General features: G+C 35.8%; 12 protein-coding genes and 2 pseudogenes across 19 annotated transcripts; 3 read left to right on the top strand and 11 right to left on the bottom strand.

Annotated features, from left to right (window-relative positions):
• Positions 1–12,143: 12,143 nt before the first annotated feature.
• LOC132172773 (monothiol glutaredoxin-S6 pseudogene) lies at positions 12,144–12,520 on the bottom strand (annotated as a pseudogene).
• Positions 12,521–36,856: 24,336 nt separating this feature from the next.
• On the bottom strand, positions 36,857–37,451 carry LOC132169104 (monothiol glutaredoxin-S6 pseudogene; annotated as a pseudogene).
• An 11,116-nt stretch (positions 37,452–48,567) lies between these two features.
• LOC132169103 (uncharacterized) lies at positions 48,568–50,389 on the bottom strand. Its single transcript, XM_059580188.2, has one exon. The coding sequence runs from the start codon at positions 49,969–49,971 to the stop codon at positions 48,793–48,795; it is 1,179 nt and encodes a 392-aa protein (XP_059436171.2). The 5' UTR covers positions 49,972–50,389; the 3' UTR covers positions 48,568–48,792.
• A 197-nt stretch (positions 50,390–50,586) lies between these two features.
• On the bottom strand, positions 50,587–56,026 carry LOC132171571 (uncharacterized). Of its 4 annotated transcripts, none has more exons than XR_009439047.2 (4): positions 54,701–56,026; positions 52,011–52,332; positions 51,717–51,770; positions 50,587–51,082 (listed from the first exon to the last, which is right to left on the bottom strand). XR_009439047.2 is itself a non-coding variant. In XM_059582931.2 (2 exons), the coding sequence occupies exons 1-2, from the start codon at positions 55,886–55,888 to the stop codon at positions 52,312–52,314; spliced, it is 1,209 nt and encodes a 402-aa protein (XP_059438914.2). In that variant the 5' UTR covers positions 55,889–56,026; the 3' UTR covers positions 51,477–52,311. The 4 variants fall into 4 exon arrangements, 1 of the variants encoding a protein (XP_059438914.2); XR_009439049.2 differs by having other exon boundaries at positions 50,587–51,023; XR_009439048.2 differs by having other exon boundaries at positions 51,717–52,332.
• Positions 56,027–60,346: 4,320 nt separating this feature from the next.
• LOC132169102 (uncharacterized) lies at positions 60,347–62,961 on the bottom strand. The gene has a single exon (XM_059580187.2). The coding sequence runs from the start codon at positions 62,941–62,943 to the stop codon at positions 61,732–61,734; it is 1,212 nt and encodes a 403-aa protein (XP_059436170.2). The 5' UTR covers positions 62,944–62,961; the 3' UTR covers positions 60,347–61,731.
• A 2,893-nt stretch (positions 62,962–65,854) lies between these two features.
• LOC132169101 (monothiol glutaredoxin-S6) lies at positions 65,855–66,301 on the bottom strand. Its single transcript, XM_059580186.2, has one exon. The coding sequence runs from the start codon at positions 66,298–66,300 to the stop codon at positions 65,980–65,982; it is 321 nt and encodes a 106-aa protein (XP_059436169.1). The 5' UTR covers position 66,301; the 3' UTR covers positions 65,855–65,979.
• Positions 66,302–69,130: 2,829 nt separating this feature from the next.
• LOC132171725 (uncharacterized) lies at positions 69,131–83,550 on the bottom strand. Of its 4 annotated transcripts, none has more exons than XM_088512088.1 (2): positions 82,164–83,550; positions 69,131–69,438 (listed from the first exon to the last, which is right to left on the bottom strand). In XM_088512088.1, exon 1 carries the CDS (start codon positions 83,394–83,396, stop codon positions 82,185–82,187), a length of 1,212 nt encoding a protein of 403 aa, XP_088368214.1. In that variant the 5' UTR covers positions 83,397–83,550; the 3' UTR covers positions 69,131–69,438; positions 82,164–82,184. The 4 variants fall into 4 exon arrangements, with proteins under 4 accessions (XP_088368214.1, XP_059439093.2, XP_059439092.2 ...); XM_059583110.2 differs by lacking the exon at positions 69,131–69,438 and adding an exon at positions 75,186–76,348; XM_059583109.2 differs by lacking the exon at positions 69,131–69,438 and adding an exon at positions 75,186–75,726.
• LOC132171727 (uncharacterized) lies at positions 69,350–74,051 on the bottom strand. 2 transcript variants are annotated; one of them, XM_059583113.2, is made up of 2 exons: positions 72,662–74,051; positions 69,350–69,438 (listed from the first exon to the last, which is right to left on the bottom strand). In XM_059583113.2, exon 1 carries the CDS (start codon positions 73,892–73,894, stop codon positions 72,686–72,688), a length of 1,209 nt encoding a protein of 402 aa, XP_059439096.2. In that variant the 5' UTR covers positions 73,895–74,051; the 3' UTR covers positions 69,350–69,438; positions 72,662–72,685. The 2 variants fall into 2 exon arrangements, with proteins under 2 accessions (XP_059439096.2, XP_059439097.2); XM_059583114.2 differs by having other exon boundaries at positions 69,355–69,438; positions 72,748–74,051.
• Positions 83,551–88,956: 5,406 nt separating the features above from the next.
• On the bottom strand, positions 88,957–90,729 carry LOC132171724 (transcription termination factor MTERF15, mitochondrial). The gene is made up of 2 exons (XM_059583108.2): positions 89,258–90,729; positions 88,957–89,097 (listed from the first exon to the last, which is right to left on the bottom strand). The coding sequence occupies exon 1, from the start codon at positions 90,488–90,490 to the stop codon at positions 89,279–89,281; it is 1,212 nt and encodes a 403-aa protein (XP_059439091.2). The 5' UTR covers positions 90,491–90,729; the 3' UTR covers positions 88,957–89,097; positions 89,258–89,278.
• A 465-nt stretch (positions 90,730–91,194) lies between these two features.
• Positions 91,195–91,602, bottom strand: LOC132169100 (uncharacterized). Its single transcript, XM_059580185.2, has one exon. The coding sequence runs from the start codon at positions 91,600–91,602 to the stop codon at positions 91,195–91,197; it is 408 nt and encodes a 135-aa protein (XP_059436168.2).
• Positions 91,603–94,121: 2,519 nt separating this feature from the next.
• LOC132173094 (uncharacterized) lies at positions 94,122–102,942 on the top strand. The gene is made up of 8 exons (XM_059584670.2): positions 94,122–94,482; positions 96,218–96,326; positions 97,167–97,282; positions 99,570–99,689; positions 99,896–99,985; positions 100,990–101,138; positions 101,466–101,733; positions 102,416–102,942. Exons 1-8 carry the CDS (start codon positions 94,249–94,251, stop codon positions 102,566–102,568), a joined length of 1,239 nt encoding a protein of 412 aa, XP_059440653.1. The 5' UTR covers positions 94,122–94,248; the 3' UTR covers positions 102,569–102,942.
• Positions 102,943–104,538: 1,596 nt separating this feature from the next.
• LOC132170789 (Cysteine proteinases superfamily protein) lies at positions 104,539–107,492 on the bottom strand. Its single transcript, XM_059581892.2, has 3 exons — positions 107,418–107,492; positions 106,139–106,255; positions 104,539–105,594 (listed from the first exon to the last, which is right to left on the bottom strand). The coding sequence occupies exons 2-3, from the start codon at positions 106,243–106,245 to the stop codon at positions 104,727–104,729; spliced, it is 975 nt and encodes a 324-aa protein (XP_059437875.2). The 5' UTR covers positions 106,246–106,255; positions 107,418–107,492; the 3' UTR covers positions 104,539–104,726.
• A 14,014-nt stretch (positions 107,493–121,506) lies between these two features.
• Positions 121,507–121,969, top strand: LOC132172563 (glutaredoxin-C11-like). The gene has a single exon (XM_059584084.2). The coding sequence runs from the start codon at positions 121,570–121,572 to the stop codon at positions 121,879–121,881; it is 312 nt and encodes a 103-aa protein (XP_059440067.1). The 5' UTR covers positions 121,507–121,569; the 3' UTR covers positions 121,882–121,969.
• A 16,161-nt stretch (positions 121,970–138,130) lies between these two features.
• Positions 138,131–138,597, top strand: LOC132169095 (monothiol glutaredoxin-S9). Its single transcript, XM_088511188.1, has one exon. The coding sequence runs from the start codon at positions 138,237–138,239 to the stop codon at positions 138,528–138,530; it is 294 nt and encodes a 97-aa protein (XP_088367314.1). The 5' UTR covers positions 138,131–138,236; the 3' UTR covers positions 138,531–138,597.
• Positions 138,598–144,179: the final 5,582 nt, after the last annotated feature.

The following is a 144,179-nucleotide window of genomic DNA, read 5'->3' as shown; positions in this document are numbered from 1 at the left end:
CCTTATTCAAGAATTAAAGTGAATTTGTTTTAGAATTAAACATTATTATCTCTAATTATTAGAATCTTTTTAATTAATCCTCATGGGTCACATTCGTCTTTGGACATATCGTCACTTACTCACACCACGGAAATTAAAGGTATGCCCTCTTCTTTTTATTCTGTTTGCGTATCATGTCCAAGTTATGCGTATATATATAAAAAGATATTTCACGTAATTTTCAAGCACCATATGTTAGTGCCACGTACTGCAGCCAAGAAAAAGTTCATAATCTAAATGCATGTGTTGGATCAATTCCCATAACTTGCTCAAGATGAAGCAAAGGGCCAGGGCCACCTGCCTAGGGTCACTTTGATTGCAATTTATATTTCAGTGACGGATTTGAGTTGTTTCGAAGTGTCATTTAATCAAACAGTCTAAACTCCTCAATTTTAATTAGTTAATTTCATGTTTAGTTCGTGTCGAATTCATGAGTCGTGTCAAGAATTGCCAACCCTACTTTGAGCATGACATTCATTTTCAAAGGATGAACACACACACACACACACACACACATATATATATATATATATATATATATATATATATATATAAGTGTCTCTGTGTTGGGTTTAAACCGTGTCGATGTATAGGTATAAGGTTATATAGGTCAATCTTAATTCAACCCATTTAATTAAACATTCAAGACTCCTCAATTCTAATATGTTAGTTTTGTATTAAATTTGTATCAAGTTTACAAGTCGTGTTACGAATTGCCAACCCAAATTTGAGCTTGATATTAGTTTTCAAAGGATGAATACACTTGTGTATATATATATATATTCATGATCATACTTCCAAGATAGATTTTAAACCAAAAATTAAGTCAATTAAATTTGGGGAGAGGAGGAGAGGAGGAGAGGATTAGAAAGTATAGATGACAAATTGGTTGCATGGGAATGTCAATGACTTGTTTAATTGTTTAACTGTTGCTTTGGCAAAACCATGTGCAGCAGAATATGCTTTTCTTCTAGTGTGGCAAATCTGCCAACTTTACATCATATTCAACACCCCACGCGTATCCTCCACTAACTGTTCATATCTACTCCAATTCCGTTTCTTAGCTTTCATGGCATTCATTACTTGGACCACATCATCCTCCATAATGATACTTCGTACCCCTAAATCTTGACTAAACTCCGCTACATACAACGCAACCAATGTCTTCGCCGCTACTGATTCTAGAATTGCCAATTTGGTCATGGTTTTGGCTGCAAGTGTACATCCCTCCCTCATGGTCCCGCACAATGATTCCTACATCAATCTGTATTTGAAAATTTGAACAAAATATGTTTCTTATTTACTTAAAACTATCCTTCTCAAAATCTAAGTATCATAGGTGCGGTTAAAACCTTTGAGTACAATATCGATACATACTTTAAATCTCCTCTTATTCTAGTGTTTGTAATATGTGGGGGATTATTGTAATATTTGTTACAAAGATTAATTTTTCAGCCATTAATTTACTATTACTAATTATATTTTTACCTTCGTGTCTTAAAACCCGATTTATGATGAAATGATATTAACTTTTAATTGTTTTTTTTGGTATATATATATATATATATATATATATATATATATTATTAGAGAAAAATAATATATATATATATATTATTTTTCTCTAATAATATATATATATATATTATTTTTCTCTTATTTTTCCTTTGTTTCCAATCTAGAAAGCTATATATTATATTGTTAGCTTTTCTACAAAAATAATATTTTGAAGTCTCTCATTCACTTTGATAATTGGGTTGTTCTATTACTTTTCGTTATTTGGAAGTGCGTCCTTAACGAAGGTAGACGCTATAGTCTAATTCTGGGAAGTTGCGTGTCAAAGGATCCGATCGCACCGAGTTATATACTCCGGGAGACACGAATCTACCTTTAAGGACAACGCTCTTGCGTGATTCTATAGCATTGTGAGATTTTTCCATATTTTACTTTTCATCTCTTGTAATGTATTTATTTTAGGGTAATTGTACAATAAGTTCTTGAGTCAACCCTCTAAAATTTAAAAATTCTTAAGTTTTTTTTTTTTTTTTTTTTTTTTAGAAAATTTACTCCCTGGTTCAATTGAAATGACAATAAAATCTCTACCGTCAAAATTTTTTAACAGTCGTTAGTCCCAACCAAAACGCATCATTTCACCTCTTTAAAATATTAATTTTTTATTAATTTAATTTTAAAATTTAAATCTAATTTTTTTTTTAAAAAAAATGGAGGGGTGGCCAGGGGTGGCGACCTCTATAGAGTGGCCACAAGCCACCCTAGGGGTGGTTTGCCCACCCTTGGGGTGGCTTGCGGCCACCCCCAAGGGATTTGGGGTGGCCTGCGAGCCACCCTAAACCACCCATGGGGTGGCTTGGCCCGCAGGCCACCCCTCCACCCTAGGGATGGCTTGCGCCCACAAGCCACCCTAGGGGTGGTTTGCCCACCCTTGGGATGGCTTGCGGCCACCCTCAAGGGGTTTGGGGTGGCCTGCGAGCCACCCCAAACCACCCATGGGGTGGCTCGCGGCCACCCCAAGGGTGGAGTCGTAGGGCTGTTAAGAGAGCAAAAACTTGTTCAAAAACTTGTTGTGCCAAATGCTACCTAAATTAATAGATAATATTTAGTACGTTTTAACTCGCAAGTGTACAAGATCAAAACAATAGTATAGTGCAGCAAGTACGAGGTCGAACTCACGGAGATTGTGATTTTGTTTAGAATTAATTAAAAATATCAATTTGTCACTCAATTGATATTGTGAAAAAGAAATAAAATATATAAAGATAAAATAAAGGTAAAGGCAGCGCTTTGATATCCATCACTAATTATGCTCAATTAATATAACAATATGCTAATGATCCAATCATATTATGAATACCTAATGTTTGCCAACCTATGGGTATATACTCCTTAAGCTATTGATTTCCCTAAGCAACGAGTTAGGCATAGGTGTATACTCTAACTCTTTTATTTTCTAAAGGATTTAGCATGGTATATACTAAGTTGTTCTTTAGAAAAGCATATGTTCTATGAAAATTGACAAACACATGAGGCCTAGGGCATGGGTGTATACTCCTGGTTCCCCATGTTGATTAACCCAAGAATCGCAGTGTGGATATCTTTTGTTACTTATACTAAACTCAGGACTCGGTCATCCAAATTGATTTAACTAACTAGTCCATACCACATGTATATAATGGCCAGTCACATACATATGAGGAATTCATGAAAATATGAATTAATCAAGTTAAGCGACACAATAAGATTATCACAAAGGTGCCAATATTGAAATATTAAATAAACATAATTAGGGCTTCAATTTAGCCCCCCTTAAGAGTTAGTTACACATAATTAAAATAAAAAGAAAAAGAAAAGGGAAAGAAAGAACCAAAAACCGCTCCTAGAAGTAGCCTCCAATCCTCTCCCCAAAGTTGTCTCCTTCAAATTGTCTATTCAATTGTGAGGCTTAGAGGTCTATTTATAGGGCTTAGGAGAGTCCTAGAAGCCCTAGTAATCCAAGTCCAAATTGGAGTAGGATTTGCTTAGAATTGCGGTCTTAACTTGCAGCGTGATTTTGGCCTTGCGGCGCTCCGAATTGGGAAAATTTTATTTCACAATGATTTGTATCATTTTGAGTTAGCGTTTCAATGCCACTTGAATCACCTCAATCGGATATTTGACTTGAAAGTTATGGTCAAAATACCGAGAGGTATGTAAACTTAACCATGATTAGCTAAGCTTAACCATATCTTCTAGGTCTTCCCAATTTGCCCTTTAAGCTTGGAATTTTTCCAGAAACACTTTCTTTTCTTCCAAACGCCTATAAAACAAAGAAAATACAAAAATGAAGTAAAATGGCCTAATTAACCAAAACCAAAAGATTAAAACATGCAAGTTAAGGGTTAAAAATATGAATATTTTAGCACTTATCATAGCTTGCGGCCACCCCTAGGGGGTTTGGGGTGGCCTGCAAGCCACCCCGGACCACCCAAGGGGTGGCCGCGAGCCACCCCAAGGGTGGAGCCGTAGGGCTGTTATGAGAGTAAGCCGCTTGCAAGCGAGCTCGAATATTAAATGAAGCGTTTTGTGAATATGAATCATGGCTCAAATATGAAATGAAGCTAGCTCGGCTAAGCTCGTGAGCAGCTCGTATAATGCTCGAATTGGTAGTTATTCACATAATTCCTCATATTAATATTAAAAATTGATGATTTTTTTTTTTCTTTTTAATAGCATCATTTTATTATAAAATGATGTGTATCCTCTCTTTTAGAAACCAAGTGCCTTGTTGTATTGACTCGGGCTTCATACTATGCTATCCAGACTAAGCAAATGCTTATATGCAAGCTGGCTTCTTGAACCGTTTAAGAGTACTTGAAGTATAAATTTATAATAAAAAATAAATTAAATTAAATATAAGAGCCAGCTCGTGAACTAGCTCGGCTCGGCTTGACTTATTATGAGCTCGAGCTCAATTTTTTGGTTCATCCTTAAGCTCGAGCTCAAGTAAAATTTAAACAAGCCGAGCCCAAACAAGAAAAGCTCGTTCAAGCTCGGCTTGTTTACACCCCTAGGTGGAGGCGTGGCCTGCGGGCCACCCCAAACCCCCCAAACCACCCCTGGGGTGGCATACGGTAACCCCATAGGGGTTGAGGGGTGGCCAGGGGTGGCAGCGCGCCACCCTTGGCCACCCTCCATTTTTTTTTTTTTTAAAAAATTTTTAGATTTAAATTTTAAAATTAAATTCATAAAAGATTAATATTTTAATGAGGTGAAATAGTGCGTTTTGGTTGGGGCTAACGGCTGCTAAAAAATTTTAATGATAGGAATTTTATTGACATTTCGATTGATTCTGAGAGTAAATTGTCGAAAAAAAAAAAAAAAAAAAAGCTTAAGGATTTTTAAATTTTTGAAGGTTGACACAGGGACTTATAATATAATTACCCTTTATTTTATTATTAATTTTCATATTAGTATTATTTTATTTCAATAAAAATTTTGTGCACTATTCAAAATTATTTCCAACAGATCTCAAGTTCTGAACCCATCCCTAGCATTCGAAGTGAGCAGCGCACGCAAAAGAAGCAACATAGTTATCGTATAATAGGAGAGGTACCGGTCTGTAGGGGGTGATCGCAATTTGCAGGTCCAAGTGACGTCCAGCCGTGCACCGTCTAAGGGATAGGGCAAAGCAGGGGAGTCGGCAAACCAGTCTCTCTTTGTAAAGTTTTAACTCTCGTAATTGGTCTAATGAAGGTTGACTAGAAGGTAAATTTGTCACATGCATAGGGCCTTCAGCCCAGTGTCTTGAGCATATAGCATCAATCACATTAGGTGCCTTAAGCTAAAGATATTCTTATCATATAAAATCACATTGTAGTTAAGCTAAGACATCCTATAATACTAGAAAGATTGTAAGCAAGAACCAAAACCATAAAAAATTAAATACATAAATAAATTACTCATGTCCATTATAACAAGGAGACCCCTATTTTACTTCTTTATTTATGTTCTAAAAGATATATATATTTTATTTGGCACCGGGTATCCGGAGCTTCGGCAAAGAGTTTGCCACAAGTGTACCTCGATTAATTCAAGGGGTGAACCCCTAGTCCGATGACCCCAAAAATCAGTTTGCACTAAGTGGGTTTCAAACTTAAGACCTTGAGAAACATACTCAAAGTCTCAGGTTGTCCAACCACTGACCACCGAGCATACTCAAAGTCCCAAAATATGACTACGTGAGGAGGGCTGGGCACAGGTCGGTTCGAGCGTGTAATGGGTGGTTTGTAAAGGAAATGAAATTGAATAAGTAGACCACTTCGAGGGGGTCTTGTCCTCCGCACTTTGCTTTTGGTTTCAAATTAAATGCTCTTCTAATTCACCAAGGCAATTAAATAAGAGTTACAATAACTGACCTATTACACCACTGTAGTAATTGACCCAATAGTAACAGACCCATTACAATACTGAATTATTACAATTAAAACAGAAACATAACTGGCAGTAGCCCAAAGGGCACATTTATTTGATAAGCACCTTAACAGTCATAACATAACCAAGTAACTGATGAAGGACACATGGATCTCTTGAAAGACACATAACAATACCCCCTTCTCAGAAGACCTTGCCCACAAGGTCTGGGTATCTCGAAGGCAGTTGCTCCAGCTCCTCCCACATTGCATCTTCCTCCACTATTCCTTCCCAGTGCAGCAAAATTTTCATTGTAGCTTTATTCCCCCTTTTCTTGAGCCTTCTTGCGAGAACCTTCATAGGTATTGGTTGTAGAGTTCCGTCGGGCTAAGTGGGTGGTAAGAGGGGATTTGGGTTTACTTTGGAACCCACTTTTTTCTTTAATATGGAGATATGAAACACAAGATGAAGATGAGTGCCCTCCGGTAAATTGAGCTTATACGCGACAACACCAATGCGTTGAGCTATTTGAAAGGGCCCAAAGTACCGAGGTGAGAGTTTAAGGTTTTGCCAAGTTGCTACTGAAATTTGACGGTAAGGTTTGAGCCATAGATAAACGCAATCTCCTACCGCAAATTCTCTGTCTCTGCGTTTTCTATCAACGAATTTCTTCATCCTCTCTTGGGCTTCCATTAAATTATCCTTCAACATCTGCAAGATTTGGTCTTGTTCCTTGAGTGTTTCTTCCACAACACCCACCTTAGTCGTTCCTTCACAAATGGGAGAAGCTTTGGGGGAGGGTATCCATAGAGAGCTTCAAAAGGGGATAGCTTGGTAGATGAGTGGACAGAAGTATTGTAAGACCATTTTGCAAGTGGAAGCCATTGTGACCAATCTTTGGGTTTTTCTCCTGTGAAGCTGCGTAGGTAATTCTCAATTCCCTTATTCATTATTTTGGTCTGACCATCAGTTTGGAGATGGTATGCTGAGCTCATAGCCAATTTGATACCCTGCAACTTGAACAATTCTCTCTAGAATTGGCTTGTAAATACCGGGTCCCTGTCACTAATGATTGTCTCTGGCATTCCATGCAGCTTAAAGACCTGATTGAGAAATTGAGTAGCCACTAAACTTGCAGTGTAAGGGTGGCTTAGAGGAATAAGATGGATATATTTGGAAAGTCTATCCACTACAAACATAATCACACTGAACCCATACGAGATTGGAAGTCCCTCAACAAAATCCATATGTTGTGCCAAATATCCATCTAAATTAATAGGCAAATACTTAGTACGTTTTACTCGCAAGTGCAGAAGATCAAACGATAGTATAGTGCAGCAAGTACGAGATCGATCCCACGGAGATTGTTGATTTTGTTTTAGAATTGATAAAAATATCAAATTGTCACTAAATTGATATTATGAAAAAAGAAATAAAAATATATAAAGATAAATGAAAAGCTAAAGGTAGGGCTTTGATATCCACCACTAATCATACTTAGATAATATAATAATATGCCAATAATCCAATCATATTATGAATTCTTAATGTTTGTTAAGCTAAAGGTATGGATGTTTACTTCTTAAGCTATTGATTTCCCTAAGCAACGAATTAGGTATGGGTGTCTACTTTAATTCTTTTCTTTCTTAAAGGATTTAGCATGGGCGTCTACTAAGTTGTTCTTTAAGAAAGCATAAATCTGTGGAAATCGACAAACACATGACGCCTAGGGCATGGGTGTCTACTCCCGGTTCCCTATGTTGATTAACTCAAGAACCTGATGTAAATTTCTTTTGTTACTCTTATTAAACCCAGGACTCGATCATCCAAATTGATTTAATTATCTAGTCCATACCACATGCATATGTTGATCAGACAAACACATATGAGGAATTCAAGAAAATAGGAATTAATCAGGTTAAGCAACACAATATGATTATCACAAAAGTGCCAATATTGAAATATTAAATAAACATAATTATGACTTAAATCTATCACTCCTAAAGAGTTAGTTACACATAATGAAAATAAAACTAAAAAGAAAAAGGAAAGAAAGAACGGAAAATTGCTTCTAGATGTAGCCTCCAAATTCCTCCCCCAAGGTTGTGTCTATTTCAGGATAATTATTCTCAAGGTTTAGAGGTCTATTTATAGGGCTTTAGAAGTCCTTGTTACACTAGTAAACCTAGAAAAATTCATAGGGTTTTAGTCATATTACAAGAAGGAATTGGAAAATCCTAATATGGAAGGAAGGTGAGTCTGGCTGCCTCTGATGTGTCTCCAGTGCACGGGTGCGCTCGATCGCAACCCGTGTGCGCTCGATCGCACGTCTACGATCGAGACTCTTTTATTGTGCGCACAATCACACATGGCTGCACTCACTACTTGTCTTCTCTGGTAGTGCGCCTGATCGTAGGTTCCCTGTGCTCGATCGCACTACCAGGAACTTAAACTTTTCCCAAATTCTCTCTTTTAGTCCAAATCTTTCAGATTTATTTCTTCTCTCCCAAAAGCCTACAAAAGCATGGAAAACACATAAAAGAACTAAAATAGCACAAATTAACCATACTTAACGAATTAACACATATAAGTTTAATGGCTAAAATATGAATATTTTGGCACTTAACACACCCCTAAACTTACATATTGCAAGTCCCTTAGCAATGCAAAACTAAAAACAAAAAAAAAAGATAAATCCATCTTTCGTGGATGTACGATTGCATTTATTATATACAACAAGCCTTTTAAATCCCTAGGAATTTCCTAGAGGACGAGTGAAGTCTCGTGAGGGTTTTCCAGGAATGTTACCCACAAACATCATGCAAGAGTTCATGTTATCCAAAAATCAGGTATCACTCAAAACCATGATTTTTCACTCATTAGCAAGCTTAAAAAGATAAACTCCATCTTTACAATGAATTGGAGTTTTAAAATTTAATCACTTACAAAAAACATGTTAAGGCATCGCAAGTTCGAAAACAGTGTAAAGTGAACTAGCACATAAATATGAAGTTCGAAAACAGGCATCACAAGTTGCGATCAATCAGTTGGTCTGGGGTGGCCGAAGCCACCTCATAGCCCAACGGGGTGGTCCGGCCACCCCCTAGGGCCAAACGATTTTTTTGTTTTTTTTTTTAGTTTGGCCGTTGGGGTGGCTTCGGCCACCCCAGGCCAACAGGGGTGGTGGGGCCACCCCCTATGGGCTGGCTGGCCACCCTTAGTTTTTTTTTTTAAATTTTTAAAATTTTTTTTTTAAAATTTTTTTTTAAATCTAAAATAATATTTTATTATTATTTTTGGTTAGTGAACATGTGTCCTATTTATTGCTTTAGGATTTTTAAGAAGAAATCATAGCCATGAACTGAATATTCTCCAGTCCAAAATGGATTGGAGAGGATCCTATTTTGAAGGGGAGAGAGGATGGATTTGAAGAGAGGTGGTAATTATTTGAAATTTTTTTTTCTTTAAACTAGATTGGAGGAAATTCCTTTATCCTAGTTTATTAAGTTGATATGAGTTTATTATCATCAATGGATCCATTGCCTACTATTTATTACTTTTTAGGTATTGCTTTATTCATTTGGGTTTTGTTGTTGGGTTCTCACCCTGTTATGGTTGTATGATCCATTGTAACCCCTTTTCTCCGTTAATGAATAGAAAAAAAAAAAGAAAAAAAAAAAGAAGAAGTTGTTGATGTGTCCAATAATGCATCTGATTCTCTCAAGTATTTTTCAAAATGCATCTAAAACTAAATGTATTTTAGACATATGTCAACAATTAATAGGCATGTCAACTCGGTCCGGTTTCCCGGTTTTTGGACAAAACCAGGGACTGGAATCGGGGTACCCCGGTTCTTGGTTTTAGGCAACTGGAACAGGAAATCGGGTCCCGGTTAACTGGGGTCCAAGTAACCGGCCGGTTCCGGTTTTACCTGTTCCGATAACCAATTTTTGAAGAACAATGTTTGTCATGACCCACAGTCACCTTCTTTGGCAACTTTCTCGTCGGACCCAGCCACAAAAACCTTACATCTCAATCCAAGAACATCCTCTTCTCCAAACAAGAGCAATCTTGTTTTTCCATTGTTACAAACACTCAAGAAAACATCCAAACTAAAACTCAAACTCCTCTATGAAATCAAATTAGAAAATTAACAACCTAAACTCCACCATTCGGCCATGGCAGAGAACACCCTAGCAAAACCCAGAAAATTAACAACCCAAAACTCATCTCCCTCAGCAAAACCCAGAAAACCCACAACCCAAAACTCCTCTCCGTTGGCAAAACCTAGCAAAACTCCTCTCCCTCAGCAAAATCAATGCCAATACATATATGTATTATGTATGGACAAAAAGACAGAGAGAGAGAGATAGAGAGACAAAAAGAGAAAGAGACAGAGTGTGTGTGTGTGTGTGTGTGTGTGTTAGAGAGCGGCGGATGGGTAAGAAAGAAGAGAGGCGTGAACTGTGAAGTGAACCCTAAGGGGCTAAATGGCTAAAAACAAAATATATATATATATATATATATATATATATATTGAAATATATTATTTTATATATATAATTATATATGCACCCGGTTCCGGTTTTTACCGGGTGCCAAAAATCGGGACCGGAACCGGGGTCCTGGTTTTTTGTAAATATTTGAAGCCTTTAAACCATTTTACAAAAAAGATGGGGTGCTTTACATTGACCAAAAACGTTTTCCAGTTGACCAAGTTTAATTTTCCAAACACTAGAATATACTGAAAACGTTTTACGAAAAATATATGATGATGAAAGACAATTTGTACCCCTAAACATTAGAGTATTACATCTCCCTTGGACAAGTAAAACTGTAAAACAAAAAGACACTAAATGAATACAATTCTCAAAGGTTTATGAACATTAAAAACTGCTGAATACTAAAAAAAACACAATCAAGTACGAGGAGTACTGTAGATGAGGCTCCCAATAGATATCAACAACATTTTATTTCAAAGTTTTTTCTCCATCACTTTTTTGGAAGTATTGTCTCCATCTACGTACCAAAATTATTCTGCAAATTAATATAAGGCACACATGGGATAAAGTATATATGGTACTTCATAAAGTGGATAAGGGGGGCAATGTCAATATTTTTGGTGGACGCATGCTAAGGCTAGAATATTGTAAAAGCGAGGTCGGTTCTTGGCATCACATATTTGAGTTCTTGGTTTGTTTGTTTCTCCTTTCTCTATATCTCTCTCTCTCTCTCTCTCTCTCTCTCTGTGTGTGTATATATATAAATAATTTGCCTATATTTTTCTCAAATCAACTATTTGATTTGTGGGGTTTTACTATTGGTTTATATGGGGTCCACATAAGTTTCCAAATCTAATGATTAATTTGTAAGATGATATGAGAAAAATATAAACAAAATATTAACACCAATAATTTTTCTTATATATGCCAGAAGACTGCTTTTTTGTAACTTTTCTCCTTGAATGCTTTTCACATAATTATACCCTGGTGGATGAAGGCATCTTTGTGCTTGAGCTGTTGTTTTCTTCTTTACTCCTCACTGGTTCACTGTTCCGTACGTTTATTCTTGTCTTTGGGGATGATGCGATGAGTCAATGCAATATATGATTTAATAGAGGCTTTTGATGATCTGTGGATTTGCATTAATAGTGTACGACTAAGTTACTGATATATCAGAGCAGTTGATGAAAGTTTTTATAATGTTTTCTTCTGCAAATCATCAAGAGTCAATGCAGTGTATGATTGAACAGATGGTTTTGATGATCTGTGGATTTGCATTAACAGTGTACGACTAAGTTACGGATATCAGAGCATTTGATGAAAGTTTTTATAATGTTTTCTTCTGCAAATCATCAAGAGGGTGAACATTGCTTGGGTATATCATATATATCATCAAGGAAATCCATATTTCTACGGATAGGAATCTCAAAAGCAAGAAGCTAATAGATAGGCATTAGTATATATATTGTAATACATGAGGGTAAGAGTACTTATAGTTCCTCTTGAACGTAGTTCTACTCATACAAAATATATAGAAAATTAATGCTATTTAGTAGATGACTATCAGTTGTATGGTAATCGTATAGTAGTCTACTAAATAGTGTTTCTTTAGATAAAAAGTTAAGAGGCTCTATAGACTACCATTTATCAAAAACTTTATGATTTCAAAAACACCACTTATTGTAGCTGCTTAATTAGCATTAGCACGATGCATGCAGAAATCAGTTCCGGCCACCATTCTAAATCCATATGGCTCTGGCACTTATGAGTAATGGGACAAGCTCATTCCTCAGGTGGAGGCTGTTGACCTCTTTGTTTCCACCAATGAACTGCTGCCCTATGAACACAGCTGGCGTGCTTTGTTGACATCCTGGCAACTGCAACAGCGCCCGTTCGATTTGCCGTCCATTTGAAACCTGATCGAGCTTGTAAACAATAGGGTTTGCCCCGAAGTTACGAATGAGTGACTCGACAGTGTGGCTCATGCAGCAAGAGCTCTTGCTGAAGATCACCACTGGCTTGCCAGCCACCAAATCCATGATCCCAGCACCAGCCATTGTATGTTATGAAGGTTTTAAAATTGAAAGGTTTTTTTTGAAATGTGAGCTAGTGTGTTGTTAAGAAGCAATATCTGTGAAGTGAGTTGAAGGCTTTGCTGTGAGGAGCTTCTACTGCAATGAATGTCTATTTATAGAACCTGGTCTAGTGTGGTTAGGATTGGAATGTGTTAAAGATAGAATAAAATGTACAAAAAGATATGGGATTCCCAAATGACCTGCCCTTTATGATTACTTGATGATGACAGAAGTTGGCTTTTCGCACATTGTATTATATAACAAGTTGCATATATAGTAGCATGTAAATGTATCCAACCATCATATTGGTTACGTCAAGGTTAATTTGTCATGGAATGACAAGTTGTATATCAGAATATTAACATGAATTAGAAAAAAAAAAAAAAAAAAAAAAAAGAAGAATATTAACATGCAAAATGTGGCCAACTGTGGGGAATTGTTGTACATTCCTGATCAATGCCAAACTTCTCCTTTAAACTAATTAATATATATAAAATACTTTTAATATCTAAAAAGTTGTTCAAACAAAAACCTAACATGTTTAGTAAAAAAATTTAAAAGCACTTTTTTGACTTTTTCACTCTAAAATTTTTTTTTAAAAAAAAAAGCACTTAAAATGAAGCTTTTTTCTAGAACTATCCTTTTGACTTTAAATTCTCTATTTCACAACACAATTCTAAACATGCTCTTAGCCAACGATTAATGTTACTTGTTGTGCATACACTTGTGAGGTTTCTGTGCCACATTGGGAAAATATAAAGAATAAGAGTGGTTAATAAAGTGGACCCAAGCCCATTAGCCTAGGCTTTTGGGCAAGAAGTGGTGTCCTAATGTGTATATTAATTTACTTTTGTTTGACTCCCATGGTGTTTATCTCCTTAACACTACTCTTTATACTTATTTCACATTGGCTGAACTAACACGTTTTAAGAGGTTCTTTTTTTTTTTTTTAAGTGACTAACATGAAAAATCGCTTAAAACACATCAAGTTAGCTAGTGTGATAAATGAATATAATTAACTATATATGTTAGGGCCCTTAATTAGCTAGTTCATTTTAGTAAGTTGAACTTTTTTCTTTGTTGTTTTCTTTTCTAATTTTTCTTATAAAAAAATAAAAATAAAAACATCATAGAACCTCTCTCTCTCTCTCTCTCTTCATCCACTTTGGAGCATCTGGTCAGATGGAGAAAGGAAGTTGCTTGGTAGGATTGTAGGCCTAGGGTTTATCCAATTCGGTGGAATTAACTTTTCTCCCACGGAAAGATTCGCATCCGGCCAGATCACCAATTCAACAGAACCGAAAGCCAAATGGAAAGACAAGAAAAAAAAAAAGGACAAGTTTTGAAAAGAAAAAGAGAAGGTAAGATCTGCTCTGATAGCATGAAAATCCATGGAATAGCCGTACAAACAAGAAATCATGCTCCTAATTGCATCACCAAAATGATGTCAGCTTACATATATCATAAAAAAAATTCTGCATAATTTGCTCGTGCAAGAAATAGTTAGTAACCGAAATATATTCTATATTCAATAATTAAACATTATCTCTAATAATTAGAATCTTTTTAATTAATCCTCATGGGGTCACTTTCGTCAATGGACATATATATAGTCACTTACTCACATCATGGAAATGAAAGATATGCCCTCTTCTTTTTATTCTGTTTGCTTATCATGTCCAAGTTATGCGTATATATATATATATATAAAGCTATTTCACGTAATTTTCAAGCACCATATACTGCCACGTAGTGCAGCCAAGAAAAAGTTCATTATCTAATTAATGCATGTGTTGGCTCAATTCGCATAACTGGCTCAAGATGAAGCAAATGGCCAGGGCCACCTGCCTAGGGTCACTTTAATAGCATGCAATTTATGTTTGAGTTGTATGAGACATGGATGGATGTTATTTAATTAAACAGTCTAAATTTCTCAATTTTAATCTATAGATTTTGTGTTTAGTTTATGTCAGATTCATGAATCGTGTCTAGAATTGTCAACTCTACTTTGAGCATGTCATTCATTTTAAAATGATGAATATATATATATATATATATATATAAGGTTATATACGTCAATCTCAATTCAATTCATTTAATTAAACGGTTCAAACTCTTCAATTTTAATCTATTAATTTCATGTCAGGTTTATGAGTCGTGTCACGAATTGCCAACCATACTTTGAGCTTGATATTCATTTTCAAAGGATGAATACACTTAAATATATGTTCACTTATTGATCTACTTCTAAGATAGATTTTAAACCAAAACCTGAGTCAATTAAATTTAGGGAGAGGAGGAGAGGATTAAAAAGTATAGATGACAAATTGGTTGCATGGGAATGTCAACTATGGTGGATCGATGTCTAGAACTAGAATACGGCGACAGTTCCTGGCATCACACATATATGCTTGGTTAAATTAAGGTTCTCAGCCGCAGTTTGCACAATTTCCTCTCACTTTTTTTCCTTTTTTTTTTCTTCAAAAAAATACGGCGACAGTTCCTGGCATGACACATATATGCTTGGTTAGATTAAGGTTCTCAGCCGCAGTTTTCACAATTTCCCCTCTTTTTTTTTTTTTAAAAAAAAAAAAAAAAAATTATCCTTCATTCATAATCATCATGGAATTAAAGCTTTTTCCCTAAGAAAACAATGTCTCAAATATAATTGGTAATCTCTTCTATCCAAACTTTATCCATAACTTGTTTAATTGTTTAGCTGTTGCTTTGGCAAAACCATGTGCCGCAGAATTTGCTTTTCTTCTAGTGTGGCAAATTTGCCAACTTTGCATCATATTCAACACCTCACGCGTATCCTCCACTAACTATTCATATGTACTCCAATTCCGTTCCCTAGCTTTCACAGCATTCACTACTTGGACCACATCATCCTCCATAATGATACTTTGTAGCCCCAAATATTGACTAAACTCCACTACATACAACTCAACCAACGTCTTTAAGTGTACATCCCTCCCTCGTGGTCCCGTACAATGATTCCTACATCAATCTGTATTTGAAAACTTGAACAAAATATGTTTATTATCTGCTTAAAACTATTCTTCTCAAAATCTAAGCATCCCCCATATTTCCATCTAGAAGCCATCAATACATCTGCAAGACAAGAAGAATTTCAATGTCAGAGGATTCCACAGGTTCATGCAGGCATCTATCTATACGAGCTGTTGTTTTCTTCTTTACACTACAACAAAATTCTCTTTTCCATTATTTTCTTGTGCATTTGTATGAACTGAACATCCTTGGGTACCCAGTGCAAAACGTGCTTCCATAGTTTGTGCCAATTCTGTGGCTGTGCTGTAAGAAATTTCATTTAAAGTATGTCCTTTTATGTCACATATATTATTGTAATTATAAAATTACTGTGTTCAATAATTTATTCCAATTAAAGCTTATCGTGTAAATCAAATATTCTGAATTAAATTACTGATTTAATTCTTGTGGAACAAGTATTTGATTCCAATCAAATATTCTGAATTAAATTACTGATTTAATTCTTGTCGAACAAGTATTTGATTTCAATCAAATATTCTGAATTAAAGCACTGATTTAATTCTTGTGGAACAAGTATTTGATTTCATTAAAGATTTTATTTTTGTGGAATCAATTAGCTCTATTGATTTGATTTTTATTCATTGATGGGAGGAATAATTAAGGTAACAGCTCTAATTGAGGGTCCCCTGACCTACCTATAAATAAGGCTTGTGTATTCCATCAATTGGCACTCACTGGTAGGCATAGGTCAGAAGAACCTCTCAATATTTTGTTTTCCAGATTTGTTGCTGTGAAACTGTTCTTCAATTGGCTTGAGCAAAAGCATGGCTAGAGGTATTTATATAATTATTCATTCCGCTGCTAATTTTACTATCAATTAGCATTTAATTATATATTGAATTCTTACATGTGGTATCAGAGCCTTCTTTAGGCTATATTTGCTCAGCATATAGTTGTGTTTGCATTCGGTGAATATTGTGATTCTATAAATGCTATATGGTTTGAAAATATTCACGGAATCACTGTTTGGTTAATTGGATGTTTGAATCATTGATTCTTTTGTATTTATATTAACATTGATGTGCCATAAACTCGCCACTGTATAGACTGCACCGTAAACCAACTTTGAAGTCGTGGTTGGGTAGATGGAACAGTGGTGGCCGAATCTCAGGCCAGCGGCGAGCTCCGGTGACTGGGCACTCTGGCTGGAACGCCTATTTCCTCTGCCATCAGCGGCGTTTTGCCACGTTCAGTGACGAGCAGACCATCGTTGGGTCGCCCATAAAGAACAGCAGGGGCAGCCCGTATGGGCTGCCTATGAGCTGGTTGGGCGGCGGCCCCTTGCCGTTGACAGTGGTCGTTTGGCCGTTTGAGCGTCGGCTCTTGGTGGCCGGCGCATGAGGAAGGCGGCGACGGTGAGGCATGAGGAAGAAGAAGAAAGGGGCGGCGGCTAGTTTTTGGGGTAATTCCGGGTTGGGAGTTAAGGATTCGGGTAGGGTTTCTAACCTATAAAGAACCGGGTCAAGTGCTCTTGGGCCACTGGGTATGGGTTCATTTTAACCCAAGCCCAATTCAGTTAAAAAAAAAAAAAAAAAAAAAAAAACTGAATGGGCTATCAGGTTGGGCTTCCTTATTGGGTCAGCCTTTGGTTTCTATATTGGGTTGGCCCAATTGTCAATTAGCATTTAATTATATATTGAATTCTTACATGTGGTATCAGAGCCTTCTCTAGGCTATATTTGCTCAGCATATAGTTGTGTTTGCATTCGGTGAATATTGTGATTCTATAAATGCTATATGGTTTGAAAATATTCACGGAATCACTGTTTGGTTAATTGGATGTTTGAATCATTGATTCTTTTGTATTTATATTAACATTGCTGTGCCATAAACTCGCCACTGTATGGACTGCACCGTAAACCAACTTTGAAGCCGTGGTTGGGTAGATGGAACGGTGGTGGCCGAATCTCAGGCCAGCGGCGAGCTCCGGTGACTGGGCACTCTGGCTGGAACGCCTATTTCCTCTGCCATCAGCGGCGTTTTGCCGCGTTCAGTGACGAGCAGACCATCGTTGGGTCGCCCATAAAGAACAGCAGGGGCAGCCCGTATGGGCTGCCTATGAGCTGGTTGGGCGGCGGCCCCTTGTCGTTGACAGTGGTCGTTTGGCCGTTTGAGCGTCGGCTCTTGGTGGCTGGCGCATGAGGAAGGCGGCGGCGGTGAGGCATGAGGAAGAAGAAGAAAGGGGCGGCGGCTAGTTTTTGGGGTAATTCCGGGTTGGGAGTTAAGGATTCGGGTAGGGTTTCTAACCCATAAAGAACCGGGTCAAGTGCTCTTGGGCCACTAGGTATGGGTTCATTTTAACCCAAGCCCAATTCAGTTAAAAAAAAAAAAAAACTTGGTTTATTAAGTGGGCTAACCCGATTGGGCCAACCTAATACAGAAACCAAAGGCTGACCCAATAAGGAAGCCCAACCCGATAGCCCATTCAGTTTTTTTTTTTTTTTTTTTTTTTTTTTTTAAATAAAAGGGCTCATTGGGTTTAGAACTTGGGCTCTTGAGGGATAAAGGCCTAAGGTCACTTCAAGACCATTAGGCTATTCAGTTTATGATGCTTTAATATTACATTTTTATTCATCTTATGATTTAAATTGTTCAGTATTAAATTATTGTTTCTTTAATGCATGAACTTAAGGATATATTTATTCTTTTAATTGTTTAAATATAAATTATTTGATGTCTGGACCTGAGAATAATTAACTAAGCCTCATGTGTTGGTGAATGTTTATGGTACTATCCAAAATTGCAATCGGAAAGCTCTGGCAAGGTAAGTCTTGGGACTTAAGTGTGCCGTTGTGCACCCCCTCACTTATCTGGGACACTATCCGGTTGTACTTTGGAAAAATACTGTTTATCCACTAACATGATGGTTTTGTCTTTTATTCTTGGGAACTTTATTTGTGGCATCTATACAGTTATTTGATGTTAATAAAGTAGTGATTATCATAATAATTTTGGGAGAGCCACAGCATCCCGATTTTATAATGATAATTGCATCAAGATCATATATGTGAACTTCATAAGGGAAATTAACATCCTGTTGTAATTAATTCATAAATTTAATTACTAATCCCCACAGGAACATTATTCTTTTTATGATTTAATTAGAATAAGATAATAAATTTAACTTTAAAAATAAAATTTCTCATAGGCCCACAAGTACGGAGAATTTTATTTATTAATGTTAAATTTATTAGTCCTATTAAAGAGTAAATTTCATGCGTGATGCAACCTTTGCCCACAGGTAGGTTGAAATTTACTATTAAATTAGCATTGGTTAATTTAAATAAATTCGATGTTAATGAAGTCGTAATTATCATAATAATTTTTGGGAGAGCCACAGCATCTCGATTTTATAATGATAATTGCATCAAGATTATATATATGAACTTCATAAAGAAAATTAATATCGTGTTGTAATTAATTCATAAATTTAATTTGCCAATCCCCACAAGGACGTTTTTATTTTTATGAGTAAATTAGAATAAGATAGTAAATTTAACATTGAAAATAAAATTTCTCTTAGGCCCACAGGTACGGAAAATTTTATTTATTAATGCTAAATTTATTAGTCTTATTAATAAAGAGTAAATTTCATGCGTGATGCACCTTTGCCCACAGGTAGGTTGAAATTTACTATTAAATTAACATTGGTTAATTTAAATAAAGTTATTTCATAGCATTAAAGTATATAATTTTTCTTGGTTACTGGATGTATTCCTACTGCTTTAATTATTAGTATTTTATGTTCCAATAATTCCTAGTGGTAATTTTTCCTGACTGAAAAGAAAAATGTGTTTTTCACTTTGGGGTGTTTGGAGACTGAATTGGCGTTTCGTGTGGACGAATCACCTTCTCCCACGGAATCAAGTACGCCACATGAGATTATTAAACATGAACGATTGTAGTGATTTAAATCGCTTAAGTTTCAACGTTCATGAAATCTCATATCAAGGAAAGCATTAGGGTTTTATTCCTTAGTGTTTTAGGGCCAAAGAAAGGTCATTGAGGAACATTTAGTGAGTTCCAATAAGGCTTTGGCCTACACCCTAATAGAAAAGCTTTAAAGTAAAACCTTTTACAGTTTCAAAATGTGCTTGAGCACATTATGGAAATGAAGGACATAACAGCTCATTATAAAGTCCCTAAAGGTTGAGTTTTTGAGTCATTATGGTCAATTTTATTCTCTCATCTAAATATGATATTTTTTCAAATATCTTGTGGCACACATAAAGATAACTGATCAATTAAGGAACTTCTGATCATGTGTGTTCAAGAAGAAGAGAGATTAAGACATGAGAATCCAGAAAGTTATTCATGTTAAGGGAAAGACCTTTATAGGCAATCATGTCCAATAGTTGATGAATGAAAACAAGGTGCCAACAAAGTGTTATGGCAATTAAGATACTTGTTTCTCTCACACTAAGGAAAATTATGGGCATATAAAGAATGATTGCATAAAGTATCATAAATGACTTGAAATAAAGGTAATTTCATATACCTAGTGTGTCATGAATCTCTTTTATTGACTCTCCTAAGGACTATGTGGATTGAATTTGGTTTAGCGGTCCACGTTGTCAACATAATGCAGGGTTTTCTAAATAATACTTGTTTACAATTGGAGGTTGTTGGGATCTATAGATTAATTTTAAAAAATTCAGTTATGTCATTTTGACCTTAATAATGTTTTTATATATTCCACAATTCTTTTAGAAATTTAATTTCTATTTTAGTTTGTTAAAATCAAGTTTGAATATTGTTAAAATTTTTGGGTGGAATATTAAATTAATGGTCTATTTAAAATTGATCTAGATCCCAATTTTTGGGAAAATTAATCCCTGCATATAAATGTCGACATAAAGCAGAGTCTTATGAATGAGAAAATCCTTTATGTTATGGCATTGGAGATTGGAATATATCTCTATAAATAATAAAAAGGTCGATAAATGATAGAGTTTTTACGACTCTTGAAATTTACTACATTTAGTATTTATGTGGACTGCATTAAGGAAAAGCAGACCAACTATACCACTAAAGGTGCCAACAAAAGGATTTTTGAAATTTTTGAGATCATGTACAAGTGTAACTTTTTCCATACTTCTTGCCTAAATGGTTATAGATATCCTATCTCTTTCGGTAATAACCATATAAGGTTTATGTATCTCTATCTTCTAAATCATAAGGTTTAAGCATTAATGCTTCCAGTACCTATGATTTAGAAGATAGAGAAACAAAACAAAAGAAAATCAAGATCGTAAAATCTGATAGAGGCAGATAGTATTATGGTAGGTACACGAAAAGGGGATATGAAAGGTAATGTTCTATTCTCCTAATGGAGTGAAGCCTTGAAAACTGCTGTGTATACATTTAACTCGATTCCATTCAGAGTTGTCCATAAGACACCTAAATTAAGGAATGAATGGAACCAAGTTCAAATTGTTTACACATATGGGGTTGTCTTGCTATAGTGAGGATTTATAATCCACACCTAAGGTAATTAGCTTTAAGGACAACTAGCGGAATTTTATAGGTTATACAGTAAACTCCAAGGGGTTTAGGCTTTACTGTTCTTCATTTAGTCCTAGAATTGTTGAGTCTAATATTCAAAATTTATAGAGAACGCTGAACTTAGTAGGAGTGCTTATTCTCAAGGGATTGAATTTGAGGAAGCACAAGAGTTGACTAAAGCCCCTTCACATGAAGGGTGTTTGATTGTGCTTAAGAAAATTTAAATTGATTATCTTTAAGCACAATCGGTTTCAGAACAGTCAACTCATAAGGAGCAAGTTCAGAATGAACCTACTCAGACTTTGTCAAAAGTAAATGAAGTAGGATTAAGAAGATTCTCTAGAATAAGGCGACCAACAATCTCTAGTGATTATGTTGTATACTTCCAGGAGTCTGATTTTTATGTCGGACCTAAAGACGATCCAAAATTTGTTTTCACATCTTTTTGGGTGGAGATAACTTCACATTGTGTTTCAAAGCCATGAAGGAGGAGATGAAATCTTTGGCTAAAATTCAAGTCTGCAATTTTGTTGACTTACCAAAGAGAGTTGTAGCCATAGGCTGCAAATGGGTTTATAAAACCTAAAAAGATGCTTCCGGGTAATGTTGAACGATATAAAGTTAGACTTGTAGCCACTGATCTTACTCAAAAGAAAGGTATTGATTATCATGGTATGAGTAGCTCATTTTGGTTTAGAGCTATATCAAAAGGATGTGAAAAACAATTTTCCTGAATAAGGATCTTAAGGAAGGAGTGTACATAAGACAACTTAAGGGGTTTTATTAATAACAGTCAGAAAGCTTGCAAATTAAGGATATTTATTAATGGACTAAGATAGGCCTCTCACTAGTGGTATATAACACAAGGTTGTTACCTCATATAGGTTTATTGAGAACCTTGTTAATCATTGAATATACCTTAAGGTCAGTGGGAGTAAAGTTACATTTCTTTTAGTCCTGTATATAGATAATATTTTGCTTGCAAGCATTAATTTAGGTTTGCTACATAAAGTTCCTCTCACTAAAGTTTTGGGAGAGATTCAGAATGAAGAACTATGAATCTTCAGTAGCACCTATTATTAAAGGGGATAATGTCCCAAAATGTATTGGAACAAAGGCAAATGAAAAATATTCCATATGTATGCATAGGTCTATATTAGACCTGACATTGAAATAGCAGTTGGACTATTGGGTCAATATAGTATTATGGAATATGCAATGAACCAAGAACTACAGTTTAACCTAAAAATACACTTACCATTTGGTGGTGTTTATTCAAGTTTGATTTTTGCTAAATGTGTAGATAGTAGAGAATCAACTTCAGTATATATGTACTGAAGATGCAGTAAGCAGACTATAGTTGCTACATCTACCATGAAAGCAAAGGTCATTACATGCTGTGAATTAATTACACAGGCATTATGGTTGAGACATTTTTGTTAAGGTCTCAAAATTGTCGATTTTATAGTTAGACCCATAAAGATCTTCTGAGTTAATTCTACTACAGTTATTTTTCTAAGAATAAACTGAGTAGAAGCAGAAGTATGTAAATCGACATAAAGTATTACTATGAAAGAGAACATTAAGTGACAATAAGTGTCTATTAAGCATATAAGTGTTGAATTAATGATTGCGGATCCCATGACTAAAGGTTTACCGGTAAAATAAAGTATAAAGTCATGTGGAATATATGAGATTCATTAATTCATTTGTGCTTAGTTTCTCTTTAATTGGTCTATAGACATAAAAGTTATGTTATAAAGATTTTTGTGCGCATATATATATTATTCTTATCCGTAGAGATAAAATTAAAGTTGGACCCGAATGACTTATAGGAAGTTCATTCATAAAGTACATTATCCATAAAGTACTCATTTAGGGAGATATTGCACATTGTGATACATGGAAGGGATGGCTTATCATATAAAAGCTTTACCGCCATGATTCGTGTGTAGTATTCCTTGAATGAGTGGGAGGATTCCATGAATGGTTGGAATAAATAAAGTATTGGCCATATCATAGAATTGAACACCATAAAGAATTTATGTGTCATAAGGGCCACGTGGGAGAATGTAAGAAATTCTATTTAAAGTATGTCCCTTTATGTCACATATATTATTGTAATTATAAAATTACGGTGTTCAATAATTTATTCCAATTAAAGCTTATCGTGTAAATCAAATATTCTGAATTAAATTACTGATTTAATTCTTGTGGAACAAGTATTTGATTCCAATCAAATATTCTGAATTAAATTACTGATTTAATTCTTGTCGAACAAGTATTTGATTTCAATCAAATATTCTGAATTAAAGCACTGATTTAATTCTTGTGGAACAAGTATTTGATTTCATTAAAGATTTTATTTTTGTGGAATCAATTAGCTCTATTGATTTGATTTTTATTCCTTGATGGGAGGAATAATTAAGGTAACAGCTCTAATTGAGGGTCCCCTGACCTACCTATAAATAAGGCCTGTGTATTCCATCAATTGGCACTCACTGGTAGGCATAGGTCAGAAGAACCTCTCAATATTTTGTTTTCCAGATTTGTTGCTGTGAAACTGTTCTTCAATTGGCTTGAGCAAAAGCATGGCTAGAGGTATTTATATAATTATTCATTCCACTGCTAATTTTATTGTCAATTAGCATTTAATTATATATTGAATTCTTACATGTCCATCATCTAATCTAATCTAATCTAAAAAGAAAACGAAAAAAAGAAAAAAACTTTTATTCAACTGATGATCTTAACGAAATAAATTGGACAAATACACACACAATGTTAGCAACCGATGATCTTAATGATTTCGAGCTCATTTATGAAAAATTGAAAATAAACCACAACGGAAACGATATTCTCAAAAGATTTGGCTTAGGTACTGTAAAAAAAACTACAACACATGTGCAATGGGGTTTGAAACACAAATATGATTTTGTTTAACTCCAACTGGACGGCGGGATGGCATTTCCCAGTTACAGAAGTTAACCACATTCACCTCTTCAAGGCTTTCGAATTTCCACATTGCAGGATAACCATCCTAGACTAGCTTCTTTCACTCCAATGTGAGAGCAAGGATGCATCTCAACACTAATACTTTTCCTTTCATTTGGAGGAGTGATGTTCTCTAAAGATTGTTACTAATTAAAACATTGAGATTCTTAAGAGTTTTTAATTGAATTCTATGGATGAGAGTTTATCATAGCAAAACTTATTATGCAGACCAAAGATGTGAAGCATCCCAAATATGTTCAGCTAAGTTAACTCGGTCCAAATGAGTTCCTGCTGTACACCAAATCGCCCATTCTATGTTGCTATCTCTTTAGCGTGTTAGGTTACACCAAGTAAAACACTTCTCAGCGGCCAACAAACCAGATGTAATTCACCAACAGTCATCATTAGGGTCTTTCATATTATTTTTTTGATGAGTAAAGTTTTCATTAACACAAGCAACACATTCACCAAACTCAAAAATACACCCAAAAGGCCAGCCAAATTCAAGCTGCCCAACCAAACCAGAAGCAACCAATCAAGTCAGAGCGCTCCAGCAAACACAAGCAGCCTAAACAATCAACAACAACCAGTCAAATACAAGCTGCCAATACAACCCACCCAAACTATACAGCCAAAACTATCCACACCCCAAACAACGAAAGGCAACAGCCACAATACAATAAAAAATACAAATCAATACCACTGTTAAACCGACAAATCCAGACTACGATCCAATTTTTGACAGATCTTTCGTTATAATGCCAGAGAAGATCATATAAAGCAAATTCAGTAACTAGAAGCAGCAATTTTCGGCCTAGAAGGTACATTTTCAAACCCAGAAAGACCAGATTAGCTCCATAGCTTTGTCAGGGACCATAAGCTCACCAAGACCAAACATTCCAGATCGGTTAGGAAACTCTCCACACGGCTTTTAGCAGATCCCAAGAAGACCCTTTTGCACAAACTAGATATTTTTTTGAGTCTAAAGGCTTTCAAACTTAAGAGGGAAACACACAACAAAGTCGCTAGCCAGCAACATAGAGCGAGAGAAGGCCAGCAACACAAAAAAGGAAAAGCAACTAGACGAAACAACAAACACAAGGAACTGTAAGAATTCAATATATATTAAATCCTAATTAACAATAACATTAGCAGCGGAAATAGTTTAATATATATGTACCTCCGGCCATTGCTTTGCTTAAGCGGCTTGAAGAACAACTCCACAGCAACCAAACTAAAACTAAAAATATTGAGAGGTTCTTCTGACCTATGCCTACCAGTGAGTGCCAATTGATGGAATTTTATAGGTAGGTCAGGAGACCCTCAATTAGAGCTGTTACCTTAATTATTCCTCCCATCAAGGAATAAAAATCAAATCAATACAGCTAATTGATTCCACAAAAATAAAATCTTTAATTAAATCAAATACTTGTTCCACAAGAATTAAATCAGTGATTTAATTCAGAATATTTGATTGAAATCAAATACTTGTTCTACAAGAATTAAATCAGTAATTTAATTCAGAATATTTGATTTACACAATAAGCTTTAATTGGAATAAATTACTGAACACCGTAATTATATATATTTTATAATTACAATAATATACGTGACATAAGGGACATACTTTAAATGGAATTTCTTACATTCTTCCACTTGGCCCTTATGACACATAAATTCCTTATGGTGTTCAGTTCCATGATATGGCCAATACTTTATTTATTCTAATCATTCATGGAATCCTCCCACTTATTCAAGGAATACCACGCACGAATCATGGCGGTAAAGTTTTTATATGATAAGCCGTCCCTTCCATGTATCACAATGTGCAGTATCTCCCTAAATGAGTACTTTATGGATAATGTACTTTATGAATGAACTTCCTATAAATCATTCGGGTCCAACTTTAATTTTATCCCCACGGATAAGAATAATATATGTGTGCACAAAAATCTTTATAACATAACCTTTATGTCTATAGACCAATTAAAGAGAAACTAAGCACAAATCAATTAATGAATCTCATATATTCCACATGACTTTATACTTTCTTTACCGGTAAACTTTTAGTCATGGGATCCGCAATCATTAATTCAATACTTATATGCTCAATAGACACTTATTGTCACTTAATATTCTCTTTCATAGTGATACTTTATGTCGATATACATACTTCTGCTTCTTCTCAGTTTATTCTTAGAAAAGATAACTGTAGTAGAATTAATTCAGAAGATCTTTATGGGTCTAACTATAAAATCAACAATCTTAAGACCTTTAACAAAAATGTCTCAACCATAATGCCTATGTAATTAATTCACAGCATGTAATGACTTTTGCTTTTATGGTAGATGTAGGAACTGTAGTTTGCTTACTACATCTTCAGTATATATATACTGAAGTTGATTCTCTACTATTTACACATTTAGCAAAAATCAAACTTGAATAAACACTACCAAATGGTAAGTGTATCTTTAGGTTAAACTATAGTTCTTGGTTCATTGCATATTCCATAATACTATATTGACCCAATAGTCAAACTGCTATTTCAATGTCAGGTCTAATGTAGACCTGTGCATACACATGGAATATCTGCCTTTGTCCGATACATTTTGGGACATTATCTCCTTTAATAATAGGTGCTACTGAAGATTCATAGTTCTTCATTCTGAATCTCTCACAAAACTTTAGTGAGAGGAACTTTATGTAGCAAACCTAAATTAACGCTTGCAAGCAAAATATTATCTATATACAGGACTAAAAGAAATGTAACTTTACTCCCACTGACCTTAAGGTATATTCAATGATTAACAAGGTTCTCAATAAACCCATGTGAGGTAATAACCTTGTAAAAATTTTGTATACCATTGATAAGAGACATATCTTAGTCCATTAATAGATATCCTTAATTTGCAAGCTTTTCGACTGTTATTAATAAAACCCCTTAAGTTGTCTTATGTGCACCTCCTCCTTAAGATCCTTATTCAGGAAAATTGTTTTTCACATCCTTTTGATATAGCTCTAAAACAAAATGAGCTACTCATACCATGATAATCAATGCCTTCCTTTTGAGTAATATCATTGGCTACAAGTCTAACTTTATATCGTTTAACATTACCCAGAAGCATCCTTTTAGGTTTTATAAACCTATTTGCAGCCTATGGCTACAACTTCCTTTGGTAAGTCAACAAAATTGTAGACTTGAATTTTAGCCAAAGATTTCATCTCCTCCTTCATGGCATTGAAACACAATGTGAAGTTATCTCTACCCAAAAAGATGTGAAAACAATTTTTGGATCGCCCTTAGATCCAACATAAAAATCAGACTCTTGGAAGTATACAACATAATCATTAGAGACTGTTGGTAGCCTTATTCTAGAGAATCTTCTTAATCCTACTTCATTTACTTTTGACAAAGTCTGAGTAGGTTCATTTTGAACTTGTTCCTTATGAGTTGACTGTTCTGAAACTGATTGTGCTTGAAGATAATCAATTTGATTTTTCTTAAGCACAATCAAACACCCTTCATGTGAAGGGGCTTCAGTCAACTCTTGTACTTCCTCTAATTCAATCCCTTGAGGATAAGTACTCCCACTAAGTTCAGCGTCCTCTAGAAATTTTGAATATCTAGACCCAACAATTCTAGGACTAAATGAAGAACAATAAGCCTAAACCCCTTGGAATTTATTGTATAACCTATAAAATTTCGCTAGTTGTCCTTGAAGCTAATTACCTTAGGTGTGGATTATAAATCCTCACTATAGCAAGACAACCCCATATGTGTAAACAATTTGAACTTGGTTCCATTCATTCCTTAATTTAGGTGTCTTATGGACAACCCTGAATGGAATCGAGTTAAATGTATACACAGCGGTTTTTAAGGCTTCACTCCATTAGGAGAATAGAACATTACCTTTCATGTCCCCTTTTCGTGTACCTACCATAATACTATCTGCCTCTATCAGATCTTACGATCTTGATTTTCTTTTGTTTTGTTTCTCTACTTCTACCTTATAGGTACTGGAAGCATTAATGCCCAAACCTTATGATTTAGAAGATAGAGATACATAAACCTTATATGGTTATTACCGAAGGAGATAGGATATCTCTAACCATTTAGGCAAGAAGTATGAAAAAGGTCACACCTGTACATGATCTCAAAAATTTCAAAAATCCTTTTGTTGGCACCTTTAGTGGTATAGTTAGTCTGCTTTTCCTTAATGCAGTCCACATAAATACCAAAGATAGTAAATTTCAAGAGTCGTAAAAACTCTATCATTTATTGACCTTTTATTCTTTATAGAGATATATTCCAATCTCCAATGCCATAACATAGAGGATTTTCTCATTCATAAGATTCTGCTTTATGTCAACATTTATATGCAGGGATTAATTTTCCGAAAATTGAGATCTAGATCAGTTTTAAATAGACCATTAATTTAATATTCCACCCAAAAGTTTTAACAATATTCAAACTTGATTTTAACAAACTAAAATAGAAATTAAATTTCTAAAAGAATTGTGGGATATATAAAAACATTATTAAGGTCAAAATAATGTAACTGAATTTAAAAAAATAAAAAAAATAAAAATAAAATAAATAAAATAAAATAAAATTAATCTATAGATCCCAACAACCTTCAATTGTAAACAAGTATTATTTAGAAAACCTTGCATTATGTTGACAACGTGGACCGCTAAACCAAATTCAATCCACATAGTCCTTAAGAGAGTCAATAAAGGAGATTTATGACACACTAGGTGTATGAGATTACCTTTATTTCAAGTCATTTATGATACTTTATGCAATCATTCTTTATATGCCCATAATTTTCCTTAGTGTAAGATAAACAAGTATCTTAATTGCCATAACACTTTGTTGGCACCTTGTTCTCATTCATCAACTATTGGACATGATTGCCTATAAAGGTCTTTCCCTTAACATGAGTAACTTTCTGGATTCTCATGTCTTAATCTCTCATCTTCTTGAACACACATGATCAGAAATTCCTTAATTGATCAGTAATCCTTATGCGTGCCAAAAGATATTTGAAAAAAAAAATCATATTTAGATGAAAGAATTTAAAATAAAATTGACCATAATGACTCAAAAAACTCAACTTTTAGGGACTTTATAATGAGCTGTTATGTCCTTCATTTCCATAATGTGTTCAAACACATTTTGAAACTGTAAAAGGTTTTACTTTAAAGCTTTTCTATTAGGGTGCAGGCCAAAGCCTTATTGGAACTCATTAAATGTTCCTCAATGATCTTTCTTTGGCCCTAAAACATTAAGAAATAAAACCCTAATGCTTTACTTGATATGAGATTTCATGAACGTTGAAACTTAAGCGATTTAAATCACTACAATCGTTCATGTTTAATAATCTCATATGGCGTACTTGATTCTGTAGGAGAAGGTGATTTGTCCACACGAAACGCCAATTCAGTCTCCAAACACCCCAAAGTGAAAAGCACATTTTTCTTTTTAGTCAGGAAAAAGTACCACTATGAATTATTGGAACATAAAATACTAATAATTAAAGCAGTAGGAATACATCCAGTAACCAAGAAAAATTATATACTTTAATGCTATGAAATAACCTTATTTAAATTAACCAATGTTAATTTAATAGTAAATTTCAACCTACCTGCGGGCAAAAGTGCATCACGCATGAAATTTACTCTTTATTAATAAGACTAATAAATTTAACATTAATAAATAAAATTTTCCGTACCTGTGGGCCTAAGAGAAATTTTATTTTCAATGTTAAATTTACTATCTCATTCTAATCAACTCATAAAAATAAAAACGTCCCTGTGGGGATTGGCAAATTAAATTTATGAATTAATTACAACACGATGTTAATTTTCTTTATGAAGTTCATATATATAATCTTGATGCAATTATCATTATAAAATCGGGATGCTGTGGCTCTCCCAAAAATTATTATGACAATTACGACTTTATTAACATCGAATTTACTTAAATTAACCAATGCTAATTTAATAGTAAATTTCAACCTATCTGTGGGCAAAGGTTGCATCACGCATGAAATTTACTCTTTAATAGGACTAATAAATTTAACCTTAATAAATAAAATCCTCCATACCTGTGGGTCTAAGAAAAATTTTATTTTTAAAGTTAAATTTATTATCTTATTCTAATTAAGTTATATAAATAATAACGTCCTTGTGGGGATTAGTAATTAAATTTATGAATTAATTACAACAGGATGTTAATTTTCTTTATGAAGTTCACATATATGATCATGATGCAATTATCATTATAAAATCGGGATGCTGTGGCTCTCCCAAAATTATTATGATAATCACGACTTCATTAACATCCAATAACTGTATAGATACCAAAACTAAAGTTCCCAAGAATAAAAGACAAAACCAACATGTCAGTGGGTAAACAGTATTTTTTCAAAGTACAACCGGACAGTGTCCCAGGTAAGTGAGGGGGCGCACAACGGCACACTTAAGTCCCAAGACTTGCCTTGCCAGAGCTTTCCGATTGCAATTTTGGATAGTACCATAAACATTCACCAACACATGAGATTTAGTTAATTATTCTCAGGTCCAGGCATCAAACAATTTATATTTAAACAATTAATAAATATATCCTTAAGTTCAAGTATTAAAGAAACAAATACTGAAAAAGATAACATAAATATAAATGTAACATTAAAGCTTAATAAACTGAATAGCCAAATGGTCTTGAACTGACCTTAGGCCCTTTATCCTTCAAGAACCCAAGTTCTAAACCCACCTGAGCCCCCTTTTTTTTTATTTTTTTTATTTTAAATCCGGATGGGCCAGCTACTTTAAACCAGGTTGGGCTACTGGAATGGGCTAGCTGATCCGGGTTGGGCTTCTGGGTCAGCCCACTTAATGACCCAGTTTTTTTTTTTTTTTTTTTTTTTTGAATCAGTCCAAAACGGGTTGAAAACCCTACCCGGATAACAAGACCCCAAACCCGAAACCTAGCCCCTTTAACCGCCGCCTCTCCCCTTTCCCCATTCTCCAGGCACCGGCGCCGGTTCCTTGATGCGCCGGCCATGCTTAGCCCCTCCCTGATGCGCAAACGACCAAAAAAATGAAAGGCACCCCTTGTGGGGCTGCCGGCCGTTTTTTTTTTTTTTTTTTTGGTAGCCCCGGTGAAATGGCCGCCGTTCCGGCCAGAAATCGGCAGCCCGTGTGGGCACCGTTTCTGCCCATCACAGCGGCCCCTTATAGGTTTCCTCCGTCAGCAGCTCACTTTATGCGGCCAACGCCGCTGTTGTGGGAGGGGGGAATACCGGTGCTGCAGGTAGGTGAAAAACCGGTGCTGAAATGGGGAAAGATCGGCACTGCAGGTGGGGCGTTTCTGTAGCTTGTCTCCAGTAAATTCTAATCGAAAGAGACCCAGAGGAAAGTGAAGGACCAAGGGTCCTGATCACCCATTGGCCCCACACGTTTTTGTTTTAAGAAACAATACCACATGAGTAATTTGGTCAAAACAAATAAAACATATGTATACGTGGGTTTCATGGTGGTTGAGAACAAATGGTTCTCAGCTTCAATAACCGTGGGTCTGAGTTTTGTTTCGATAATCACAAAAAAAAAAAAAAAAACAAAACAAAACAAAACAAAACAAACAAAATAAAATATTATCGAAACAAAAATAAAATATCAACAGCAGACATATTAAAACTAGACTAAGCAAATATGGCCTGGAAAAGGCTCTGATACCACATGTAAGAATTCAATATATATTAAATGCTAATTAACAATAACATTAGCAGCGAAAATAGTTTAATATATATGTACCTCCGGCCATTGCTTTGCTTAAGCGGCTTGAAGAACAACTCCACAGCAACCAAACTAAAACTAAAAATATTGAGAGGTTCTTCTGACCTATGCCTACCAGTGAGTGCCAATTGATGGAATACACGGGCTTTATTTATAGGTAGGTCAGGAGACCCTCAATTAGAGCTGTTACTTTAATTATTCCTCCCATCAAGGAATAAAAATCAAATCAATACAGCTAATTGATTCCACAAAAATAAAATCTTTAATTAAATCAACTTGTTCCACAAGAATTAAATCAGTGATTTAATTCAGAATATTTGATTGAAATCAAATACTTGTTCTACAAGAATTAAATCAGTAATTTAATTCAGAATATTTGATTTACACAATAAGCTTTAATTGGAATAAATTACTGAACACCGTAATTATATATATTTTATAATTACAATAATATATGTGACATAAGGGACATACTTTAAATGGAATTTCTTACAGGAACTACTAAGAAACCAACACAACTAAGTAAAATGCAAAACATTCTCAGAGATGCCAAACAAGCATACTAACCAACTATTCTCATAGGACGATGGGAACCCAACGAGGGAGAGAGTGGCAGTGGTGGGGATGCGGAGGAGATCTCAACCCATCCCTACCTTTAAAAGTGAGCAGCGCACGCAAAAGAAGCAACAGAGGAGTTACGGTACAACAGGGGAGGTACCAGTCTGCAGGGGGGCGATCACAATTTGCAGGTCCAACTGACGCGCTGCCATGCACTGTCTAAGGGATAGGGCAAAGCAGGGGAGTCGGCAAACCAGTCTCGCTTTGTAAAGTTTAACTCCCGTAATTGATCTAATGTAGGTTTACTAGTGTTGGGTGGTCCCTCTTATGTGGGGACCACAAGGACTACAACAAAACAAAGAGTTTTGTTTGTAGTAGACTTCTAACACATGGTGAGTGTGTTTAAGTGAAACACGTGAGACAAAAAGAATAAAAGGAGAAGAAAAAGAAGCAGTGCGGTGCAGGGAGAGAAAGAAAAAGAAAAAGGAGAAAAAAAGGGTTTCGCCTATTCACATCCGTCAGAGATTGGAAGGTCGTTTGTGGTTCGATCTTGATGCAATTTTAGAGTGTTGCTCCTGACGACGAGTGCTACGTATTGATTGGTGTTGATCGTTGGAATTCCTCTCCAATCGCTTGGTTGCTAATACCTACTTGGTGAGATCTTTCATTATTCTTGTTGGAATCCACTTTAGGGTGATGATTTTATGTTTAATCCAAGAATGCATGTATTCTTGATGTGGTGATAACCTCTAGATATTTCTCTAGGGAAGACAAATTGTAAACTCATTATTGTTGATAGTGGAAGATTTAACTGGACTAGGTTCCGTGGTTTTTACCTTCGCATTGGAGGGTTTTCTACGTAAAAATCTTGGTGTTTTGCTTGTGGGTTTGCTTGATTATTATTTTGCTATTGTGTTACTATTTAATATGCACAAAGAGGAGTAGATTAATTCCGCTGAGCATCTGAAATTGGTGTTCACCCCTAACAACTAGAAGGTAAATTTGCTACATGCATAGGGCCTTCAGCCCAGTGTCTTGAGCATAGAGCATCAATCACATTAGGTGCCTTAAGCTAAAGACATTCTTATCATATAAAATCACTTTGTAGCTAAGCTAAGATATCACATAATACTAGAAAGATTGTAAGCAGGAACTAAAGCCATAAAAAATAAAAAAATAAAAATTCAAGAATTTAATTAGGTTGGAAGCCAAAATGTTACAACTGTTCAGCCACACATACCTTCCCAGATCGACTCCCAACCTTCAGAAGATCCGTCTTACCCTGATACACATTCAACAATTGAGGAATATCGTCCTGGTGTTTGATCACAAACTTTTCCATAAAACTCCGATCCTCTCATTAGGTTTAAAGATACTCGACAAGGACAAATCATTCTTGACCAAATCCTTTGGTACTAAAATCTGAAAAACTGAAAACCTAGGCATACCTCTTCTCCATGCCGAAAAATAGAAAAGCAGGATTAATAGCATTGTTAGCAAATGGCCAACCCATTTTGTTCACAATGAAGTCCATTGCTTTTGTGATCTTCTCTTCCAACGCAAGCATACAATTTGGATGCCTTTTAAATGCTGACACGGCCATGCTCTTTGACCAACCCCACCTCTTATAAAACTCCAACTTCGGTTTACTTAACTTCAATAACACTTGAATTGCCAGGACATACACCGTTTTCAAGGGATCGAATCCCATTTCCATAACCTGGTGGATAGCCCCAACAAACCTCGTATGCTTACTGAACGCTTCACAGGGATAATTACTTACCAAGAAAGAAATGGAAGATTGAGGCACTCCATCTCTGACAGACTAACACTCATATAGGTAGGAGTTTCAAATTTATTTTCTTACTCATTGTAGGGTTAATGTGCACGGTAAATGGAGTTACATGGTGTTGACTATCTATGGGGATAATTTTCATGTTAGGAGGTCGAATTTGTGGGATGGCCTTGTCTTGAGCGCCTCTTCCTTTAAGGATATGCATGATTTTTACTTTGTCATTCCTTAGGCAACATGTCAAACTTTTTATGCTTCCTTTGATGTGGATGCTTCAAAAATTCTTTCAAAATTTATCTTGTCATTTGCTTAAGTTGGAATTATCTTGGAGTTGAACATAAGTACCCTTCTCGATCTCGATCTACAATATCTAACAAATCTTTGGATACATAGAAATCTTCCTACTAAACTTGGGGGAATTGAGATTGCAACAAGTTGGAAGATAGAGTAGGATGAAAGGGATGCTTGTAGGGATAAAGAACTTTGAATACCAAGGGGAGAATCGTTCACGACTAACTTTTCAACTTGGCTATATATGATAATATATTTGATAATGGAATATTAGAGGCTAGCTAGTAGATTATATTAGTAAAAGACTTCTTATTTCTTGAATTATCTTATCATAAAATTAACAAATTTCACGTAAATCATTTTCAAAAAAAAATATTTATGGGGTGTTATCCCAAAATCTTAAGTTGATAGAAATGAATAAATTTAATCATTTAAATAATACTTTAACAGTAGTAGCTCCTGTGGGGTTTGGTGCTTGCGGGAAATTAAGGAGGTAGTATCTGGGTCATGGTTTGGATATACATGGGGGAAGGGGAGGGAATAAATTAAATCCTCTCCAGTCCAATTTGGACTGGAGAATATCCAGTTTATGGTTAGGATTTCTTCTTAAAAATCCTAAAGCCATAAATAGGACACATGTTCACTAACCAAAAATAATAATAAAATATTATTTTAGATTTAAAAAATAATAATAAAAATAATAAAAAATTAGAAAATATTTTAAAAAAACTAAGGGTGGCCGGCCAACCCATAGGGGGGTGGCCGGACCACCCCTGTTGGCCTGGGGTGGCTTCGACCACCCCAGGCCGGCCTATCTAGGGTGGCCGAAGCCACCCCATGGCCCACGAGGGTGGTCCCGTCACCCCCTAGGGCCACCCCATTAATTTTTTTTTTTTTTTTTTAGTTTGGCCCTAGGTGGCCGGACCACCCTGTTGAGCCATTGAGTGGCTTCGGCCACCCCAGACCGGCCGGTCTAGGGTGGCCAGAGCCACCCCATGGCCCAACCAAGTGGCCTGGCCACCCCCTAGGGCCAAACACTAGAATATACTAAAAACGTTTTACAAAAAATATAAGATGATGAAAGACAATTTGTAACCCCTAAACTTGGGACAACTAAAACTGTAAAACAAAAAGACACTAGATGAATACAATTCTCAAAGGTTTATGAACATTAAAAACTGCTGAATACTAAAAAACACAATCAAGTACGAAGAGTACTCTAGATGAGGTTCCCAATAGATATCAACAACATTTAATTGCAAAGTTTTTTCTCCATCACTTTTTTGTAAGCATTGTCTCCATCTACGTACCAAAATTATTCTGCAAATATAAGGCACACATGGGATAAAGTATATATGGTACTACATAAAGTGGATAAGGGGGGCAATGTCAATATTTTTGGTGGATGCATGCTAAGGCTAGAATATTGTAAAAGCGAGGTCGGTTCTTGGCATCACATATTTGAGTTCTTGGTTTGTTTCTTTCTCCTCTCTCTCTCTCTCTCTCTCTCTATATATATATATATATATATAATTTGCCTATATTTTTCTCATATTCTCTAACAAATTCATGAATAGATTAACTATTAGATTTGTGAGGTTTTACAATTGGTTTATATGGGATCCACATAAGTTCACAAATCTAATGATTAATTTGTAAGATGATACGAGAAAAATATTAACAAAATATTAACACTAATAATTTTTCTTATATATCCCAGAAGACTGCTTTTTTGTAACTTTTCTCCTTGAATGCTTTTCACATAATTATACCCCGGTGGATGAAGGCAGCTTTGTGCTTGAGCTGTTGTTTTCTTCTTTACTCCTCACTGGTTCACTGTTCCGTACGTTTATTCTTGTCTTTGGGGATGATGCGATGAGTCAATGCAATTTATGATTCAATAGATGCTTTTGATGATCTGTGGATTTGCATTAATAGTGTACGACTAAGTTACTGATATATCAGAGCAGTTGATGAAAGTTTTTATAATGTTTTCTTCTGCAAATCATCAAGTGTCAATGCAGTTTATGATTGAACAGATACTTTTGATGGTCTGTGGATTTGCATTAACAGTGTACGACTAAGTTACTGATATCAGAGCATTTGATGAAAGTTTTTATCATGTTTTCTTCTGCAAATCATCAAGAGAGTGAACATTGCTTGGGTATATCATATATATCGTCAAGGAAATCCATATTTCTAAGGATAGGAATCTCAAAAGCAAGAAGCTAATAAATAGGCATTAGTATATATATTGTAATACATGAGGGTAAGAGTACTTATAGTTCCTCTTGAACGTAGTTCTACTCATACAAAATATATAGAAGATTAACACGTACTATTTAGTAGATGACTGTCAGTTGTATGGCAATCATATAGCAGTCTACTAAATAGTGTTTCTTTAGATAAAAGGTTAAGAGGCTCTATAAACTATCATCTATTAAAAACTTTATGATTTCGAAAAGACCACTTATTGTAGCTGCTTAATTAGCATTAGCGGGATGCATGCAGAAATCAGTTCCGGCCACCATTCTAAATCCATATGGCTCTGGCACTTATGAGTAATGGGACAAGCTCATTCCTCAGGTGGAGGCTGTTGACCTCTTTGTTGCCACCAATGAATTGTTGCCCTATGAACACAGCCGGCGTGCTTTGTTGACATCCCGGCAGCTGCAGCAGTGCCCGTTCGATTTGCCGTCCATTTGAAACCTGATCGAGCTCGTAAATGGTAGGGTTTGCCCCGAAGTTACGAATGAGTGACTCGACAGTGTAGCTCATGCAGCAAGAGCTCTTGCTGAAGATCACCACTGCCTTGCCAGCCACCAAATCCATGATCCCAGCACCAGCCATTGTATGTTATGAAGGTTTGAAAATTGAAAGGTTTTTTCGAAATGTGAGCTAGTGTGTTAAGAAGCAATATCTGTGAAGTGAGTTGAAGGCTTTGCTGTGAGGAGCTTCTACTGCAATTAATGTCTATTTATAGAACCTGGTCTAGTGTGGTTAGGATTGGAATGTGTTAAAGATAGAATAAAATGTACAAAAAGATATGGGATTCCCAAATGACCAGCCCTTTATGATTACTTGATAATGACAGAAGTTGGCTTTTCGCACATTGTATTATATAACAAGTTGCATATATAGTAGCATGTAAATGTATCCAACCATCATATTGGTTACGTCAAGGTTAATTTGTCATGGAATGACAAGTTGTATATCAGAATATTAACATGAATTAGATAAAATATATATATATATATATATAGAATATTAACATGCAAAATGTGGCCAACTGTGGGGAATTATTGTGCATTCCTGATCAATGCCAAACTTCTCCTTTAAACTAATTAATATATATAAAGTACTTTTAATACCTAAAAAGTTGTCCAAACAAAAAACTAACATGTTTAGTAAAAAATTTCAAAAGCACTTTTTCGACTTTTTCACTCTAAAAAAAAAAAAAAAAAAACTTTAAAAATGAAGCTGCTTTCTAGAATTATCTTTTTGACTTTAAAGTCTCTATTTCACAACGCAATTCCAAACATGCTCTTAGTCAACGATTAATGTTACTTGTTGTGCATGCACTTGTAAGGTTTGTGTGCCACATTGAGAAAATATAAAGAATAAGAGTAGTTAATACACTTAAGTGGACCCAAGCCCATTAGTTTAGGCTTTTGGGTTAGAAGTGGTGTCTTAATGTGTATATTAATTTACTTTTGTTTGACTCCCATGGTGTTTCTCTCCCCAACACTACTCTTCACACTTATTTCATATCGGCAGAACTAACACGTTTTAAGAGGCTCTCGTTTTATGCTTTTTTAAGTGACTAACATGAAAAATCACTTAAAACACATCAAGTTAGCTAGTGTAATAAATGAATATAATTAACTATATATGTTAGGGCCCTTAATTAGCTAGTTGATTTTAGTAAGTTGAACTTTTTCCTTTGTTGTTTTCTTTTCTAATTTTTTTATAAAAATAAAATAAAATAAAAAATCATAGAACCTCTCTCTCTCTCTCTCTCTCTCTCTCTCTCTTCATCTACTTTGGAGCATATGGCCAGATGGAGAAAGGAAATTGCTTGGTAGGATTAATGTTGGCATAGGGTTTATCCACTTCGGTGGAATTAAGTTTTCTCCCACGGCAAGATTCGCATCCGGCCAGACCATCAATTCAACAAAACCGAAAGCCAAATGGAAAGACAAAAATAAAATAAATAAATAAATAAAAAATAAAAAAGGACAAGTTTTGAAAAGAAAAAGAGAAGGTAAGATCTGCTCTGATGCCATGAAAATCCATGGAATAGCCGTACAAAGAAGAAATCATGCTGCTAAGATATTCTGTGTTTTCTGATTAGTGCCTGAAACTGTGGGCAAATCAAGCTTAATTATTATATAATTAATATATATTATTATGTGATTATCATTCATGCATGCATGTGTGGTTCTCTATGAAAAGTGCATTATTGGCATCCGATTGTCGATTAATACAAAAAAAAAAAAAAAGGCTTGCTATTTATGCCAAACGAATTTACCGGTCATTGAATCAACAGCTACCATACGATTATTATTGCTTCATAAATTAGCATTAATAGAAATTGGTTTTCTAATTGTTATATAAGATTTAAGAACTCCGGGGAGAATGTATAGCACATGTCTCTAGAATAATAGTAGAGCTGTGATTCTACAATTTACCCTTATTTCAATTACATATTACACGTGTTAGACCATTTTTAGACAATAGGACAAATTAATATTGAAACTTCAAAATACGGTCGAGTTGGGCAAGTGTGTTTGCATTCAAAAACATGCTTTCAAGACAAAAATTGGTTGTTTGGATTTCTTTTAATAAAGCATTTTTTCTCCTTGAGAAGCCGAGAACTATGTTTGGTCCAAAGCTCAAATTTGAGGCTTTCTACAAACGCGCTTCCAACCCTCAATGCGCGCCGCAATTTTGGTTTAACGAAAATCACACCTTATCAAAAATATCCAAAACGATTTCATGTAATTACAAAAATACTGATATATATGCTTCTTTCTTTTTTATGCTTTAGGTCGTCTTATGCGAATTTGAGTGCTACAACGTGCAAACCCTTCTGGGAAATTGAGAACGGATTTTGAGGTGAGTTCACTTTCTCTTTTTGGGTCTCGGCTGCCATTAATATACGAACAAGCTTCAAGATAGGTTTTGGGGGTTCAGAAAGAGAAATATAGACGAGGGTTTGGAGTTCACGACTACAAAAATAATGACGGAGAGAGAGAGAGATTAGGATTCTTGGACGGATTAGATGAAGAACATCACGACTGAGAGAGAGAGAGAGAGAATTGACCCTCAATTTGGCTGAGAAAAAAAAAAATTGAGAAGAAAAGTTGTGCTTTTTTGAGAAAACCTTGGATTTGAATGGGACAAGCCATGACATGTGGCAGCACGCGCGGCTGGGGAAACCTTGGTTTCACCCACGCGTGCTGCGGGGAAACCAAGGGGTTTCCCCCCTGCACATGCCATGTGCATGTGCCCCCCACATGGCATGTGCAGGGGGAAACCAAGCCCCCTGCACGGCTGCACACGCCACATGCCATTTTCTATTTTATAAAAATTCCTTTTTCTTTAATTCAATCTTTTTTACTTCGATCTTTTAATTTATTCATTTTTTTATATATATTTTATGCAAGTGTTTATTATTCTCAATAATATTATATGTCTTTTATGATCATTTTTGCAACTAAAAGGACTTTCGTAATTTGGTTACCAAATATTAATAACTTTAAAAAAGCATTGTAGACATTAAGTTATCAAACGTATAATAGCTTTTCAGTAGAAGCGCTTTTGACAAAAACTCTATATTTAAAAGCTCTATTTTCCGCAGCAGACCCAATCATAATCTAATTAGCTAAAGTTTAAGAGAAAAAGTGATACATGAGTGGTAGTTTATGAAGAAAAAAATTAAATTAAATTAAAAAAAAAAACAAAAAAAACAAAGAGGAGAGCTATGTCGACTAGGTCCTACAGAAAAAGAAAATTCCTTTTCACTTTCAAAATCATTCTATTCGTGTCAGCGTTTCAATACTAATTGTAATTAATTAAGGTTAAAATGTCTAGTAACATAAGTTAATATATATTGGTAGCGATTAAGACCTCAAAAGCTTAAGTTAATATTATTGTAATATAATAATATAATATAGCTCCTAATTGCATCTCCAAAATGATGTCACCTCATATATATCATAAAAATAAAAAATAAAAATAAAAAATTCTACATAATTTGCGCGTGCAATAAATAGTTAGTAACCGAAATATATTCCTTATTCAAGAGTTAAAGTGAATTTGTTTTAGAATTAAACATTATTATCTCTAATTATTAGAATCTTTTTAATTAATCCTCATGGGTCACTTTCGTCTTTGGATATATCGTCACTTACATCATGGAAATTAAAGATATGCTCTCTTCTTTTTGTTCTGTTGGCGTATCATGTCCAAGTTATGCGTATATATATAAAAAGATATTTCACGTAATTTTCAAGCACCATATATTAGTGCCACGTACTGCAGCCAAGAAAAAGTTCATAATCTAAATGCTTGTGTTGGATCAATTCCCATATAACTGACTCAAGATGAAGCAAAGGGCCAGGGCAACCGCCTAGGGTCACTTTTATAGCGCGTAATTTATGTTTGACTTGTATCGAGATATGGATGAATGTCATTAATTAATTGAATGGTCTAAATTTTTTAATTTTAATCTGTTGATTTTGTTTTTTAGTTCATGTCGAATTTATGAGTCGTGTCAAGAATTGTCAACCCTACTTTAAGCGTGACATTCATTTTATATATATATATATATATATATATATATATATATATATATATATTTGGTTTGGAAAAGCTTGATCTTTTTAGCAGAGACAAGTCCATTATGTTTTACTGTTTCTATAAACGAATTCAAATGTTTCCAATGTTCATCAACAGATTTCGAATAAATCAAAACATCATCAATGTAAATGATGGTAAAATGACTAAAGGGATTGAAAATATCATTCATGATATTTTGGAATTCACTGGGGGCACTCTTCAACCCGAAAGGCATGACATTCCATTCATAATGTCCGCAAGGAGTAGTAAAAGCTGTCCTATACCTATCCTTATCATCAATTTGGATTTGCCAAAACCCTGACCTCATATCGAACTTAAAAAAAACTAAAGCCTCACTGATACGACTGACTAAATTTTTCCTATTAAGGATGGGGTACCTGATCCATTCTAGGATATCATTTAGTGGTTTGTAATTGATTACTAGTCTAGGGGTTCCCCTTTCGACTTCAGCGTTTTTCATAACATAAAAGGCAGCACAAGACCAAGGAGACTTACTCTTTCGAATGATTCATTTATCAAGCAAATCAGCAATTTCCCTTTAGCAAAAATCTAAAGTATCAGCATTCATCTGAATAGGCCTAGCTTTAGTGGGAATTTTATTTTCAGAAAAAATTTTAATGTAAGGTAAAGAAACAATGTGTTTTTTCCTATGCCAAAAGGTAGTAGGAAGTTTAGAGCAGACCAGATCTATGATTTGGGTATTGAAAGATGTAATCTTGGATTGCAACAATTTATCAGAAAGTTGTTCAGCAATTCTTTTGTATTTAACTTCTTGTTTCAAAAATTTTAAATGATTGGTTTTAGCAGAGATAAGGTTCAAGTGACTAATATCAATTTTAAATCTAGAAGCAAAATAGAATTTTACTTCAACACTCATTTTAATAGTTGAAACATTAACGGAGAAAGGATAAAGCATAGCAATGAAGGGAAGGCCAAGAATAACATTTTCAAACATATTTTTAACAAGAACAGCAGGAATATCAAAACAAATATTGTTTTGGCAAACATGTATACTGTTCAATTCATATTTGATTTGCAAACGGCTTCCATTGGCAGAATTTAATTTTTCAATGGATTTTTCAAAATATTTACTAGGTACTAATCTTTCCTTAATACAATTCAAATTAGCACTAGAATCAATCAAAGCAATAACATCAAACTTATAATCAAGGGCAACGACAATATGAACTTTAGAATACCATTTTGGTGGAACAACCTTGTTGATAAGACTGATAATCTTGACTTCATTGGAAATTACTTTATTGCAAGATTCTGCTTCATCAGAGTGCTCAGATTGTTTATCATTATCAGATTTGTGATCTTGAAAACAATCTTGAATTTTTAATATTAAAAGTTGTTGTCTTAAATCGTTATTGTCAGTTTTAACAATAAACAGATCGTTTTTTAAATTAGTCATTTCTTTCTTGATATTACTAATCTCATGCTGCAAATCTGAGACAATAATCTTTTTGAATTTTTGTTTAGAAAATCGTTCCAAAGTTTCATTAAGAGAGATTTTTGTATTGTTAGGTTTATTAGCATTTTTAATCATCGTATTCTTGAGTTTTTTAAGGTAGTCTTCTTTAATTCAGGATTTTCAATTTTTGAAATTAAAGTAATTAGCAAATTTTCTTGTTCTTCAGTTTTTGTGAGAACATTGCAAGTTGTAACATTTTTGCAACAAGAATCATTACAACCAATTTTGAAATCATTATCAGAAAATTCACTAGCAGAATGGTAATCAGAGTCACTTGAGGTTGTTAAAAAATCATAGTAAGATGAATCAGAAGAATTTCTTTATGTAGTTTTATGCATTACTAAATTTCAATCTGATCTATTAAATCAAAAGTTTTTATTACGCATTGATTGTAAGTCTGCTAAATAAATTTTGAAAAAAGATGTTGAAAATATTTCATCAATACAAATTTTTGCCAGATGGCAAGCTGTTTGAAGCGTTTTTTATTTTGACATTGAATACATTAAAGGCTCCAATAACTCCATTCCAGATTTTCTCACTCGTGAATTTTTGCAGTGCCAACATGACAAGCAAAAAGAACAAGGAGAATACTGATTCTAAGTCTGTGGTCTTAAAACCAGAGACTGTCATTACTACTCCAGTCACCAATTCATCTGTTGCACTCTCTAACCGTTTCTCAGCTTTTAGCCCCAGATCACCAGCCACTTATTCCAGTGCTCTCGTTTCTGATTATGACCCTTTTGTCATTGCTTCCCAAAAATCCGTTCCTTTCATTAAATACGATAAAGCCTCAGCTTATATCATTCTTCCTCATTCTGAACATTTATTCCATATTGAGATTAACCGATCTCACATCAAATCTCCCACTCAAATTGCTACTTCCTATTTTCCTCCCCAATTTCATTAGATCCCTGAGCATCCTCAAAAAAATCTTTCATATTACACTAATATTTTGCTCCAGACAAAGTCTGTTCATTTCAAACCCATTTACAGTAAAACTGAACCCCAAAAGCTCATTTATCACAGTGTTTACGTTGATAGAATCATTCTTGAAAAAGAATGGGGAGAACATCCCTCGCAACCCAGAAAATTGGACGATTTCCCCATTCCGTTTTGCTATTATGACTATATTAATGCTTGGTTCAAATTCATGCTCTTCCAAAATCCTAAGTTTGACCACTCTTGGTTCATAAGTTTTGATAAAGAATTTGGAGGCATTCTCTCTCTCTCTGATTTTCTAATTGATGGATAAAGTTTGGTCTTATTCCTCATATTCTCCCATTAAAACTTATTGAGGCTTTCAAATCCTTTCAGAATCTTTACAATACTGATGAACGTAGGGCCAAGTTTCCCCACATTCTGCATTTTGCGAAAAAATTCAAAATTCCTTGGATTATTAAATGGCAATATGACATTCTCGATGACAAGCTAGAGAGACATTGGTATGTCAAATGGTGGGATAATTACCCACGAATTGACAATATCGTTGATAATGCAAAAAATTTAGCTCAATTGCCAAAAATCCATGCTCCTCCAATTCCCAAACAGTTAACCATTGGCAATCTTGCCACACTCATAACTCCTAGTACTTTCCTTTCCCCTCCCAAAGGAGGACGTTGCCCCTGCTACTTCTTCCAGTTCTTCTAAGAAGAAAACTTCTTCAAAGTAAAAAGAGAAGAAATACATTTTAAAAGCACTTCTGGAATCTCTCAATGATAATTCTGATGAAGATGAAGAAGAAAATTATGATGCATCTTTTGACGCTACATTTAGCCCCATGAGAGAATGGTATAGAAATTCTGGTTTCCCTGGGGATAGTCTTGACAACTATTACCCAGGACTTGAAGATTTATAATTTGCCCTTCTTAGTGGCACCGATCATTCGCCCTTCTCAGTGACACCGTTCATTTGCTTTTCCCAATGGCACCGTTCATTTGCCCCTCCCAATGGCACCATTCATTTGCCCTTCTCAGTGGCACCATTTCATTTGCCCGTCCCAGCGGCACCGTTCATTTGCCCTTCTCAGTGGCACCGTTTCATTTGCCCTTCCTAGCGGCATCGTTCAAAAGTTACATTTATCAAATTTTTCTGAAGACATTTGCCAGCTCATCATGACACAGTTTATGTTATAGTAACTGCCGACATTACAGTAACCACTACAGTGTCTGCTGACACTACAGTACCTGCCGACACAACAGTTCTTTACTTTTATTGTTAATCATTCTGATGTAAATTTTATTTACCCGTTGGATTTTGCCTATAAAAGAGGCAATCCCCATCATTGTAAGGCAGAAGCTTTCAACCCAAACACCTGAAATCCCTCTGCAACTATCCTATTGCTTTCTACTTGTAATCTTTTTTGCTCTCGTGTAACTTCACTACTTCTAGCTTACATTTGAATCTGTAAGTACTCTTGTTAATAATTAATCAAAGCTTTTTATTTTCAGTTCGCTCCATCTCTCTTTTATACGCTCCAATTTCGTGCTTACTCTGAAAATTCTTGCATCATGTTTATTTTAATTGCAATTACCTCCAACATGGATGGTTCTACTGCTTTATTTTCAATTATTTTCATATATCTTCCCCTCTCTTGATATATATATATATATATATATATATATATATATATATATATATATATATATATATAAGGTATAAGGTTATATAGGTCAATCTCAATTCAACCCATTTAATTAAACGGTACAAACTCTTCAATTTTAATCTATCAATTTCATGTCAGGTTTATGAGTCGTGTCATGAATTGCCAACCCTACTTTGAGCTTGATATTCGTTTTCAAAGGATGAATACACTTAAATCTATGTTCACTTCTTGATCTACATCTAAGATAGATTTTAAACCAAAACTTGAGTCAATTAAATTTAGGGAGAGGAGGAGAGGATTAAAAAGTATAGATGACAAATTGGTTGCATGGGAATGTCAACTATGGTGGATGGATATCTAGAACTAGAATACGGAGACAGTTCCTGGCATCACACATATAAGCTTGGTTAGATTAAGGTTCTCAGCCGCAGTTTGCACAATTTGCTCTCTCCTTTTTCCCTTTTTTTTTTTTTTTTCTTAAAAAAAAAAAAAAAAAAAAATTATCCTTCATTCATAATCATCATGAAATTAAAGCTTTTTCCCTAAGAAAACAATGTCTCAAATATAATTGGTAATCTCTTCTATCCAAACTTTATCCATGACTTGTTTAATTGTTTAGCTTTTGCTTTGGCAAAAACCATGTGAAGCAGAATTTGCTTTTTTTTTTTCTAGTGTGGCAAATCTGCCAACTTTGCATCATATTCAACACCCCATGCGTATCCTCCACTAACTATTCATATGTACTCCAATTCTATTCCCTAGCTTTCACAGCATTCACTACTTGGACCGCATCATCCTCCATAATGATACTTTGTAGCCTTAAATCTTGACTAAACTCCGCTACATACAACTCAACCGACGTCTTCAAGTGTACATCCCTCCCTCGTGGTCCCGCACAATGATCCCTACATCAATCTGTATTTGAAAACTTGAACAAAATATGTTTATTATTTGCTTAAAACTATTATTCTCAAAATCTAAGTATCCTCCATATTTCCATCTAGAAGCCATCAATACATCCGCAAGACAAGAAGAATTTCAATGTCAGTGGATTCCACAGGTTCATGCAGGCATCTATCTATACGAGCTGTTGTGGCTGTGCATCATCTAATCTAATCTAATCTAAAAAGAAAAAAACTTTTATTCAACTGATGATCTTGACAAAATAAATTGGACAAATAAACACACAATGTTAGCAACCGATGATCTTAATGATTTCGAGCTCATTTATGAAAAATTGAAAATAAACCACAATGGAAACGATATTCTCAAAAGATTTGGCTTAGGCACCGTAAAAAAACACTACAACACATGTGCAATAGGGTTTGAAACACAAATATGATTTTGTTTAACTCCAACTGGACGGCGGGATGGCATTTCCCAGTTACAGAAGTTAACCACATTCACCTCTTCAAGGCTTTCGAATTTCCAAATTGCAGAATAACCATCCTAGACTAGCTTCTTTCACTCCAATGTGAGAGCAAGGATGCATCTCAACACTAATACTTTTCCTTTCATTTGGAGTGATGTTCTCTAAAGATTGTTACTAATTAAAACAATGAGATTGTTAGAGTTTTTAATTGAATTCTATGGATAAGAGTTTATCATAGCAAAACTTATTATGCAGACCAAAGATGTGAAGCATCCCAAATATGTTCAGCTAAGTTAACTCGGTCCAAATGAGTTCCTGCAGTGCACCAAATCGCCCATTCTATGTTGCTATCTCTTTAGCGTGTTAGGTTACACCAAGTAAAACACTTCTCAGCAGCCAACAAACCAGATGTAATTCACCAACAGTCATCATTAGGGTCTTTCATATTATTTTTTTGATGAGTAAATTTTGCATTAACACAAGCAACACATTCACCAAACTCAACAATACACCCAAAAGGCCAGCCAAATTCAAGCTGCCTAACCAAACCAGAAACAACCAATCAAATCAGAGCGCTCCAGCAAACACAAGCAGCCTAAACAATCAACACCAACCAGTCAAATACAAGCTGCCTATACAACCCTCCCAAACTATACAGCCAAAACTATCCACACCCCAAACAACGAAAGGCAACAGCCACAATACAATAAAAAATACAAATCAATACCACTGTTAAACCGACAAATCCAGACTAAGATCCAATTTTTGACAGATCTTTCGTTATAATGCCAGAGAAGATCATATAAAGCAAATTCAGTACCTAGAAGCAGCAATTTTCGGCCTAGAAGGTACATTTTCAAACCCAGAAAGACCAGATTAGCTCCATAGCTTTGTCAGGGACCATAAGCTCACCAAGACCAAACATTCCAGATCGGTTAGGAAACTCTCCACACGGCTTTTAGCAGATCCCAAGAAGACCCTTTTGCACAAACTAGATTTTTTTTTTAGTCTAAAGGCTTTCAAACTTAGAGGGAAACACATAACAAAGCCACTAGCCAACAACATAGAGCGAGATAAGGCCAGCAACACAAAAAAGGAAAAGCAACTAGACGAAACAACAAACACAATGAACTACTAAGAAACCAACACAACTAAGTAAAATGCAAAACATTCTCAGAGATACCAAACAAGCAGACCAACCATCTATTCTCATAGGACGATGGGAACCCACTGAGGGAGAGAGTGGCAGAGGTGGGGATGGAAAGGAGATCTCAACCCATCCCTACCTTTAAAAGTGAGCAGCACAGGCAAAAGAAGCAACAGAGGAGTTACGGTACAACAGGGGAGGCACCAGTCTGCAGGGGGTGATCACAATTTGCAGGTCCAACTGACGCGCTGCCATGCACTGTCTAAGGGACAGGACAAAGCAGGGTAGTCGGCAAGCCAGTCTCGCTCCTGTAACTGATCTAATGTAGGTTGACTAGAAGGTAAATTTGCTACATGCATAGGGCCTTCAGCCCAGTGTCTTGAGCATACAGCATCAATCACATTAGGTGCCTTAAGCTAAAGACATTCTCATCATATAAATCAATTTGTAGTTAAGCTAAGATATCGCATAATACTAGAAAGATTGTAAGCAGGAACTAGAACCATAAAAAATAAAAACTAAAAAATAAAAATAAATACTTATGCCCTTTATAACAAGGAGACCCCTATTTTACTTCTTTATTTATGTCCCAAAATATGACTTCGTGAGTCAGGTCATCTGCTTGAAATTAAGACTAGATGTCACAGATCAATATTTAACAATGTTGTCTTGGAGATCACATATCCAAGTAAAAGCAATACAAGAAGATGCAAATACTTTATCCAATAAAAATTCAAGAATTAAATTAAGTTGGAAGTCAAAATGTTACAACTGTTCAGCCACACATACCTTCCCAGATCAACTCCCTACCTCCAGAAGATCCTTCTTACCCTGATACACAATCAACAATTGAGGAATATCGTCCCGGTATTTGATCACAAACTTTTCCAAAAAACTCCTCTCATTAGGTTTTAAGATACTCGACAAGGACAAATCATTCTTGACCAAATCCTTGGCTACTAAAATCTGAATAACTGAAAACCTAGGCATTATCCTCTTCTCCAAGCTGAAAAATAGAACTGCAGGATTAACAGCAATGTTAGCAGATGGCCAACCCATTTTGTTCACAATGAAGTCCATTGCTTTCGTGATCTTCTCTTCCGATGCAAGCATACAATTTGGATGCCTTTTAAATGCTGACACGGCCATGTTCTTTGACCAACCCCACCGCTTGTAAAGCTCCAACTTTGACTCCAACTTCGGTTTACTTATCTTCAATAACACTTGAATTGCCAGCACAAACACCGTTTTCAAGGGATCGAATCCCATTTCCATAACCTGGTGGACAGCCTCAACAAACCTAGTATGCTTACTGAACGCTTCACAGGGATAATTACTTACCAAGAAAGAAATGGAAGATTGAGGCACTCCAAGTTGTCTCAAAAGTGCAATGTTAGGAGCCATATTATTTGTCACATTATATAGAAAAGCCCGTGGTGAGTGCTTCAAAGTTGTAACGACTTTCTCCTCGACAAGAAGCACACTCTTGAGGAAATCATAGCAGGGGATTAGTTGTTTCTTTAAGCTTCTTGAGAACAAAGATGGGTTTGAAGAGAGGATAACAGGGAGGTCAGAGCTCGAAACCCCCACAGAACGGAAAAACTCAATCTTGGGCAAAAGGGTCTTCTCAGGATCAGATAAAAGAAACAGTGGGCGTACCCTGACAATTTTGGAGATCTGGGTATTGGTGAATCCATTCTCTTTGAGAAGATTAAGCACTGAGTCTGGTCTTTTTGGGTTCTCAAAGTTCATACTCTGGGATGCTAAAATAGCAGATTTTGGGGATAACCCACATGAGTTTATGAGGTAAGACACCGTAAAAGAATGTTTTTCTTCTTGCTGTTTTTCGCTAGATTGACATAACCCTATCGATGTGAATGATTTTAGAATAAAGAAAGCATTTTGCTGAAAAAACCCCAGTTGGGTCCTGCTACTTTTGAGTAATAGAAGCTGTCTTGAACAGAGAAGAGCAAACATTGTTGACTCACCGAGTTTGTCCGATTCAGTCTCAGGCCACTTCTTGTTTATCAAGAAATCCTCTCGAGGATTGGACTGGCATTAAGCCGGACATGTCAAAATTCCATCCGGGAATGGCGGCCTCTGAGCTATTCTTCCTGTTCTTCAGAATCTAAGAAGAAATTAACAGAGGCTTTAAGGGGAAGTGAGGCATCTGCCGCGAATGAAGGTCGCGCCGTTTCCATGTTTGAGCGGATATGCAGTTTGTGCGTGTCAGACAGCATGTCGTACATGTAAGTAGCCATTGAGACGAAAAGTTTCGACGTTTACTGGTTCATAATTGGTCTTAACAAACAGCTTATTTCACCACCGCGCGTATGACATTACGAAGAAAGGTATTGCAGCGACATATCTTGTCTTTAGAGATCCAAAATGTTAAATCCGTCTGCAAATTGGTGACGAAATAAATTTATAAGTTCCCAAAATATACTACGGGAGATGCCTTCAAGATAAACATATGGGGACAAATTTCTACTTGGAATACCATTTGTAGTGATATATATTCTTTGTTTGGGTGTGACGTTGTCTTGCCTTCACAAGCCATATATCGCGACATTTATCCAATGATACGCAAATCTAAACAAAAGTCCAATAAGTATAGACTGAAAATCCATCCATTTGACAAACTAGTTCTAACTCGGCTTAAGCTTAACACGAGTGCTCAAGCTTGAGCTTATATCGAACTAAAGCTCTTAAAAATAAAAAATAAAATAAAATACAAAAAAATACAAATTGGAAAAGAAGATAGAAAAAAAATCTAAAGTGTGCATTCTCGTGTTCTTCTATGTCGCTTTAGCTTTACCACACTCAGGTGCTTCGACATTGTCAACATTATCACTAGGGGTGTACATTGCCCTAAAATAGTGATTATTGCCTTATAACTGTCTCTGCCTTCTCTATCGCCTTAGGTAGTTAGCGTTTTTGAGAAACTGCACCACCCATCTAGGGCATGCCATTACCGATCATCTTCACCATCTATTAGTATTTTTGCTCAAACTGCACCGCGGTCACCGCTTGTCCGAGAAGCCATATGAACGGTAGAAATGAAATTTCCACACATTAAATTGAATGACTAATACGAAGAAGAAGAAAAAAAAAAAAAAAAAAAAGGAAAAAGTTCACGTACTCTTTTCAAATTATCACCAAACTACCAACTGTATCAATGTCCCCCATAATGACAAAAATGTCTTTCATAAAATTATAAAAAATAAAACTAGAAGAAAAAAAAATGTATATGCCATTTCTATCCTAATAAAAATTATGATGCTTCGACCACCCCAACTATGATGCTCTTACTACAACTAAGAGTATACCATTTCTAACCTTAAAAAAAAAAAGGTGTAAAGGCAGCATCAAAAGTCTTTAATTTCCTTTATATAAAATGTCAAAGAAATTTGACCCAAATATATACCAAGATGCCATGCAAAGGTGCATTACCCTTTGGCTAAATAAGGCCAACCCCTTGGTTTTTTTTTTTTTTTTTTTTTTAAATATTTAGTTTTTTTAATTTTATGATTTAAAATAAATAAAAATAAAAAATAAAAAAATTGAAGTGTAATTTTGTCTTTAAGAGGGATATTGACATTTTTTGGTAGTTTAAGGGAAATATTAATACAATTGGTAATTTGGAGAAAAAATAATCTAAAAGATTCATCTAATCCTTCATTTGCATCACAACATAAGGAGGAGCGAATGGAGATACTCACAACAATGCACCTCAGATTACGGGGGAATGCGCTTACGAGAGTCAAACACTACACCTGAGTGAGAGAATTTAGAAAAACTTGTTAGAGAGAGAGAAACTATTGAAGATTAAAGCTACAACGATGAGAGCCAAGCTACACTCTTGAGAGGGCTAGAGGGAGTGAGGCAATGATTTGCAATGTGGATGATATGAGAATAGAAAAGTTTGTCGAATGAGAAGAAGAGAAAGGAAAGTAAAGAAGTATGAAACCTACACTAAAACTACCACATGCATATACAGTCTTAATTACTACCACCTTGCCCTGCGTGTCACTTGCGAGGCGAGATGGAGCAAGTCCTACATGTCCACTACCATACAGGGCGTTCGCTTCGAGATAGACTAGCTGATCATCTCTCCAAGGCACATTAGCATGGTGTACCTCTCCTGTTCGAACCGGAGTTTGAAACCAAACTTCTTCTCAAGTAACTCCGAGCATGTACAACATGCCAATGATTGAAGAAGATGATTAGAAGTAGTGCCATGAAACTTCGGTTGTGGCATTGTGCCATAGTTGAAGGAAGTGTGGTGGTTGTTGCTGGTCAGCCAAAAAAAAAAAATTAAGGCGGCAGCATAGGAACCTGCATAGAAAAGAATAAGGAAATTTTGAGAAACTGATTCATCAAAAAAAAATTTGAGAAACTGTTAATTATCCAAAACAGAGCAATGTCTATTGCCTTTATAATTTGTTACATTTGTGATATAAAACAGCTAATGATCCTGATAAGAGTCATACACAAGCAGTACATGATGATAAACTAAGGAAATCAAATATTTGGATACAATCTAAAGTAACCAAATAGATAAGAAATTCAAAGTAGTTGAACTAAGTAATCGAGCACTTGGAGATAAAAGATGAGTTATTTGCAACTCTCTGCATTTGATCTTCAGTTGAGGTTTCCCCCAAACCATATGACACCTTAACATTTTTCACTTTTAGGGTTACAGTCAAAGACTTTTTACCCTTAGGAATCATCTTATTCCTTGTTGGAGAAGATCATTGCTGTACTTTTTGTGTACTTGAGCAACAGAGTACACAATGTATTCTTAAAAACAAATAATGTAAGAGAAATTCAAAGAATAGTTTAGTGAAAGATCAACGATTCTAGTCAAAAGAATATAATTCATCCAGTAACTGGGATCATCCAGTCAGGCAGATATTTAGTTCAGTACAGTGGCATGAAGAAGCCAACATATGATGAATACCAATAAAAGATGCACTTACAAACAAAACCAAAAAAAGGAAACAGTACCAATAAAACTAGAAACCACAAACTCAACAAGCTTAAGAATGCACCCAAGCAAAAAATAAAAATTGCATTTATAAAGATCAAAGGAGGAAAAACTAGTTATATACAGAAGTTCTCAAGATTCAAGAATGCAACTTATTTCTCCACCCGCTTTTAGGATGACTTGTTAAGAGAAATGGAAGTTTTACTTTGAGAACACCACCCACGCCCTTACAGCTACAATCTTACTAGCGGTGACCTATTTTGCCTGCTTCACTCTCCTCCCTCCGTTCCGTTGATATTTGTTAGGAGTCCATTGATTTTAAATATCAACCCATTTTTTTTTTTTTTGATAAAAGAAACTACAAAATACAAGAGAAAACTGGGGCCACAAGAAAGCCCCCTACAGCCCCTCAAAGACGGAAAGACACAACAAAGCAGCTAGCCAACAACATACAGCCAAGTAAGGCCAGCAACACAAAGAAGGAAAAACAACCAGTCGAAACGACAAACAAAACGCACAGCCCAGAAACCAACTATCAATTCTCACGGAACAATGGGAACCCAACAACGGAAGAGAGTAGCAGAGGTGGGGATGGGGAGAAGATTTCAACCCATCTACCTATCAAAGTGAGAAGCACACAGCAAAAGAAGCAATAGAGAAGCCACGGATAGCAGGGGAGATACCAGTCTGCAGGGAGGTTGATTGCCGGTCCCAAGGACGTGCTGCCACGCACAGTCTAAGGGATAGGGCAAAGCAGGGGAGTCTTTTTTTTTTTTTTCATTCTTGAGAAAAGAGAAGCCCGCAGATCTGGCGCTAATGACTTCTTCAATCAAGTGATGTTGTTGTAGCCAAACAAAAAAAGAAAGCATATGAACAGCATCTATAGTTGTGGACAGTAAAAAAAAAGTTCTTCGAAGCTGTGCTAATGGTGGTCAAAGATAAGGTACCAGTTTCAGTGGGAGACATTGAGTCTGCATGAGAAATCTAGGAGACTCCACAGAGAATGTATGAGTCAGTGACAATGGTAAACATGAAGTTTCTTCGGCAACGGTTTTTTTTCCAAGCAAGATGCAAGAGGGGACGAGCGTGTCTCAGCACTTAGACAAGATGGAGAAGATTTTCAAAGAATTTGTAGCGGTGAGAGTAAAAATGACTGATCGTGATCAGTGACCGCCAAGTCTGCTAAAGTCGTTTGAGTCTTTGACAACCACTCTCTCCTGTGAAACTCCTCCTTTAACTATGATTGATCTGACCATTTTCTTATAAATAAAACCAGTCTCTCTATACAAACAAGAAGGTAAATTTGCAAGGCATAGAGCCTTCAGCCCAGTGTCTTGAGCACATAGCATCAATCACATTAGGTGCCTGCCTTAAGCTAAAGGCATTCTCATGATAGAAAATCACTTTGAAATCAAGCTAAGATATTCCATAATACTAGAAAGATTATAAGCAGGAATTAAAACCATAAAAAATACTCATGCCCTTTATAACAAGGAGACCCCTCTTTTACATTTTTATTTATGGTCCCAATATGTGACTACACAGATCAATATTTGAGACTGTTGTCTTCGAGATCACATATCCAAGTGAAAGCAATACAAGATGATTAAATGCTTTATCCAATAAGTATAAAATGTTATACGAGCAACTGCATTAAAATTCAAGAATTACATTAAGTTGGAAGCCAAAATGTTACAACTGTTCAGCCACACATACCTTCTCAGATTGACTCCCTACCTCCAGAACATCCTTCTTACCCTGATACACATTCAACAATTGAGGAATATCGTCCTGATATTTGATCACAAACTTTTCCAAAAACCTCCTCTCATTAGGCAATAAGATAGTCGACAAGGACAAATCATTCTTGACCAAATCCTTGGCTACTAAAATCTGAATAACGGAAAACCTAGGCATTATCCTCTTCTCCAAGCTGAATGATAGAACTGCAGGATTTATAGCAATATTAGCAGATAGACAACCCATTTTTTTCACAAGGAAGTCCATTGCTTTCGTAATCTTCTCTTCTGATAAAAGCATACAAATTGGATTCCTTTTAAATGCTGAGAGGGCCATGTCCTTTGACCAACCCCACCTCTCATAAAGCTCCAACTTTGACTCCAACTTCGGTTTGCCCATCTTCAATAACACTTGGATTGCATGGACAAACATCATTTTCAAGGGATTGAATCCCATTTCCATAACCAGGTTTACAACCTCAACAAACCTAGTATGCTTAGTGAACGCCCTATAGGGATAATGACTTACCAAGAAGGAAATGGAAGATTGAGGCACTCCAAGTTGTCTTAAAAGTGCAATGTTAGGAGCCATATTATTTGTCACATTATATAGAAAAGCCCGTGGTGAGTGCTTCAAAGTTGTAACGACTTTCTCCTCGACAAGAAGCACACTCTTGAGGAAATCATAGCAGGGGATTAGTTGATTCTTTAAGCTTCTTGAAAACAAAGATGGGTTTGAAGAGAGGATAACAGGGAGGTCAGAGCTCGAAACCCCCACAGAACGGAAAAACTCAATCTTGGGCAAAAGGGTCTTCTCAGGATCAGATAAAAGAAACAGTGGGCGTACCCTGACAATTTTGGAGATCTGGGTATTGTTGAATCCATTCTCTTTGAGAAGATTAAGCACTGAGTCTGGTCTCTCCGGGTTCTCAAAGTTCATCCTCTGGGATGCTAAAATAGCAGATTTTGGGGACAACCCACATGAGTTTATGAGGTAAGACACTGTAAAAGAATGATTCTCTTCTTGTTGTGTTTCGTTAGATTCAAATAATCCTATCGATGTGAAAGATTTTAGAATAAAGAAAGCATTTTGCTGAAAAACCCCCAGTTGGGTCCTCCTACTTTTGAGTAATAGAAGCTGTCTTGAACAGAGAAGAGCAAACATTGTTGACTCACCGAGTTTGTCCGATTCAATCTCAGACTCTCAGACTACTTCTTGTTTATCAAGAGATCCTCTCGAGGGTTGGATTGGCAATTTGGCATTACGCTGAACATGTCAAAATTCCATCCCGGAATGGCGCCCTCTGAGCTATTCTTCCTGTGCTTCAGAATCTAAAAACTAAAAAGCGTTTGAGCTTCGCGTAGAATTAAAAAAAAAAAAAAAAAACTCGCAAGTTCAAACTCAAAAAAACAAAAACGGTCCTTGAGAAGTAGCCCTAAAGAAAATTGGATTCGGCTTAGGTGCAGTAGTTGAAAACTGCCGCACCATGCAGTAGCCCAAAACGAACCAGTTTGGGGTCGTTTTGGGCAATAAACAAATAATTTTTTTTAAAGAAAAAGTAAAATAAAATTAAAAATATTAAAAAACTAAAAGTATTAAAAAAATAGAAGAGAAAGAAAATTTAAAAAAAAAAATGAAAGGGGTGGGGTGGCCGGCCACCCCAAAACCATTTGAAAAATTCAATCCTTTGCAGTTCCAACCGATAATCTCATCTATTAACTTGCCTTTCCATTATCTCCTCCAACTTTCTCGAGAAAGTGACAAAAAATTGGAAGCCAAAAGGAAAAATTCAAAGAAACCCCAAACTCCAAAAACCATGAGGTCCTTGTATTTCACTCCACCAGCAACACCCATTTCAATCTATAATCCTTGTATATCACTCACAAATGGCGCCTCTGAGTTGTGTTTCCCAAAGGTCATGGGGTGGATCTTCGTCGATTCCGGCACCGGTGAAAGCTATCATGTGCTTTCTCTGATTCTCACCTCTCCCTGATTTCCCTTGAAGGCATAGATTTTATGGATCTGATGGAGAAAGAACATGCACTGAATCTGCAAGAACGTCATGAAGAGACGAAGGATCACCCAGATGACATGGCGTCGGTGTTCTTGGAGTTTCTTTCTAAATGGCCAAGGGGCTGCCCTTAGTTTTTTATTTTTAGTTCTTTCTAGTTTTTAGTTTTTTTAACTTTTTTAATTGTTTTAATATTTTTAATTATTAGTTTTTTATATTTTTTAATTCTTAAATAATTGTTTATTATATTTTAAAAAAAAAAACTGTTTTTTTCCCCTTCCCAAAACTGCACCGTTTAGTTCAATTTTGGATTTTTCCTTCCCAAAACTGCACCAAATGGTACAGTTTTGGGCTACCGCATTCAACTACCGCACCTAAGCTAGATCCAAGAAAATTAACATGGAAAAGGGGACGAAGAGTGTGCGTGGCAGTCGCCACATCGGGTTAATGCTAGGGGTGGCAAAATGAGTTAACAACTCGGGTTGGTGTGAACCGGTTAATTTACTAATTTGTTTATGTTAATTCGAACACGACACTTTTATTAAACAGTTTATATAATCTAAACCTATTTAACTTAAACATTAATCTTAAAACTACATGTTGTATTTGTGTCGAATTGGCAAGACATGAGTTAAAGGCTTCGTTTGGCAAAAGCTATGGCCCAGACCCTGTTCACTTTTGACCTTTTGACCATCAAACTTTGACTATATTGCCCTTATCTTCCTCTAAGCCACTTTTTGCGTTTTTTTTTCCTGAACGACGAAAAACCTTTCATCTTCTTCAACTTCTTCACTGACCCATACTCCACCGCTGAACCAGACTTCATCTTCTTCAGTGAATCCCGAATGACCATCCTCGCTTGCTTCTCCATCGCCATTCTCACCTCCTCACCACCGTTCCCCGGCTCATAGCACTCCGCCACCGGGAACAAATCCAGGTGGCTCAGAAGCATCGACGTCAACCCAGCAGGTTTCACGGCAGAACCGATCTTTGAACGCACTACATCAGCAAAAGAGCGCCCAGACGAAGACGCCTTCAGGTCTACCCTTCTGCTTCCCCGCCGGCGAGGACTCATCAAAGACCAGCGACCCAGACTTGGCTTCGAGAGACCCCAACATCTGTCGCAGTTCACCCACAAATCGACGCTAGCCCCGGCCTTCATGACTCGTCAGGGAGAATTTCAACTGGTATAATTTGAATTCTACCAAACAATTTCAAATTTCACTCGATGAAAAATTGAGCAACGGCGATTTTGATGGACAGATTTTAGCTGAGAAATTGTCGAAACTCAACAATTCGCAACAAAGCATTGAATGTATCCTGCAACGAAATCCCCATACTTATATCTGATTCATGGCATGTTGTGTGGCATTCGGTTATAGATTCACCGTACATGGAGTTCATATGTGGTTCCAAAATTATTTGAGGAAGGGTGACCTGTTTCTTTGTGGCAGAGTTAGCATTTGAACATATATAACTATTTTCTCTCATGTTTTAAGTCTACTTTATTGTACCAGCCAGAATTACTCGTCTCCCTGATATTTTGGTTGTGACATCAGAGTTGCATCTATGGTTTCCCTAATTGCTGTTTCACCACCGCCGAGGACGCCGCTCGCGCCTATGACCGCGCCGCCATCATCCTCTACGGCTCAAGGGCTCAACTCAATCTCCAGCCCTCTAGCGGTTCCTCGTCCCACTCCTGCTCCTCCACACGTGGCACCTCCTCCTCGTCTTCAACTCAAACCCTCCGCCCTCTTTTCCCTCGCCCCTCTGGGTTTCTTTTGTGTATTTATATTTTTGGCAGAGAGGATGCAAGTTTGGGGGTGGGGGTGAGACGGAGATGGAGAGGGAGCCGGAGGAAAATAGAAGTTGGGGGAAAACAGACGCTGCACAATCTGGTTTTGGGAGAAATATAAGCAAGGGTAAAAGTGTAAAGACATATAAGGAAAAAGATAAACACAGTATTTAGGCCAGGGTCAAGGCCGTTGCCAAACACCCCCAAATTGTCAACCTTTAAGTTAAAATTTACTTAAAAAATAAATATATAAACGGGTCAACACGCAAACCTGTGTGACACATTTATTAAACCGGTTGACTTGTTTATGACTCGAACCTGTTTAATCTAAATCCTAACCCTAAAATTACATATCGTGTTCGTAGATCACGAGTTAAATTGCCCGTCCTAATAACTAATAGGCCAGTTGTGCCGAAACCAATTTAGACAACATTTCCACGTTATTGGTTCAAAATTGGTCTTAACAAACTTCTTATTATTTCAACTTAAGAGTACCATGTCCATTCGTAATGGTCCTTTTAAATTCATTACTGCAAACTTTGTTGCAAATCTAAACAAAAGCCCAATGAGCAAGTGTGGATTGAATAGCCATCCATTTGACAAAGGGTCAAATCCCACCGGACCAAAGCCCTTGCAGCCGCAAGGAATGACAAAACAAAGTGATGCTTATTGTCCACTTATTCTAACATGTAAAAAGTTCTGGAGTCTGAGATTATAAGGCTGTAATCATGTCGAGTAGTATAGGCTCTACAAAATTTTATATATGCTCGAGCTAGAGTCGAGCTCCAAGAGAGTATTAAAAGTCAACTAAGAGGAAAATAACCTTGAACAGTTGAACTTTGATTCTAAGTTTTGAGCCTTATCATCCAAAGCTTTCTCTTTGAGATAGACCAGTTGGCCATCTCTAACTCCGAGCACATGCAACATGTCGATGATTGAATGAGATGATTGGACGTAGTGCCAAGGAACATTAGTTGTGGCATGACCGTGGTTGAAGGAGGTGTGGGAGGCAAAATGTTAGGACATAATTGTCCTTCTCTTAAAAGATGAGGATATTTTTGTCTTCATTTTTACACCATTTTGCCTAAGTGGCTCATCTCCATTTCAAATCCATTTCCAGAGGTGTAGTGCTTGATGGAAGTTGGAGGTCCCAATAAATTGATGCACCCTCGGGCCTCTTGAAGACCAGTGGACCATAGAAAAAGTGTCGATAGAAATATACAACCGAGATTAGAAGGCTCACTAGAAAAGTTCAGATTCTCATGGTTTGATCATCACACTAGTCAACAAAGGAATCGACAGGCTACTTGAGGACATTGTAAACTGAAGGAAAACTGTTTTGGTTTAATTATCCAAAACAGAGCAATGTCTATTGTATTTATAATTACTAGTACATAGAGTTTGTTACATTTGTGATATACAACTCCTGATAAAAGTCGTACACAATCTGTAATTATGATTAAAAAAAAACAAAAACAAAAAAACTAAGGAAATAACAAATAACTAGAAACAATCTAATGTAACCGAGCACTTGATCTTCAGTTGATGTTTCAACGTTACTGCATGAGCTGGCTCTTGTATGTCTCTTGCTGTCCAAACCATTTGACACCTTAACATTTTTCAATTTTAGGGTTACAGTAAAAAAAGATTGTTTTACTCTTACTTTTGCCCAGACTTGATTTTTTCTAGTCTAAATTGAAGGGATTTCAAACTCAGAATGTAATAGGATTATCAGTTCATGCGCAGCTCTACCAGGAAGCAGCCTTGGGAATCATCTTGTTCCTTGTTTGAGTAGATCATTGCTGTACTTTTGTGTACTTGAGCTACAGAGTACACAATGTATTCTTAAAAACAAATAGTGTAAGAGAAATTTAAACAATAGTAAGTGAAAGATCAATTGTCCAATCAGGAAGAAATTTTAGTTCAGTGCAGTGGCATGAAGAAGCCAACATATGACTGATGAGTGATGACTATGTAAACATGGCAGAAAAGTATAGTGCTAACATCCACCAAAGGAATACCAATAAACGATGCACTTGCCAAAAAAAAAAGGAAACAGTACCAATAAAAGTAGAAACCAGAAACTCAACAAGCTTAAGAATGCACCCAAGCAGAAAACTAAAAAAATAAAAATAAAAACTGTATTTATAAAGATCAAGGAGAAAACACTAGAGCCTTGACATCTTCAATCTTACTACCGCTGACCTCTTTGCCTGCTTTTCGTTCTCCTCCCCCTGTTCTGTTGATAGTTGTTAAGGAGTCCATTTATTTTAAATATCAATTTTAATTATTATTTTTGGATAAGTAAGCTTTGTTGAAAGAAACTTAAAAATATGAGAGAAAACTGTTGCCACAAGAAGGTCCCTACAGCCCTCCTCAAAGAGGGAAAGACACAGCGAAGCAGCTAGCCAACAACATACAGCCATGCAAGGCCAGCAACCCAAAAATGGAAAAACACTAGTCAAAACGACGAACACAAGGAACAACCCAAAAACCAACACAACTAAGTAAAATGCAAAACATTCAGAGAGATACCCACGAGCAGACCAACCATCCATTCTCACAGGACAACGGGAACCCAACGAGGGAGACAGTGCCAGAGGTGTGGATGGGGAGGAGGTCTCAAACCATCCCTACCTATTTTAGTGAGCAGCGCACAGCAAAAGAAGCAACAGAGAAGCCACAGAGTAGCAGTCTGCACCACACACGGGAGTCATGAAACCAGTCTCTCTATATAAAGTTCAAATCTCATAATTGCTCTAATGTAGATTGACTAGAAGGTGAATTTGCAACATGCATAGTGCCTTCAGCCCAGTGTCTTGAGCATATAGCCCCAATCACATTAGGTGCCTTAAGCTAAAGACAATCTTATCATATAAAATCACTTTGGAGTTGAGCTATCCAACAATACTAGAAAGATCGTAAGCAGGAACTAAAACCATAAAAAATACTCATGCCCTTCATAAAAGGAGACCCCTATTTTACTTCTTTACTTGAAGTCCCAATATGTGACCATGTGAGTCAGGTCTTCCACTTAGAATTAAGAAACGATGAAACACAGATCAGTATTTGAGATAGCTGTCTTGGAGATCACATATCCAAGTGAAAGCAATACAAGATGATGCAAATGCTTTATGCAGCAAGTATAAAATGTTATACGAGTAAAAATTCAAGAATTAAATTAAGTTGGAAGCCAAAATGTTACAACTGTTCAGCCACACATACGTTCTCCGATTGTCTCCCTATCTCCAGAACATCCATCTTACTCTGATAAACATTCAACAATTGAGGAATATCGTCCTGAAATTTGATCACAAACTTTTCCAAAAACCTCCTCTCATTAGGCAATAATATAGTCGACAAGGACAAATCATTCTTGACCAAATCCTTGGCTAGTAAAATCTGAATAACTGAAAACCTAGGCATAATCCTCTTCTCCAAGCTGAATAATAGAACTGCAGGATTTATAGCAATATTAGCTGATAGCCAACCCATTTTATTCACAAGGAAGTCCATGACTTTTGTGATCTTCTCTTCTGATAAAATCATACACATTGGATTCCTTTTAAATGCAGAGAGGGCCATGTCCTTTGACCAACCCCACCTCTTATAAAACTCCAATTTTGACTCAAATCTTGGTTTACTCATCTTCAGCAACACTTGGATTGCCCGAACAAACACCGTTTTCAAGGGATCGAATCCCATGTCCATAACCTGGCGGACAGCCTCAACAAACCTAGTATGCTTAGTGAACGCTTCAGAAGGATAATTACTTACCAAGAAAGAAATGGTAGATTGAGGCACTCCAAGTCGTCTCAAAAGTGCAACGTTAGGAGCCATATTAGTTGCCACATTAAATTGAAAAGCCCGTGCTGAGCGCTTCAAAGCTGTAACGACTTTCTCGTTGACAAGAACCACACTCTTGAGGAAATTATAGGAGGGGATTAGTTGTTTCTCTAAGCTTCTTGCTAACAACATTGGATTTGAAGAGAGGATCCCAGGGAGTTCAGAGCTTGAAACCCCCAAAGAACGGAAAAACTCAATCTTGGGCAAAAGGGTCTTCTCAGGATCAGATAAAAGAAACCGTGGCTGTACCCTGATAATTTTGGAGATATGGGTAGGGGTGAATCCATTCTCTCTGAGAAGATTAAGCACTGAGTCTGGTCTCTCTGGGTTCTCAAAGTTCATACTGTGGGATGCTAAAATAGCAGATTTTGGGGACAACCCACATGAGTTTATGAGGTAAGACACTGTAAAAGAATGTTTTTCTTCTTGTCGTTTTTCGCTAGATTGACATAACCCTATCGATGTGAATGATTTTAGAATAAAGAAAGCATTTTGCTGAAAAACCCCCAGTTGGGTCCTCCTACTTTTGAGTAATACAACCTGTCTTGAACAGAAAAGAGCAAACATTGTTGACTCACCGAGTTTGTCCGATTCAGTCTCAGGCCACTTCTTGTTTATCAAGAAATCCTCTCGAGTGTTGGGACTGGCATTAAGCCGGACATGTCAAAATTCCATCCAGGAATGGCGTCCTCTGAGCTATTCTTCCTGTGCTTCAGAATTAAAAGAAACCCTCGCAAGTTCAAACTCCAAAAATTAAAAACAGGTTCTTAAGAAATAGCCCTATTCTCCATGATGGAGGAAGGGAGAGGGTTAAGGAGAACAGGAGAAGTGTGGCATCTGGGGGGTGAAAGGTCGCGCCGTTTCCATGTTTGAACGGTATGTCGTTTGTCTTTGTCAGAGAGCGTGTCCGGCTGTGCCTAAATCACAAGAACCAACACTAATTTATGAGAGGAAAAGTTTCGACGTTACTAGTTCATAAGTAGTCTTAACAAACGCCTTATTTTCCGCTACGACACGTACGACATTTTCGAAGAAGAGTATTGCAGCGACATCTCTTGTCTTTAGAAATACGAAATGTTGCCGTTGTGGAACATTTTGAAAAAAAATGTTAATGCCTTCTGGAAATTTGTTCCAACTAAAGAGATTTTGAAAAAAAAAAATGGAAAATTAGTTGATTTGGTTATACGAATTTGCAATAAGCTCTCTTAGCGATTTGAATATGTACGATTTGCAAACACGGTGGTTAGGTTATATAAACACGGTCCCTTAGGCTAACCTGGCCTCGCAACCATTTGGTTGGCTAGGGCTACCAAGGGCACTCAGGAAGGAAGGGGGGAAAGAGAGAGAGAGGGGGAGGGAGGAAATAATACACATTCTAATTGGCCACGAGTCTAATTGTAATTGTTTTGTTCCGAAGTAAAGATAACCACAAAGCGGTTTGTCCTATTCAAATCTTAACGATCAAGAGGTACTGGCTTATATTTCGGATAGGCCCAAAAGGGAGGAAGGAAGTCTGGAATGCCAACAAGCGCCTCTTATTGAATTTTTCATTCAATGAGTAATGAATTGAGTATTTGAGTTCGCATAGGAATTTTGGATATTGCTATTGAAATAGCCTTTCGAGCTAAATTTTCTGCTACTCCACACATTTCATAAAGTATTCTACTTGATTTAACGATGGCTACCCAATATTCGGAGATCCTTTCTCTGAACCCATACGCATTTCCCTAGGTCTTACTATAACTGGTTTTTATGAAAATATACGTACCCATATTTTAACACTATGACGGATGTTCCATGTTCATTGCTTGCCGCCGGTTCAATGCCTGAAGAGCATATTTACCAAAGCAAATACAATTACCTCTATAAGATATTTCTTTTATTCTCCACTATGTTATTTACCGAGTCTAGGTTGGTTGTTTTTTTTTTTCGTTCTTTTTTTTTTTTGAGGTTATAGTTGTATTTTTCATTGGGGATTTCTTGAAAAAAAAAAATCACCCCATCTTACTTCAATTCCTTGTATAAGACGTTGAGAATAGAAGTTAAAGAGGGTATTTATATTCATCGTGTCCTTTATATGGAAGTTAGAGGCCATGGGGCTATTCCCTTGACTCCTTCAAGTCCAACTGAGGGACTCTCTCAAGTTCCTCAAGTCCGACTGAGTCATAACCTGACCCAACTCCACTAGACCATCAATGAAAATTCAAGGCGGCTAATACTAATCAGGCATGTGTGGGAATTCTCTATTGTGGAGACTGGAGATTCGAACTCACGCTCTAGTACTTGCTCTAACCACTTGAAAATTTTCTTGGACCATTGAACCACCACCCTCAATGGTATTCATAAGGTTGTTTTGTTAGTGAGGTTTTGTAATGTAGCTTAGATAACTGTACATTCCTTCATGTTCTGCATTTCTTTTACTTTGATAGATAATTAGGGTAGTCTTTTCTAGTTACCGTGAAACATTATGCTTTAACTCCAAGATTGATTATTTTTATTAATTAATTATGTGGGGTTAGTGGTAAACAAGTCTGTGAGAGGCGCACGAAAATTTAGTTATTTATTTATTTAAATTTTCAGGACATTACAACAATCATTAGATCTAAGGTGTCAAGCTCATATATATATACGCTTCTGCCATCTTTTGATGACGATGCACACCATATGCTCAATTATTATAAACCAAATGATAAACAAATAATCAATTGAAGCATTTATAAGCATTTGATAAAATCATAAGGCTCATGACATAATTTCTTTATTGAAAAAGGAAATCAAAGTATGCTCAGTTTATCCACATATTGCATAATGAAATAAAATTGTTCCGTAAGCATTTACTTAGTTTGACGGATTTTCCTTACCCTCGGACATCTTACTCTAGGATGCTTGCTAGAACTAGAATACATTAAATGCATGGTCGATTCCTGGCATCACACACGTGTTCGGTTAAGGTCTTTGTGTGTGTGTGTGTCTCTCTCTCTCTCTGATAGAGTAGATTGCTATTTGTATCCTTTTTCACCTTTAATGCTTTTGCAGATGCTTCACGAAGAAAATACATGAGAATTCACAATATTCTTCTAATGGTTTTCTAAAAAAGAGGATAGGGGGAGAAAAAAAGGCTCATAGAGACATTCTTGTTGATTTTGAAAAATGAAAAATGAAATATGCAGCTCACGAGACAGAACAAAAGTTTTAATAGTTCTCAAGATTGAGATAATTGAGAAAACAGAGAAGATAATTTAGCACTCACGAGTCACCATCACATAATTAGTAATTACCTTGGTGGAGGAAGGCATCTGTGTGCATGAGCTGTTGTTTTCTTCTTTACTCATCACGTGATTCACTATTCCATTTAGTCTTGCCTTTGTGCTTGATGAAACTCCAGCATTTTATGATTTCTTTTTTTTCTTTTACACAAACAAGTTACTAATATTAATATTAGAGCACTTGTTGATTTTCTTTTCTTCTGCAGATATCATGAGGGTGAACATTATGTCGATGTCATCTTTGAAAAAGAGACTCTGCATATCTATTAAAACTGTGTGATTTACAAAACACCACTTATTGGAGCCTGATATAAAAGTTCAGTGGCTGTGGAAATTATTATTGTTGGTTCCAAATCCATATAGCTTTGGCCCTTATGAGCAGAGGGACAAGCTCATTCCTAAGATGGAGGCTGTTGACCTCTTTGCTGCCACCAATGAACTCTTGCCCTATAAACACGGCCGGCACGCTCGGTTGACATCCCAGCTGCTGCAGCTCCCGTTCGATTTGCCGTCCATTGGGCGCCTGATCGAGCTCATAAACTGTAGGGTTTGCCCCAAACCCACATATGAGTGACCTCACAGAGTGGCTCATGCAGCAAGAGCTCTTGCTGAAGATCACCACTGGCTTGTCAGCCACCATCCTCGTCACAGTATCCATTGTTGTGAAGGTTAGAAAGAGTTGGAAATGTGAGTGTGTAAAGAAGCTTCAAGCTTTTGGGGTGAGAGTTAAAAGGCTTTGCTGCTGCTGTGAGGAGCTTCAGCACCAGTTTATGTCTATTTATAGAACCCATGCAGTTGTTGATAGAACAACAACAGAACAGGAATTAAAGGCATAAAAGGAGAGGGGATTCCCAAATGACCCTTTATGATTACCTGAAAATGACTTGGGTGGCTTTTGTGCACATCCAATAACAACTTGCGCCCTGCCATGTAAGTGTAGCCAACCATCATCATGGAGACGTTAGGCTATTGGTGTCAATTGTAAATGTCATGGAATGACAAGTTGCATATCAGAATATTAACATGCAAAATGTGGCAATAGTGGGGAACTACATCCTTAATGCAAAACTTATCCTTTTTAAGTGTGGCCAGCAATTTTTTATAGGGGAAACTTCAGTAAGCCTCCCTGAATTTCTAAAACTCTCACTTCAACCCCCTGAACTTTGGTTTGCTCTCACTTTGGACCATTCTGTTAGTTTTTGACGTTAAAGTCAAACAATTTGACTTTCTATACCCATTTTACCCTCAACCAAAACTACGTCATTTTGGACTCCAAAACTACACCATTTTTGGCTTCAAAACTACATCACCACTCAACCCAAAACGACGTCGTTTTGAGCATAATATTTTTAAAAAAAAAAAAAAAAGCAAAAGCAAAATATTAAAAAAAAAATAATAATAAATAAATATAAAAAATAAAAAAAAAATAAAAAAGGAAATCGGGGTGGCTCAACCACCCCCTGGCCAGTCGGGGGTGGTCGAACCACCCCATGGCCAAGGGGGTGGTCCGGCCACCCCCAGAAGGCCCCAAAAAAAAAGGGGGGAGGGGGGGGGATCAGGTTCTTTTGGGGGTGGTTAAGGGGCTAGGGGTGGTTTTGGCCACCCCCAAAAGCACCCGATCCCCCTTTTTTTTTTTTTTTTTTTGGCCAAGGGGGTGGCCGGACCATCCCCTTGGCCATATGGGTGGTTCGACCACCCCAGATCGGTCAGGGGGCTCCAGGACCACCCCTTTTTTTTTTTTAAATATTTTGCTTTTCTTTTTAAAAAATAAAAATAAAAAATAAAAAATAAAAATTTAATGCCTAAAACGAAGTCGTTTTGGGCTCGGTAGGTGTTGTAATTTTAGGGCACAAAACGGTGTAGTTTTGAAGTGAGGGTAAAATAGGCATAAAAAGTCAAACTATTTGACTTTAACGTTGAAAACTAACCGAAGGGTCCAAAGTGAGAGCAAACCAAAGTTTAGGGGGCCTAAGTGAGAGTTTTGAAAATTCAATGGGTGTTTGTCAAATCGGCTGGAACTTCGGGGGGCTTAGTGAAGTTTCCCCATTTTTATACGATCTGTGAATCCAACATAAATTTAATACAAAATTTACGAATTAAGGTTGATGGGACCACTATGTTTAGTTAATGTGATCAGGTTAAAATTGACCTATATAGTTTGATACTCATGCTTCAAACACCACTCGAACCCGACACACGAACAAAAATTATCACCTCTACCTTTAAGTACCAAAGTGGATGATTTTATAAACGTACTATGTTGGAACCCTTAATTTGCTGTGCCATTTTAGTAAGAAATCTTTTCCTTTATGTTCCTCTCTAAATTATCAATTGTTCCAAAAGGATAGGAACTTATGAATTTAAATATTTAATTAAATATTCTAATACTCTTCCTCACGTGTGAGCTCAAACTCTCTCTCAATAGGTAAAGCCCAACATGTGAAATATTTAATTAAATTATAAAATAAATTATATAAACAAAATTTGAGCTCCCTGATATCAAGCATGTTAAATCACAAGTTGTCTTGAAGCTTAAATCAAAAGGAAATGATCATCGAAGTCTTTCATCTATTTTGGAGCATCTAGACAGGTGGAGAAACTAGTAGGATTGTAGGACTTATCCAATTTGGTGGAACTTTTATCTCATAACTGGCTAGATTCACATCCAGATCAATTCATGAAAACCCAAAGCCAAATAGAAAAAGACAAGAAAAAAGAGAGTTTTGGAAAAGAAGAAGATGCTTATTCAAGGTAATTTTCCCTAAAAGAACAAAATCTACAAAAAAGAGAGGATGCCTTCAAGGCCCACCACATTATCTAGTTTCACACATTGCACTAAAGAGAAGAAATGCCCCTATGATATTCTGTGAGTTGAATAGCTGAGTAGTGCCTTAAACTGTGGACAAAGCCTGTTATAATATATCAACTATCATGTGTGATTCTCTATGAAGTGTATTGGCATCCGAACGTCGATTACTACAAAAGGTTTCTATTTATGCCAAAATGTTTATTACTTCATAAATTAGACAGTCTCATATATTGTTTAGGCAATATATACAAAGCAATGTGGCTCAAAACATGGTGCAGTAACTCGATAAGAAAATTTCTTTAACCCCAAGAGGTTGGCTCAAGTGGTCAAATAATTCATTGGGGCCAGCCCACCAGAGTATTACCCGATCTGTGTGGAGGGGACATTTTACATGGGTTCGAGGTTTACTTAACAAGAGTGGGTACACGAAGTGGCCCTGCCTTGGAGTTCCTCGTTATCGAAAAAAAAAAAAAAAAAAGTCTTTCACTTTTAAAAACCATTTAACTAGCTCTTTCAAACAAAAAACCATTTTACTCATGTCAACATGTCAATATACAGCAATTATTTGGTTGAAATAGAGGAGGTAAATGAATAGTACATTTGAACAGAATTATTTGGATGATTTTCCAGGAATTAAAAATGATGATTGGGACTTTTAAAAAAAAAAAGACACTGATGATTGAGTATGGTTTCCAGCTCATATATATTATTCAAATTCAGGGTGATTTTGCGCATGATATCTAACTAGTAACCACAATATATTCCCTCTTAACGTATCACAATGAATTCTTTTGAAGCTCAACATTATCTCTTACCAGAAATCTTTTCGATCAATTCTGAATCGCTTTCGTCTTTAGACATTTCATCACCTGCTCACATCATGGAAAAGATGCCTCTTTATCTTTGTTCTGTTTGGTGACCACGTGAAAGTTGTGTAATGTAAAAGATATTCATGTCATTTTCAAGCATCCGCATATCGCCACATACCTGCAGCCAAGAAAAAGCTCAAAATGTAAATGTGTCGGAACAATTTGCATAACTGGCTCAAGATAAAGCAAAGGGCCAATTTCAATTACAATACAAGCCATTAATCTCAACTCAGATGAATTTCAATGGCATATGATGCTGCAGGTGCATGCAGGCATCTATGCATACGAGCTTTTCTTTTCTCTTTTCTCTTCCACACGTAATTCACTTTTCCAATATTTTCTTGTCAATTTGTGTGAAATGAGCACCCTTTGGGTCCCTCGCATAAAACTTGATTTAAAGTTTGTGCCAGTCGTGGTTTTGCCTCATCTAATCAAAGAAACTTTCTCCTATTTTACTCATGGTCCTTATAAAATAAACAGCCTGGGTATACTGCTTCACTTAGAAAGCAATCTATAAATTATCAAAGAAGTTGACCTCAACATATCTTCCATATCATAGAAAATTTAGTTTATGATCACCATGAAGCACAGAATTTTGGATAATACAACCAATGTTAGTACACAAATGGAAATGAATTTATCACTATGAGCCTTAAAACTAACATTATTCGGACAGAGCTGGTAATTCAAATTTTTAGCTGGGTGCACAATATGACAGCAAATCTTTCTAATGTCAATCTCACTTGAGAAACCAAACCACAATCTACAGGGTATCTATGCATTTTTGGAAACTTCCACAGATCCAAAAAAACAAACCACCCCTTCTGTTTGACTGTCAATGGGGAAAACGGGTTTTGACACAAGATCAACAGCAAAATTGTTTTTTTGGTAAGTAGATCAACAGCAAAATTGTGATTTTATTTAAGTCCAATATTTGGTTACAGAAGTTGACCACAGTCACATCATTAACCTCTTAAGGTTTTCAAATTTGCACATTGCAGATAACCATCCTAGACTAGCTCCTTTCACTCCAACGTGTCAACAAGGATGTGTCTCAACACTATAGCTTTCCTCATAGTTGGAAGACTCGATGTTCTGTTAAAAAATTGGGATTCTGTACATTTTTCAATTGAATTCTATGGATAAGCGTTTTTCATAGCAAAAATTATTATGCAGGCCAAAGATATGAGGCATCCCAAATTCCCAGCTAAGTTAACTCAATCCAAATGAGTTCCCGCTGTGCACCAAATCATCCATTCAACACCTTGCTATCGCATTAGCAAGCTCAGTAAAACACTATTCTCAGCCACCACCAAACTGGGTTCAGTTAAAACTAGATGCAAATTACGACTAGTCACCATTAGGCTCTTTCATTATAATAAAAGAATACAACATATAAAGCAAATTCAGTCCCCAAAAAATCATCTGGGCGTCCATGGGAGCTGCAATTTTGGGCTCATAAGGTACATTTTCAAACCGTAGAAAGACCAAATTAGGTCCTTAGCTTTCTCAGGGACCATAAGCTCATCAAGGCCCAACTTTCCAGATCAGTTGGATATTGTCCACACTGCTTTTGGCAGATTCTAAGAAGACCCTATCGCCCAAACTAGAGTTTTTCTAGTCTATTGGGCATTCGACTTGGAATGTGCTAGGATTATCACTTCATGCCCCATCCTATTGGTGAGCAGCCTTAGGAATCATCTTATTTCCCTGTTTGAGTACAATCATTGTGGTATGTTTACGTATTTTGAGCTATAGAATACACAACATACACCGAAAAACAAAAAAAGTATGAGAAACTTAAAGAACAATAACAACAAGAAGTATAGGAGTTTGGCGGGTGTGCGGAAGTCTCTCATCATAGTCATAGATTGTTATTGTATTATGGATAAAAAGAGTGGGGAAACCCCGGATCATCTTCTTCTTCAGTGTGATGCCGCAAGGGAGCTGGGGATTATGGTTTTTCAGTTGTTTGGGGTTGAGTGGGTTATGCCTATAGATGGGTAGTGGATCTTTCCGCGAGTTGCAAAAGAAGGGTCGGCCAAAATTATATCAATTTTGTTTGGAATGCAATTCCTTCCTTTTTAATGTGATGCATTTGGATAGAAAGAAAGGCTCGAAGATTCAAGGATCATGAGAGAACAAGCTCAGATCTACAAACTTGTTTTCTAACATCCCTATTTGAGTGGATTTCTACTCCACCCTTCTTCATGTATCTAGCTATGCATATTTTTGTTCTCTTTTTTCTCGTTCTTGATTTGTTGGGTGTTTTTTCTCATATATTTTTTGTGTACTTAGGTTGCGCCCCTTGCACTCTTAATGAATTTCCTTTACTTATCAAATAATAATAATAATGTAGCAGAAAATTAAAGGATAGTATACAAAAGATCAATGATTCAAATTAAAGAATATCGTTCATCCAGTAAATGGGATCATCCAACTAGGTGGAAATTTAGTTCAGAGCAGTGGAAATGAAGAGGCCAACATATTACAGATGAGTTATCATGGCTGAAAACTTGAAGCGCTCACATCCAAAGTATTAATACCAATAAAAGTTGCACTTCCACAAAAAAGAAAAAAATAATAAAAAACGTACCAATAATATTTGAAACCAAAAACTCATCAAGCTTACGAATGCACCCAAAGAAAGTAAATTAGCAACACCAAATTTCAGGTCACCGATGGTTAAGTCAAGCAGCTGCATACATCGAATCAAAGAAAAAAAGAAGTAACTGCATATATAAAGATAAAGAAGAAAACACAAGTTATATACAGAAGGTTTCAAGATTCAAGAATGCAACCTATTTCTCTATCTTTTCTGAGGAAGACTTGTTATGAGAAATCAAAGTGTTAAGGAGCCCATCTATTTTATGCCTTATAATTTACATAATGCAGCTTGAATAGAAGGTGCATTTGCTTGATGGATAGCGCCTTTCGGCCCAGAGTCTTGAGCATATAGCATCAATCACATATTCGCGTTAGGTGCCTCAAGCTAAAAGCATTCTTATAATATAAAATATCTTTGAAGTCAATCAAAGATATTCATTAACATCAAAAAGATTTTAGACAGAAACTGAAGCCATCAAAAATACCTATGATCTTTGTAACAACGAGATCCCTATTTTACTTATTTCTTGGGGGTGTAGGAGATGAGTAGTAAAATATAATCGACTACGTGAGTCAGGTATTCTGTTTGAAATAAATAATTAATGACATGGATCAATATTAGAAATCATTGTCTAGGAAAACACATATCCAGGTGAAAACAAAACAAGATGATGCATATGCTTTATCTAATAAGTACGAAATGTTAAACTGGCATTGAATTAAAAGTCAAGAACCTTAAGTTGGAAGTCAAAATGTTACTACTGTTTAGCACCACGTGCATTCTCAGATTGACTTCCAACCTCCATAAGATCCATCTTACCCCGATACACATTCAACAGTTCAGGAACATCGTCTTGAAATTTGATCAAAAACTTCTCCACAAAGCACTTCTCACTAGGTAGTATGAAAGATCCTGAGGACAAATCATTCTTGACCAAACCCTTCGCTTGTAAAATCTGAATAACTGAAAACCTAGGCATTATCCTCTTCTCCAAGCTGAAAAATAGAACTACAGGATTAATAGCAATATTAGCAGATGGCCAACCCATTTTGTTCACAAGGAAGTCCATTGCTTTCGTGATCTTCCCATCCGACAAAAGCATACAATTTGGATGCCTTTTAAATGCTGAGAGGGCCATGTCCTCTGACCAACCCCACCTCTTATAAAGCTCCAACTTAGACTCCAACTTTGGTTTACTCATCTTCAATAATACTTGGATTGCCAGGACAAACACCGTTTTCAAGGGATTGAATCCCATTTCCATAACCTGTTGGACAGCCTCAACAAACCTAGTATGCTTAGCGAACGCTTCAGAAGGATAATTACTTACCAAGAAAGAAATGGTAGATTGAGGCAATCCAAGTTGTCTCAAATGTGCAATGTTAGGAGTCATATTATTTGTCACATTATACAGAAAAGACCGTGGTGCGCGCTTCAAAGTTGCAAGGACTTTCTCGTCGACAAGAAGTACAGTCTTGAGGAAATCATAGGAGGGGATTAGTTGTTTCTGTAAGCTTCTTGCTAACAACAATGGGTTTGAAGAGAGAATCTCAGAGAGGTCAGAGCTCGAAACCCCCACAGAACGGAAAAACTCAATCTTGGGCAAAAGGGTCTTCTCAGGATCAGATAAAAGCAACATTGGTTGTACCCTGACAATTTTGGAGATCTGGGTAGGGGTGAATCCATTCTCTTTGAGAAGATTAAGCACTGAGTCTGGTCTCTCTGGGTTCTCAAAGTTCATTCTCTGGGATGCTAAAGTAGCAGATTTTGGGGACAGCCCACATGAGTTTATGAGGTAAGACACTGTAAAAGAATGTTTCTCTTCTTCTTGTGTTTCATTAGATTGACATAACCCTATCGATGCGAATGATTTTAGAAAAAAGAAAGCATTTTGCTGAATGAACCCCAATTGGGACCTCCTACTTTTAAGTAAGAGAAGCTGTCTTGAACAGAGAAAAGCAAACATTGTTGACTCACCGAGTCCGTCCGATTCAGCCTCAGACCACTTCTTGTTTATCAAGAGATCCTCTCGAGGGTTGGATTGGTATTAAGCTGGAGATGTCAAAATTCCTTACGGTAATGGCGGCCTCTGACCTATTCTTCCTAGTTCCTGTGCTTCAGAATCTAAGGCTTTGTTTGGTAATGGGGATGGGGTTGGCCCAAATATTGTTCATCACCATTTCTCAAAAAAATCAACATCAAAACATTCTAACTTTTTTATTTTTAATATCAAATCATTCACTTTTTATTATTATTCAAATAAAAAAATTACTACAAAACAAAACTTTTTCACTTTTTCATTTTTTTTATACCAAACACTCTTACTTTTTTTCACATCAATCTACATCAACTACAGTGTTTAGGCCATCCTATTTGCCAAACACTCTTACTTGATGTAGATTGATGTGAAAAAAAGTAAGAATATTTAGTACAAAAAAAATGAAAAAGTGATATAGAAAAGTAAAAAAGTTTTGTTTTGTAGTGATTTTTTTATTTAAATAATAATAAAAAGTGAATGATTTGATATTAAAAGTGAAAAAAATTAGAATGTTTTGATGTTAATTTTTTTGAGAAATGATGATGAACAGTGTTTGGGCCAACCCCATCCCCATTACCAAACAAAGCCTTAAGAAGAAATTAACGAAGAAGGGAGAGGCTTTAAGGGGAAGTGAGGCATCTCGGGGGAATAAAAGTCGTGCCGTTTCGCTGTTTGAACGGTATGTCGTCTGTTTCTGTCGGAGAGTGTCTGGTACTAGTCCATGTTATGAAGAAAAGTTTTTGCAACGACACTACATATCTTGTCTTTAGAAATCGGAAGTGGCATTTCGATTTCGTAAAAATAATCTATATTTTTAAAAGATATCACAAAACGTAAAACATTTAGCATTACAATTGAAAAGGTGTTTAATTTAATATAAGAAAAAAATCTGCGATTTTTATAAACAGGTTAAGAATGCTTATTTAAAAATGCGCAAATTTAAACTAAAATCACGATTTCTTATAACAAATATTTGATAAAAAATATATTTTTTAATATGTTTTATCAAACGCATTTGCGATTTTAAAAAATAGTGATTTTAAAAATGCAATTTTTAAAATCGCACTTATAGAAACTGCAATCTCAAACAAACCTTTAATGTCTTCTTCAAATTGGTTTCGAAATAAATTTTTTGGTTCCCAAAACTGGGAGATGCCTTCAAGAGAAACATATGGCTAGAAAGTTTGATTTAAAATACTATTTATAATGAACCCTTCTATATTCATTACAGTAAGCCAAGGTGTAAAGTTGTGTTACCTTCACAAATTTAAACAAAAGCCCAGCAAGTGTGGATTGAAAAGCCATCCATATGACAAAACAAGGTGATGCTTATTGTCCACTTATTCTAACACATGAGAAGTTTTGAAGCCTGCGATTATAAGGTAATCGGATCGAATTGAGCTAAGTATTGACTATTCGAGCTTATAATCGGATCAAATTGAGCTAAGTATTGGCTACTCAAACTAAGCTCGACATAATATAAGCTCTCGAGCAAGAGTCTAGCTGCAAGACAGTATTCAAACTCAACTCGAAGAAATAACCTTAAACTTTGATTCTAGGTTTTGGGCCTTATCATTCAGAGCTTTCTCTTCAAGATCGACCAGCTGGCCATCTCTAACCCCGAGCACGTACAACATGCCGATGATTGGACATAGTGCCATGGAACTTTGGTTGTGGCATGGCCATAGCTGAAGGAGGTGTAGAGGTTGTTGGAGGTGAACTAGAAAAGAACAAAATAAGTAGGGCAACAACAGAGGAACCTGCATATGAAAAGAATGAGTACATTTTCTTTTGTAAATTTTGAGAAACTGTTTTGATTTAATTATCCAAAACAGAGCAATGTCTATTGTATTTATAATTACAAGCACATAGAGTTTGTTGCATTTGTGATATACAACAACTAATGATCCTGATAAGTGTCATATAGAAGCTGTAGATGATGATAAATAAACTGAGGAAATCAAATAACTAGATTACAATCTAAAGTAACTGAAAGGACAAGAAATTCAAAGCAGCATCCATGTAGTTGAACTAAGTAACCGAGCACTTGGAGATAAAGGATGAGTTATCTGCAACTCTGCATTTGATCATCAGTTGAGGTGTCCAAGTTACTGCATGAGCTGCCTCTTGTATCTCTCGTTGTTCAAACCCCATGACACCTTAACATTTTTAACTTCTAGGGTTACAGTCAAAAAGACTGTTTACCCTTAGTTTTGCCCAAACTATATTTCTTCTAGTCTAAAGGGCTTTCAAACTTAAACTGTAATAGGATTATCACTTCATGCGCAGCCCTACCAGGAAGCAGCCTTAGGAATCATCTTATTCCTTGTTTGAGTAGATCATTGCCGTACTTCGGCATACATTTGCTAGAGAATACACAATCTAACCGAAAAAACAAATAATGTAAGAGGAGAGTAAATGAAACCTTCTACAAAGTTGCATCTATGTCCCAACTATAGCTATCTCAATTACAAAGCAAGCCATTAATCTCAAATCAGATGACTCTACGACTTTTCTTTCCTTTAATGCTTTTCTAGAAACAAAATAGCGAATTTCTGAACTTCAAGTATATATCAAGATAGACCACTCAAAACATATGACAATATGATTCATATTTGCTCAAAAATTAATCTTCTCAAAATCTAAATATTCTCCATATTTTTATATAGAATCTTCTATCCACCAATACATCTGCAAGACAAGGATGAATTTCTATGTCACAGGATTCTGCGCGTGCATGTAGGCATCTATGTATACGAGCTGTTCTTTTCTTCTTTCCTTTCACACATAATTCACTCTTCCAACAGGATGCATTTCAATCTCATAGGATTTTACCGGTGCACACAGGCATCTTTGTCTACGAGCGTTTCTAATTTTCTTCTTTCCTCCACAGCACAGTTCACTTTTCCAATATTTCCTTGTCAATTGTGTAAAATGAGCACCCTTGGATGCCCTGTGCAAAACGTGCTTTGAAGTTTGTGCCAGTCATGTGGTTCTGCATCATCTAATCAAAGAAATTTTTTCCTATTTAACTGATGATCTTGACTAAATAAACTGCCCGAGGATACTGCTTCACTTAGTAATCTATAAATTATCAAATAAGTTGACCTCAACATATCATAGATATCATAAAAAATAAAAAAATTAGCTTTTGATCTAATCACAGTGAAGCACAGAATTTTGGATAATACACCACCAATGTCACAAATGGCAATGAATTTTTCACTGAGCCTTAAAAACTAAATTTTTTATATATATATATAAGTAATTGAAAAATTATTAAAAGCGCAAGGTGCAACCCGAGTACACAGGAAATATACTAAAGAAACACCTAGCTAGAAAGCCTTAAAAACTAACGTTGTTCAGACAAAGCTGGTAATTAAAATTTTTAGCTGGGTGCACAACATGACAGCAAATCTTTATAATTTCAATCTCACTTGAGAAACAAACCAAAATTTATTCTAAAAACATGAAACCTAATTGACAAATCAGGAGCAAGGTGTATCTATCTATGCATTTTTGGCAACTTCCACAGATCCAAAATTCAAACCACCTATTATGTTTGACCATCAATGGGGAAAGTGGGTTTTGACACAAGATGAGCTGCACAATTATGATTTTATTTAAGACCAATTGGAGGGTGGGACAGCATCTCCCAATTACAGAGGTTGACCAACCTCTTAAGGTTTTCGAATTTGCACATTGCAGATAACCATCCTAGACTAGCTTCTTTAACTCCAAGCGGTGGAGATGAAGGACTTTAGGCCCATCAGTTTGGTGGGAGGGGTGTACAAAATTGTTTCTAAGGTGCTTGCCAATAGGTTGAAAACTGTTTTGGGTAAGGTCATCTCCTATTCTCAAAATGCCTTTATAGGGGGTCAACAAATCCTTGATTCCATTCTCATTGCCAATGAACGCGTGGATAGTCGCATGAAATCAGGGTTGCCAGGTGTTCTTTGTAAATTGGACTTGGAAAAGGCCTATGACCATGTCAATTGGGATTTTGTTTTGTATTTGCTGCATAGGTGTGGTTTTGGAGAGAGGTGGAGGGCTTGGATAGAGTGGTGTATTAAGTCGGTGAGATTTTCCATACTTGTGAATGGTTCTCCGAAAGGCTTCTTCAATAGTTTGAGGGGAATCCGGTAAGGGGATCCTCTCTCTCCCTTGTTGTTTGTGCTAGTTATGGAGGCTTTGAGTAAAATAGTGAATGCGACAGTAGAACAAGGCCTTTTGAATGGTTTCTCGGTGGGAAATAGGGTTTTATCGGAGTTGAGGGTCTCTCACTCTTTATTTGCGGATGATACTTTGATCTTTTGTGAAGCTTCTATTGAGCAAATCCGGTATGTACGTCTCATTCTTTTATGTTTCGAAGCTGTATCGGGTTTGAGAGTGAATCTGGGAAAATCAAAGATTGTGGCAATTGGTGAGGTGGAGAACATTGGGGTATTAGCTAGTATCCTTGGGTGTAGTGTTGCCGAGTTGCCTATGAAGTATTTGGGTCTCCCTCTAGGGGCGCCGTACAAGGATACGGTTATGTGGAATGATGTGATTGAAAAGATTGAGCATCAGATGGCGGGTTGGAAGAGGATGTATCTCTCTAAAGGAGGTCGCCTAACTCTTATTAAGAGCTCTTTGGCTAATCTTCCGACTTATTTCTTGTCTTTGTTTCCGATTCCTGTAAGTGTAGCTAAAAGGATTGAGAAAGTCCAAAGAGATTTCTTGTGGAGAGGAATGGGAGATGAGCCTAAGATGCATCTTGTAAGTTGGAATCAAGTTTGTCGTCCCCTTCGCTATGGAGGTCTTGGCATTCGGAAGATGCACCAATTTAATCAAGCTCTTTTGGGGAAGTGGCTTTGGAGATATGCGAATGAGAGCGAGGCTCTTTGGTATAAGGTTATTAAAGCTAAGTATGAAGACAAGGAAGGTGGGTGGTGCACAAAGGAGGTTTCAGGTTCCCATGGTGTGGGCCTTTGGAAGCACATTCGTCAAGGGTGGAATTTTTTTGCTAAAGGGATCCGGTTCGAGGTGGGGGAGGGTTCGAAAGTTCGCTTTTGGCATGATGTTTGGTGTGGGGAGAATTCCTTGAAGCAAGCTTTCCCGTCTTTATTTAGTATTGCCAGACATAAAGAAGCTTTGGTGAAGGATAATTTTACTTGGAGGAGTGGGAGAGTTGAATGGAATGTTATTTTTGTTAGGCCCGTTCAAGATTGGGAGCTGGATTTGGTTTCTCCTTTTTTTGATCGGTTGTATTCTTGCAAGATTTCCATAGGAGTGACAGATCGTATGTGCTGGATTTCGTCCAAGAAAGGAAAGTTTGAGGTTAAGTCACTCTACAAGGCTTTGTCCCACTCCTATCAAGAGGTGTTTCCTTGGAAGAGCATTTGGCGAAGTAAGGCTCCTTTGAGAGTGGCTTTTTTTGGGTGGTCTGCAGCTCTAGGCAAAATCTTGACTCATGATAATTTGCGTAAAAGGAACATAGTGGTTATGGAGTGGTGTTGTATGTGTAAGAAGTCCGGAGAGACAGTCGATCATCTTCTTCTACACTGTGAGCTCGTGAGTGTTCTTTGGCAGTCGATCTTTATTCGGTTTGGATTGCATTGGGTCATGTCTTGCAAGGTGAGGGACTTGTTCGATAGTTGGTGGTCGGGAGGTCAATCCCGTGATCCCTCTGTGTCTTATGTGGTGTATATGGATTGAAAGAAATGCTAGATGTTTTGAAAATTCCACTAGGACTATTGAGGAATTGACCCATTTTTTCTTCTTTACTCTTTACTCTTGGACGGCCGCTTGACTAGCTCCATTAGAGATTAGTTTTTCTGATTTTCTTTTTCATTTCTCTCCCTCTTAGGCGCTCTCTTTTATACTCCCCGTGTAAATGGGTTGCGCCCCTCTGCGCTTTTGTTTTATATCACAATTACTTATCAAAAAAAAAAAAAATGTGTCAGCAAGGATGCGTCTCAACATTATTACTTTTCCTCTCAGTTGGAAGACTTGATGTTCTGTAAAAATTGTTACTAATTAAAACATTGGGATTCCAAGTACAACCAAAAAAAAAAAAAAAAAAAAAAAAAACCGAACATTGGGATTCTGTAGATTTTTCAATTGAATTCTATGGATAAAGCTTTTCACAGCAAAAATTACTACGCAGACCAAAGATGTGAAGCATCCAAAATTCCCAGCTAAGTTAACTCAATCCAAATGAGTTCCAGCTGTACACCAAACCCTCCATTCAACACCTTGCAATCGCTTTAGCAAGTAAATTAGCTTCACCCAGTAAAAACTATTCTAGGTCACCACCATACTTCAGTTCAAACTAGATGCAAATTACCACTAGTCACCCCTAGGCTCTTCCATTATAATGCCAAAGAAGACCATTTAAAGCAAATTCAGTCCCCATAATCATGTGACCGTCCATGGACGCTGCAATTTTGGGCCCATAAGGTACATTCTCAAACCCCAGAAAGACAAGATTACATCCTTAGCTTTCTCAGGGACCATAAGCTCACCAAGACCCAACGTTCCAGATCAGTTATGATATTCTCCATTCTGCTGGCAGATACTAAGACCCTTTTGCCCAAACTAGAGTTTTCCTAGTCTATTGGGCAATCAGTCGTAGAATGTGTTAGGATTATCACTTCATGCCCCTCCCTATTGGAGAGAAGCCTTAGGAATCATCTTATTTTTCCTGTTTGAGTATGATAACTGTGGTATGTTTGCGTACTTTGAGCTACATAGTACAGAAGCATACAAAACAAATGGATGAGAGAATTAAAGAACAATAACAACAACAATTCAAGTTAGAGGATATAATAATAATAAGGGAAAAGTCTACATACTTCCCTCAAACGCACCCCCCCCCCCCCCCCCAAACTATCAATTGCAATAATGTCTCCCCCAAACTACCAAAAATTGTCAATGTCTCCTTAATTACAAAGATGCCATTAATGATTCAAAAAATAAAATAAAACAAAAAAAATTGTTTATTTCAAATTTATAGGTGTATTTTTGTGTTTTTGACAAAAATTTATGGTCATTTTTGTCTTTTTGCAGGCCTTGAGAGGGACACTGGCAATGTTTTGGTAGTTTGGGGAGGGGGGAAAGAACATTGTCCCAATCGAAAGTTTGAGAAGGACATAGTTAATTGGATGGTAGTTTGAAAGAGGTATATGAATTTTTCCCTAATAATAATAATGATGATGATGATACAAAAGATCAACGATTCAAGTTAAAGAATATCATTCATCCAGCACATGGGATCATCCAACCAGGTGGAAATTTAGTTCAGAGCAGTGGCAATGATGAGGCCAACATATGATGGATGAGTCTGTTATCATGGCTGAAAACTTTATGCGTTAACATCCACAGAATTAATACCAATAAAGTTGCACTTACACAAAAAAAGGCAAAAAAAAGAATAATAATAATAATAATAATACCATAAAATTTGAAACCAAAAACTCAAGCTTAAGAATGCACCCAAAGAAAGTAAATCAGCAGCACCAAATTTCAGGTCACCTATGGTTAAGTTGAGCAACTGCAAACTTCAAACAAAGAAAAAAAGTAACTGCATATATAAAGATAAAGGAGAAAACACGAGTTATATCCCAGAAGGTTTCAAGATTCAAGAATGCAACCAATTTCTCTATCTGTTCTGAGGATGACTTGTTATGAAAAATCAAAGTCTTAAGGAGTCCATTTATTTTAAGTCTCATAATGGACCGAACATCGGTTGACTAGAAGGTGACTTTGCTGGATGGATAGTGCTTTTCAGACCAACGTCTTGAGCATATAGCATCAATCACATATTCACATTAGGTGCCTTAAGCTAAAGGCATTCTCATAACAAAAAATCACTTTGAACTCAAACGAAGATATTCCATAATATTAAAAAGATTGTAAGCAGAACTGAAGCCATCAAAAATGCCCATCCCCTTTACAAAAACGAGATCCCTATTTTACTTTTTCTTTTTGGCCTCAATCTTTGGGGGCATAGGAGACTGAGTAGTCAAATATATGTGACCATGTGAGTCAGGTATTCTGTATGAAATTAACAATTCATGTCATGAATTAATATTTGAAATCCTTGTCTAGGAAACCACATATCCGGCTGAAAACGGTACGAGATGATGCATATGCTTTATCCAATAAAATAAGTATGAAATGTTAAACTGGAATTGAATTAAAAGTCGAGAAATACCTTAAGTTGGAAGTCAAAATGTTACAACATTTTAGCACCACATACATTCTGAGAGTGACTTCCAACCTCGATAAGACCCATCTTACCCTGATACACATTCAACAGTTCAGGAACATCGTCCTGAAATTTGATCAAAAACTTCTCCACGAAGCACCTTTCACTCGGTATTATGATAGATCCTGAGGACAAATCATTCTTGACCAAACCCTTCGCTTGTAAAATGTGAATAACTGAAAACCTAGGCATTATCCTCTTCTCCAAGCTGTAAAACATAACTGAAGGAGTTCTAGCAATATCAGCAGATGGCGAACCCATTTTGATCACAAGGAAGTCCATTGCTTTCATGATCTTCTCTTCTGATAAAAGCATACAAATTGGATACCTTTTAAATGCAGAGAGGGCCATGTCCTTTGACCAACCCCACCTCATATAAAACTCCAATTTTGACTCGAATCTTTGTTTACTCATCTTCAATAACACTTGAATTGCCACGACAAACACCATTTTCAAGCGATTGAATCCCATGTCTATAACCTGTTGGACAACCTCAACAAACCTAGTATGCTTAGTGAACGCTTGAGAAGGATAATTACTTACCAAATAAGAAATGGTAGATTGAGGCACTCCAAGTTGTCTCAAAAGTGCAACGTTAGGAGCCATATTAGTTGTCACATTAAATTGAAAAGCCCGTGCTGAGCGCCTCAAAGCTGTAAGGACTTTCTCGTTGACAAGAACCACACTCTTGAGGAAATCATAGGAGGGGATTAGTTGTTTCTCTAAGCTTCTAGCTAACAACATTGGATTTGAAGAGAGGATCCCAGGGAGGTCAGAGCTCGAAACCCCCAGAGAACGGAAAAACTCAATCTTGGGCAAAAGGGTCTTCTCAGGATCATATAAAAGAAACCGTGGCTTTACCCTGATAATTTTGCAGATATGGGTAGGGGTGAATCCATTCTCTCTGAGAAGATTAAGCACCGAGTCTGGTCTCCCTGGGTTGTCAAAGTTCATACTCTGGGATGCTAAAATAGCAGACTTTGGGGACAACCCACACGAGTTTATGAGGTAAGACACTGTAAAAGAATGTTTTTCTTCTAGTTGTTTTTCGCTAGATTGACATAGCCCTATCGATGTGAATGATTTTAGAATAAAGAAAGCATTTTGCTGAAAAGAACCCAGTTGGGTCCTCTTACTCTTGAGTAATAGAAGCTGTCTTGAACAGAGAAAAGCAAACATTGTTGACTCACCGAGTTTGTCCGATTCAGTCTCAGGCCACTTCTTGTTTATCAAGAAATCCTTTCGAGGGTTGGACTGGCATTAAGCCGGACATGTCAGAATTCCATCCGGTAATGGCGGCCTCTGAGTCTCAGCTATTCTTCCTGTGCTTCAGAAAATTGCTCGACTTTCTATCGTTTTAACGTTACCGGTTAAACTTCAAAAACTCTCGAGTGCAAATCGAGCTTTCATTTTAAAATTTTTTGTTAATTTTTGTTAAAATACCCAATATATTCATTTTTTATATATAAAAAAAATTGCAAAGTATATATAAAAAATAAAAATAATAAAAATAATAAAAACAAACACTTGAATCTATACAATTATTTGTGTTTATTTTCTTATAGTAAAAACATGAGTATTTTAAAAATTTTGAAAATATTTAACAAAAAATTCTAACTAAATTAAATAATTGAAAGAAATTAAAAGTTTGATACCTTTAATTGATAGTTTTTGAGCTTTGGGGAGTACTTTTAAAACGCATGGAAGTTCATAAAAATTTCGTGAAATTTTTCCTTTTTTTTTAATAAGTAGCCCAAAATGATATGGAAGAGTGACCTTTTTTGTTTTTTGGTTCTACATTTGGTTCTAACTATCAGCAAATTTATGTCTCCAAGGGCTAACTCAATTAGCTAGGGATCATTCCCCTCTTGTATGGACATGTCAAAAAAAAAAAAAACTATTATCAAATTTGTAATATTTCTTTAATCTTTTAATTTTTACAATATTTCCCAACTTGTATTAGATTTGTAATGTCAAATTCTACACTCAAAATAACAAACTTCAAATCCCTAAGTTTAGGGTAATCTAATTTTCATTCGTCTTAAAGTATTTCCGTCATTATCATTATTTAATATGAACATTTTGGCACGCTTTGGTGTTTGTATTTTTTGTTTTCCCTCCTACAAGATTCCAAAAAATTTTCGTTCTTGTTTAAGAGTGTGTTTTGCAAATAATAATATGTATCGTTTTTATATCTCTTAAAAGTTGGATCAAAATTTAATAGTGATCTATTAGAAATCTAATTATAATTTTAAAAGCCACATCGGAAGATAAGGGTTAAATACCTTATTCACTCACGTGATTTAACTTCTTTATTTTTTGCCCTTTAGAGTTTACTTTTTATCATAGGTTTGCCTAAAGGGGGAGATGGTACCTCCGTCTAAATTCCGTCCAAAATTTGATGGAACGTCGTGTCAATGCCCCTCAAATTTTGACACGTGTCCACCTACAAAATTAAAAAAAAATTAAAAACACTAAAAAATATTAAAAAATTAATTTTAATTAATTTAAAATTTTAAAAAAATAAATAAATAAATTGGAGGTGGCTCTTTGGCCATTTGGGGGTGGTTAGGGGCCACCTGGCCGGATTGGGGTGGCGAGATGGGGGACCAGATGGTGGGATGGGTGGCCACCCCCAAGGGGCCGTGCAACCACCCCCATGGCCAAAGAAGGTGGCCAGCCACCCCCAAATTTAATTTTTTTAATTTTTTGTGTTTTTAATTATTATTATTTTTTTTTTTTAATTTTGCAGGTGGACACCTATCAAAATTTAAGAGGCGCTGACATGGATTTACGTCAATTTTTGAACGGAAGTTTGACGAAAGTACCATCTCTGTCTTTATGCAAACCCTAGATACCTCATGTGATAAAAAGTAAACCCTAGGAAGCAAAAAAAAAAAAAAAAAAAAAAAAAAAAAAAAAAAGGGAAAAAAAAAAAAAACCACATGGATGAATAAAGTATTTAACCCAGAAGATAAATGAGGAAAAAAAAGATGGTATATAACATTACTTTTGTTTGACACTACAATTTCGTAGATTGAAAGTGTGATTTTAAGCCAAATCACATAACATATATTGTTTAAGAGTGCATTTTTGAAAATTTGCAATTTGAAAATGTAAAAAAATATGTATTTTCAAGTTGTAGGCAAATAAATGCGTGTTTTAAAAAAAAACAAATGATTTTAAAGGTTAAATTCCAATTTTAATGACCAAACTGTGATTTTACCAAATGTTTAACTGCGTTTTAAAAATTAAGTTTTCAAATCGCATGTTTAAAATTGTTATTTTTAAATCACAATTCCAAACAGAATATATAAATATAATGTTTAGTGATGGAATCCATGGTGTGTTTAAGTTAACAAATCGCGGAGAGGTTGAAATCTAAGACCCACCATACCGATTTTTAAATAATTTACATCGTTAAATTTATTAACTTTAAATTTCGACCATAAATTTCATTTAAAATTGAGAGAAATTTATTCCCGTTTATCAATGGATTAGAAATTAACACGTATTTACTGTGTTGAATAATGTTATGCAAATAAGAAAATCTTACGAAGCAACATTTTCTTCCCAATAGCATTTCATGAGAAAATGATAAACCAGATTTAGATCCAAAAACTGAATACAAAGGCAAAATCTTAGGCTATTGTACCATCTATTCCAATAGTGCAAAAGAGATTCTTTGTTATTTTTTCAAGTCAAACACTATATTCTTAATAAACCCATTTCAACATGAGTAATGTTGGTCTTCACACTGCTCATGTGGTCATGAAACCCTCCCTCTAAATTTCCCCCAAAAGGGTAATTCTCTACATTTAAAGGTAATTCTCTTTGTCTTTTTTGTGTTATTTGTTTTCTCCAACATACAAAACGTACTAGGTAGCTGTTAATTCCTATATAGGATTACCAAAAAAGAAAAACAAAGAGGAAATTGTCAATTAGAGGATGGGGAGAAGTATAAATGGTAATTGACAGTTCACTTTTCCAATATTTCCTTGTCAATTGTGTGAAATGAGAACCCTTGGGTGCCCTGTGCAAAACGTGCTTTAAAGTTTGTGCCAGTCATGAGGTTCTGCATCATCTAATCAAAGAAATTTTTTCCAATTTAACTGATGATCTTGACAAAATAAACTGCCTGAGGATACTGTTTCACTTAGCAATCTATAAATTATCAAATAAGTTGGCCTCAACATATCTTAGATATCATAAAAAAAATAAAAAAAATAAAAATTAGCTTTCGATCTAATCACCATGAAGCACAGAATTTTGGATAATACACCACCAATGTCACAAATGGCAATGGATATTTCACTATGAGCCTTAAAAACTAACATTTTATATGTATATATAAGTAATCGAAATATTATTAAAAGCGCAAGGTACAACCCAAATACATAGAAAGTACACAAGAGAAACACCTTAAAAAAGCTGACATTATTTGGAGAGAGCTCGTAATTCAAAATTTTTGCTAGGTGCGCAACATGACAGCAAATCCTTCCAATTTCAATCTCACTTGAGAAACTAAACCAAAATTTGCCGGGTATTCTAAAAACATGAACCTAATTGACAAATCAGGAGCAAGGTGTATCTCTCTATGCATTTTTGGCAACTTCCACAGATCCAAAATTCAAAACACCTATTATGTTTGACCATCAATGGGGAAAGAGGGTTTTGACAAAAGATTAACAGCACAATTATGGTTTTATGTAAGACCAATGGGAGGGTGGGACAGCATTTCCCAATTACAGAGGTTGACCAACCTCTTAAGGTTTTCGAATTTGCACATTGCAGATAACCATCCTAGACTAGCTTCTTTAACTCCAATGTGTCAGCAAGGATGCGTCTCAACATTATTACTTTTCTTCTCAGTTGGAAGACATGATGTTCTGTAAAGATTGTTACTAATTAGAACATTGGGATTCTGTAGATTTTTCAATTGAATTCTATGGATAGAGTTTTTCACAGCAAAAATTACTACGTATACCAAAGATGTGAAGCATCCCAAATTCCCAGCTAAGTTAACTCAATCCAAATGAGTTCCTGCTGTGCACCAAACCCTCCATTCAACACCTTGCTATCGCTTTAGCAAGTATTTTAGCTTCACTCAGTAAAAACTATTCTAGGCCACCACCATACTTCAGTTCAAACTAGAATTACCACTAGTCACCCTTAGGCTCTTCCATTATAATGCCAGAGAAGACCATATAAAGCAAATTCAGTCCCCATAAACTCATGTTGCCATCCATGGGCGCTGCAATTTTGGGCCCAGAAGGTACATTCTCAAACCCCAGAAATACCAGATTAGGTCCTTAGCTTTCTCAGGGACCATAAGCTCACCAAGGCCCAACTTTCCAGATCAGTTACGATATTCTCCAAACTGCTGGCAGATACTAAGACCCTTTTGCCCAAACTAGAGTTTTCCTAGTCTATTGGGCAATCAGTCTTAGAATGTTCTAGGACTATCACTTCATGCCCCTCCCTATTGGGGAGAAGCCTTATGAATCATCTTATTTTTCCTGTTTGAGCACGATAATAGTGGTATCTTTGCGTACTTTGAGCTACATAGTGCAGAAGCATACAAAACAAATGGATGAGAAAATTAAAGAACAATAACAGAAGGATTCAAGTTAAAGGATATAATAATAATAAGGGAAAAGTCCATATACTCCCCTCAAACTACAACCCAATTAACAACATCCCACCCAAATTTCAATTGCGACAATGTCCCTCCAAAACTACCAAACTTGTCAATGTCCCCTTAATAAAATTCAAAAAATAAAATAAAATAAAAAATCGTTTGTTTTTTTCGAATTTATAGGTGTATTTTTGTGTTTTTGAGTCTTTTGACAAAACATTATGGTCATTTTTGTCTTTTTGTAAGCCTTGGGAGGGACATTGGTAATGTTTTGTTAGTTTGGGGGAAGAGACATTGTTCCAATTGAAAGTTTGGGAAGGACATTGTTAAATGGATGTAGTTAGAGGGGGGTATATGGACTTTTCCCTAATAATAATTAATGATGATGATGATGATGATACAAATGATCAACGATTCAAGTTAAAAATATCTTTCATCCAGCACATGGGATCACCCAACCAGGTGGAAATTTAGTTCAGAGCAGTGGCAATGATGAGGCCAACATATGATGGATGAGTCTGTTATCATGGCTGAAAACTTTATGCGTTAACATCCACAGAATTAATACCAATAACGTTGCAAAAGGTAAAAAACAAAATAATAATAATAATAATAATAATAATAATAATAATACCAATAAAATTTGAAACCAAAAACTCAACAAGCTTAAGAATGCACCCAAAGAAAGTAAATTAGCAGCACCAAATTTCAGGTCACCTATGGTTAAGTTGAGCAACTGCATACTTCGAACAAAGAAAAAAAGTAACTGCATATATAAAGATAAAGGAGAAAACACAAGTTAGATCCCAGAAGGTTTCAAGATTTAAGAATGCAACCAATTTCTCTATCTGTTCTGAAGAAGACTTGTTATGAGAAATCAAAGTGTTCAGGAGTCCATTTATTTTAAGTCTCATAATTGACCAAACATAGGTTGACTAGAAGGTGAATTTGCTCAATGGATAGTGCTTTTCAGACCAGCGTCTTGAGCATATAGCATCAATCAATCACATATTCACATTAGGTGCCTTAAGCTAAAGGCATTCTCATAACATAAAATCACTTTGAACTCAAGCGAAGATATTCCATAACATTAAAAAGATTGTAAGCAGAACTTAAGCCATCAAAAATATCCATGCCCTTTATAAAAACAACATCCCTATTTTACATTTTCTTTTTGGCCTCAATCTTTTTGGGTGTAGGAGACGAGTAGTCAAATATATGTGACCATGTGAATCAGGTATTCTGTATGAAATTAACAATTCATGTCATGAGTTAATATTTGAAACCCTTGTCTAGGAAAACACATATCCAGCTGAAAACGGTACAAGATGATGCATATGCTTTATCCAATAAAATAAGTATGACATGTTAAACTGGAATTGAATTAAAAGTCGAGAAATACCTTAAGTTGGAAGTCAAAATGTTACAACTTTTTAGCACCACATACATTCTGAGATTGACTTCCAACCTCGATAAGATCCATCTTACCCTGATACACATTCAACAGTTCAGGAACATCATCTTGAAATTTGATCAAAAACTTCTCCACAAAGCACCTTTCACTCGGTAGTATGATAGATCCTGAGGACAAATCATTCTTGACCAAACCCTTTGCTTGTAAAATCTGAATAACTGAAAACCTAGGCATTATCCTCTTCTCCAAGCTGTAAAATAGAACTTTAGGATTTCTAGCAATATTAGCAGATGGCAAACCCATTTTGTTCATAAGGAAGTCCATTGCTTTCGTGATCTTCTCTTCTGATAAAACCATACAATTTGGATACCTTTTAAATGCAGAGAGGGCCATGTCCTTAGACCAACCCCACCTCATATAAAACTCCATCTTTGACTCCAAATCTGGTTTACGCATCTTCACTAACACTTGGATTGCCAGGACAAACACCGTTTTCAAGGGATCGAATCCCATTTCCATAACCTGATGGACAGCCTCAACAAACCTAGTATGCGTAGTAAACGCCTCATAAGGATAATTACTTACCAAGAAAGTAATGGTAGATTGAGGCACTCCAAGTTGTCTCAAAAGTGCAATGTTAGGAGCCATATTATTTGCCACATTATATTGAAAAGCCCGTGGTGAGCGCTTCAAAGCTTTGAGGACTTTATCGTTGACAAGAACCACACTCTTGAGGAAATCATAGCAGGGGATTAGCTGTTTCTCTAAGCTTCTTGCTAACAACATTGGATTTGAAGAGAGGATCACAGGGAGGGCAGAGCTCGAAACCCCCACAGAACGGAAAAACTCAATCTTGGGCAAAAGGGTCTTCTCAGGATCAGATAAAAGCAACAGTGGATGAATCCTGACAAGTTTGGAGATCTGGGTATTGGTGAATCCATTCTCTTTGAGAAGATTACGCACCGAGTCTGGTCTCGCTGGGTTCTCAAAGTTCATCCTCTGGGATGCTAAAATAGCAGATTTTGGGGACAACCCGCATGAGTTTATGAGGTAAGACACTGTAAAAGAATGTTTTTCTTCTTCTTGTCTTTCATTAGATTCAAATAATCCTATCGATGTGAATGATTTTAGAATAAAGAAAGCATTTTGCTGAAAAAGCCCCAGTTGGGTCCTCCTACCTTTGAGTAATACAACCTGTCTTGAACATAGAAGAGCAAACATTGTTGACTCACCGAATTTGTCCCACTCAGTCTCAGACCGCTTCTTGTTTATCAAGAGATCCTCTCGAGGGCTGGGTTGGCAATAAGCTGGACATGTCAAAATTCCATCCGGGTATGGCGGCCTCTGAGCTATTCTTCCAGTGCTTCAGAATATGAAGGATCGTTTGGAAGTCTCATATGTTGTATACCTCGTCGTTATTCGTTCTCGTACTCTACTTTTGAAGAAAAATACTACAATTATCGAAGTTTGCTCCGCAAAAATTGAGTAATTCTCAGAAAACACTTTCGGGAAAGATATTTCATTCTCAAAAAACTGAATTTGTTTTAAAATTCATGTTTGTGCGTCCGAGCTTATAAGTTTTTTGATCAACGTCAGGTTTACAAATAAAGTTTATAGAAAAATTTTTATAAACTGACGTGCCCAATATGATTGAATATAAGGTAAGTTCAAATTTTAAAAAATTTAATTATATTGTGCTATATCAATTTGTAAAAAAAATTTTATAAAATTTGTTTGTAAGCGTAGCACTCCCCAAGTTTTTTTAAGGTAATGCTTCTCTCTGTTTTTTTTTTTTTTTTTGTTAATAAATGTGAGTGAAGGGCAGCATTTTTTTTTTTTTTTTCAATCTTAATTCTTGCCTACATTTTTTTTTTTTTTGAAAAAGGTTATGAATTCTCATATATCAATCATTCAAATAGAGGAGATTACTCTATCAAAACAATATCACAAATACATTTAGAAATAGCATCCATCCAAGCCCTGCTGTTGACATGTCTTATGGCCTCCTTAACTAAACCATGAGCCGCCTTATTAGCATCCCTACTCAAATGGCAAATCTGCCATATATGAAAAGAGCTCAAAACCAACCTCATAACTTCCACGAGATGAACATACGTGTTGCCATTCCGGTCCTTAGCCTCTAGAGCAACAATCACCAGGTGTGCATCACCTTCCAAGAGTATACTGTGGAGACCAATTTCTTCGCACAAACTGGCCGCATAAAAAGTTGCTAGTGCCTCGACGGCAATCGACTCCAGTGAACCCATATTCATAAAACTCCTAGCCGCTCTCACTCTACCTTCATGGTCTCTCACCACAATACCCACTCCCATTCGCCCATGTTATCAATTGTTGCATCACAATTCACTTTACACCAACCTTCTGGAGGTTTTTCCAATTTTCTTTCCCATCCTCACGAGCAGCAAAAACTCCAGCTTTAGCTAGTGTAACCTATTGAAACTCTTCTACAACACTGGCAGCCCCTTATACAATTTCATTTAGATGGGTAAAGCGTCCCTCATAGATCCGCGCATTCCGTCAAAACTAGAGTTTCTGGGCAATTTCCACGAATCGCATGAATTCTTCCCCGTCACATTTATGAAAAAAAATTCCTAGCTAGCACCCTATACGTCCATTGCTAAGGGACAACCCCATAGAATATGATAGGTAGTTTTTGCTGCTAAGCCACATATTGGACACGAGGGATCATTAATAACCTTTCACCAAACCGGATTGTCTCTTGTGGGCAAGAGATTGTGGCAAGCCACATAAAATTTTTCCCGGCATTAGGGATAGTCAACTTCTGGATACCTCGCCATATTACACTTTCTCCCGCTTGTGTTGAGCATTCAGCTTGATAATAGGTTTCATGTTCTTTGTCAAGGTGATAAGTGCTGCTCACCGAAAAATTTCACTTAGCCGTACCCCTCCAAATTTGTACATCTGGTTGGTTAGTATTGCTAATTGGAATGGTCCTTATCACCCTAACTTCGTATGGACTAAAAATCTCCTCCAATAAATTTTGCTTCCATCAATGTGTGTCTTGGTCAATAAGCTCTCTAACAGCCATGTCAGTTGCTAGGCATTTTCGTGGAGATTGAACAAAAGTATCCAGTGTAGGCAGCCTTTTTTCACCCCAAATTCTCACATTGGACCCATGCCCAATTCTACATATCAAACCACCTTTAACAAGACCGCACGTGCTGTGGATACTCCTCTATGCAAAAGAAGGTTTGTTGCCCACTTATGCCTCGAGAATGGAACATCTCGGGTAATACTTGGCCTTCATGATCCTTGAGGTGAGACTGTCATTCGTTTTTCTTAATCTCGAGCATTGCTTGGTTAGGAGAGCTTGATTAAAGCAATGTAGATCTCTAAAACCCATACCCCCTCGTGTCTTAGGAAGTCCAAACCTCCCCCAACTCATCTATTGAATGCGTGAATCATTCGATTGATGATCCCACAAAAACTTTTGCATTAAAGAATTGATTTAAGAGCATAGTGCTTATGGCAATAAAAATACACTCATGCTATATGTTGGTATAGCTTGAATGACACATTTAACAAGATCTCTTCACCAGCTTGAGAGAGGAATTTCAATTTATAGTCTTGTAAGTGCTTCTATACTCGATCTTTGATGCTCTGAAACACTTTGGTTATAGACTTTCCAACAAGGACCGGCAAGCCTAGATGCGGGTCATATCTCTGCAATTATGGGATCCCTGAAACCTTCAAAATATGTTGCAGGGCCTCTATGGGTGTATTTCTACTAAAAAAGATAGTGATTTTTTTCTCGGTTCAATCGTTGGCCTGAGGCTTACTCATAGGTGCTCAACAATTTTGTCAACCGCCTCTGGTGGCTAAGGTCCGCTCTGTAAAATAGTAAATTTTCATTTGCGAAGAATAGATGGTTGAGGCGAGGTCCCTTCTTCAACGTCAGGAAACCCCAAAAGGAAACCCTCACGATCAGCCCGAGACAGGAGGGAACTAAGAGCTTCTGCACAGAGAAGAAATAAGTATAGCGAAATTGTGTCCCCCTATCGTATCCCACGAGTTGGATAAATCCTTCCCATAGGGCTACCATTTACAATAACAAGATAATTGGCTGTACTAACACACATCATGATGAGATTAATACATTGCACTGCAAAATCCATACGCCATTAACTGCCTCCAAAAACCTCAATTTCACCCGGTCATACGCTTTACTCAAAAATTGGTTCCTAGCCTAAATATAAAGACATAAGCAAAACATATGAAATAAATGAGTAATGCTAAGAACCCTTCTTTCCCTTTTTTTTTTTTTTTTCTTCTTCTTCTTCTTTTTGTCTTTTTAAAGTTGGTGTAATTTTTAAAATCATCATCAAATCAAAATTTAATGAGTCATAAATTTAATAATGATTTCATCACAAATCAACTTTGGAAGAATAAAAATAAAATAAAAAAAATTGGCCCTAGCATTACTAGAAATGAAGATATACCGCTTTTCAAAAATAAAATTTGAAATAAAAAAAAAAGAAAAACACGAAAACAATTTCAATTTTTTTGTTTTTGTTTTATAGTCTTGGCACAAAGTACATTTTTGTATCCTTTTATTAAAGAATGACGCATTAATTTGGAACGACAAATTAGAGTACGATAAAAGGATTTGAATTTCCTTAGTTTTTCTAAAATATAAAATTTTTAGATTTTTAAATTTGAGCCTCCAATTACATAATTTACATTTAACGGTGGAAACAAATGTAGATGTTTATATGTTATTGAGAATCTCTTATTACAAACAATTTGAGAGAATTTCAATTCAAGAAGAAAACACTAAGTCCTATTGTCTCACTCAAAATTCCCATTTACGTAGAAAAATTTTATATTTATTTATAATTCCTAAAACCCGAAAGCGGCGCAACAGCCTTGTGCAAACTGCAAGTGATTTATTGAGGTTTTGGGAACGAAAGAGAGACAGAGAGAGAGAAAGGCGTCAAATGGCAGGGTCTACCGGCGGCACTGGTTCGTCGAATCCCTCTTCGGCTCCACCTCCTCCTAAGATCCTGTTAGCAAAGCCCGGACTGGTCACTGGCGGACCGGTTGCCGGCAAGTTCGGACGTGGCGGCGCTACCGATGATGAAACGGCGTCGCTTAGGTCCCGCCTTCCTTCAATCGGGTCCCTCAACCTCCTCTCTGACTCCTGGGACTTCCACATCGATCGCTTTCTCCCTGTACTCTCTCTCTCTCTCTCTCTCTCTCTCTCTCTCTCTCTATATATATATATATATATCTCTCTCTCTCTCTCTCTCTCTCTCTCTCTCTCTCTATATATATATATATAATGGAAGAAAATTGAAGAAATTAAATAAAGTTAAAAGCTTTTAATCTAAGCGCGTTATTGGTAATTACAAATACCTATCCCACAATGCTGACAGTCATTATTAAAAAAAAAAAAAAATCTAAGGCCTAGGAACGTGTAATTGTTTTGAAAAAAAAAATTCCTAAAAACTTGAAATTGCGTATTTCATATATTTTCCCCCATTTTTTTCAGCAACCAAACAATGGGGTAAAGTTTTTTTTTTTTTGTCGACACAAAACAAAGCTACACCACACACACTCTAGCATTAAAGCTAGATCACCAAGGAAACACCAATATAACCAAATCTGTCAATGCTAAGATTTCAAGGGTAATACCCAATTTATAGAGATTTTTACATTCACATCACATTTCTCCTGAATTTTCCTATACCCCTAATTCTATTTTCTTACATCCCAAGCAACATAATGTAACAGTTTCTTTCTCTTCAGCTCGAGGTAGTTTACCATGCCTAATGTTATTCCAGTGTCTCCAAAGATGAGATACAGCGGCACTCCAGCATAGTTTGCATATGTTTATCCTTAGGCTCTTATGATTTCAGGCCAAGTAGAAGGAGGATCAAGCACTAGGTTTTTCCTCATTAGTTCCTGCCATAACCTTTTGCTATATCCACAATCAAAGAACAAGGGTTCAATACATTCCATACAACTTCTGCAATACACACATTGCACCTCTCTTCTATAACCCCAGTTCGCCCCTTTTTCTCCGGTTGTTAGACCATTCCTAATATAAAGTCAAATGATAAACGCTTGCGAATAGGTAAAGAAAACAAACCAGTCTCCACCACTCCACTTTAGGCCTTCTACTAAGAATTTCTTCCCAAGTATCATTGCTAGTAGAACAATTGTTCTTTTCCAAGCATTACTGTAAATAGTTTAGCATCCAGTTTACTTCTAGAGTCATAAGCCACCCTATAGCCATCCTTCTCCACCAACAACATCCAGATGCCAATTATCTAGCCATAGATGAATTTGAGTTCCGTCCCCCACCATGAACCTCAAGAACTTCTTAGCAACCTCTCTCATTTTCAAAATCTTTCTTAGCAACTGGGTAAAATTTTGAACTTTATGTTCTGTTGGTTTGATATTTAACCCCAAAGGGGTTAGCTCAAGTGGTAAGGGCCTCGGTCTTGGTGGCATTTTCATCAAGACTAAGGTTCGAATCCCTTTGAGTGCATACAATTCTTTAGGGCTAGCCTACTAGTAAAGTTGGAGTATTACCCAATCCGTATGGAGAGGGCGCTTTGCATGTGTCTGAGGTTTACCTGATATGGGTGAGTACACAAAGTAGCCCTGCCTTGAAGGGTTTCCTCTTCATTAAAAAAAAAAAAAAATTATAGAAAGAAATGATGATCTCAGGTGAGCCAATTGGTTGCCTTTTGCTCACTTGAGTTGAAGCAATTTTCCCCAGTTTTAAATATGAAAAAAAAGCAGAGATTCAAGATGATAATATGACTGTTCCTCTCTCTCTCTCTCTCTCTCTCTCTCATATTTTTTTAGCCTATGCAGTTTCTGTGCAACCAAACAGACAGAGAAAGACTGTTAAAGAATGAGATAGAAGTAACCTAATGACTTGTGTTAATTTTGCAGTTTCTAACTGAGAATACTGATTTTATGGTGGTGGGAGTGATTGGTCCGACTGGGGTGGGCAAGTCGGTGATTATGAATGAGCTTTATGGATTTGATGCAAGCTCTCCTGGTGAGTAATGATTGTGCAGTTTTTATTATTTATTGTGTTTTAATTAACCAATAAGGGCCCAAATCGATGCTACCATTCACTACTGTAGAAAAGGTGGGAAAACAGGTGAAAAATGGCGCCTTATTTTTGGTCAGAACAAAATGGAATTGGAATTCAATAACAGCATGCTATGAAGGGAATGAAGCATTCCATCAACTTTTGAATGAGATGCTTAGGAGGGAATGGAATGGGATTGTAGTTTCCATTTCCTTGTATCATTTCCTTTGAACACATCTCCTAGACTAGGGAATAGTATCCCACCATTCTCTTTAGGTTTTTAAGAAAACATTTCTTGTTTCCGTCAACTTTGAGTTTTTATGAAAACACTACCTAAGATGAGGAAAAAAGTTTATGCTGTGGAATTGCAACCTAGTTCTGCCCTATGGTCAATGACACTCATGGAAGGAACAAACACATACTGAAGGCTAAAATTAAATGCATATTTTGACTAGGCTGTGTTGTGCCTTTCTTAATATGTACTGCGTTATGGAGAGGATGATCCTCTTTAACCTTTTGTATTACTGTATAGTTGTATCTTTGTCTTGCCAAGGGTTCTTGTCTAACTATGCCTTAAAAAATGCTGTACGCCATCTGTCCATTTTGTCTAGAAATATTATCTTTTAGGCTTCATGCTGCTGTTTGTGTGACAGTTCAGAATCAATTCAGCTGCAGTCTTGTTTCCTTCATATGTGGATAATAAGCATTAAAATTTTGTTCATCTATAGAAAAAAGTTTTACTTAGTATGTGCAGTAGCACCATGAGGTACTTCAATAAGATAACTATAGTATACTAGCTTACAGGAATGCTACCTCCATTTGCAACACAATCAGAAGATACTAGGGCAATGGCAAGGCATTGTACTGTGGGCATTGAACCAAGGATATCTGCTGAACGGATTATACTTCTTGATACCCAGGTTTTATGCTAATATTTTTCTTTTGTTTAATCATATCCTTCTTCTTTGTTGTAGAAACAAGATGTTAATTTTAATTTTTCTTGTCTACTCCATCATTGATGTCAAAATGTCAATTGATTTATGTATCATGTATTCCTTCTCGCTATACATTGAATCTCATAAATGAAGCCACAAGTTGAGAATCATTTAGATCTTCAAAAGTTGAAGCAGATTTGGGAAGCCAAAACTTAGAAGTAGGAGCTAAAGAAAACCTTTTGACTAATTAACTAATGGGATAGCGAGACAGTCAAACCGATTAAGCAGAACAAGACATCTTTGCTTTGATCTTTTTTTTTTTTTCATGTCCCACATTAAATTTTCATGTACATATTTGTTTTTTCAATTGCCCTTCTAGTCATTATGGTGATTGTATCATAAATATTTAACATTTGGCGTGCTATACACTCATACTAATTAATCATGAATTTTACATTCCTAAGCAATTTGTCTTTTCGTATATTCTAAACACTATAGAAATACATTTAAAGTAAATATTTTTCATGGATGAGTAGTAGAATGTCTAATATTGAAAAAAATTAAGGATATCGTCGATGAAAAAGTAGCAAGTTTGTGGGCATCGCGGCAATATATAATGAAAGCTAGCTGAAGCAAGGCAGGCACCTTCAAAAATTGCATCAAGGATAACGAATTTAGTCACTTAATTGGCATACTGTGTATAGGACTGGCCTCATGTTCTGTGGGTATCCAATTTTCCTCCTTGAAGTTAGCTTATGTGCCTGCATCTTTGTGTATCTTATTTTGGGTAAATGATATTTTCTTCCCATAAACTATCATCCCTGTTCCATTTATTGCCATATATTTTAACTTGAAATTAGTACAACCCATATTTCTTTTTGAAGTTTCAGTGGAAGTTTACCCTATTTGTCCTAATCAACCTTCAAGTTGGATGGAAAAATATGCACAATGAGTAAATTGCCATGTCTTGAGAAAGGAGTATTAAATGTTATAAAAAAAACATCAATTTCATTTTGAAATACACCTTATGTTGGTTACCAGCATAAAGATAAGAGTATTTTTTTTAATCTAAACATGTAAAATGAGCATGTTTGTCAAGGGCAATTTAGTTATTTGACTTACTTTTCCATCCAATTCAATGGTTGATTTAGATGGAGGGGGAATGGAGAGGGCAAAATGACACCCAAATTTCAAAATAGGGAATGATGTAAGAGTGGTAGTTTGTGGGGGAAAATGGTATATGGGTGATAGTTTGTGGCAGAAAGTGTCATCTACCCTTTAAAGAGCATGGTAGACACATAGAATGAACTTGATACCCCGAGATGTTTTTACAATTTTGAGGGTGGGACTTGGATGGGAATATCTGGTCGATCGACCTGATCAAAAACCAACTGAAATTTGTCGGTTTCCAGTGTTTTATCTGGTTGTGTCAAATAGGAGGTTGGATGGTAAGGTGTTGGAAACCTTATCATTACCTTTCCAATCGACAGTACTTAATAATACATTTTTCATTTAGAGCTTCAAGCTTATTTGCATTTTTCCGAACCCTAACCTTTGCCTCTCTCTCTCTCATCCACCTTTCTGTCTCTCTCGCTTTGCCTCTTTCTGTATGTCAGTGTCATCTGCTGAAAACCTACTGAGCATAGACTAGACTCTTGCCTCTGTGTTTCCCTGGTTGAAAACCTACCAACATTTGTCTTTCGATCTGCACTGCAAGGCCACAACCTCCTGATCAGCACCGTTCATACACCCAAAACGCCTGATTGGCTCGATGGCACTCCTCAAGGTGTAGATTGACATCCCAAATGTTTTGTTATTCCTGCTCAAACTGACAGACCATCAATGGACACTCATCAGTGTTAAAGTGGTTCAATAGTGAATACTAATTAACTTGAAGTGAACTATTTATTCATATTTATATCCTTTATGGAGATTGGGGGATTAGTTGGGACCGTTGTGGTCTGGACTATTGTATTTGTTCTTGGTAAGTTAGCGCTTACAACTTTCTTTCTTTTGTGTTGTAAGAGGCATGAATATCATGGTAAACATCTCTTCCTTTTTCTCTCTCCCTCTCTGGAAAACAAGTCAAGACACAGGATTAGCCATCGTGTCAATTTCATATTTGACACATTACACAAGTATTTGAAAGCTACACTCCTTTTCCTTCTTTCTCTTCCTTCAATATTTTTAGGTATTCTCTACACTGTTGTGCATATTGGAGTACTTATGTTTTCTCTGTATTCATTTATGATGTATTCTTATTGACTTGCAGCCCGTATTTAGTCCTTCTGTTTTAGCTGAGATTATGAGACCTGATGGCTCATCCACGATATCAGTTCTAGGTGGCGAGTCTTTGTCTGCTGAATTGGCTCATGAACTTATGAGTATTCAGGTAACTTTAAGGACTTAGTAGTGGGTTTGTTAATTTCATTGTTGGCATAAAATAAATTTTGTGAAGACGTTTTGTGGTGCCTGATATTTGCTTTTGTCATGGATTTGTCTTTATTGTGGTGCAATGAAGCACATATTGACAGCTTTTGATGTTTGAAGGTCTAATGAAATTGTCCTTTTTTGCCATGCTGCAAGGAATCCTTCTAGCTTGGTGTTCTACTAGCATCCGTTTGTCATGTATTACTTGTGGTATCGGAGGGAGTTCATGATTACAGCATGTGGCAATTGATGTTGACAGTATGACCCTCATCTTGGTTACTGCTTCTTATATGTTCTATATATTTTTAGAATTGCTTGTGTAGGCACGATGTATCTGTTATTTCTGTTTTTCTTTGAGTGAATCTTTTGAGTTTGTTTAGAAATTATCTGGCAACCTAATTTTTAGGTATGACACGCTTAAGACTTCTATTCAGATTAATGTTTCAGATTTTTGTTCATTGCATGTTTGAATGTGATTCCTACTTTCAAATGTGGCTAGGAATCTCGTCTAATATTTAGATTTGATTTAGTCAGAATTTGCAATTATTCCCCCATGCGCGCCACCCCCTCCCCCCCCCCCCCACACACACACACACACACACACACACACCCACCCTAAAGGGCAAAGGTTTGTAAGTGTTACCTGTTTTCTCCACCTTCTACATTCTTTTATGTATTTTGCAATTGTTAATATCCTCCTCTCTTTCAGTAGTGCCCATGAATCATCCTCTAAAGTCCAATCCACACGGTGCATTCATTTGCTTAAAAACTGTTGGTGAAAGTGGTTTTTTTTTTTTTTTTGGATGAATATGAGCATCTGTGATTGTTTTTTTTTTTCCTCTCAATAAAGACAACAGCATTTGCACCTGGTTACATCATATGTAGATTGTTAGAGGACCTTAGCTCATGTAATCTGCTTTTTTCATTGTATCATTTTTTTTTTACCCTATCTTGCCTATTCTCCATCTGAAGTTTAACTCTACTGGTATCATGGATGCATAACAACTAACCAGACTCATTATTACATGAAAACTTAAAAGTTGGATTGAAGTTGAAGGTATAGTCTATCATCAGTTTTTTATTTTCATCAAGGGCAAGCTCAGATTTTCTGTGTTAGTAAATGAGCACTTCTCAATAGCTTTGGATTAGCATTAACTTTTTTCTAGTTGTTTTTTGTGGGAATTCCCTTTTTTTTTTCTTTTTTTTTTTTTTTCTGGAAATATTTTTTACCCAATGATCTTTTACATCACATCTTTATTCAGGTTGACTTGTTGAAACATGGCATACCTGACCCATCTTCAATACTCCCTTCTCATTCCCAGAGCTTCAATTTGGGGCCCGAAAAGGAAAACAAAGATAAAGACCATAAAAGTGAAGAGTATATGTCTGCTCCAGTTTTTGTCCATACAAAGTGAGTGATCTTTTCTTAGCACAATAGATAGAAAAAATGTTTAAAGATATAAAAAGAGCAGAGAAACAATCGAATATGAGTTGATCCACTTTTTTGGCGATATCATCTATGATATGTTTGTATCTATCTTCATTTGTTTCTGAACGATGGCATCTTTGTTTTATTTTCTCCATTCATCTACAAATTACTAGTTGCAACATTTTTCCAATTCGAACTTCCTTTTGTTATTTCAAATTCTCTTACAGCCTTGTTCTTCTATATCTTGTTCTGTATAGCAGAATAGAGCTACAGAAGCAACTAATCTATTTGTGCTTTGGCTGTTTGCAGATTGGCCGACCAAGATCTCAGTCCACGAGATTTTTCCCAGCTGAGGAAGGCCATTTTACACTATTTCAACATGTCTTCCTTTATGAGAGACAAATCTAGAAATATGAGCAAAGGTCAACCACTTTCTTCCATGGCTTCTGGTATGCAGAGTAATGATCCTGATTTTGCGTGGCCGGATTTGTTTGTTATCCCACGTAAGGGCAAGGATGACTTCCCAAGAGATCAATATGAAAGTTATTTTTCTACGCTATGCAAATTGCGGGATCAGGTTTCTCTCTCTCTCTCGGATAAATGCACATACCCATAAACCACTGATACAGATACATAACGATATATTTCAATTCTTGAAAATCCAGGTTACAATATGGCAAAGAGTAAATCAAAAGGCATAAAATAGGTACAAGTAATAACACTAATTTTGAAACTATAAATGATAACAGAGTTCATAATTTATAACCCTTTTTTCACATTTATAATGATTTTGAATTTCGGAGGTCTCTTCACTTTCCAAAACATTGGCTCTCGCGTTCTACATTATTTAAACCTTCACTTTCTTTTAACAAACAATAATATAAGAGTTTTATAAGTACATGATGGGTGTACATTTTCTCCTTCATGAATAGAACACCTTTTTTTCGGAAGAAAATTCAATTTTTTTACCTAACATGTCCGCGTCCTAATTGTATCCAACTATCCATGCTATATTCATGAAAAAAATAGAGTTGGATGCATATCTATTACGTATCTTCATATAAGATATGGGTTACAACAGGGGTTTTCTTTGAGCATATAATCTCTGATCTCTGCAGCCTGCATATACCACTTTTCACCTCTTTCCATGTAAACATATACATGTCTGGAGAAGTTGTCTTTAATTTTTCTTTTTCATCTTTTTTTTTCTCTCTTGAAATATATGACCAGTGGATTTGAAGTAATTCTGTGTGGTTCAGGTTCTAGCCATGAATTGCCCTCCATTTGCAAGGACTGTATCAGAACGCGATTGGTTGAAGAATTCTGCCAAGATTTGGGAACTCGTGAAGAACTCCCCAGTAATTGCAGAATACAGTAGAACACTCCAAAGTTCGGGTCTTTCTAGGAGGTAGCCAAGCCCAAGTAATTCAAAGTTATCGTTGCTAAATCAGTTAGTGGGCGGTTCTGTTGATTATTTTTGGCCAATTTAGTTTGTGTTAATGTTTTATTTATGTACATGATTATGGTGTTGGTTTCCTATTTATACTCTCATCGGGTGAAGCCGTTGGCTCTCGAGTATTATTTGTTGATGGCAGATAAAGTCTCCTACTTCATTTTTCTCGTTTTATTTATTTTCTTCCTGCTTATTTCTCGACTGGGAGGAACATGAATTTTTGTGTTAAGGTGCATTTTATTTAGTTTATTTGGATTTTTTTTTTTCTTTTGAATTATATATTTTGAAAAATACTAAACTTACAAATTTGTTTATTTTACAACTTTTTTGATGTGTTAGAAGTGTTAATTTTTGTTTTTAGTGGCTGATGTTGTGGTTCATAAATTGTAAGAGTTGTAAAAGAGTTATAAGTATAGCATTACTCATATTTTTAAGCTGATATGAAGCGTGTTCAATTAATAAACAAAGTTTTCTAAATTAAGTTTGAAGAAAATTCTTTCAATTTAGTCTATTAAAATAATGTCTTTAGAGCATGTACTTTTTACATATAATTTTTTAAAATGAACGTGAATCATTTAAAAATGTAGCTATAATATGTATACCTTTGCGAAAAAGAGGGGCCATAAAATGTGTTATTTTTGGTCGGACAAGAATAAAGTTATTTTATAATCAAAATTTTATTTTGTTGCATTTAACGATATATGGTACACCATTCACTACCAAACCGTTTATACAAGATAAAAAACTAACCCCAACTTTTTCTCCCATCAAAAACACTAATTTAATGTATCCATCATCTCCAAAACTTCAACGAAGCAACACAATATCACAATCTCTCACCTTATGATCATTTATTTATTTTATTTATTTTTTGAGGTTTGATACGAACACAACACAAATTTAACTCATGGCCAACTTATCTCCTACAAAAAATTTGAATTTTAAACCAAACAAATTGTCTTTTTTTCCTAAGTTTTCAAAATTCCAAAATCCTCTAACAATTTTTTTTTTATTTTTTTTTATTTTTTAAATGACACGTAGGAGAAAAGTTGGTCATAAGTTGGATTTATGTTGTGACCTTAACATTTTTCTTATTTTTTTTATGCGGATAATTAGTAATCCCTAGAATCTGCTATTTCAGCTTCCCAGAAGGTACAATTGCCGAGCTCAGAAAGAGAACTCTGGTTTGGCTCATTTAAAAAACCCATGTCTCAAACCTTGCTTTTGGCTAATTCTGGGAAAAACCCTTCTGCCAAAGCTTGGGTTCTTCTACACATTGGATTTCTAGCTGTGACTTCTGAAGAACCTTTTCTGATGATCAGCTCTTTTGAGAGTACTAGGAGTGCCCGAGTCATCCATTGAACTTTGTTGTTGACTCATTTTGTGAGGCTTTGATGCAAAATTACGATACGTTTAGCAACATTTTTGCCAAGTCTGCATAGAATTGGTGTTATGGGGTTTATATGAAGTGAGCCTGTTCTAAAGGATGACATACATTTTCACTCTCACACTTCTTAATATGACTTTTAAAATCATCATATCCATTCTAAGTCCGTAATTTTAAAAGTTACATCAAGAAGTGTGAGAATGTGAACGTTGGAGTGTGTGAGAATACCCTTTCCTGTCTCTTATAATGGCTCAGTGCCTATGATCATCATGCAGGGACAAGTTTCTACTTCTTGAATTTCAAGACTTAAAGCAGCTACTGCTGCTTCATCTTGCATTCTCAAAGAATATGACATTCCATCAGAAAGATCTTACCACTTATTGAAGCCATACCGGATTCACTAAGAGACATGCTAGCAATAGATTCATGCCAAACCACCAACAAAAAGAAAAATAAATGAAAGAAACAAGCAATAGATCAGGATTTCCTTCTGGTTTCCCAGATTTTTTTTCTTCCTATTTGTTCTCTTTAATTCCATCTACTGACGAAAATTCAACCTCAGTTAAAGATAAGATACTCCAACCACACGAGTTCAATTAAATTTTCTGTAGTTTCACTTAGAGCAACAATCCTATGAAAGGAGTCTTTGAGATCACATATTTCCTACAAAGTGCAGTACCTCTCGTATTTCAATTGATTTATACTCATAATCCGAAGCATACCTACTTGATCAAATTGGGACCACAGAATTGTAGTGCTCACCAAGCCCAAATGCATGCTTATGGTATGATAGCTTGATGCTTGATTTTGATGAACCATTTCCACCATCAGATTTGTACTCCTTCCCCATCTCTACATCAGGGAATGACCCTGAAAATATCATGATATGTTTTCTAAGGCAGTGAGTTAAAGCACCAAGTTCTAGTTGTCCTCCCCATGCCGCTGTTGACTCCACTTCTTTACAGTAATTCTCAAATCTCTCTGCAAGTGAATTATTGGAATCATCTTCTATCACATTATCTGAAAGGAAAAATGGGAGGAAATCCGACGAATGTGTCCTCATATAAGTAGCCACCATTTCTCGAAGCTCTTGGTACATATAAGGAGATAAACCACCAGATAAGAGGGCTAACTGGTCCTCAACAGCTCGGTAGAGGCAGTGGCCATCCGGCTTTATTTCGTTAACAGTAAAACCAAGGGGTTCAAGCTTTTTTTCCAATTTCTCATTTTCAATCATTCGTTCACTCACAATGTTGCTCTGCTCTTCCTGAATTCTTTGCTCTCTTTCTGCTTCTTGCTGAGCTCTTTTCCCTCGCCTCTTTGCACCCTTGCTGGGCTTTGATTGGTCAGGTTGACTTGTAACAGAAACCCCAGCTATGGCTTTCACCAAATTGTCAATGTTGCTCTTTCCACCTCCATCATTACTGACATAGCCTAATGAAGCAAGTTCTTCAGCCTGTTTTTCTTTAAGCTTAGTAGAACGTTGAGAGATATCTTCCTCCACCTGCTTCTTCTTAGCTTTCTGTTCAGCTTTGCTACCTTTGGCTGCTGCCTTTTTCAGTTCAATTTCCTTGTTCTGCAGTTGTGATATCTCTTTCCTACACAAAAATAATAGTCATTGTGAAGTAACATGAGAATCAGAAAAAAGCTGAAACTTGAAATCCAGCAATTCTTAAGTGACAAGCCTCAATTACCCTCCTACTACAAGATGATAAAATAAGAAAAAAGAACTACTCTTCAACCACTGCTTTACAGAGCAAAGTGTGCTTGATGCATGCTCTAATCAAACCCACCACTGATAAAACTAGATCATTATCCCACAACACAATAGACATGAAGGCAAACTTGAGGGGCATTCAAATGTTCGAAGTATGAATCAGGCTATTGTCTTACAATATCCCTTTGTGCTTGATTAAAAATTATTAAGTCTTTCTTCTCTACAACTTTTTGCAAAAGGACACAAGATATTGGTAACGTCACCTCTGGTATACCATAACATGGCTATGTGTTTATTTTAAAACAACCTCACCTCTGGTATAATAAGAAAAATTTGGAACTAGCCAGAAACCATCATTGTTCCAAAACAAAAGAATCAACATTAAGAGATGAAATCAGTGTTTAGATTTGTGATGAAAAAATCACCTGTGCCTAGCAAGCATTTCATCACGAGTTTCCTGTTTCGTTTGCGATGCATCATCATCAGAAGTTGCTTCAGATGTTTTATCCTCTATTTCTTGAGCGTCATCCATTTGAGCAATCCTGCAAACAAGATAGACATTAATGCAGAGCACAAGATGCAAACCTTCCCAATGCAAATAACTAGTACTTTAAAATGATCAATTATAGGCCTGAAAAGGATAGCAAACAATATATATACAATCTAATTAAATAAAATTGAGAAAACCTCCGTTCAGTGAACAACTGCAAAAGTGTATAAAAAGCTATCTTCAATTCCAACCTGCTAGTATTTACACAGTTTTCCATGATCTAATGCAATATGCTTGTGAAGATCAGGCACTGAGTTTTCACCTGTGAAACTATTTCAATAAATGGTGCAACTTGTTCATAACATAGCGTTCTAACATATTAGTGAGTCCTGGAATCACAATTGTCTGAATTTTACGAATTAAAAACCTTTGCTTCATGTAGTTATGACATATAGACCTATACCATTCAAAGATTGTCGCAAACACATGACGATTTCAAACTATATATATTTGGTACCATGGGCAGCTGCTGCATCAAGAACATCGACCTCTGACAGTCAAATGATATGAAGTATCACAGAAAAAAAATATAAAAATGGTTCATTTATAATTTTATATCCCAAAAACACTAAATTCAACTAAAACCACAGTTAGTGCGTCCACCACAGCCAATTATCTAACAAAAAACATGGTTTCTGTTCATTTCAACCAAAGGTTCACAATTATTTTCAACACAGAAACTTGTCCTGATATAGCAAGGAGTATCTAAGAAACTATCCCTTGTAGACCAACCAAAACATCAGCTATATTAGGAAATAACAGCAAGGGTAAGTACATCAATTTCATCAAAAGGGCAATCAGATGGCCACACTCAGCATAATCAATCTTCAACTTTCAGATTATCAATATTAACATCAACACCAATGCATCACAAATAAAAATCAAGCTGAATTCCAGATTCTAAAAGCACAATCCTTTCGGTAGTCTAGTTCATTCTAAAGATTAAAACAAGGGAAGGGACAGAAATGTGGAATCAACATACTGTCACAAACACGCAATCAGCTACAAACTTTGTCAAATCAGAAAACAAAACCACAGTTTGAAAATTTCTAGAATTTTCTCTTATGTTCCTAAGCTTTCTTACCAACCAAAAAAAGGAACTGAAGAAAAGCCTCAACAAAACTGATAGTACGAGAGAGAGAGAGAGAGAATACCACAGAAAAGGATCGAGTTTAGGGTTTACGCATGAAACCAAGAACTCTCTGCAGCATATTCTGTTAATATCAGGATTTTTGCTTTTCTTTAAAAAGAAAAATATGTTAGGGCTCGGTTATGTATTGGGCTGAGCCGGGCCGGGCCTGGTCCGTATGGGCTGAACAGAGACCAAATAAGCCGAAAAGAAAAGGTTAAAGGTTAAAGAAAAAATTTCCAAAATTTCCTTTCCAAAAGCAAAAAGGAAAATATCTTTTCCTCTATATATATATATATATATATATATATATTTTTTTTTTTTCTGAGCAAATACCTTTTCCTATAAGAATCTATTGTTAATGCCCTTACTCCTATGAGTTTCTTCCACGCAACTTCTTTTTTATTTTTTTGGGCTTAAAGTTTATTGGGGTGATTTTTGTTTTTAATTTTGTCTTTCCTTTCCATTTAATTATTTTCATGCATGCCTAAGGGCGATCTATTAATATTAGAGTACGTAATTAAACACTTACAATTCTTTTACAACTTGCTTATATATATTAGCATGTGATTACAAGTGCAGAATTATAAAAGAGTTGTAATTCTATTGAGAGTCAAATGTTTGTAAATATTGTTGAACACAAAGTGTTGTGGAAGTACATGTCATTAAATCATCATCTCGTTAAAACAATAAAATAAAATAAAAGGAGATATATATTATCGCCTGGGACTTTGATACTGTAGTCTCTCATTAATTTACATACCAAAAAGAAAAAGAAAAAAAAAAAAGGCTATCATTTATATAATAATTGCGAATTTATAGAATTAACAAGAAAATAGGCATTATTGTGTCTTTCACAATTTTGTCCAACTCACAAGTATTGTCCTGATAAGAACATCCCACTGTCTTAACAAATAAAAAAAAAATCAATAATAAAAAAAAATCTTTGATATTGTCTTTCATTGATTTTACGAACCAAAAGAAGAAAAAAGAAAACCTATCATTTTTATAAAAATTGGGAATTAATAGAATTATTAAGAAAATAGGTAGTATTGGGCAACATCTCAATCTCTGGCTCCTGCAGAAGGTGTGATTGACCTTCCGTTAACTCCGCAGCGAATGCTTTTGCCCAATCTGTATGAATGTCAAAATTTGATTCTGGTGAATCGTTGGATTGTTTATCATCCTCCGGAACCGATGTACTAGTTTCAATAATATTGTCGACAATTTGATCATCAGAGTCAGACAAGTCAATAAATATATGACCGCCATCATCATGTCCAATATTGGTCAACCTCGTATTTTCATCCTCCTCATCATCATCATGTCCAATGTGGTTTAGTGTTAGGGTCTGATCTACCCTTTCTTCCTCTTCTTCTTCTTCTGGTTTCCTTTTCTTTTCTGATCCCTCCATCTTCTTCATCCGACAAAGCACGTAATTTTGAAACTGCATGCAAGTCACAGACCATAAATAAGAACAATGAAGTTAATTGAAATTATACTTAGTTCATGAGTGCTCTAAAAGCAATACAGAACTGCTATACATCTTAAATTTTATTTGGTTTTTTAAATAATGTGTCATTTATTAATTTCAAAAATATGTTACAAACTCATGGGATGGTAATACATAATTTAGAAACTGACAGAGTTGTCAGTTGAACACGTGAGATGTGCATGTTTTTTAATAGTAGGGACAAAGTTGAAATAAATAATATTAAAAACTCATGTGCATGTCACACGTTATTAAAATAAGACACATGTCATTTTTATAGACAGGGTTGAAGGAAGTTCCTTGAACCCAATTTTTTTTAAAAAAAAATACGTAAGAATAAAAGAAAAAAGAAGTAAAGTTGGTTAATGAATATTTACTTTTGCATGGGTAAGCGTGGAGGGTTGAAGGGCATACTCGTACATGATCCAACGGCCGTGATGGACCGTCTTACTCTCATATCGAAACCTTTTTTTGATTCCGACAAGCTCCGTAGTAGTTCCTTCATTAGTAGTCGCATTACCATAAATCGGGACGCCGGTGTCCTCCCCTTTCCACGCGCCGGTTCCCACCGTCCGGTCGATACGTGAACTGTTGAGGGTCTTCTTCTTCACCTTTGTGAAGACGCAAACTTCTTTTTGGTTCATTAACGTGGCGGCGGCGGCGGCGGCACCACCAGCCTGCATGCATGCCGATGCTAATATTGCCTCCTCCCATATTTGCCACGGCTCTTTCTCGCCATATAAGTTGCATTCAGGGATGTCACTTTCTGATTCTCCGCTTGCTTTCTTGTAAAGTTTTTCAAGGAGAAGTTGTATTTCTTTGGGTTTCAGCTTTATCCCCATCCTCAAAATTTAGATTCAGAAGATTAATTAAGGCCTTGGTCGTCAATGTTGTGCCAAATACTACATAAATTAATAGATAATATTTAGTACGTTTTACTCGCAAGTGCACAAGATCAAATAATAGTATAGTGCAACAAGTACGAGATCGATCCCACGAGGATTGATGATTTTGTTTTAGAATTCATAAATTATCAAATTGTCACTAAATTCATATTGTGATAAAGAAATAAAAAGATATAAAGATATATGAAAAGCTAAAGGTATGGCTTTGATATCCACCACAAATCATACTTTGATAATATAACAATATGCCAATGATCCAATCATATTTTGAATACCTAATATTTGCCAACCTAAGGGTATGTGTGTCTACTCCTTAAGCTATTGATTTTCCTAAGCAATGAATTAGGCATGGATGTCTACTCTAATTCTTTTACTTCTTAAATGATTTAGTATGGGTATCTTCTAAGTTGTTCTTTAAAAAAACATAAATTTGTGAAAATTAACAAACACATGAGGCCTAGGGCATGGGTGGCTACTCCCGGTTCCTCATGTTGATTAATCCAAGAACCCGGTGTGGATTTCTTTTGTTACACTTATTAAACCTAGGACTTTATCATCCAAATTGATTTAATTAACTAATCCATACCGCATGCATATACTGGCCAATTACATACATATTATGAATTCAAAAAAACATGAATTAATCAAGTTAAGCAACACAATATGATTCTCACAAAGGTGCCAATGTTGAAATATTAAATAAACATAATTAGGGCTTCAATCTAGCCCTCCTAAAGAGTTAGTTATACATAATTAAAATAAAAGAAAAGAAAAGGGAAAGAAAGAACCAAAAACGACTCCTTGAAATAGCCTCTAATTCCTCTCCCCAAAGTTGTCTCCTTGAAATTGTGTATTGAATTGTGAGGCTTAGAGGTATATTTATATGGCTTAGAAGAGTCCTAGAAGTCCTAGTAATCCTAAAAAATTTGGAGATTTAAGTCCTAGTCCAATTAGGATATAGATAACCTAAATCCAAATCGGAATAGGATTCGTCCAGAATTGCGTTCCTATATTGCGGGACGATTTTGGTATAGCTTCAGTCCGAATTAGGAAAGTGTTATTTCACAATGATTTTTAGTAATTTGAGTTAGCTTTCCAATGCCACTTGAATCATCGCAATCGGATATTTGACCCGAAAGTTATGGTCAAAATACCAAGACATGTGCAGAATCCAAATTTGAATCAAATCCGATTTGACTTCAATTTGAGAAATTCTGATTTAATCATTTCTTTTATTTGGTTAAACTTAACCAAATCTTCTAGGTCTTCCCAATTTGCCCATTAAGGTTTTAACTTTTTCAGAAACTTTATCTTTTCTTCCATGACCTATAAAACAAAAAAAATACAAAAAGGAAATAAAATAGCACAAACTAACAAAACTAAAGAATTAACAAATATAAGTTAATGACTAAATTATGAATATTTTGGCACTTAACAGTCATTTCTTTACTTGGACTTAATCTAAGCTTCTAGCTCAATCAACCCGCGCCGCATCAGCGTACCAAGTAAGTAATAAAAACAAATTGCTTATATGTATGATCATGTGATTGCAAGTGCAGATCATAAAAGAGTTGTAATTCTATTGAGAGTCAAGTGTTTGTAAATATTGTTGAACACAAAGTGTTGTAGAGATGCATGTCTTTAAATCATCATCTCGTTAAAACAAAAAATAAAATAAAATAAATAAAGCGACATATATATTTTTGCCTGGGACTTTGATACTGCAGTCTCTCATTAATTTACATACCAAATAAAAAGAAAGAAAGAAAGAAAGAAAGAAAAAAAAAAAGCGGATCATTTATATAAAGCTAAAAAAAAAAAAAAAAAAAAAAGCCTATCATTTATATAATGATTGGGAATCTATAGAATTATCAAGAAAATAGGCATTATTGTGCCTTTCGCACTATAAACCCTTGGTACCAAGGTAACACCAGACTTAACTAAACCATAAAATAATGCATACAACCTACATTATATTATTCAACTATTCAAAATATAGTTATAATTTTAAAATTTTCAATTCGGATATTTATGTTATCAATATAACCGATTTAATACCTCCGTCAAAATTTTGTCCGACTCACAAGCACTGTCTTGATAAAAACATCCCATTGTCCTAACAAAAAAAAAAAAATAATAATAATAATAATAAAAGAAAAAAAATCTTTGATACTGTCTTTCTTTGATTTACAGACCAAAAGAAGAAAAAAAAAGAAAACCTATCATTTTTATAAAAATTGGGAATTAATTGAATTATCAAGAAAATAGGCAGTATTGGGCAACATCTCAATCTCTGACTCATGCAGAAGGTGTGATTGACCTTCTATTAACTCCGCAGCGAATGCTTTTGCCTAGTCTGTATGGTTGTCAAAGTTCGATTCCGGTGAATTGTTGGATTTTTTCTCATCCATCGGCACCGATGCACTAGTTTCAATAATATTGTCGACAATTTGGCCATCAGAGTCAGACAAGTCAATAAATATATGACTGCCATCATCATGTCCAATATTGGTCAACCTCGTATTCTCCTCCTCATCATCATGATGTCCAATATGGTTCAGTGTTAGGATCTGATCTAGCCTGTCTTCTTCTTCTGGTTTCCTCTTCTTTTCTGATCCCTCCATCTTCTTCATCTGACAAAACACGTAATTTTGAAACTGCATGCAAGTCACAAACCATAAATAAGAACATTGAAGTTAACTGAAATTATACTTTGTTCATGAGTGCTCTAAAAGCAATAGAGAACTGCTACACATCTTAAATTTTATTTTCAAAAATTGGTTTCTAAATGTTGCGTCATTTATTATTTTAAGAAATATGTCACAAACTCATGGGATGGTAACACATAATTTAGAAATGGATAGAGTTGTCATTTGAACATGTGAGATGCGTATGTTTTTTAATAGTAGGAGCAAAGTTGGAATAAATAATATTAAAAACTTATGTGCATGTCACATGTTTTTAAAATAGAACACATGTCATTTTTATAGCGGGGTTGAAGGAAGTTCCTCGAACCCAGTTTGAAAGAAAACTCTGTCTGATAGAAACTAACTTGTGAAACAAAAATTTACGAAATAATAAAAGAAAAAAGAAGTAAATTTGGTTAATGAATATTTACTTTTGCATGGGTGAGCGTGGAGGGTTGAAGGGCATACTCATACATGATCCAACGGTCGTGATGGACCATCTTACTCTTATACTGAAACCTTTTTCTGATTCCAACAAGCTCCGTAGTAGTTCCTTCATTAGTAGTCGAATTACCATAAATCGTGACGCCGGTGTCCTCCATTTTCCACATGCCGATTCCCACTGTCTGGTCAATACGCGAGTTGTTGAGGGTCTTCTTCTTCACCTTTGTGAAGACGCAAACTTCTTTTTGGTTCATTAACATGGCGGCGGCGGTGGCACCACCACCCTGCATGCATGCCGATGCTAATATTGCCTCCTCCCATATTTGCCACGGCTCTTTCTCGCCGTATAAGTTGCATTCAGGGATGTCGCTTTCTGATTCTCCGCTTGCTTTCTTGTAAAGTTTTTCGAGGAGAAGTTGTATTTCTTTGGGTTTTAGCTTTATCCCCATCCTCAAAATTTAGATTCAGAAGATTAATTGAGGCCTTGGTCGTCAATGTTGTGCCAAATATTACCGAAATTTATAGATAATATTTAGTACGTTTTACTCGCAAGTGCACAAGATCAAACGATAATATAGTGTAGCAAGTACAAGATTGATCTCACGAGGATTGTTGATTTTGTTTTAGAATTGATAAAAATATCAAATTGTCACTAAATTCATATTGTGAAAAAGAAATAAAAAGATATAAAGATAAATGAAAAGCTAAATGTAAGGCTTTGATATTCACCACTAATCATACTTAGCTAATATAACAATATGCCAATGATCCAATTATATTATGAATAGTTAATGTTTGACAACTTAAGGGTGTGAGTGTCTACTCCTTAAACTATTGATTTTCCTAAGCAAAGAATTAGGCATGGGTGTCTACCTTTATTTTTTTATTTCTTAAAGGATTTAGCATGGGTGTCTACTAAGTTGTTCTTTAAGAAAGCATAAATCTGTGGAAATCGACAAATACATGAGGCCTAGGGCATGGGTGTCTATTTCCGGTTCCCCATGTTGATTAACCCATGAACCCGATGTGGATTTCTTTTGTTACTCTTATTAAACCTAGGACTCTACCATCCAAATTGATTTAATTAACTAATCCATACCACATGCATACAATGACCAATCACATATATTTGAGGAATTCAAGAAAACATGAACTAATCAAGTTAAGCAACACAATATGATTATTACAAAGGCGCTAATATTGAAATAATAAATAAACATAATTAGGGCTTCAATCTAGCCCTCCTAAAGAGTTAGTTATACATAATTAAAATAAAAGAAAAGAAAAGAAAAGAAAATGGAAAGAAAGAACCAAAAACGACTCCTTGAAGTAGCCTTCAATTCCTCTCCCCAAAGTTGTCTCATTGAAATTGTGTATTGAATTGTGAGGCTTAGAGGTCTATTTATAGGTCTTAGAAGAGTCCTAGAAGCCCTAGTAATCCTAGAAAATTCGGAGATTTAAGTCCTAGTCCAATTAGGATAAAGAAAACTTAAGTCCAAATCGGAATAGGATTAATCCAGAATTGCGTTCCTATATTGTGGGGTGATTTTGGCATAGCTTCAGTCCGAATTAGGAAAATGTTATTTCACAATGATTTGTAGCACTTTAAATTTGGTTTCCAATGCCACTTGAATCACCTCAATTAGTTATTTGAGCTGAAAGGTATGGTCAAAATACCGAGACATTTTCAAAATCCAAATTTGAATCCAATCCGATTTTGACTTCAATTTGAGAAATTCCGATTTAATTATTTCCTTTATTTTGTTAAACTTAACCAAATCTTCTAGGTCTTCCCAATTTGCCCTTTAAGTTTGTAACTTTTCCGGAAACGCTTTCTTTTCTTTCATGACGTTTGAAACAAAGAAAATACAAAAAAAAAAAAAAAAAAAAAAAAATAGCACAAACTAACAAAACTAAGGAATTAACAAATATAAGTTAAATGCTAAAATATGAATATTTGGGCACTAAACAGCCAAGTGTATATATATATATAAGTCGGTGGTTCTACTCCTTTCTTTACTTGGACTTAATTTAAGCTTCTTGCACAATTAGCCAGCGCCACATCAGCGTACCAAGTAATTAGTAAAAACAAATTAAAAATAGGGGTAATTACCTTTTGCTCACATGAACTACAGTACCTTGACACTTTCCTCCCATGAACTACCAACTATAACACTTGACCCCATCAAACTACCATCTTATAACAAAAATTTTTAATAGAAGAGCGTGCAAAATATATTCTTAAAGCACGTGGTTCATTCCCCGACTTGTGCATAAAGCATTTCTTTTGCGAGTTCCAAATGGCTAATAAAAAGGCATCTGAAATAAAAAATAGTACTCTTTGTGTAACATGGAAGTGGTAGGCACCTACATTGAATGATGTCAAGGTCAATTGGGAATTTGGGATGCAGTTGTCGAAAAAAATAGTGGGAAGATGGGCATTGGGGTTGTTATACGAGACTAAGGGTAGGGGTGGCGAAACAGGTTGGCGGGTCGACAGGATTATGACCCGTTATGATCCGTGACCTGATTAACTTAAACACGAACACGACACGTTTAGCTAAATGGGTTGAACTTTCAAACATGAACATGACACGTAAAATAGTTGTGTAACTCGACATGACCCGTTTAACCTGTTTAAAATAACTAGGTCATATTGGGTTGATACGACCTGACTGACCCGTTTACTTAAAAGGTAACACGACCTGACACGTTTAAATGAAAAATAGAAAAAAATAATGTTAGTTTAGGGTTTTTGTAACCATTAAAAAAAAAAGAAAAGGATCTAGCGGGTCACCCGCTTAACCCAGTGGGTTGACCCGCCAGACACAAAAAATAACCGGGTCATAAATGGGTGATTCGATTATGACCCGAACCTATTAAGATCAAACCCGAAACCTATTAACTTTATGTCAAGTTCACGGGTCGTGTCAAAATTGCCAGCCCTAACTGAGGGCGAGGTGCTAGCAATACTAAGCACACCTAGACCACACACCATAAGTCCGACTATTGCTAAGGTTACTGTTGCACTAAGAGCGATTATATTTGGGGAAATCATATACAAAATCCTTAAGTCGACGCGCTTTTTTTAAAAACTCCCTGTGTTTTTTTTTTTTTGAAAATTTAGTCCTTGGGTAACTCGAAACTACAAAAAAACTCCCTACGGTCAATTTTTGTTAACTACCGTTAGTCCACTCAAAACTACCGTTTTATCTTATTAAAATATTAATTTTTTATTAATTTAGTTTTAAAAAATTAAATCTAAAAAAAAATAAAAAATTGAAAGGTGGCCAGGGGTGGCGAGAAGTGTAAGCGTGGCGATCAAGAAGCGAGAGATCTTGTGGTGTTTGTCTGATTCTTCATCCAACGTGGAGGGAATAATTGGTGGAGGGAACGAAGATGAATACAAATTTATGCAGCTTATAGGACAAACGCTTGAAGCTGAAGAACAGTGTGATTCACAGAACTGAGTAAAGGTTGAATTGGCTGCTTCTTCTATCAGCTTTCTATGAAGCAAACCCATATCATACAAATCGATTTGATTGTTCAAACAAAGAAATCATCAAAATCGCAGAGAGAGAGAGAGAGAGAGAGGAAGATTGGGTGGTTGTTAAACACGCTACAGGGAGGGAGAAAAGAAATGAAGGTGGGGGAAGGCTGATGCAAGATACCACTTCTTTTAGCTAGTGGTGGGGGATGATGGTTGAATTTTTTGGGAAGGCCACCCCTGGGGTGGAGGAGGCCACCCCTTTCCACCCACGGGGTGGCTCGAGCCACCCCTTAGGGGTTGGGGGGGGGGGGGGGTGGCCAGAGGTGGCACTGCCACCCCTAGCCACCTTTCAAATTTTTTATTTTATTTTATTTTATTTTTATTTTTTAGATTTAATTTTTTAAAATTAAATTAATAAAAAATTAATATTTTAATAAGATAAAACGGTGAGTTTTGAGTGGACTAACGGTAGTCAACAAAAATTGACGGTAGAGAGTTTTTTTGTAGTTTCGAGTTACTCAGGGACTAAATTTTAAAAAAAAAAATACCTAAAGAGTTTTTTAAAAAAGCGCGTCGACCTAAAAATTTTGTATATGATTTCCCTTATATTTGGTAGAGAATGTGGATTCCAATAGGTGGACTTAGAAGGGGACGCCCTGCAAGTGGTGCGCCAAGCGTTGCAGCTGAATGACAAGTATTGGTGTAGATATGGGCAAATTATTGAAGATGCCAAGATCGTGCTCAATTGTCAACACTGCTGGAAAGTATCTCATGTTAGGAGGGAGGGAAATAGGGTAGCTCATAGGCTAGCCAAGGAAGCACTCTTTATTATGGATGATGTACTCCATATGGAGGAAGCCCATCATTGTATTCTTGACATTATTGCTACTGGTAATTAGTTGGTTTATAAAATGAAAACATGAGAGACTAGTTAAAAAAAAAAAAAAAAAAAAAAAAGCATTTGGAATTTGGGCACATTAAATTAAGAGTAATCCTAAAAACTCTAATTTTACCTTACTTTTATTTTCATTTTACTGATGTAGTAATATTAATCAACCCTTGAAGCCATGTAAAATACACAAAATTTTAAAGTTGATTAACACTGGCTTACACTACTACATCAACAAAATATGATAAAATATAATTTTTTGCATTACTATTATTATTATTATTATTATTATTTTTGATAAAAGCATTACTCTTAATTTAATAGACTAATTTTTTTTTTAAAAAAATTCTCCAATCTAATTTGGAGATAAAATGTCCTAAAATTGCTTCTATATATCAACTGTAATGTAGGGGTTTATCTTATTTCAACGGGAAATTATATTTAAAATCCTTAGGTAAACGCGCCTTTATTAAAAACTCCATAGGTTTTTTTTTCTTCGGAAATTTAGTCCTTGGGTCACTCGAAACTACTAGAAACTCCATACCGTTAATTTTTGGTAACTGCCGTTAGTCCACTCAAAAAAAATTGAAGGGTAGCCAGGGGTGGCCGGGCCACCCCCCAACCCTTAAGGGGTGGCCGCAAGCCACCCCAGGGGTGGGTTGACCACCCCTGGGGTGGCTTGCGGCCACCCCCGGGTGGTTTGGGGTGGCCAGGGGTGGCTCGCGGCCACCCCAGGGGTGGTTTGGGGTGGCCGCGAGCCACCCCTGGCTTGGAGGGGTGGCCCGCAGGCCACCCCAAACCACCTAAGGGGTGGCCAGGGGTGGCCGTGCCACCCCTGGCCACCCTTCAATTTTTTTTTTTTTTTTTTTTTTTTTTTTTTAAAAAAAAATTAATTTTTTTAAATTAAATTAATAAAAAAATGAATATTTTAATCAGATGAAACGGTGAGTTTTGAGTGGACTAACGGCAGTTAACAAAAATTGACGGTAGGGAGTTTTCTAGTAGTTTCGAGTGACCCAGGGACTAAATTTCCGGAAAAAAAAACCCAGGGAGTTTTTAATAAAGGCGCGTTTACCTAAGGATTTTATATACAATTTCCCTATTTCAACGTCTCTTATTCATTATTTCTACATTTATCATAAACAAATTTTGATTTTATTTATTTTTTATTTTTCAGGTAAGGAAATCCTTGTGGCTTGTTCTTTTTGGTCGACTATCCTCCTAAGGGCCATTGGGTAACTGTGGGCTATCATGGGCCGGATGAGGCCCAACAAAACCAACAGTATAATTTTACAGTTTTATAATAATAGAAAGGGTACAAGCTTTCTCATGTGACAAGTCGTGCACCATCTCGGATACAACTGAAAATAGTTTTTAGAGGGGCTGGAATGCATAATTTTATTTTATTTTATTTTTTAACTTTTAAGGAACCATCATAATAAACATTTAAAAATTTAAATATGCTATTTTTTTTTTTTTTGTGAGAAAAAATACACATACTCTCTCAAATTACCACCTTATTATCAATATCCCCACAAACCATCCAAAATGTCAATGTCTCATAAGGTTAGTAAAAGGACAAAATAACCTAAAAACTTTTCAATAAGAAAAAAATACCCTTATAATTTTTTTTTTAAAAGAAAAACTAATATATATATATATATATATATATATATATATATATATATATATAAATAGAAAAAATGCTTCACTTACCAAATTTTTTTTCCAAAAGTTGGTTTCTAAGTGATGTGTTACCACCCAATACATATTACATGGGAACCAACTTTTAGAGAGAAAATTTGATAAATGTAGCATTTTTCAAAAAAAAAAAGAAAAAAAAGAAAAAAAGAAAAAAAAAAAGAGAGTGGCATATATATATATATATATATATATATATATTTTAACATTTCCACTCACATGTGCGCTTAAACCCCATTAATAAATGAAGCCTTGGATCCTTAACATGGTATCACAACAATGACATAGTTTGAACCTTGTATCCGTCATTCACCTCCATTTCAATTATAAATGTTTCACATTTAACTTAATCCAATTTTTTAAAAAAGATGTGTCAACTTTAACATGATGTACGTACACCAATTTTAAATTCCGTCAATGAAATGGATACTATCAGTTTCATTTGAAATTGAAAAGATCATATTCCTACTTATTAAGAGGGAGTTTGATCTTAAAGGTGAGGGGAAATGTTAGAATACTAATTAAAAGATTAAATTCACAATTTTTTTTTATCAATTTAAAGTACTTCAAGATAAGTATTAATGATTTAACATAGTATCAGAATTGGAGTTCTGAATTCGAATATTGAATAATCTGATCACATGTGGTCTAGTCTCATGCGTGAAGAATAGTCTTCTCTACACATAAGAGAAAGTGGTAGAATAAGGTGATTTAACAATACCATCGTCATAATTAAAAAAAAAAAAAAATCCATGTGGGGTAAACAAAAAGTATAAATCCAACCTATAGATATATATTACATAAGATGATAATGAAAGGACTTGATACGATTCACCAAATCAAACATAAAATCAATTGAAGTAAATAAATTGGGTGAATCTCTTTCTCTCTAAAGTTGACATTCCCCCCTATTATACACCCGCACCTCTCTTTCCCCCTAACTGTAATGTTGAAGATTCTAGTATCTGGTGCTCGTTTTGCTGTCAGAGAGAAGTGGCACATTATAAAGATACACATCTAGATGCACCATATATATGTCAAAGAGTGATTATGATATATGATATATGATATATGATAAACATTGATGGGTTGACAATTTTTTTGGAATTTTTTTGTCTGGATTTAAGAGAATTTGTCTGTCTGGACACCTCGGGACTCAGAGTTTCCTTTCTCATTCCCTGTCTGAATTATTTGAAATTCGGGAAGAGAATTTCAAGAAGAGTTGAAAATTTTGGATGGGAAATTCTAAGAAACTCCATTAATCCCATATTGTATGCATGTATGTTGTATTTACATGATTTGTATAATGGGCATGGCTGGCATATGTATCATATATGGATTGCTACTTTGCTAGTGGCTAGCAATATTCGTTGACAAGCATGTGGAGAGGGCGTGGCAGATTCTCAACTTTATTTACAAGGATTCTCGCATATCAAAGATCATGTAGAAGAAAGAAGAAGATGCATGGATTTGGATGGTTTAAAGAGCCACGAAAAACTTTCATTCTACTTTTTGTTTGTTCTCTCCTTTCTTGAAGGACCCAAAAACTTATAAACACCATGAAGAACAAAGATTAAATTTAAAAATAAATAATAATAATAATAACAAAGATTACATGGCTACTGTAGAGGCATTTGATTGTCTAAACAATGTTTGCTGGTGGCTTGCCAATTTGCTGATCTTCTTATCCTGTTATATAAGCTATATATATTCATATATATACCATGAATTTGATGCGGGGACCAACGCACAGAAAGTGGCAATGATTTGGATAAACTCTATCTTTCTCCACATCAGCTCAATGATTCTACCATATATGACGGATTGGCAATTAATGAATGTAAAATTCAAACCAAAGTTTTAATTGGAGCTTCCAAATACAAAATTTAACCAAAAAAGAAGAAGATCAAATTAACTTGTGATGCCATTGAATCGTGTTACAGAAGTATTTGGCCACATAAAAATGAATGAGATTCAGATACTATATATAGCTAGCCATTTTTAGGTTCTTCACATTCCCTAGTAACTGTTATGAGTGATTTAAATTCCCTTTCATTATGGAGGATAAAGAATTCTTCTTGTCACCCTTGCTGCATTTTAATAAATTTAATTCCATAAATGATGCTTACCAAGCAGGCCGGGCCGAAAGCACATCTGCAATAGTTTTAGATCCTTTTATTCCAAAACTTTTCGATGGCACAGACATTCCAGGAGATTTGAATTATCGTGTACAGTGTGATATTGTACATGCGACTTGTTTGTGACACATAAGGTCACCATCAAGCAAATCATAGTTGGCATTTCCTCTTATCCAAACAAATATCTCAAGGAACTTCCTCTTTTTTATCCATTCAAAAGGTTAAATTTTTTAAGTTGGGTTTTCAATTTTTTTTTTTTTTTTTTTTGTGGGATTAAACAATGCAATCCAATACCCCCCCCCCCAACAGCCTTTATAAATAAGGGCTGATGAGATCTTAAACTCCATATCCAAGCCTCAGAACACAAATAAGCTTCCTATACATTACTTACCCTGCATTGCAAGTTATTTTCTCTGCAGAAACTTATTGAAATGGAAAGGGTGACTGATTTGGCATCAAAGAAGGCTGCTGTGATATTCACCAAGAGCTCATGTTGCATGTGCCACAGCATCAAGCAACTCTTTTATGAGCTTGGTGCGAGCCCTGCAATTCATGAGCTTGACCAATATGCAGACGGGAGGGAAATGGAGTATGCTCTAAGAGGGCTGCAGGGGCGTAATCCTTCAGTCCCAGCTGTGTTCATAGGAGGGAAGTATGTAGGCTCAGCCAAAGATATCATTTCCCTCCATGTTGACGGCTCTCTCAAACAAAAGCTGATAGATGCCAGGGCCATCTGGTTCTAGTAACTACCAACCAAGCCTCATACTATGTTAGTTAATGCTGTGGAAATACTCTAATAGCATGCATATGCTGTCTGAAGACAATGTTGCATTGAGAGCTTTTTTTTTTTTTTTTTTTTTTTTTTTTTTTTTTTTTCTTCTTTTAAGTTTCCCGTCTAACTGTATGGAAGAAGTTACACTGTATAGAAGAAGTATCCTTCAGAGTTTTGTTCTGGATTCAAAACTCTGACAATCGTTTTCAATTTTGTGGTTTAAAAAAAAAAAACAAGTTTACTTGTGGTTCTAGTGCATTCAGTTTAAAGTTTCTGGGATTATTTCGTATCTACCAATTAACACATAGGTAAGATGTGCATCATTAAAGTCTCAGATCAATATCATGGTCGAACAATATCATGCAATGATGCAGGCAAATCTGCAAAGGAATAAAGATGCCACATTGCATTGCTTTTTGATGAGAAATGGACACAATATTAATATATATTGTTAAGGAAAGAAACCTTCAATCAAGGGATCCTGCACACCACTCATACATTGATAAGGAAAATAGACAAACATCTACCGGGCATGATGAACAAGGATATATATATATATGTACACACACAAGCGTAAGAAGCTGATCCTTGCCATGTACATCAATCAACTTTAATATAAACAATGTTTTGGTGGAAGGTGTTCTCTGCCCATGTATATAATTAACACACAATGTGACACAATCAAGACATGTACACAATTCATTCACTAAATATGATCTCCTGTTCACCTTCTTCCTTCTGTATCTCTAGTTTCTAACATTTTTGTCTGAGCGTACAAATGATTTCTTAAGGCCCATTTCTCTGTTTGAACGTGACTAAGATTTCATCGTATTTTTACTTGAACTTGGCAACTCATTCGACAAGTTATCTAAAGGTTAAAATTACTAATTTCTTAACCCGGGTTTAGATTGGGGTTTAGAGTACTAGCAACAGACACCCTATAACACATTTCCTTTCTTATATAATGGAAAATTTTCAAAAAAACTACAAAAAGTCACCTGCATCAACTTCTCTAAACATTGAGAATGCTATAGTGATACCCAATGTGTAGGGAATCAAAAGTGGCTCCTTATACATTATTTTAATATAAATATTTCTCTTTCCTCTCTCATCTTTCATCTTTTTGCCTTTTATTGAGGACTGTGTTGAGATTTTGTAAAAAATTGAAGAGTAGGTATGAAACTTTTATTTGGTAAAGAAATAATATTTTAATGGTATAAGGAAAGAAAATGGAAGCTATTTTGAATTATATTTGGATATGAAAGCAAAAAGTAGTTTTGTTCCCTAAACTTAGGAAAAATCAAATGGAAGCTTCTGCTAGTGTTCTTATACTTATGATATATGTCATCTCATGACCTGTCATAAGTACCTATTAATTAAAACTGATTCTATTAAACAATTAGAATTGCACTATAGTTGTTATTTTTTATTGTTCAATTCATCACATTAACTATACTTTTATTTTAAATTTGACACCTCCATGAAATATTTTGTAGTCTATTGACGTGGTGACTTTTCAACCCTCAATATAGTCCTGGGCCGCATATGTTTCTTTATTGCCTTGTGAGTATACTTGTTGCCGTGGGAGACTAGTTCTCCAAGTCCTTCACATAGTTGGAATGTGTGAGTCCTTTAATTTTCCTTTTACTTGTGGGTTTGGAAGATAAGAATTCCAAGTTAAACTTGGAAAAGGAGGCCTACGTGCAGTAGGTTTATTCCACCACCTATCACTCCTATATAAGGAGTCTTATATTAAGCCTTTGAGGAGTGGACCAATGCAGAGCCGCACAAAGCTAGTATATAAGGTGCATACAAGGCTAGTAAAAGGTGGGTTGTTGTGTGTGGTAGAAGAGGGTGCCGACTGTTTTCTTCTTGATTTTGGAGGAGCCAAAATAAGAGAGAAAAAGAAAGGGTGCTACTGTGGAGAGAGAAAAATAGAAGAAACCAACCGCCATCGTATCTCAGCAAAAGAAGAAGAGTTTGTATTCATGTCTTTTGTATTCTCTTTGGGAAAGAAACTCTATTGTATGATAGTGAGATTTGTGTGTATTGGGGTTTTGGGTCTGAGTGATTTTCTCTCTACCATATTTTTGTACTCCATCTTTCATTGTGAATTTCTTCGTGATCGCCTCTGCCAGTGGATGTACCTCACATTGAGAGAACCACTTAAATCTTGGTGTTATCTTGTGTGTGATTGTTCTCGCCTTATTTAACCATAATTGTGATCGTGCGTTTTTTGCACAACAAGTGGTATCAGAGCTTAGGTTCGAGAAATCAAATTGATGAAAAATATGGCAACTACCAAGTTTGAAGTGGAAAAGTTTAATGGGAAGAACAATTTCTCTCTTTGGCAAAGAAGGATGAAAGATTTGGTGATTCAGCAAGGAGTTCACAAGGCGTTATTGGGAAAGGCGAAGAAACCCGAGAAGATGGATGCGAAGGCTGCTAGTGCAATCCATCTTAATTAATCAGATGAAGTCATTCATAATGTGATTGATGAAGAAAAGGCATAATCAGTTTGGCAGAAATTGGAGAGTTTGTATATGGCTAAAAATTTGACGAATAAGTTGTTCGTGAAGAAGCAGCTATATAGTTTACAGATGGAGGAAAATACAAATCTGCTGGAGCACCTCAACAAATTCAACATGTTAAATATACAGTTGTTGAATTATAGAGTGAATATTAAAGAAGAAGATAAAGCGATACTTTTGTTGGCATCGCTTCCCCCTTCTTATGATCACTTGGTTGCGCAATTGTTATATGGAAAAGAGACTCTGGCATTTGAAGAGGTGACGGGATCTCTCTTGTCACATGAGACGCAGAGAAAACCTGTTAATGAATAGGCTGATGGGCTTGTGGCACAGTTTGAGCCAAAGCGCGGAAGAGATAAGTTTAAGGGGAAGAATGGCAGAGGTAAGCAGTCTCGGTCTATGTCACGATCGGTATAGGGTGGAGAATCTCAATCAGAAGCAAAAGATGTGGAGTGCTATTATTGTCATAAGAAAGGGCACTACAAAAATTTTTGCAAGCTGATGAAACAAGACCTAGAAGATAAGAAGAATCAGAAAGGTTCTGTAGATTCAGTCAGTGTGACCGATGGTGAGTCTAATGATAGCGAGGTTAGCGCAAATGCTCTTTTAGTTTCCTTAGGTAAAAATTCTCTTATAGACTCTTAGGTTTTGGATTCTGCTTGTTCATATCATATGTGTTCGAATAGAATGTGGTTCGACACATTTAAATCCTGTAATGCGAGTACAGTGCTAATGGGCAATGATGCTAGGTGTAAGGCCATTGGACTAGGTACCATAAAAGTCAGAATGTTTGATGGGATTGTCAGGATACTCACTAATGTCAGATATGTTCTTGACCTTAAGAAAAATTTGATCTCATTAGGCACATTAGATTCTTTGGGCTATGGTTATTCAGCCAAAGATGGAGATATGAAAATAACTAAAGGTGCTATGGTGATAATGAAAGGCAAGAAAATTGGCAATTTGTATAAGTTACTCGGGGACACAGTTATAGGTGGAGCTGCAGTATCCATCTCGGCATAGCCAAATAATGATAACACAGTTTTGTGGCATATGAGGCTTGGTCATTTAGGCGAGCGTAGTATGTTTGAGCTTCACAAGAGGAATTTGTTGAAGGGTATGAAGTCATGTAAATTGGGTTTTTGCAAGTACTGTCTGTATGGGAAGCAACAAAGAGTCAGCTTTAAGGTGGCATCTCATACAAGCAAATGTGTTCTCGACTATGTTCACTTAGATGTTTGGGGACCAGTGGCGATGCCATCAAACAGAGGTGCACATTATTTTGTCAGTTTTATTGATGATTTTTCAAGAAAGGTCTGTGTATTTTATGAAGCATAAGTCAGAGGTTTTCACCATCTTCAAGCAGTGGAAGGCGTAGGTGGAAAATCAGACTGGAAGAAGAGTGAAGTATCTGAAATCCGACAATGGGTTAGAGTACAAAGACACTGCATTGTTGGAATTCTGCAAAACAGAAGGCATTACTCGTCACTTCACAGTGAGAGGGACTCCACAACAGAACAGAGTTGCCTAAAGGATGAGCAGAACACTATTGGAAAAGGCGAGATGTATGAGGTTAGTGTAGAATTGCCAAAGAGTTTCTGGGCTGAGGCAATTAATTATGCATGCTTCGTCACCAGCCAATCTCCAGCTGCTGGGATAGACTTCAAGATTCCAGAGGAAGTATGGTTAGGTAAACCGGTTGATTATTCTATGTTGAGAATATTTGGTTGTCCGACATATGTTCATGTGCAAAGTGGAGAACGATCCAAATTAGATTCAAAGTCAAGAAAGTATATTTGTCTTGGTTTGGAATCTGGAGTTAAAGGCTATAGGCTCTAGGATCCAGTCTCAAAGAAGAAGATTGTTAGCAGAGACGTGGTATTTGATGAGGCCAATATGTTAAGAAAAGGTAAGAATGAAGCACTGATTGAGAGCTAGAAAAGGAAACAGGTCGTGGAGGTGGAGCTTGATGAACAACGTTCACTCACGGACATATGTGATAATGAAGAATCATCAAGAGATTCAGGTTACTGAGAAGATCCTTATTCTTTAAAAAGAGGCAGAGAGAAACGTGATCGAAAAGCACCGGAGAGGTATGGATTTGAGGACATGGTTTCCTTTGCTCTGACAGCTGGTAGTGGAGACTCATCTTCTGTTCATAATGGCATGCCAACAGAGGTGGAATTACTACAGAATGGGAAAGCTTGGGAATCGATAGAATTGCTCAAGGCAAATAAGGCTAAATGGTGCAGATGGGTCTTTAGAAAGAAAGAGCCAAGAGAGAAAGTTGTGTGGCCAAGAGGACTGACAGAGAAGCATGGTAGTCTATCTTAACCAGGTCCTATACTCAAGTTTAAGAGGTTCTTGGACTTGAGTGACACTCATGAATTGTGATAGCCTTTAGGGGCTTGGGCGGAGGCATCAGAAGGAGATTCGTTTTGTTGCGACTTGATGGGTTTCAAGTCAAGATGGAGATTGTTGACGGGTGACTTTTCAACCCTCAATATAGTCATGGGCCCCATATGTTTCTTTATTGCCTTGTGAGTATACTTGTTCCCGTGGGAGACTAGTTCTCCAAGTCCTTCTCATAGTTGGAATGTGTAGGCCCTCTACTTTTCCTTTTACTTGTGGGTTTGGGAGATAAGAATTCCAAGTTAAACTTGTAAAAAGGAGGCCTACGTGCAATAGGTTTATTCCACCGCCTATCACTCCTATATAAGGAGTCCTATATTAGGCCTTTCAGGAGTAGACCAATGCAGAGCCGCACAAAGCTAGTATAAGGTGCATACAAGGCTAGTAAAAGGTGGGTTGCTGTGTGTGGTAGAAGAGGGCGCTGACTATTTTCTTCTTGATTTTGGAGGAGCCAAAATAAGTGAGAAAAAGAAAGGGTTCTACTGTGGAGAGAGAAAAATAGAAGAGACCAGCAGTCATCGTATCTCAGCAAAAAGAGAAGAGTTTGTATTTCAGTCTTTTGTATTCTCATTGGAGAATAATCTTTATTACGTGATAATGATATTTGGGTGTATTGGGGTTTTGGATTCGAGTGATTTTCTCTCTACTATATTTTTGTACTCCATCTTTCACAGTGAATTTCTTCGTGATCGCCTCCGCCAATGGATGTATCTCACATTGAGGGAACCACTTAAATCTTGGTGTTCTCTTGTGTGTGATTATTCTCGTTTTATTTAACCATAATTGTGATCGTGTGTTTTTTGCACAACATAGTTGAATTAAAGTCACAAAATAATTGTTCAATTTTTTTTTTTTTTTTTTTTTCATAATTGATAAGGGGAAAAATGTTACAGGGAATGATCTTTTCAATTCTTGATATGAATAGAAGTGAGAATGAGAAACCCAAATAATTGTCACTTTGATTCACTGCCTCTTATCCATCAATACCTAATTTAATCCCTTAATGCATTGTACTTCTAAAATCTCATTTCACCTTATACATAAAAGTTTTAGTAACTTCTACAAAAACACTCTGCCTGAGGTTAAGAATAATCAATTTCATTAAAAATCTATCTCAAAAGAATATTTCCCGTCTCTTTGATTTAATCAAATGAACCAAATAGAAGTTTATAGAGTGAAATCGACTAAGCATATGTGAAATATCCCACAAAACTCATGCGTAAGTGATGGAAATTCAATCCATTGAGCAAACTCAACAATTCATGCATAAAAAAGGCACACCAGAGCTCGAAGTATGAATTGCTCCATAAAATGCAAGTGACAATGATGAAATTTAAATATGCACTTGATCAAGAGATGAAGACAAGAACCTAAAAAAAAGAAAAAAGAAAAAAAAGATGTATTTATTTTATTTTTTTTAAATGGTGAAAATAAAACACAAAAAAAAGAAAGCAAAAGAAAAGAAGCAAAGTAACAAGACAAGAACAAAACTCAAATATGCAATGCAAAGAACTCTACATGCATTAGGATATGTATGAATATGCAAGAGAACAAATCCTATGTGAAAAACGTATGCCGACTCCAAAACATCAATAATATTGGAATTAAAAGATAAAAGGCAACAAGCATTCAATCGCCAAAATATTTTAAACAATAAATCACGCCGACATAGATATTTTGGTGACGAATAGGAAACCTTTTAGAAAATGTTATAAAAGTAAAACTTCTCCAGGGCAGCCAAACCTAGGAAATCATTATCAGAAAGATGGTCATAGATTACAAACATTAGGAACAATTACAACCCGATGCAAGTCTTTGACTCTGTAAGATCGACAAGCCTCAAACTCGTCTCCTCATTCACAATTTCCTTCAACGTGATTCTCTTTTACCGGACTCTTCTAAGAGGAACGATTAGGCTCACAACTGATGTTCTCTCTAAGCACAACCTTTCACGAAACCCTAGGGTAGAATTTTGTTGCTTTCACTCTCTATAAAGTTGTTTATATATGAGTACATCAAATCCTAGACCTGGACCCACTAAAAACACGTTTTGGGCATAATATGTATGGACCGTTTGGACAGGGTAAGTGCCTGTCCGGACAGGGCCTTGCGATGGAGTAGAAACAGCCTTGCTGGAAATCTTATCCAGGCAGAGGAGCTTGCTGTTCAAACGGCCACTGCTTGGGGGACTTTCAAGTTTCCACGTCCGGACAGCTTAACTCCCCGTCCAGACAGCCACTGCATAGGAGCTCTCAGATTTCTTTGGAACATTCGTTTGATCACCGAATTCGCCAACAAGAACTAACACTATGCAATGTCACATACACCAATAGCTAAGTCACATATGAAATGCTGCCTAATGTCGATGTGCTTGGAATGGGAATGCTGAACAGGATTCTTGCAAATATTGATGGCACTTGTATTGTTACAAATTTACAATAAACTACCATGGTGCCTTGATCAATCCTATAATCCGACAATAACTACTTCATTTAGAGTAACTATGTGCAACAACTTCCGGTAGCTATATATTTAATTAATTGGTAATTGATTCCATGACACGCATCCCATTTCCATCAGGATAAAATGAAAATACAGTGGAACATTTAACTCTTTTTGTAAAAGAGTGTATGTAGCGGAAGACTTCACTTAATAACAAACAAGTTACCTACAATTTAACCCACATCAGAAAATCACGAAAGTAAATTTAAACATTAGAAGACAACATAAATATCCATCGAGTGTTACAATCTAATTAAGATAGATGACCAAGTTGAATCAAAATATTACAATCTAAGATTAAAAGTACTAAAGCATCAAAAGAAAAATATATCTATCGTCCAAACAACAAAATCCTCAACGGTTACAAAACATCAAATACCACATGAAAAGAAACCCTATGGTTGTACAATCCAACTCTGAACTACCAACCTCCATTATAGCTACGTACTTAAGGTCGTAATCAAATATCAATCTAGCAAGATCATCCAAAGACATCCTTTTACTCGGTCACCCAAGAACCATCATCAAAGGTACAACCAACAATAAAACAACACATGTTTTATAGGTAGAAAGATACAAGCGTAATTGCATGACTTAGTGAATAATAATATACGTGAATTAAAAGGTATTTATGCAGTGAACTCAATCAGTTATCATAAGGTTTATAAATGACAAGCAAGAATAAAATAAGATTCTCAGTTTAAAGATCATATGATATGATAATGCAATATAAATATAATACACAATAATTAAGATAGACATATCATAGTTCAACTCTATATAGTCTATCCAATCTTTTAACCCCTTATTGGTAAGGTTGACGCTGTGCTAATGGACCTGTAATATACTACAAATGCCCTTGATATTGCCTTATACCGTCATGTACTAGCAGCCCAACTGGGTCTAACCTCTAGTGGCCACACTACTAGCAAATGTGTAATGATGACCCATCCTTTCACTGTACGTCTGTCACAAATAACCATTGAATCAAAGGTTGAACAATAAAAGTAAATCTCTTTAACCATAAGGTTAACCCATAAATAGTAAGTTCATGACCGTTATTCTGCATGTTATGGTATATCATGTCATACGATGCAATTTATTTCATAGTCTTCTACATGCATGCTTTTACAAACCCATTATTTTTATTACCTTGTTATTTGTGGCATCTCACACCGCCTAGGATGAGAATATGCTTATATGTATACTCGCACGCTATTTGATAACAACGTGTTTTAAAGCTGTGATGGACATGAGCCTATCAGAACTCCGAAGTTAAGCGTACTTACACAATAATAGTACTAGGATGGGTGACCTCTTGGAAAGTCTGATTTGGAGGAGCCAAAAGTGAACAATATTGTGTCATTAGGGTGGGGTGTTACATTATTCATCAATCATTTTTCACAAAAATAAAGTTCACACTATTATAAAATGTACTTCAAGTGAGTTGTAAACATGCATGTTTGATACATAAAATAATCATGGTATGTAAATAACAAGTATCTGTGTGATGTTTACTTACCTCCGTCGTAATTTTTTGCTGAGCAATTCTCCAAACTGCCACTAATGTCCACAATAGTGAAAGGATCTAATATTAGTCGCTGATCTAGACAAAAATACCCTAAAACCTAAATTAAAATAAAAATGACCATTCTAACGGCTTATCGAACATTCGATTACTGTTTTGATTGTTTGGCCTGAGCCTCAATCGTTCAATAACCTTACTGAATGTTTGGTGATTTTGCAAAATCTCCATTTCTAACAAAGATTTAAACTGCCCTAATTTAACACATCCTAAGGCACTTCTAGAGTATCAATCACGAACAAAACCCATTATAAAACCTTCATGCCAAGAGAAGTACGCCCAATGATTAAAAGCTTAAAAACCCATGATAACAATCCTTAACCTAGATTTACAAGATAGAGTCATCCAATCCAAGGAAACAACCCTAACAGAAACTACACAAGCTCATAACATCAATCCAATAGGTAACAAGATGGGATGTTACCTCTTGAAAGGAATAAACCCAAGATATCCTCCTTCTCTCTACCAAATCTTATCTCTTCTCATTCTAGGGTTTTGAGGTGAAAATGGCAACTAGAATGGTAGGTCTAGATGTAGGGATGAATTTATAGACCTCTCATGGTCGTTCAACAGGGTTGAGGTGCCCAGGATTTAAAAAAAAAAAATAATAAAATCAAACACTTATCAAACATTCGGGCTCCAATGTCGAATGTTCGACATCCCATTCAATTGTTTGAGATCCAACTTGAATGTTCTTTGTTGAGTGTTCAATGTCCCATAAGAATTTCTTGGAAAGATCCAAAAACTCTACCTTTACACACTGTAATAACTCCCGATACTATACCAATTAAAGCATACTTATCACAGATTAAATGTTGGGGGTATTGCACATCTTCTTGTCCTCATGAGAGTACGGGCAACGAGCATGACTCCTACCATCCAATACAAATCTCTTAACCAAGTCCTTAGCATATTTGGAACGAGAAATAAAAATGCCCTCATCTATTTGCTTGACTTGAAGACCCATAAAGTCTCATATAAAAAACAAAGTCAAGTTGGCATTTATAAGGTTCAACTCATACTAAGCTATTACTTTTAAGGAATGCTTGGGTGTATGTACTTGCGTCTTTACCCTAGTACGGTGCGAAGCACCGAACACGAGTGTGCGTGGTAGTGGATTATAGGGGGCTAGTGGTGCCTTGATGACAAACTTGACATTTAGCTTGAAGCGATCAGATCATGACCATTAATTTTGCACGGTCATGAGCATATGGTCTAGTGGTTTGATCTAGATCGTAGGATGCTTATAAGGTAAATCCAACGGTTAGATTTACATGACTGTTAGTAAAGTCGACTATAAGATTAAATTGAGTTTGATCTAATGGGTAGGATTACGTGCTTATTACTTGCTCACAATTGCGATTTAATTGCGATAATTAAATAACTATATATTAATAATAATTTAATTTAACGGTCAAAATTAAGTGTCTCTTTATATTGGATGGTCACATTTTAATGATGGTTAAATTAGTTGTTTATTACAATTACTTGAGAAATTACATGTTTGTTAAAACCGCTTATTTAACATTACAAAGAGACTAGTTTAATAATATGAAAAATTCTCTCTTCTTTTGTTTCTGTCAAAACCTTCTATAGTTTAAAATTCGCTGCTCTCTCTTGATAGAATGAAAAATCTCAAGATGTTCTGGTTTTTGTTTCATCAAAATTGGTAGAGACAAATAAATTCTTAAAGATAGGGACTCACTAACACACATCAAAAGCATTTATTTTTCTCTTTTATATTTCTAATCCTAAAATCCAAGAAAATACAACTATATTGGTGCTTGTGGTAAACTGCATGTGCGTTGCTACATAACCAATGGCTGAGCATGAGTGCTACGCAGTGAATATTAATGTGGATGACTCACAAATTTAAAAGAAAAATCATCCAAAAAATCTCGTACTCTTAGTGAGTTTTGGCTAGCCAAGAAGAAAGACCGAAAGAGATAAGGAGTTCTTAACACAGGTAAACGCTATAGTCTAATCTTGAAATGTCGTATGTCAAGAGACCTGATGACACTGAGTTGAAAACTATGTGAAAAATGCTTAACGACTCCAAAAAGTTGTTTATCACAATTTATGTGGAATTAAAAATTTGAAGCAATAAACAATTCAATCACCAAAATGTATAAAACAGTAAATCACGAAGACACAAATATTTTGGTGACGAAGAGGAAACTTTTTAGAAAATACTCTTAAAGTAAAATCTCTTCGGGGCAACCAAATGCAGGAAATCACTATCAAAAGATTATTCAAAGATTACAGACACTAGGAACACTTACAACCCTTTGCAAGACCTTGACTCTGTAAGATTGACAAGCCTACAACTCGTCTCCTTGCTCACAATCTTCTTCAATGTGATTCTCCTTTACCGAACCCTTCCGATAAACTTCTCAATGAGGCGCAATAGAACTAACAAAAATCCTCTAAGAGGAATAATCAGGCTTACACAGATTTTCTTTCTAAGCTCAGCCTCTCACGAAACCTAGCCTCCGATTTTGTCCCTCTCTCTTCCAAAAGAGATGTATATATATCAGGACAATATACCCTAGACCTGGACCCACTAAAAACACGTTTTAGGGCATAATAGGTATGGCGCGTCCGGACAAGTTAAGTGCCCGTCCAGACTGCAACTTGAGGCGTTGCTTTTGGTAAATTTCTGGAAGTCTCGTCCGAACGGCCTAGTTCTCTGTCCAGACGGCCACTACTTGGGGAGAAAAACCTCTTTCGGGTTTCCACATCAGAAGGTCACTGGGAGAAGAGCTTTTCAGAATTCTTTGGAATTGTCGTTTTAATCACTGAATCAGCCAATAAGAACTAACAAACTCCCCCTTTGGCAATTCAGTGACAAAACCAATATGCCGTGACATCTTATCATCTCTCTCCATATTTACTTTGCATTTTTGTCACAGAATGACAAAAGGTCTCTACGTTTCCTAAAACACTCACAAAATACATCAAGGCATATGTGGAACAAGAATATATAAATAAAACTCATGACTACAGATAAAAAAAAATGCATGAAGTATAATGCAAGATCTTGAATACACATCAGCAAAAACTTCCCCTCGGTGTATGACTGAATATGAACAAGGGAACAAATTTGCAAATAGAAATATTCATTAGAAGAGTATATCCAATAAATGATAAAAAAAAATTACAGATTATGATAAACTCTTGTTGAATGTGCCAAAAGTACCCAAAGCATGCAAGTGTATCAAAAGATGAATAGACAAAATCATTGTCGCAACTCACGCCATGCCATTATGTACTATCACTATTCATGCTATATGTGTTGTGTGTGATAAGCCACAATCAAAAGTCAAGCAATGGACAAAAATTTATTGACAAAGGAAGGCAATTTAAAACTTTCAAACCATATGAAAGAAATTCATAGTTTGTTAGGTTAAAAAGTCAAACCTTACTGGGGCCTAGTCACCTTCATCCAATACTCTTCCCCTTAATCTCATCACAAGGCTCAAAGCTACATCTAGAATTTTAATTTTGGATGAGCCAAGCACAAAAATTGACACAATAAAAATTTCATTTTTGGAATATTTTGACATTTTGCACATTTCATTTTAAATTTTCTCTTTGAGAACGTGTCTTTCATAATATTGAAGTACAAGATATAAGGGTTTGAGCTAAAATTTATAGGTTCTAGGTTCAACCAGCATTTGGTCAATTTTAACCCACAAAGAAAAATCCATCCCATGCATATGGTTTGTCCAACATAACAATTTTGTCATGGATTGACATTCATTCTTGAGGCTTAAGTGCATAGAGATAGCATAAATGAGATATACCACAATAACACATACTTGAATGGATCAATGAAAGTTCATTATAAAGATAATCAACTCAAGCATGATAAGTGTATTGCATAGGTAAATAAGTTAAGAGGATGTCCAATTAAGTAGTTAAAGAGCATTTACGGCATATATCCATCTTAACTCTTCAAACATCTTTGCAATAGCAATTCCTTTCTAAAAAATACAGAAAAATTATTGACACAATAAAACACAAATAAGGGCAGCAAAGAAAAATAACATGTTTGAATTGAGATTACAACAGACAATAATGAATGTCTTTTAGCATTAAACTTTCATCTCATCTTATATGTCCCACTACAAAATAATGATTTGGTTTAATAACTACTTCTAGGTCTTCACAAGGCATTACACATTCATGACCGTTTGATTACCATGTCGACAAAAATCTTGGTGGTCCGCACACAACATCTCATCTATAAGCCTTTCAACGATTATGACATGTGAATTTCTTGAAAAGTCCTTTATGAATTTGCCTCAAAACAAGAATCTCAAAACAACCATGTCTACACTCTTCATACAAAAAGTGTAACAAAAAAAAAAAAATGCAATGCAAAGAAAATCAACATGCTCTAGGATATTCAAAAATAAGCAAAACAATCAATTCTAGGCATGTTATTTACTCACCTAAATTAAGGTGAGATCACTACCACTCCCCCTCAATGGGTGAATGGTATAATCCTTCCTTACCCACTCTTGAACAATCTTATGACCAGATTTATGACGCACATGGGGTGTCAATTTAAAACAATTTGGTTGAATAAGACCAACTTTACCACAATGATGACAGGTGGGAACAAACTTTTGAGAATGTTGTCTTTTATGAGGATAGATATATTTAGACTTTGATCTAGGCAAACAAGACTCTATATCACATTTTTCTTTCTTAGAAGCACCCGTGTGTTTCCAAAGTCTTTAGGATTTAAACTGAAAACAGATTGGTCTGATGTGACCAATAATCCCACAATGGTGGCATGTATGAACAAATTTAGCTTGAGTTTGTTTCTTAGAAGAAGTCTTGGATTTGGGCTTCACACAATTATTCAAACAAAAAGTTATGCCCTTATCCAAACAGACTATATTAGTATTGAGTTCTTTAACATTCACAGGCATAACAAACAAAGTCTTTCTTTCAGATTTAGAAGTATATGAAGTAGAGCAAACACTATTATCAACAATCATACTATGCTTGTTATCAACACAGAAATTTTTTTCAGATTATCACTAGAGAATTTTTGTGAGAGTTCTTTCAAATCATTCTCAAGTGGTATATTCTTTTTAACAAGCACAGACATCTCAGAATTTAAAGAATCAATCAAGACATGTGATCTAAACAATTCATTCGTCAAAGACTCTTTTTCATGCACAACATCATAAAGCTTATTAGAAACCTTTTTATATGATTTGACCAATTTATTGTAATCATCATAAAGGCAGCTGTACAAATCTTGAAGATCAACCTCTTTATTAGAATCAATGAAAGTAGACTAAGATGTATTCATAGCAAAAAGGAGTCAAGGATCTCACTCAAGAATTTAAGCCAAACAGAGTGAACCCGTTCTGATACCAATTGAAAAACGCTTAACGACTCCAAAAACTTGTTTATCACAATTTATGCGGAATTAAAAATATGAAGCAATAAACAATTCAATCACCAAAATATTTAAAACAGTAATTCGCACAGACACAAATATTTTGGTGACGAAGAGGAAACCTTTTAGAAAACGCTCTAAAAGTAAAATCTCTTTGAGGCAGCCAAACCCAAGAAATAATTATCGAAAGATTATTCAGAGATTACAGACATTAGGAACACTTACAACCCTTTGCAAGACCTTGACTCTGTAAGATCAACAAGCCTTCAACTCGTCTCCTTGCTCACAATCTTCTTCAACATAATTCTCCTTTACAAGACCCTACCGATAGACTTCTCAATGAGGAACAATAAAAGTAACAAAAATCCTCTAAGAGGAATAATTAAGGTTACATAGATTTTCTCTCTAAGCTCAGCCTCTCACGAAACCTAGCCTCCAATTTCGTCCCTCTCTCTTCCAAAAGAGATGTATATATATCAGGACAACAAACCCTAGATCTGTGCCCACTAAAAACAAGGTTTAGGGCATAATAGGTACGGGGCGTTCGGACGGATTAAGTGCCTGTCTGGACAGCAACTTGCGGCTTTGCTTTTGGTGAGTTTCGGGAAGTCCTGTCTGGATGGCCTAGTCCCCCGTCCGGACGGCCACTACAATATGGAGGAAACTGCACTCTTGGGAATCCCCGTCTGGACGGCCTAGCCTCCCGTCTTGACAACCACTGCTTGGGGAGAAAAACCTCTTTAGGGTTTCCACGTTGAATGGCCACTAGGAGAAGAGCTTTTCATAATTCTTTGGAACGGTCGTTTTGATCACCGAATCAGCCAACAAGAACTTACAATATGGAGGACACAAAATCAACTTTTAAGAACAACGCTCTAAGCTTGTGTGATTCTATAGCTTTGTGAAATCTTTCTTTGTTATAATTTTAATTTCTTGTATTCTATTTATCTTACTATTAATATCAAAATAATTTTACAATAAAAGAAAAGAAAACAAATAAGAGCTACACGAAATATAACCATATATAGGAATTATAAGCCGAATATATATATTTTGCACCATCAAAATAATTTTACAACAAAAGAAAAGAAAATATAACCACAAGAATTATGAGCAGAAGCCAATTTTGCAATAAGATGAGCTCTGGACTTGCTTGCCTTTGAAGGCAAGATTAAGAAGGATTAGCATTATTACCAGCAGCCTACACGTGTGAGAAGGAATCATGCAAGTTGGTGGACGCAACAGGAAGAATCACAGCCACCGAAAGCCCATCTCAGTCCCAATCTTTATGCACAAGAACTCAATGAAGGTGATTGAGAGAATCTGGTATAAATAGACAGGCCTCATAGAATTTTCAACTTTTCTTGTGTCATGATAGCAAGTATTCTTTGCTTCCATAAAATCTGCAAAAAGTTGAAGAAATGGTCAATAGCTGTACACGTCTCCCCACAACTTGATTGTATAATTTTGGTCCATCTATCTTGGAAAGAGTAGCAGAAGTCTACATATCAGATGGTTGACAAGTCATAGCAAGGTAGTGTGATAATAAGAGTTATATGCGTGTAGAAAATATGTCTGCCAACTGGTTAGAAATCTTAGAAACACAGTAGTCTTGGGCTTAAAAAAGTTGCTTTAAATATGCAGATTCTCTGTTGAAATGCTCTTCATGTTCAAATAAAGCAGCGCACTCTGAGCTGTCCCTATAAATAGTCTAGCACAAGGGCTCAATTTTAAACAACCTTCTCCTTCTCATAAAGCCAACCCCGAAACCAAAATAAACAAACTTCCAAGGCAACCCCAAGAACTTCTGAAAATTATTGGACTTACTCATCTTTTCAACACAATTCCATACTTGTTAAGAAGACAGTCTTGAGATGGCAGACAAGGTGTCAAAATTGGCTGAGAAGGGTATTGTGATTTTCAGTAAGAGCTCTTGTTGCATGTGTTATGCAGTCAAAGTTCTGTTCAAGGAACTTGGAGTGACCCCCATGGTCTGTGAGATCGACCAAGATCCTGAAGGCAGGGAAATGGAGAAAGCTCTCATGAAGTTGGGCTGCAATGCGCCTGTACCAATTGTCTTCATTGGGGGACATCTCATAGGATCCACCAATGAAGTCATGTCTCTCCATCTAAGTGGCCAGTTGATGCCACGACTGTTGCATCCTTAAATCACCGGGTGGTTTATCTTACCTATATATATATATATCCTCCAATGGCTTGTTGGAAGGAAATTTAAAAAATTTGGGTCAAATTAGTATTGTAGTAATAGTCTGTAGTTTTTATGTGTGAAGTACTTTGTAGCATTTGATTAGCTAATTAGTAGTGTGTAATCTGCTTCCTATTCTTAATGAAGTTTGGCTTTAAATACACCCAGTTTCCCTGTATTCAATGCAATTTAACTCCATCTGTGAAAAAACAGGACACGATATACATGTGCTTTAGTTTTTTCAACGGTAGTAGAAAAATGAAGTTAAATATGGACCATTTTAAAAATTACAGCGTCTAAGCCAAATCCATTGGGTGAATGTGATTTTCAAAGCTTGAAATTTGAGAGTTTGTTCTCTCTGCTCCATACATGAGTTCTAAGTAGTTATTAGGGTCACTAGAATAATGTCTAAAATGGAATATGAAGTCCTAGTCCTAGTACTGGCAGGCAAAATCTCTCTCTGATGTGTCTATTGCACGTGCACTCGCACATGTTCTGTACATGTTCATGCAGGATACCCTGACTGAAGTTGCACAAAATAATATTATAATATGCACAAGCATTTCAACATAATCAGCTTAATATATATATATATATATATGTGTGTGTGTGTGTGTATATATATATATATATATATATACACAAGCATTTCAACATAATCAGCTTAATATATAATATATATATATAAGAGTCCTACAAACAAATAAAGAGAAGCGTAAACTTTAACAACTTCCCAAAAATAAAGATAATTTCTGGGAAGGAGAGAATCCAGCTTTTGAAATCCCAATTGCATGCCCCAAATGCATAAAGTGCTGCAAACAACAGAAGGGGAAGTGGGCTCTTTGAGTTGGAGAAAAAAAATGTTCTTCGACAACTTCCTGAAAACAAAGGTAAAATTTCTGGGAGGGAGAGAATCCAACTTTGGAAATCCCTTTTGCATCCCTCCATATGCAAAAAGTTCAAAAAAAGGAAAATTCCTAACTTTCTAGTGTGTGTTGCCATATTTGATTCTTTTACTTTCGGGTAAAGAGTGGTACTACATTCCTTGCCTTTACCTCTTTAAATATTTGTTTTGCTTTTGTTCTCTTCGTTTTGTGGCACTAGCCATGTGGTTAGAATAAGTGTTAGTGTGGGTGAAAACTTTGTTCAAGGTTTACCAGAAACCTCTATTAAAGTAATGATTGAGTAATTAAATTTATCTCTTTTTATCAACTTAAGTTTTTAGGATAATCGGCGATTTAACATGGTATTAGAGCTAAATATCCTACGATCGAATCTTAACTCCGCCAATTCACTCCCATTTAAATTAAATATTGCACATGTTGAGCCTCATCTATTAAAATGGAGTTTGAGCCCACACGTGAGATGGAGTATTAAAGTAATGATTAAGTGATTAAACTTATCTCTTTCTATCAGCTTAAGCTTTTAGGATAACTGGTGATTTAACAACTTCAACCTAGCTGCCTCTGTGGTAAAAACAATTTGTGAAATATATGTATCATCAGTTTGGAGCTTGCTAGAATCTTCATTATACTCCTTCGATATCATTGCCACTTACATATACTTCTTTAGCAAGTCTGTCGGTCTTTTTATTTTTTATTTTTTCTCTAATTAAATTTGGAAAAAGGGTTACAATGAAGGATCCATCTCACTCTTGATTCAAAAAGAAGAGAGAATGGGAAATCTTATGAAAATGCTACCAAAAACTGAAAAAAGGGTGAACTCTCCAACAATAGACCCAAAACAAAAACAATAAGGCGAAAATACAAACAAAAAGTAGGAAATTAGACAAATTGATAGGTGAATCAGTCCTCTCAATATGACCACATAAAACGGTTACAAAAATGAAAGGAACAGATTAAGGCAAACTTATCTGAACCCCTAAAGTGTGTTAGTTTATCTATCTATATATATATATATATAGAGAGAGAGAGAGAGAGAGAGAGAGAGAGGAGAGGGCTACTAGTTTCTTTTGAAATGGAAACAACTTGCAAGATGACTACAAAATTTGTTTTTATTTTGTGATTAAGTTCCCAGTTTTTTTAACACTCCTAATTAATTATTATTCTTCACTGAAAAAAAAAATAATAAAAAAAAAAGTTATTCTTTACTCGCAGGGATATACAAAACCAGGATTTCTAGTAGGGGCAAGGCTGTAGCTTTGTTACTATATTAGCTTTTGACCTTGAAGATGGTCGTCACAACCAGAATGCATGTTGCTTTTAACTAAATTACTGCTCATATGATATGAAGGCAAAATGCACACAGATATCAATAAGTCCAATGAGCATGAGTATTTCATTTGTGTACATTTGGTATCAGACTAGACAGGGTTAGTTAGCTTTACAGGCACCAACTAAAACACGCTGCTCTCTGATGCAGGAGAATCGGCACATGCTGAGTTGTCAAATTCTGAATTAATAATGTTAGAAAATCTTTGATAAGGAAGATCAACGCAAAAATGACAAAAATCAGTAAAATCAAGCATAATTGGGGCAATATTCCGCATTAGATGATAAATCAGGCATAACTTTTTCGACAAGTATCAGAATCGTGCATATGACCCCAATTCAAAAAGCTTTTTCGATGCGCACGTTGTAGTCAATACCACGTTGGGCCCAAAATCCACTATTTTCCCTTCAAATCACTTTGAAAAGTTATTTTTTGCCATTTTATGAAAATTTTCTTTCCTCATTCATTTTCATAGGGAATTATTTCCAGCTTTCACCAGATTTTTGGCAAAATCTTTATTTCTATTCGCAGTTTGATTTTATGTAATAATTAGACTTTAACCGTTCTTAGCAAAAAGTCTATTTACTTCAACCATACAAGTCAGTCTTGTGGGTTTAGTTCTTCATTCTGAATTTTAAATAATATTCCAATATTTCAAAGTTATTCTTTATTTTCTTTGGGCAGCTAGGATATTTTCTCAACCCCATGCACTCATTATTTTTTCTCTTTGTGAATTACCGTTATGGCCTTCAATCCTTATATTTTGTTTATTATCATACGTTGTCAAAACAATTCTAGTCTTGTCAAACCTCACCCCGCTTTCTTTGATCAAGGAGATAATTTGGTATTTCCGGCTTTGTTTGGATGGCCATAACCATCTGAGATAGTACATTATCTTAGCAACATTTATCTTAGAAATAACCATACACAGATGTAATGAGCATGCAGATTCCTCACTGGTAAATGGAGACAAGCATATAGATTTGGTCGAAGAAAGAAAGATCGAACAGAATATCATATATAGGTGCCATCTGACCCAAAGAATCGCACAAAACCCTGAACTTGTTGGCTTTTGCTGATCAATCACCATCAATCTTAATCAAGAAGTTTCAATGAAGATGATATAAGATAAAACAGAAGAAATCTGTACAACCTTTTACAATTATTGAGAAGAAACCACAGCTGTCTGTTTAACCAACCTGGTCGGATGCAACCTCCCTGCATTTGCCATATTCCTTGTACTCTTGCTTCCTTGAATCCTAAGGTTGAACATTCTTTCTCTTACAATCAAACCTAAACAGTCCCATGATTTACATTTAACATGACAGGTCATTTCACAGATTAAGAACACAGATATTTGCCTTTCCAAAAATGGACTTGGCAATTTGCCCATCAAGTGAATACAGAATCACATTTACATAGCTTTCTTTTTCTTTCTTTTTAATTTTTTTTTTTATTTATTTATTGTAAATGTACATTGTGCTTGATGCATCTTGGAGCAAGGGGGTGGAAAAGGATGGTCAAGTACTACAAGTGCTAGGAATTTAGACTAAGTTGTGTTACATAGAATATATATCTTTTATTGGTCTTTATTTTTCCTAGAATTAGATTCTCATAAATATAGGGTGAAACTGTTTGGTATGCTTTGGATAAAGTCCTTTGGAGAGGTTCCATCAAATGATTATATCCTGCTGCATAAAAACATTGGCTTCGGTTGTTAAAATTTTTTATTTTTTATCTTTTTATTTATTTTTAAACAAAAACATTAACAGAGAATCAAAACATTATACACTCCTAAAAAAATAAAAATATATAGCTTTTACTTTTATATCACTTTGGAATATTTTTTTCACACAAAAAACAAAAAATACTCATCAAAACACATTAACAAACCGAGCCTTACATCCTACTGTTAGCAACAAGTAGAGATTCCAATTAAATTATGTTATCCGGCCAGGTGAAAAAGAAAAGTATCAATAATTATGAACCTATCTTCCAGGACAGTTTAAAGCAAGCTCATTTGTAGGATTAACCATTTATGGTTTGCAATGTATTATGTACAAGATCCAATGCAACATATATAGTTCTAATATGGGCGGCGGCGATTCAACACCCCCATTTCTCCCTTTCTCTCTCATCACTCTCTGTAGCACCCCGCTCTAATTCTACAAGAATCAATTTTTTTGCTTAATATATATTATATCAATTATATATATTAATATATACTATATAAAGCTTAATATATATTATATCAATTATATATAATTGATATAAAGCTTTATATTAATATATACTTGCAAATTATTAAGCTTTATATTAAGCTTAGTAATTGATAATTAATTAAGTTGATATATATATATATATATATATATATATATATATATATATATATATATATATCAATTTTAAATATGCATAATATTACGCATATGGCGTGCATATTTCCACCATGCATGTTCAGGGCTTGCATCGGCTAGTTCCCTTTGGTTAATTAATTGATAGGATTATTAAGAATTTAACTCGATCTTTTCATAAATAGTACTCCATCATATTGCTAAGGAGTCACTAAATTTAATTAACTATAACATTGCATGCAATCTAGATCATGATCAAAAGTCCTAAGCCCCAATTTTTTTTTCTCAAAGTTATTAATAATAGAATGAATGTCAACAAAATTGTATGATTGTTTACAAGATTACAAGATTACACTTGTATAAAAAAAACATTTCTCATCTAGCAAATAATGCAAGGAGTCACTTAAACAATTTTATCATCAAATTTCTGAAAAATTTTATTTTTTAATTTTTTTAAAATTTTAACCAATTTGTAACGTGTCATTTTGACACGTTGCCATTTAGTAACGTGTCTTATTGCCACGTTGCCATTTAGTAACGTGTCTTATTGCCACGTTACCATAAGATGACGTGTCTATTTAGCACGTCATCTTATGGTAACGTGGCATTTTTGCCACGTCACCATATGGTAACATGTTAAAAATGCCACGTTACCAATAATAATGGTAATGTGTCGTCTTTTAACACGTTATAATTAAATAACGTGGCAACAACTAATGAACAATTGCCACGTCACTAAACCCATATTTTTTTGTAGTGTAAGATTAGAATTAAGGGTGCCATGATTTGGCCTAGGTATGTTTGGAGTTAATCTTAAGTCCCAAAGGGAGGGTAAATAGAATTTTTGGATAGTTCCTATGCAAAACGATTGATCGGAGTCTGAGAACGATCGAACAGTTCTCCTTTAAAACCCTAGCAATCAATTAGTGATTTTGAACAATCAATTAGTGTGGCGATCGATCGGTGATTTTAACGACCGATCAGTGTTAGTCTATGTGTGAATAAGAATTAGTCATTTCAGCAAG

This window comes from Corylus avellana, chromosome 1 (genome assembly GCF_965113065.1).
Source record: "Corylus avellana chromosome 1, dhCorAvel1.hap1.2, whole genome shotgun sequence".
In the NCBI taxonomy this organism is placed as follows: Eukaryota; Viridiplantae; Streptophyta; class Magnoliopsida; order Fagales; family Betulaceae; genus Corylus; species Corylus avellana.
The sequence above is the reverse complement of the archived record's forward strand: the minus strand, read 5'-3'. Positions and strand labels throughout refer to the sequence as shown.

Bases quoted from the DNA above. Each gene is read 5' to 3' on its own strand.
- LOC132169095 (XM_088511188.1), top strand. From the start codon at position 138,237: ATGGCAGACAAGGTGTCAAAATTGGCTGAGAAGGGTATTGTGATTTTC.
- LOC132170789 (XM_059581892.2), bottom strand. From the start codon at position 106,245: ATGGATGACGCTCAAGAAATAGAGGATAAAACATCTGAAGCAACTTCT. The intron at 105,595-106,138 runs GTGATTTTTTCA...ATTTTTGTGTAG, and splicing joins GAAATGCTTGCTAGGCACAG to GAAAGAGATATCACAACTGC.
- LOC132171571 (XM_059582931.2), bottom strand. From the start codon at position 55,888: ATGTTTGCTCTTCTCTGTTCAAGACAGCTTCTATTACTCAAAAGTAGG. The intron at 52,333-54,700 runs GTATGTGTGGCT...TTTTCTATGCAG, and splicing joins TAGGGAGTCAATCTGAGAAG to GTTCCTATGCTGCCGCCTTA.
- LOC132172563 (XM_059584084.2), top strand. From the start codon at position 121,570: ATGGAAAGGGTGACTGATTTGGCATCAAAGAAGGCTGCTGTGATATTC.
- LOC132173094 (XM_059584670.2), top strand. From the start codon at position 94,249: ATGGCAGGGTCTACCGGCGGCACTGGTTCGTCGAATCCCTCTTCGGCT. The intron at 99,690-99,895 runs GTAACTTTAAGG...GAATCCTTCTAG, and splicing joins ATGAACTTATGAGTATTCAG to CTTGGTGTTCTACTAGCATC. The intron at 99,986-100,989 runs GTATGACCCTCA...ATCTTTATTCAG, and splicing joins TGTGGCAATTGATGTTGACA to GTTGACTTGTTGAAACATGG.
- LOC132169102 (XM_059580187.2), bottom strand. From the start codon at position 62,943: ATGTTTGCTCTTTTCTGTTCAAGACAGGTTGTATTACTCAAAAGTAGG.
- LOC132169100 (XM_059580185.2), bottom strand. From the start codon at position 91,602: ATGGGAGTGGGTATTGTGGTGAGAGACCATGAAGGTAGAGTGAGAGCG.
- LOC132171727 (XM_059583113.2), bottom strand. From the start codon at position 73,894: ATGTTTGCTTTTCTCTGTTCAAGACAGCTTCTCTTACTTAAAAGTAGG.
- LOC132171725 (XM_088512088.1), bottom strand. From the start codon at position 83,396: ATGTTTGCTTTTCTCTGTTCAAGACAGCTTCTATTACTCAAGAGTAAG.
- LOC132171724 (XM_059583108.2), bottom strand. From the start codon at position 90,490: ATGTTTGCTCTTCTATGTTCAAGACAGGTTGTATTACTCAAAGGTAGG.
- LOC132169103 (XM_059580188.2), bottom strand. From the start codon at position 49,971: ATGTTTGCTCTTCTCTGTTCAAGACAGCTTCTATTACTCAAAAGTAGC.
- LOC132169101 (XM_059580186.2), bottom strand. From the start codon at position 66,300: ATGGATACTGTGACGAGGATGGTGGCTGACAAGCCAGTGGTGATCTTC.